General features: G+C 38.5%; 1 long non-coding RNA gene across 1 annotated transcript; it reads right to left on the bottom strand.

The window, feature by feature from the left end:
• Positions 1–6,546: 6,546 nt before the first annotated feature.
• LOC125099004 (uncharacterized) lies at positions 6,547–53,853 on the bottom strand. The gene is made up of 3 exons (XR_007127002.1): positions 53,725–53,853; positions 9,139–9,232; positions 6,547–6,646 (listed from the first exon to the last, which is right to left on the bottom strand). It is a non-coding gene; the product is annotated as an uncharacterized LOC125099004 (long non-coding RNA).
• Positions 53,854–144,179: the final 90,326 nt, after the last annotated feature.

The following is a 144,179-nucleotide window of genomic DNA, read 5'->3' on the forward strand; positions in this document are numbered from 1 at the left end:
TCTATGGTCAACTCATCTTCGACAAAGCAGGAAAGAATGTCCAATGGAAAAAAGACAGCCTCTTCAATAAATGGTGTTGGGAAAATTGGACAGCCACATGCAGAAAAATGAAATTGGATCATTTCCTTACACCACACACGAAAATAGACTCAAAATGGATGAAGGATCTCAATGTGAGAAAGCAATCCATCAAAATCCTCAAGGAGAACACAGGCAGCAACCTCTTCGACCTCAGCCGCAGCAACATCTTCCTAGGAACATCACCAAAGGCAAGGGAAGCAAGAGCAAAAATGAACTTTTGGGATTTTATCAAGATCAAAAGCTTTTGCACAGCAAAGGAAACAGTGAACAAAACCAAAAGACAACTGACAGAATGGGAGAAGATATTTGCAAATGACATATCAGATAAAGGGCTAGTGTCCAAAATCTATAAAGAACTTAGCAAACTCAACACCCAAAGAACAAATAATCCAATCAAGAAATGGGCAGAGGACATGAACAGACATTTCTGCAAAGAAGACATCCAGATGGCCAACAGACAGACACATGAAAAAGTGCTCCATATCACTCGGCATCAGGGAAATACAAATCAAAACCACCATGAGATATCACCTCACATCAGTCAGAATGGCTAAAATTAACAAGTCAGGAAATGACAGATGCTGGCGAGGATGCAGAGAAAGGGGAACCCTCCTACACTGTTGGTGGGAATGCAAGCTGGTGCAACCACTCTGGAAAACAGCATGGAGGTTCCTCAAAATGTTGAAAATAGACTACCCTATGACCCTGCAATTGCACTGCTGGGTATTTACCCTAAAGATACAAACGTAGTGATCCGAAGGGGCACATGCACCCGAATGTTTATAGCAGCAATGTCTACAATAGCCAAACTATGGAAAGAACCTAGATGTCCATCAACAGACGAATGGATAAAAGAAGATGTGGTATATATACACAATGGAATACTATGCAGCCATCAAAAGAAATGAAATCTTGCCATTTGCGACGACGTGGATGGAACTAGAGGGTATCATGCTTAGCGAAATAAGTCAATCGGAGAAAGACAACTATCATATGATCTCCCTGATATGAGGGAGAGGAGATGCAACATGGGGGGTTGAGGGGGTAGGAGAAGAGTAAATGAAACAAGATGGGATTGGGAGGGAGACAAACCATAAGTGACTCTTAATCTCACAAAACAAACTGAGGGTTGATGGGGGGAGGGGGTTGGGAGAGGGGGTGGGGTTATGGATATTGGGGAGGGTATGTGCTATGGTGAGTGTTGTGAAGTGTGTAAACCTGGCGATTCGCAGACCTGTACCCCTGGGGATAAAAATATATGTTTATAAAGCTGTAAAAAAAAAAAGAAAAAAGAAAGGATGAATACCCAAGTTTTGTAGCAACATGGACAGGACTGGAAGAGATTATGCTGAATGAAATAAGTCAAGCAGAGAGAGTAAATTATCATATGGTTTCACTTATTTGTGGAGCATAACAAATAGCATGGAGGACAAGGGGAGATGGAGAGGAGAAGGGAGTTGAGGGAAATTGGAAGGGGAGGTGAACCATGAGAGACTATGGACTCTGAAAAACGATCTGAGAATTTTGAAGGGATGGGGGGTGGGAGGTTGGGGGCACCAGGTGGTGGGTATTGTAGAGGGCACGGATTGCATGGAGCACTGGGTGTGGTTCAAAAATAATGAATACTGTTATGCTGAAAAAAAATTTAAAAAAATTTAAAAAAAAAAAGAAATAGGTTTTTTATGTCATTTACATTCAGGGATCAGCAGTAATAGCATTTTATGACCACCTAAAACAAACCTGCACATGCATGATTTTCTCATCTCACAATAAATAAGGTCTGGAGTTAAGGCACCTGGGGAGCAAAGGAAATGATAATAATGAGTCTTATGGGGGTCCTCAAGGGACTAATAACTCCAGGTGGTCTTAGAAATCATGGAGAATATCCCATCAGGAGCTCTTGGGAGGAAGCCAGGGATATGCAGCTGGTACAGCGTTCAAGTCCTCTTCACAAACTACTTCAATATGGGCCCTTGTCACTCCTCAGAGCTGCCCTTCAGTGAGCAATAATTACATCATATTCTGTAGATTATCACCCTACAAGTGATTTCTCAAATATTCTCACTGAGTGTTACCTTGAAAGCCACAGCTACCAGGTAGGAAGAGCCAGTGCAAGGGGTGACTTGTATCAGCAGAGGGCACTGTGGGTCCCTCACCCAGCTTTTCCCATCTGTCCTTCCCTCCCCTTTCCCTGGCCTCCAAGGGGGGAAAAAAAAGCCTGTGGCTGCCCTTAAAAAAACTCAGGTATAACATGGGAGACATTAGGAGAAGGAAGGGGAAAATGTAAGGGGGGAAATCAGAGACAGAGATGAAACATGAGAGACTATGAACTCCAGGAAACAAACTGAGGGTTTGTTTAGAATGGAAGAAAGGAAGGGAGTAGGAAGGATGGGTGATCCTGGTGATGGGTATTAAGGAGGGCACAGTTTACATGGACCACTGGGTGTTATACGGCAAAATGAATCATGGAACACTACATGAAAAACAAATGATGTACTGTATGGTGACTGACATAACATAAATATAAATCAATCAATCAATCAATCAATCCTCAGGTGCAGGAGTAATGCCAAGCAGGAGTTTTCCTTTCCACATCTTTGAATTCTGTTTCTGCTCCATAACAACTATATGGCCTTTAGATGTTATTCCTTAGGTCTCAGTTTTACCCTCTGTGAATCAGGAAGAGGAAGACCTACTTCCTAAGGTCGTTGACCTGACTAAAGTCACTAATGTATATAACATACCTGGGGCCAAATGTCTGCTCATGCACCCAAGGAATGGTGGAAATGTAAATATTTAAAATTGATTGAATAGCTTCTCCAGACTGGGCATTTTGTTAACTTTCTCAACCAATCCGCAGGGAATGTGGAGGACCTTGTAGCTAATGCATTATCCAACATTCAGACTTGAGAATTAAAAAAATAAAAAAAATAAAAAAAAAAAAAAAAAAAAAAAAAGCCTGCCAGACCAGGCTTTCACTTATTCTCAAACAGATAATTAGTGAGAACTTGCTGTCTGATGGGATGTATGTTAGGTGATGGGGATACAAAAATTAAAAAAGAAATCCTTACTCTCATAGTTCATAATCTGATGGGGGAGAGGAATCCACATACTCATTGCCAAGAGGGATCATATGAATAGGAGAAGAAATTATTAAATAGGAATCTCATCAAAATTACCTTACATGTGACTATGCTTTTCTTTCTAAATGGATTTCTTCTCCTGTTTATTACTCTGTTATTTAACACACCACTCTATAAGCGGCTGTGTTCTGCCAGCCCCATAAATGGCATGAGTCTTAGAACAAAGTAAAAAAAAAATGCCAGATCCATGTAGTTCTGACCAGTCCCAGATACTGTGATGCATCCATTTCCAGCATTTCAGAAGACTGATAAGGTTCCTCAGTTTTTATGGTGGACTAAGGATATGGGACCTGTAATGGGGAACAAGAAGAAAAAGCTTCCCACTACACAGACAAACTGGCTGTGGGAGATGCACTGCTGAGGGCCCACAGGACTGACCCAGATATCAGAGGGAACAGAACTAGGAAGGGAAGAATTGGGAGAGGCTTAGCTGTGTTAGTACAGGAGAGGATTGGGAAAGAGACCCCTGCAGCCACACCGCAGTTGGAAGTCACTCACCCCATGACTGGAGCACAGTCTAAGAAGCCCACCTGAGAGTTCACCTAGAGCTTCCCCAGCTCTGCACCAACCAGATTCAGGGCTTAGCTCAGAAGTTCTACTGCAACCTCAACCCTGTGCTTCTCTGAATGGGTTTGTAATGAGATACAGATCTAATTATTGGCCATCTTTTAAAATCAAAAAACCACTTCAGCTGCATTAAACGCTTACAATTGTGTGTTATAAATGTTTACTTGGCACATAACACTGGGTTGATCCTTGAGACAAGGCAATGACCTGCCAGGAATGACATGATTTAAACTGTTTCTTAAGCCCAAGTACTGTTTGCAAAATGTTTTAGAGACTTCCTTATAAATATAATCTGGAAAGCCAAGATAAGCCCTTGTTTATAGCATCCAAAATCTTAGCAAATATTCCAGGCTGTGAATTATGAATTAGCAAGATTTCCTTATTTTTCTGCAAGAAAATGAGAGGCATCATCAGGTCCTATAGAAAACCCAAACAAGTCCTCAGAACTGTGGCATTAAAAAGCCTCTGGGTATTTATAGGGCTATATATGGGGAATGGTCACCCCTTGAGGAAACACACCATTTGAAAAACAAAGTATAGAGAACATCAGCAATTTTCTCTGAAAAGTCAGACACTTGTTCTACACTTTGTCCCCCAGTAAGGAACAATTTTCGCCATCACATACAAAGTAGCAGTGTCCTACCTGCCCTTCTAAATAGAGGAGGGAAATGCTGAAATATGAGGTTTATCTTCAGCATTCTCTCCCTGCCCCATTTTGCACCCTTCTGCCATCTCGTAGAGCCCCATGAGTCTCTAGAACTATGTTGGTGCCCAATGATCCAACCTTTGTTTCTCACTTCCTCATGCCCACGTTTTCTTCTGTCACATTCTGCTGAAGCATCTTATGATATAGAGGAAGAGGAGAAGCTCTGGACTTAAAATCAGAGGTGCTGAGTTTGAGTGGTTTAACCAAAGATGGGGTCTAAACATCAATATTTTTTAACACTTTCCATGCATGTTGAGATACATGTTGACAAGTAGCCTATTGTTAACTGATCGTGATAATACTCAGCTAGGAGTTATGCTAGAAAACAAGTATATAAACTCCTACTTTCCATCAATGTGAGTCAACTGTGCTACCTAGTCCAAGGAATAAGTGTCCAAGGATAATGTTAGTGCTATCAGGTTGTTGGGAAAACTACCTACATGTTATTGAGTCTTGTGAACATTCTTGTGAACATTCCCAAATCTGCTACTCCATCTATGCAGCAACTGGTCCTAATTCAGAAAACACTTATACTACTCCTATCACCCATAGAAAGCTCAAAGAATCATCTGAGGGATAAGTAGTCACTATATAAATTTGCTGGTATTGTGTCTTATCAATAAGAACCAATCAGCAAATATATTACTGAGCCTCTTCTGGGGAATAGCTGCTTTCTCCAAATAAAGGGTAGGCTTCCAACAAATCATTTGAATCCCATTCATTAAGAAAAAAAAATTATCTCACCTTCACTTGCAGACTGAGCCTCCTTGTTATGATTTACAAATATGGCTTCATATCCAAATGGCCTGGGACTTTCTTTTGGTGCCTCACCAAAATACACTAAATAATATTAATACTAATATCTGAGTGTGGCTTCTGGGAGTTCTTTGTGTAAAAATGTATCATTCAATAAATAGAATTTGGATAATTGAGAAACTCTGAGGGGAAAAAAGTAAGTTGAATCGGTATCCCCCATACTGAAACAGGGTGAAGTCAAATGGATCACAAACTAAAAAGTAAATAAATATAACCACAAATGAACAAGAAATAAATTATGTGAAAATTCTTTTACTATCTTAGAATTGAAATAGTTATAATCTAGGAAGAGATTAATTCAGTGATATAAAATATTTAAACATTATTATAAAAGCTATTGAGATAGATGATAGGTAATGATAGATGATAGGTAGATAGATAGATAGACCAACCATAAGAAGAGTCAAAGGATAACAAATTGGGGGAAGAAGTTAATTTATATGACATTTAAAAATCTAATCCCTAATGTAAAGTATTCCAACAAATTTTTAAGAGAAAGGCCAACAACCCAATAGAAAAATAAGCAAAAGATTAGAATAGATAGTTTATAGGACAAGAATAGTAAATGGTTCATAAATAAAACATATGACCATATTTTTATTTTTCATAACAAAACCATAAATTAAAACTATACTGAACTGTCTTTTCACAGTTCAGACTGGAAAAATTCTGGTTTGATAGCACATTCTTATTGAACAAGGTGTCACGAACTACCTTGTTCACTTATGTAGAGTGTAAATTACATATCTGTGGAGGACAGACTGCCAATGCTATCAAAATTGCAAGCGGTCATGTCATTTGACCTAACCACTCTCTTCTTCTCTATAGACAGACATTCATGCGTACATTGTTTGTTACAGCAAAATATTTTAAAATAATCCAAATGTCTATCAAAAGGGATCTGTTTTATTAAATTAGGACTTACCTGCTCAGTGGAATGCCTGACGGCCATAAAATAAGACCTAGGAAGTTTCTTTCAGTACTGACATCTATTGATGTCTAAGGAAACAAATGAAAGTACAACACAGTCTGTATATTATTGTGCTATTTGACTTTTTTTTAAGCCTAGGGCAGGAGTGCTGATTTTTTTTTCTATCTGATCTCTCAGTTTCATAAGAGTCACTATAATGACTGCCAAAAATTTTTATCCAATACTCCCTGTAATGAATCCATATGAAAGCATGAATAAACATGGTGCCTGATTCCAGGCAAGACCAGAGCATCTATCATGTCTCAGGTGTTCTCTAGATAAAACTGAGCCTCTGCTGATGTTGTCCAACCAAGCTCTGCGTTGTTATCATCATCTTCTCCATACCATAAGTAAATATATCTCCTAAAATTAGAGAAGAAGAAAATAGGTGAGCCTGAGGTAGGGAAATGCCCATACATAAGAAGAAAGTTTGAAAGATAAAGCTAATTGAGAGAGGGTATCTTGGCAAAAGTCAGATTCTGATTGACTAGTTTTGGGTTTGGGTATGAGATTGGGCATTTTTAACACACTCTCAGATGATGCTGATGCTGCGAGTTCATGGATCATATTTTTTTTTAAAGATTTTATTTATTTATTTGACAGAGAGAGATCACAAGTAGAGAGGCAGGCAGAGAGAGAGAGAGAGAGAGAGAGGGAAGCAGGCTCCCTGCTGAGCAGAGAGCCTGATGCGGGACTCGATCCCAGGATCCTGAGACCATGACCTGAGCCGAAGGCAGTGGCTTAACCCACTGAGCCACCCAGGTGCCCCATGGATCACATTTTGAATAAATGTTATGACTGCATATTGCACAGAAATATGGTCATTAATGTGATCGTTACGCGTTATTTAGGTTCTTGGTATTTTATTGTGTAGATGCCTCTGGTGATTTACTATATAACAACTGAAGGAATAAATTGGGAGTTTCTGACTGCCTGGGAACATACTGGGTTTTTTTCCCCTTTTATAAGTTTAATGGATTATAAACTCCAACTATCCAAAAACTTGTAATCCAGCAGATTTTCAGAAATTTCCATGTGTATTTATGCATGTATATTAGCTCCTATGTGCATATAATAATTCTGGATGCCTCTGGAAAATAAGAATTTTAACATTGAGTAGATGCAGAGCATAAATAATGATCATCAGTTCAATAGTGCTCAGACTTCATTATATTTCCTTTTGTGCCCTTTGCATTTGAATCAGATAAATACATTATTTATTATTAAATAATTTTTTTAATTCCCCTCCTAAAACTGATGACCTCTTGAGGTTGAATGGAAATAAAAGAGAATTTATGCAGTTCTAAATACACAGAAAGCTTTTCCAGGAAAGACATGGTGCTGAACTCATTCTGACCAGCTTGGAATAGCTTAAATCTATACATAGAGGCAAATAAATGTGAAATGGTTGTATCATCAGCAAATGAGAGCTCTCCATTCTTCTGATAGCTTTTTTAAAAAAATACTTATAAAAATTATACATAAACATAATTTTAAAATCACTTCATGTAGTAAGACATTAAAAAAAAAAAAAACCCTGATTCACTATCTATCCATCTAAGAGGGATCCACAGAGAAATCATTTTTTATATTTTCCCATGATTATGCTCATGCTGACAAATGGTGTGTTTATACACCTATTTCACTCTCTGCTGTAATGGAAAAGATCTAGCTCACCGTCACCCCCTATCTTCATCTGCCATCCACTTAAAATCGTTTTACCACCTTTTTTAGGCTTTTCATAACTGTAAATAATGTTTCTTACTTATTTCTCATCCTATCAACTACTAGGTGTCTCTTGACTCATCACTCTGTATTATGAGAACATCCCCGTCCTTTCCCTTCCCTTTATCTCTCCACTTTTGTCCTTTCAAACATTGTCAGCTGCCAAGGTGATAACATTTACATTCTGTTTTCAATCACAAACATATAGGCCATATTTTGGCCTAAGAGGCTTATCCTGCATGCTAAAAATCTAAGGCAGTGTATGTAAGTATGACCACAAAACTATTACAAAACTATTATAAAACCCTACTCAAATAGTATAATATTATTCTTTTATTTCTTAAATAGCTTTTTAGTTTTCTTATAGGTCCTAACTGGTTTCTTTTTTTTTTTCCCATTATTTAGCTTTTTCAAACTTTAAAGAACTCAAGATTTTTCCCTAATGTATTTATTTTTCCTCATAATATCAAGTCATATTCTTCTAGTGCCTTTTCCTTCCCAGAGCATTCCATTTTCTGCTGCCATTTGTATGGCAGCCTGGGCTTCCTAACACAATTATCTTCCTAATCTTCCCTTCTCTGCTGGCCTGGGTTGTATCCCTGCCACCTTAGTGGTCCTTTGACTTGAAGGAAGCTCTTGGCCAACATATCCTTGCAGCAACCATAATAAGACACACTTCAGCTCAACAAGGGAACCTAGATGAAAAGAACTAATAACAAAAGTCAAAATACCATATTCTACACTCCTCTTTTGCTTGCCTCCAGAATAGCAATCCACCTTTTCAAGAAGTTCCCTAAGCTGATGAATCAAATACGGCAATTTGGAAGTTGATTTTAATTTAGTTTTTTAATTCATGCCAGTTATGATTCACTCTGCTTCATACTGAAATATTGTACTTTATTTTTCTTTCAAGAACAATTTGACAGACACTAAATAGAACTTCTTCTTTATAACAAAGAATGCTTAATTGTCAAAGGAGTTAAAATATCATACATGGACTAATGACTAAGATTTTACTATATTTTACTAAGATGCTCTGATTCTGTTTCCTTAATAATGACCTATTCTTTCAGAGTCTACTTCTAGTGAGCCTTAAGACAGGGTAGACAAGAAGGTCTGTGATTACTCACCAAACTGATTAACTTTTTTTCTCTTTTTGACAAAGTATTATGTCATGGTTATGTACAGCTCCGATTCCATTTAAATATCTGTGTGACAAATATTCTGCAGAGGAAAAAGAATGACTTGAGTAATGTGACTAATTCAGCATACATAATTTGTTAATACAGTTAGTGCTGATTCAGAACTATAAAATTCTTAGTGGAAGGCATAAAAGATGGACAGTCCATAACTTTTACTTCTCTTATGAAAGTTCAATTTACACCAAATTCTAACCTTTGATACAGAGATCGGTATCTTGGAGACTTTAAATGCACAAATGGCTTATTTTATTCACTTCCTTTTTTAAAATCTGATAATTTGTTTATCAAGCTTACTGTCCTATCTTGTACTTTTGCTCAACGAATATTTAATAAATGTTTAGTATTTGTAGTTTCCTCCTATTTACCTGGCCCAGTGCTAGGTTCTTGAAGGAGTCATAATAATTAAAATACCAATATCTCACTTTAAGTATCTGGTAACATAGAGACATAAGAAATGTAAATATGAAAAAACGTATTCAAAACAGTTAATCAAGAGCTACATTGTGTGGCACAAAGAAATAGGTGGCATTTAGAGACCTCTGAAAAAAAGAGAAATAGGATTAGAGCACCCATGGAAGGCCAAATGAACAGAGATAGGATTATACAGTTACCTATGGGTTATTTTGATGCAAACATTTCAAGCCAATTTGTTGACTGTGAAACAGAAAATTTTCTGCTGCATCTGGAACATTATTTAACTTCTTGGGTATGTTTTCTTTCTCTCTGTATGATGGGAATAAGATAAAAAGATTAATGCTTGCTTTTGAAAGTTGACTCTAAATGTCAACATTTGGCTGTGTTTGACTTTGAATAGAGTCTGCCGTTCTAACTAAAATTCATGCAAGTAAAATTCTTTATTCTTTGCAAGTAAGTTGAACTCAGAAGGCATTATCATTTTGGAGGATGTGTTAATACTATCTTATGACCAACCTTACGGCAATGCCAAAAACATCACTCAACTCAGTCTGGGCATGTTTATTTTAAACACTAATCCTGTGGCCAAAAATGTATGATACAGGAATATTTCACTTAAGGAAAGAGATTTCCTTAAAACCTGAAAACTGTAAAGCAGAAGTACTAGGTTAAGCCATATGTAACTGCCAGTTGTGTAGGTCAAAATAACAGTAATTATATATGGTTCATTGTAGAGCATGAGACTCTTTTCCATCTTGTTCTTCTGGTAGCCTCTACCTGTAGCCACTACCTGTAGACTTGCTCCCCTACCCTCAAATTAAGCTTCTAAAGGAAAGACTACTTTTATTTCTAAAAATCCTAATTTTTGAAGTTGGAGATATACAAATCATCTCCAGGACAGTCAAAACAAATAACTGATGTTTTCTAAATTCCAGGAAGTTTCTTTGAAGATTCCTTGGTGGATCTCTTACCTCAGCTAAGAATGACTAGCATAACGATATGTATATTTGGTGTTCAATAAATTGAATGATGATGCTTTATCTAGAATGTTTTTGGACTTTCATATAAGAAATAAGGAAAAGAAGACAGGGAGACATGCTTGTCAGCCTTGACCCAGAGCTCTTAAGACAAAGAGAAATAATATACTAAGGTCTATTCAAACTTTGGCCTCTCCACAGATCATTACAACCAAGATGCCAATTAACACCAAATGTGACAGTGGCTTTTGTGATGTGGACAGCTGGCCACTCAAAGATACACAAGGACCACCTGTTCATATAACACAGGCCACCAAACAGGCACCAGATGGTGACAACATTTGAATGTTATTACTATAGTCACTTTCACCTCCAATCTATTTGAACTGGACATTAGGAGGCAGGGCTGTAAATTTCACATTTGATTCTTAGAACAATATGGTTCTCTATAAATCTCACCTGTATGACTTATTTGAGGCCAAAGAATCATTCCTGGACATTGGTGACTCAGCAGAAGTTCATCATCCTGTGGCAACTAGAAGCAATTGGCTTAACCAACGTATAGTATACCCACTGAGATGCCCTTATGGAAAGCTTGGAGATGAAAAATCAGCTACAGGAAAAGACTCGAGTAACGTGATGGAGTTGGGGGTTGGTAAAAAAGTAAAAAAATGGCTGTCAGAAGAAGCAAGGGCCAAAGCAACAAGAGGAGCCAAGACATGCACATTTTTGGCTACATATCCCAAGCCCCCTGAAAATTGTTTCTGGCTGTACAGATTTTTAAGAAAAAACCTTCTAAAAACTTTCAGACAGGTTTATTGCCCACAAAAAAGGTAGAAATACAAATTTATCAATAAATGTGCACCAGGAGGTTGAGAGAACATTCAAGAGTTTAAAATCACTTCCTAAAATAGAGGGAAATGTTCTGTTAAATTGGCTGGAGCTCCAAGCATGGCAGAAGAGTTATAAAATAGCTTCATTAACAATTCTGAAGACATAGTTTGTAGTTTGGACAAAGAGCCATCCATGGTTGTGTTTCATGGGGGGGTTGGGGGGAGGGGCAGGAATGGACCTGTGATAACACCTCCAAATCCTTAGTAAAGAAAATACATTGTCTAAAGAACCAGGGATCATATGTAAATTGCCTAGCAAATTACACAATAATCAAAAGACCATACAGATTTCACTAATGTTATTTATTTTGCATTATAGACTGAGGTAGTCTACTTATCTATGAAAAAAAATCCAATTTCCATTTCCCTAACAACTTCGATGAACCTTGTTGAAACAGCAGCCAGATGTCCAATATGATTTCCTGAATTTCAAAATGCAACTAACTTAGCAGGTGGTCCTAAGTCTCTAAATCAAACTGTTAGGGCTTTTGGGGGGGCTCCTAGCTTAGGAAAATGGTGTCAGTATGAAAAGATTCTGGGGGGAGGGAAAAGCTAGAAAAAGCAAAAAGAAAGAGCAAAGAAAAAATATTAGTAAAATTTGACAAAAGTATTTCTCAGTATTATGTCAAACATGTTTACTGAGCTGCACAATTAATAAAAAATATTCCATACTATAGTCCCTAATTATTATTCCACACAGGACAGAACACCTCTTCATTATCCCTTTTTGAATTGATTGTGTACATCAAACAGTCGAGATATAAATAAAATATGCCTGCATGCATAATACCCTCACATTAAAGCTGGAGGCAATTAACCTATGATTTCTCATTAATTAAATTAAAATAACCTTCTAAAAAATGTCTAAAATCAAAACAGATTTCTTTTAGTGTAGATTTACCTCACAATGATGCAGAGAGCTTGTTTACTAAATTTATCACACCAATAAAAAAAAAAATGTGATTTCTGTTTTTATCCCAGGCTGGTCTTTGGTTTTCTCCTGAGGTTCCAGTCTCATTTAGCTAAATCCGATTACAATGTCAGGGTTTTTGTGTTTTTATTTTTGTTATTTTCTCTGTCTTAAAAAGTACCTGTCCTCATCAAGACTTCTTTTCCATTAAATTGTCCAAGGACTTTCTTTCTCCCTGAGTTGGGTCACTATCATATAGTGGAAAGCTGGAAATTATTTGGTGAATTTGCTGAATTTAGACAGTTGAAGCACATAAATGAGATAGCAGAGGGCATGATGGGTCTGAATATGGGGCTGCCCTCAGCATCGATGGAAAATCCTCATAACCTCCTATTCAGGCTCTTCCCAATTTTTGCTCTCCTTCCCTGACTCCCCATTTCACCAAGTTGTTAGTTATTTCAGATTTCTATAGACTCCCCTCTATAGAGTATTTTCATTCTAAACTGGCATAAAAGGATACATATCACCAAAGAGTATGTCCTTAATAATAGAAATTTTTGTTTTGTTTTTTTCTGAAGTCCTTTGCAGATCCCCTAAAATCTCACTATACTAAGAGACCACATAGCCACAGATTGCCCCCCAAAACCTGTCCACCTTAGTACACGATCACAAGCTAAAATTTTTCTTAAACATCATTCATTGATTGCTCAATCTCTTCTCGAATGAAAAAAATCATACACATTCACCCTTTTTTTTAAAAAAAATATTTTATTTATTTATTTGCTTGACAGACAGAGATCACAAGTAGGCAGAGAGGGAGGAAGAAGCAGGCTCCCTGCTGAGCAGAGAGCCCGATGCAGGGCTCAATCCCAGGACCCTAGGATCATGACCTGAGCCGAAAGCAGAGGCTTTAACCCACTGAGCCACCCAGGTGCCCCCTTTTTTTAATATCCTGAAAATTTGTCTGACACACTGCTTTCACATGGTAAGTCCTCAATAAATGAGGTTGTGTTGAATTGAGTGTTAAGCCTGGATCCATTCCTTTCCCCCAAATCAGCTCCCCATCTCAACTACCACAGGCTGTTAGTGACAGCACTTGTCTTCTAGACAATTGGATAAGAACTTTGGGACATCTTTTACTCCTTTGGCACCTTTTTTAATCCTCTTATTGATTTCCTCATGAGGTGTTATTTCTTCCTTCAAAAGATCAGATTACTTCCTTTTTCTTGATTTTGACCACCACAGCCTAATAGAGATACTTATTATTTTGCCCTTATAACCCCAAGCTTACCCTAATTCTACTCATTGCCTCTAAAAATTATCCCTCTACAGTGTTCACACCAATACTCTTTAACAACAAATCTTACCTAAGCTTAGTTTTGCCCTTGACAACTCCTCACATACCTATGCCGGTTGCACAGCGCATATTGTCTATTGCCTACCCAAAAAATGTCATCACCTTTCCCATCTCTTCCCTACTAATAGAGCCCTGGATTTGGCCCCTCCTCTGCTCTAGGATTAGTCTATACCAGCCAATGGTCTAAGGATAGGTGTTTGTTCCCGTTCTGACCAATGAGGTCTAAGAGAAAGTCAGGGCAAGGGGATGACAGGGTGGATTGTAGGAGACCTCCATTACTGAATAAAATGGCAAAGCTTCATAAGGACAAAACATTATACCTCTGTTGCTTCCTTACTGCTTGGAATATTTATACAAGGCTGTGATGCTTAGAGCTATGCCATCAGTTAATAACAGTAGATCAAAAGAAGAGAAAAACATCAGGTCTTTGATGGCGTCACTGAGCCACTGAACGAACACTTTAGGACTTTTTGTTAAAGAAAAAGAAATTTAGTATATTGAATTGAATTGAATTGAAAAAGAGCAAAAGACATTATTCTACTTAGACAGGATGAATCTTCAAATGCACTATGTAAAGCACTGTTACTCAATGCCCCAATTTGGGAACCCACTGTCACAGAAGACCAAGAATAGCCCGAATGCCATGTAACTTCATGATAAATCCTTGTAGGAGATTGATAACATATTACACAGGATTTAATGTCAGGGTACGCACAATCTCGATCCAACAAAAGCATCTGAGAAATTCACTAAGCACGTATTTAAACAATTGAATCTGTCATGTGCATTCAGAGAAGTCCCTGAAGAAGAATTTGCCTGACAGGATACAATGGCATTGGAGAAGCTATTATAGTCAATTCTATGAATCAGGTAGCCTGATTCCCCAAGGCGATTTTTACAAGAGCAGGTCAATGGCTTATGTTTAAAGCTTTGTTTTAAAACAATAAGAGGGGTTTGAGAAAGGGTTTTCTTTTAGTTACAATACCTTTTAATACTGCATTAAAATAAGATAGGTGCTACTTATACAAAGGTATCCTTTAACCAAAGAGGATTTTATGACAAATAAATCTTAAAATGATGTATTAATCTAATTTTTACTGCAGAACATCATAAGTAGAATGCAGCATACTATGTATAAAGAAATGATAAAGCATAAAAAGATATAAAGTATTAAAAGTATTTTGCAAACCATATATATGATTTTTAGCCACTTAAAAGGAGTCACCTTGTAAAGCTATGCCCTTATCGTAGTAATGCTCAAAATGTACTCTACTTATATGTCCTTGATGATGACAAATCCTTAACTCTGAAAATGGAATTGTGCTTTGGAAACATGACAAAGTTATTAAGTTGAATGAAATTAAACTCAACTTACCAAAAGCCTTGTGCTCCTCAAAGACCAAGATAGAACTCAAGTCCATCTCTTATCCTGGGTCATGTAAACCAGGCCTCACTAATGTCCTACAGGTAGACGGATGCAGAACCCCTCTCATGGCTCTTGCACATCAAAGGCCTCATTCCTCCAAAACAGACTCCCAGAAATCCAAGGACCCAGTTCCCCCAAAGGCTAAATTACAGATCATTCTTACTATGTCATTTATGTCATGGTCCTAAATTCCCCTCAAATTCACAAGAAAAACTCATTCATCTTCCCTTCATTCCTCAAAGGCTCATCTAATCCTAATTCTTTCTAGTACCTCAGACCACTCATGACCACTTCAGTGCTTTTACCTCCTGATCTGCAGGGTTCATGCCTACATTTCACCAGTGTCCTTAAGGATTCAGGTCTAGTATCCTTAATTCACGATTTTCACATAATCTTTTCTTTCACATACCATCTCACCAGAGGGCATCAACTCAGACCCTTTTAGCACCTACTTTAAAGGACCCATGGCAAAAAGTATGTCCCATATGGTGCCAGCTCTAGGAGTCATTTAACCCCCTTCATCTCAAAGCTCCATAGCTTTCTCTACCAATGACCCTCAGAATTTAGTCACACCATTAACAACTGTACATAAACTGAACTTCAACTGAAGCTTCTATCAATACTACTTAACAGTCTAAGAGCTTGAAAATAAGGGAATTATAGTCATTCTTTGATGTTAAACTGAAAGGTAAACATGCCAGCTCTCTCTTTTTAAACATGTACTATCTTGAATACACCAGATAAAATTTTGGAGTTAGGATTGGTATCTTTGCCTCTCGAAAGTCGAATTTCTACTACTCATTATCCAAAACTTGGGAATGCAATAGATTCAGACTAGCTAAGAGACCTCGCTATCTGAGTCCTTGCATAGCATGTGGAACAATCTCCTAGGGGAGAGGAAACTTCAGTCAAAGTTTTAAGTTCTTCACAGTAAAAATTGTGCTTAAATGGAAAGTTCACGTCTATATACAGCACATCCTTCTGCATTGTCAGATTCTAACCATTCACTTTCTTTGGGCTATTTTACAATTGTTTCGATATTGAAAAAGATTCTTATTCTGTCTTGTCCAGTAATGTTTCCAATGATTTCCTCACCCTCCCTCCACTTGCCCCACTATGGAGAAAGCCATTTCATCTCTATTTGAAACTCAATTCCTTTATTCCAAATATATTTGTACCTTTTTACTTTCCTTTTAAACCAATTTTAACACTGGCTGAGTTGTTTCATTGAATAAGTGTAAATTCTTTAATATATATTCATTTGATATCTATATGAGAGTCATCGTTTTAGCCCTAAAAAAAAATCTTTAACACTAGTTAACAAAGGCATCACTTGTTTATAGATAGATGGAAAACGTTGGATACCAATTGACTCAGTATTTCAAATTCTACAGGTGAGTCTATCTCCCATTATTAATGGCAGGATTTCTTTTTTTCTCATTACTGCATAATACTCCATTTTACATATATAACAAGTGTTCTTGATATAGTCATCTGTTGAAGAACACTTAGGTTGTTTCCATATCTTCATTATTATAAAAATTGCTGCAATGAACATAGAAGGTGCAGATATCTTTTGGAGAGCTTGTTTTCATTTCCTTTAAATACATACACAGAAGTAGGATTGCTGGATCACATGGCAGTTCTATTTTTAATTTTTTGAGGAATCTCCATTGTGTCTGCCCCAAGGTGCATTCCCTCCAACAATGCACGAAGGTTTCCTTTCCTCCACATCCTCACCAACAGTTGTCACCTCATCTTCTTGATTTTAGCCATTCTAACAAGTAGTAGGTAATAACTCATTGTGGTTTTGATTTGCATTTCCCTCATATGACTGAAGTCAAGCAACCTTTCATTACCTGTTGATGATTTATATGTCTTTTTTGGGAAAATGTCTAATTAGTTCCTCTGCCAATTCTTTAAATCAGAGTATTTTGTTGTTGTTTTTGTTGTTATTGACTTGTAGAAGTTCTTTATACACTTTGAATATTAATCCCTTATTAGATACATGATTTGCAAACATTTTCTCCCATTCTGTAGGTTGCTTTTTCACTTGCTGATTGTATCTTTTGCTGTGCAAAAGATGTAGTTCCACTAATTTAGTTTGATGCAGTCCTAATAATTAATTTTTGCTTTTATCATTTGTGCTTTTGTTGTCGTATCCAAAAAAGTTTTCTGTGAAGACCAGTATCAAGATTCTATGTCCCTACATCTTCTTCATAGTTCCAGATCCTATGATTAAGTCTTTAATCCATTTTGAGTTAATTTTTGGAGTGTTGGAGTCTAATTTTATTCTACATGTGCTTAATTCCGTTTTCCCAACACAATTTATTGAGACTAGCATTTTCCCATTGAGTATTTGAGCTCCCTTGTCAAATATGAGGTGACCATATATGTAAAGATTATTTCTGGGCTCCTGAATCTATTCCATTAGTCTATGTGTCCATTTTTTGCACAGTACTATATTTCTTTGATTACTAAAGCTGTTTGTTTCAGTCTCAGCCTCTTGACAGTGATGCCAACAGATAGAAATGCCTGGTGTACTCACCTGGGCCCATAATACTTTCTCATGGAGAACCCCCACAGATATTTCCCTGACTAGAACTAGTGTTGTGGCTGGTCCAGTCCTTGGGTTCTAATTATAATTGCAAAATATACTTCAGCAACAACCACCAGGGAACTTTGAAAACATGAGGCTTATTTCTCACAAGTCCTGGAGGATACAGAGCACACTTGGGGACACCCAATGAAGTTAGGAGAGAGAGAGAGAAAGAGACAGAGAACATAGTCCTGGGGTTCTCGCTCTATTGGAGTCAAAGGGTGTTTCAAGGGTTCACTCTTGATTGGCGAATTTAAGACATAAGAGCTGTAATTAAAATGCAGAAAACAAAAAACAAGCAGTCAGTTTTCTAGGCCACCCAGGACTTTCTAAAAAGGAAATTCATGGATGGGGCAGCCTGGCTCTTTATCTGGTTGTGTAGCTGACAGTGTGTTTATTCAAGATAGATGTCTTTGAAATGGATGTCTTAGCAGTCAAAAGCTTAATGTCAGTCATTTAAATTATAATAAAAAAAAAGCTCAGTGTCAGGCACTTAACACTAGGAGAGTTTAGTATGCAGTTTGAAATCAGGAAGTGTAATGCCTTCATCTTTGTTCTTTCTCAGAATTGCTTTGGTTATCTGAAGTCCTTTTTGGTTCCATACCAGTTTTAGGATAGTTTTTAATATTTCTGTGGAAAATGCCTTTGGAATTTTGATAAGCAATTCAGTACATCTCTAGACGCCTTTGTGTAGTAAGGACATTATAATAATATTAATTCTATTGATTCCTTGACATGGATTATCTTTCTATTTGTTGGTGTCATGTTCAATTTCTTTCATCAAAGTCTTATAGATTTCAGTATACAGAGATTTCTCCTCCTTAGATAAATTTATTTCTGAATATTTTTAGTTTTTGATGTTATTGTGAATGGAACTGTATTCTTTATTTCTTTTTCAGATTTTTCCTTGTTAGTGTATAGAAATGCAGCAGATTTTTGGATTTTGATTTTGTATCCTCCAACTTTACTGCATTCATTTATTTGTGCATTCATTCATTTATAAGTATTGTGGTATAGTCTTTAGGTTTTTCCATATATGATATCACGTCATCTGCAAGTAATGACAATTTTACCTCTTCTTTTTCCATTTAGATGCCTTTTATTTCTTTTTCTTGCCTAATTCTTCTGCCTAGGATTTCTAATACTACGCTGAATAAAAATGGGCATTCTTGTCTTCTTCCTGATCTTAGAGGGAAAATTTTTTGCTTTTCACAATTGAATATGATATTAACTGTCAGCTTGGCATGTATGGCCTTTATTATGTTGTAGTTTGTTCCTTCTTCACTCAATTTGTTGAGCATTTTTTATTGTGAAGCATTTTTGTCAAGTGTGGTTTTTTTGCATCTATTGAAATGATCATATGATTTTTATCATTAGTCCTATTAAGATGATATATCACATTTATTCATTTGCATATGTGAAACATCCTTACATCCTAGGAATGAATCCCACTAGATTATGGTTCATCAACCTTTCAATGTGCTTTTAAATTTAGTTTGCTTATATTTTATTGAGAATTTTTGCATTTATATTCATCAGGGATATTGGCCTGTAATTGTTTTTTTTTCTTGTAGTCTCCTTATCTGACTTCAGTATCAAGGAAATACTGGTCTTATAAAATTAGTTGGGAGTATTTGCTCCTCTTCAACTTTTTGAAAGAGATTGAGAAAGATTGGCATTAATTCTTCTTTAAATATTTGTAGAATTCACCAATGAGTTCATCAGAAACCAACTGATCCTGGGCTTTTCTTTGTGGGAGGTTTTTGATTGCGGATTACTCATTATTAGTCTGTTCATATTTTCTACTTTTCATAGTTCAGTCTTGGTAAGTTGTAAAATTCTAGAAATTTATTCATTTATTGGTGTATATGTTGGTGTATAATTGTTTATAATAGTGTTATGAACCTTTGTATTTCTGTACAATCAGTTATAATGTCTCCTCTTTAATTTCTGATTTTATTAATTGTGTCTTCTCTTTTTTCTTAATCTTGCTAAAGGTTTGTCAATTTTATCATTTTAAAAAGATCTCTTATTTTCATGGATTGTTTCTATTGTTTTTCTGGTCTCTATTTCATTTTTTTCTGCTCTGATCTTTATTTCCATCTTTCTGCTAATTTTGTGTTTAACTTATCTTTATTTTTCTAATTTCTTAAGATGTAGTTGGGTTATTTATCTGAAATCTTTCTTTTTCTTAATATAGACATTTATAACTACAATCTTCCCTCTTAAAACTGTTTTTGGATCATCCCATAGGTTTATTACATTGGATTTCCATTTTCATTTATTCCTATATATTTTTTATTTCCTTTTTGAGTCCTTCCTTGGCCCATTGGTTGCTCAAAGATGTGTTGCTTAATTTTTATATATTTATCAGTTTTTCAACTTTAATCCTGTAATTGATTTCTTGGTTCATATCTTTATGGTCAGAAAAGATACTTGGTATTAACCTAGTCTTTTTAAATTTGCTACAAATTGTGTTATGACCTGATATATGATCTATCCTGGAGAATGCTTGGTGGGTGTCCAAGAAAATGTGTCTTTTTCTGCTTTTGGATGGAATGTTCTATATATGTCCTTTAGGTCCATTTGGTGTAAAGTATGGTTCAAGTTCAATGTTTCCTTGTTGATTTCCTGTCTGGATGATCTGTCTATTATTGAAAATGGGTGATTAACGTCCCCTTCTAATATTGTATTGTTGTGTGTTTCTCTCTCTTCTGACCTATTAGTATTTGCTTACTATATTTAGGTGCTCTGAGGTTGAGTTCATATATATTTACAACTGCTACATCTTCTTGATGAATTAAATCCTTCATCATTATATAATGACCTCCTTGTCTTTTGTTACCACTTTGGTCTAAAGTCTATTTTGTCAGTATAAATATAGTTACCCCTATTCTCTTTTTGTCTCCACTTGCATGGAATGTCTTCTTCCATTTCTTCACTTTGAACCTATGTCTATTCTCAAAGCTAAAGTGAGACTCTTAGAGGCAACATTGGATCTTTTTTTATTCATCTAGTCTGTCTTTTGATTGAAGAACTCAATCCATTTACATTTAGAGTAAATATTAATAAATAAAGACTTAGCTAATGCCATTCTATTGTTTTCTGGCCATTTTGTGGTCCCTTGTTTCATTCTTTTTGTCATGCTGCCTTCCTTTGTGAACTGATGATTTTCCCTAGTGGTATTCTTTGATTCCCTGCTCGTGCTCATTTGTGACTCCACTGTAGGTTTTTACTCTGTGGTTACTATAAGGCTTACATAAAGCATCTTAGAGATATAACAGTCTATTTTACATTGATAACAACTTAACTGTGAGAACATACAAAAACTTTACCCTCTTACCTTCCTCCTTCATTTTATGGTTTTGATGTCAAAAGACTTCTTTTTATATCACATCTTTAAAAGTTATTGTAGCTACAGTTATTTTTTATACTCTTCTCCTTTCATTTTTATACTGTAAGTGGTTAACATCTACCACATCACAGAATTGGAGGATTTGCCTGAATTTGCCTATATACTTGCCTTTACCAGTATGTTTTATATGTTCATATGCTTTCGTGTTACTAATTAATATCCTTTCATTTCAACTTGGAAAAACTCCTGTCAGCCCTTCTTGTAAGAGAGTTGTAATGGTAATGAGTTTCTTCAGCTCTTCTTTGCCTGGGGAAGTCTTTATCTCTCCTTCATTTTTGAAGAACAGCTTTGCTGAGCAAAGTATTCTTGATTGACAATTTTTTTTTCTTTCATCACTTTAAATATATCATTACATTCTGTCCTGTCCTATAAGATTTCTGATGAGAAATCCACTGATAGCCTTATGGGGAGTTACTTTTAAGGTACAAGTTTTTGTGGGTTTTTTGTGGGTTGTGTTTATGTTTTCGTTTTTTGTTTTTCTGCTTTTAAGATTCTCCCTTTGTCTTTTTGTCAGTTTTATTATAATGTGCCTTAGAGAGAAGCTTTTCAAGCTGATTTTTTGGTGACCTCTGAGCTTCTTTAACATGGATACTCAAATCAATCCCCAGGTGGGAGAGTTTTCAGCCATTATTTCTTTACTTGTTCTTTTCTTTTTTTATAGTTGACATATAATATTAAATTAGTTTCAAGTGTACACATTATTCTTTAAATAGCTTTCTTTCTTCCTTCTCCTTCTCTTCTCTTCTCTTCTGAAACTTTAATTATTCACATGGTATCCCATAGATCACATGATATCCCATAGATCACATGGACTTTCTACACTCATTTTCATATTTTTTTTCTTTCTACTCTTCTGCCTGATCACAGGATGGAGAGGAGGTGAAGGGGTTGGTGAGGCATGCCAACATTAGGTGTGCTCCTGGGCCACTTGGTAGGATCTGCAGGGGAGGCATTCTCAGTGGCATGTGAATAGGCTTCTCTAATGGGGTCCATGCTGCAATTGGGATCTGTATCCCTTTAGTGTCCTCTGAGAGTTCTATTCCCCACTCTTCTTACCTCTCCTTGCCTATCAATTACATAGCTCATGATTCAGTATTCTGGATGGGGTGACAGAGAAATGGGCCCCTTTGGTAGCCACCATAGAGCTGAGAAGCTGGGTGCTCACTTACCCTTTCTCTTTCCCATAGGAGATATTCTAAGCCCAAGAAGAATTTCTTGGCCCTTAGCTGTCTTATCTTGGGAGAAGGAAGACATAAATAAAGTCAAACTGTTCCTCTTACCTATTCTAATGCCACCAAATTTCTAATATTTTTCTCCATTAGAGTGCTAGAACCTCTCTGGAAACTGGGATTTACACAAAGCCTCTCTCATCAGTGAGTCATTGTCTAAGAGTGTTCTCCAGGAGCTCCCAGACTATGGCCAATAAGGGCTGGAGCAGTTTATAGGCTATTGCACATTCCACAGCTGGGACTGAGGACTATTTGGCAATTACCCAATGTATGACTCACCTCAAATCCCTGGGTATATGGTCCTGGATCCCAGGGTTCCCTCAAAAGTATTTTTGTCCAAGACAGTTGATGAATTTTATTATTGTGGGAGAAAGACAAAAATATGGGACATCTTAGGCTGCCATGATGCTAAAGTCACTCCTGACCACTAGATTTTAATTGGCTTTCTGTATCATTTAGGAATAGAAGGTCCTGACCATACAAATATGAGTGTTTTAGTTCAGTGGCAGTTACATGCCTTATTAAATATCAAATAAGTCTTAAGTCAAATATACATAGTAAGCATGCAAAACAGTTGTGAACAGAAAAGAAATCAGAGCAAGTAGCACAGTATAAAAAGAAAATCAGAGCGTGGGCTTTAAAATCAAACCTGAGATTAAATTTTACCTGTTCCAATTTATAAACTGTGTGACCTTGGACAAGTCACTTGATCCCTCTGAGTCTTAACATCCTCCTCAGCATACTTGGATATTAATACAGGATTATTGGGAAAGCAAGCAATGACATATTTCTAATTCAGATGTCAGTTGATATTATGTTTCCTTTTCATGGTATGACCTCTGAAAATGCCAATCTCCAACTTACTTTGAGTCTACTCGGTGCTGAATTCCATGGTTAATCTCTTGTTTCTACTAAACATTTTATCTCTTTTATATCCTGCCTCCTGTACCATTTTCTTTTCTCTTAATGGTGCCACCTCATAAGAAGCACAACACTTTCCTCTGATTTCTCCAAAACACCACCACTCACACAAGATATTTGTGCCTAGGAGACATGAACAGAATACTAACAGACTTAAAAATAAATATTAAAAATGTTGTGAGCTATTTTCTGCTCCTAACCAGCTTTCCTATTAAAATTGCTTCCTCTTACTCCCAACATTATCCTCATATCTCCTTCTCTAACTCCCAACCACCAAAGTTTCTGCTATATTTCTTTTGGAAATCATGTAGTTACCTTTTCTTCTTACTCCCAAGGACATTCTTGTTATGCTCAGAGACACTGATTCTGAGAAGAACTTGGTGGTCAGCAGTTAAAGTAATGTTGTCTTCTCTTAGCTACATTCTAAAATTCCTGGAAGAGCAGACATTCAATTAGTGGTAGTTATTATCATTATGTGTATAGATCCCCAAGGTAATGACCTTGAAATACTATTCTCATTTGAATATATAAATTATTTTATGTTTCTTAAAAAGATAGTCCTGGTACTTTATGGTTTCCCTAACAAATTACCATTCCAAAGACCACAGAGAATAATTCAATGCTTTTGTTTTTTAGAGTACTGAAAAATAACTCACTAAAATTACATTTTTACTTATGTCCTAAAAAAAGACATTTTTTCCCTTGTTTGCTTCAACAATCACTTATTTTCCTGTGTTAGATGTATTCTGCTTTGGATTTCAGAGAACTATTCCTGGGCATTCTCAACCTGTATGCCTCCTCTTGAATTGCAGATACCATCCCAATGACCAGGGTATATTATGTGATCTAGGCCTAGGAATAATCTAGGAAATAGTACATTCCACTTCCTAGCCACAAATATTGGTCAGGAAATAGACAGATTAACAATATCAAGTGAACCAGACCAAATGAGACTTAATTCTAGATGCTTCCAGGAAAACCAAATGTGTCTAACACCTCTAGCTTTAAGAAAAGTTGTTGGATAACAGCTCCTGGACATCAGCCCTCACTGGGAAAATGTCTCAGTTGAAGAGACACTCCTGCCTTAGGGCTTCCCAGGATAGCCTGCATTTCATAACTCATTGATGTCAGTGGTATAAAGATCCTCCACTTTGCTTCAATGTGGGATACCCCAAAAGTCATCTCAGATCCTCCTTTTTGTTCTCTTTTTGGGTGATTGGTACTAACATAAAACTGAAAGTCATCTTCTAAGTCCCCAAACCTCAACATCTAATGAGTGCTTCCTATGTACCATACCTTATACCAAGTGCTTTGTATTGCCTTCTTTATACCTCACTACTGACTCTAAGACAATGACTGTTCTTGTCTCCATTTTACAATTAAGAAAAATCCAGTTTAGAGATATGAAGTACATTTTCAAGGTCACACAGTGAGTAAATGTAGAAAGCAAATTGAGATTGTCTTCAATCTGCTCTAGGACCCACATTCTGAGCCAATTCTTTATAGTGCTTCAGAAAAGCCAACACATTTTTTTTTTAACACATTCCTATTTTTAACTTTGCAACTTTACCCAGTCACTTTTGGAGAGGAATATTAATTATCTGGAGGCAATTTTTAAGTAAATGTTCTTGTTTACCACAGGAATGGAGATTTATTCAAGTTACCTCATGCATAGTTAACATGATACATATGCTAACTAATAATGGAGGCAGGGTCTCAGAATCTAGAAATAAACAGACAGTCAGGCCTCTTGGAAAGGCAAAATGGATATTTAGGATACAAGAAACTCCAATCCCCACTTTATCTTGTTACTTTTCAGCTAGAGTTTATTGTTCACTCTAGCTCTCATCAGTTAACATGGCTCAGCTTTGTCTCTATCCTTTCTTTTTCCTGGCATATTTTTCCATTTATACTTCTTCTACTAACTCTTGTATTGTTTCCTCATATCTCTAAGTCAAATTCCTGAAGGATAAAAATAATATATTGAGTAGAGTCTTTGAGTCAGACCTTCTCAAATGCTGTCAGCTGCCTGTGATTGTTGCCCTTGGGTAAGTTCAAGTCCAAGAGGGGAGAGAAGATTGGACACTGTAGGTACAAGAAATGGCCACCTATGCTTAAAGACACCCTGGCAAAGATGCCTTCAGCCAGTAACCAGAGTAAAGAAGTTTTCCACTGAAGAAGACTGAGAACAGGCAGGCCTCTCCAGGTTTGACCTGCCCAGTATGTTGTGGAACACTTAATGGGGATTAGTGCATTTAATTACTTATCACTAGGGTAAGACTTATCACCCATTAGAAGAAATGATCTAGTTCTCTTTTTTGTAATCCTTACTTGTTGCTATAATTTCAAAGTGTAATATAGGTCAGGATTTCAAATGTGTTTCTTTTCTTTTTCTTTTTTAAAGATTTTATTTATTTATTTGACAGAGAGAGAAAAAGAGAACACAAGCAGAGGAGTGGTAAAGGGAGAGGGAGAAGCAGGCTCCCCACTGAACAGGGAGCCCGATAGAGGGCTCGATCCTAGGATCCCAGGAAATATGACATTATGGGAAATATGACATTATTAAATAGCCTCTATTGTTTACAGCTTTACTGAATGTGATCAATGTCAGAGGAATAATATGATCAGATCATTGTTTTAGGAAGATAAACTGAACAATGAGGTTAATGAGATATTGAAGGAAAAGAGATTGAAATATGCTTTGCAATATTTTGGATGAAAATATCAGAGTCTTACTAAGAAAGAGGCAATGCGAATGGAGAGAAACACAAACCAAAGGTGTTTGTAGTAGGTAAAAATGAGGTGCTAACGACAATGAAATAAATGAAGTGGTGTGGAATGAGTGGCAAGAGTGACAGATGCTTTGACATAAAGAGAAGTGATGATTTTAGGGACTATGGTGCCTATACTTAAGGCAAGAAGTACAGGTGGAGCAGAGGATTTTTCTGTAGGGAAAGGATGGCATCTGACATGATTTTGAACATGCTGCATTTGAATTTTCTTCAAGTGATCCAAGTGGAACTTTCCAGAAGGAAGTATAAATCTGGGGTTGGAGCTTAGAATAGAGATTGGAACTGGTCATATACATTTGGCAGCATATGTTCTATTCTAACCTTTCACTTTGAATATTACTTCCAATAAAGAAAACATGCCAAAAATAATGTGTGCTTATTTCTTTCTCTGATCTCCCAATACAGGTTATCTCTTTTTTAATTCCTTAAACATAGTAAATTAAGAAAGAAAAAAAAAAATCCCAAAAGATTACATACTGAATGATTTCATTTGTATGATATTTTTGAAAAAACAAGAAAATACAAAATTTTAGAAATGGGGAAGAGATTATTGTTGCCAGGGATTGAGCAGGGTATACTGGAAGGCAGTGGGTTTGGCTATAAATTTCCATGGTGATGGAACTATTGTGTTTCTTGACTGTGGTGATAGTTCCATCAACATACACTTATGATAAAATTATATAAAACTAAACATATTCACACATTAGTACAAACAAAATTGGGGAAATTAGAATTAAGATTGATGGACTGTCCAAAGTTAATATCCTGGTAGTGATATTGTATTATAGTTTTCGAGATGTTACCATTGGGGGAAACTTGGTAATGGGTATATGGGATCTCTGTATCATTTCTTGTCACGGCATGTGAATTTACAATTATCATAAAATGAAAAGTTTAATTTTTAAAAATAGTAAATCTAGATAACTTTGAAAAAATATTTTCTCCTTATCTTTCCTCCATTTGCTTCCTTGATTCAGGAACGGTCTGTGTCAAGCTCCTGGAAATAATTGAGTTTAAGGAGAAAGGAATGCCTACTGAGTCAAAGACTTATTTGACCTCATTGAGAAGGAGTGGGATAAGGAAATTTGGAGAAAAAAGAAAAAAAGAAAACAAAGGAGAGATTGAAGAGTCCTTAGTACCAGATATTTGGTACAGGAATAAAAGAGAGATGATGCTTCAGGAGCCAAAAGTTACATGGCATCTAAGCTATGGTCCACATACTCAACCCTCTTCAAGGTATTCACAAACCTATTCCTAGCCTACATTAGCTGTCATAACCACCAGGGGCCTATGAGGGCACCCCTTGATAAGCAGTTAATACCTTGTTCAGTGAATATACAAAGTAACGCTTATCCATAACCTGTTGTTTTTTGGTCTTGCCCAAATTACCCCTCCAAAATGTTCCAACATATTTGTAAAACCAAAGAAAGGAAGGTAGAACCTGGACATCTAGTACACAGTGATAATTGAAGGAGGTGCTCTTCTAGCTATATTTAGGGGATGATGTTAAACAGGACCAGCTTGAGACTATCATCCTCCACCCCCAGAAATATTCAGCCCACCTACAGTATCTTTCTATTTCTTTAACAATCATTTTAAGCCTATGGAAAGTCTGGATTTTAGTTTTTTATCATCCTTTATGTCTTTTGTTATGTAAGTTTCCTTTCAACATTAGTGAATTTCTTATAAAACTGTAATTCAGTAAAGAGATCTTTAAGCAGCCACACTAGTTTCTTTATATACCTCTATCTTTTACAGTGCATTGGGAAAAGCATATTTTGTTTTCTGAATTTCCATTTGGGGGACTTCTACCTATCTTAAGCCACTTTCTTCTCTATAAACACCTGCCAATAAACTACACTTTCCTCTGATTTTTAATTTTATTTCCTCCATGCTAATCCATATGTAAGATTATCCTAGAAATTACCTTGTTTTTTTTCTTATTATGAAATCTGATATGTTTTCTATTACTTCTGCACCACCAGTTTGTTCTTCCTGGTAAGCATTGGCTCCAAAGTTCTACATGCTACAACTTCTGTCTTCTTGGAGAACAAAGTCTCATCAAGGCAATTGAAGAGTTTATCAAAACCCTGCTTTCAGCAGAATAAGGCTTTCAGCAGATGTCTGGGTAGTTCAAGTTTCTTATCACAACCAGATCATATTCCTGCACCTGTTTTATAATTTGTATGAGGAGTGCGTCATTCCCTTCCTCTAACTGCCCAGCCATCCACAGTAGTGATATCACATCTGTTTCCTTCCAGTTTACCCTTAACCAGATGTTCTGAGCTGTGTTTCCAAAATCAGGTTTATTAACTTTCTTCAGTAAAAAAACTTCTTGAGAGACAATAACATTCTCCAACCATTTCTATCAGGTATAGTTCTCTTATAAATATTTAATGTCACCTTCACTGCTGCTTATGGTATTGATGATTCTTATGAGCACATGTGTATCAATTTGTGGTAAAATCTTTCATTTTTTATTACTCATGCAACAGTATGTAGGTACTTATAACCATGTCAATCATGACTTTCTTATTTACTTTTTCCTCTGACAGTTAACAAATCCTCTTTCCTCTAAGGAGAAAGCTATACCACAACAGTAATTCTTGATGATATCAAAATTTACAGAGTTCTTTGGGGACATTTCTTTTCTTTCCCCTCAATTTTCACTTTTTTTTTTTAAAGATTTTATTTATTTATTTGACAGAGAGAGACCACAAGTAGACAGAGAGGCAGGCAGAGAGAGAGGGAAGCAGGCTTCTTGCCGAGCAGAGAGCCTGATGCGGGACTCGATCCCAGGACCCTGAGATCATGACCTGAGCCGAAGGCAGCGGCTTAACCCACTGAGCCACCCAGGCGCCCCTCAATTTTCACTTTTTAGCGGCCTTTTCTAACAGGTTGCTGACACTCCTGTTTAAATATGTTCTTTTCAGGCAATTGCCCAATGAGTCAGAAGGAATGGAGTTTATAAAATGCCAAGAAAAATCATTCTCATCTAAATCATTGTTCAACTTGCTTGACAGCAAGCATACGAATTTAAATGGGGGAGAAAAAAATCCAATTCTTCTCATGGCTCCAAGTAATTCTGAGAGGACAAACTGCATTATATAAATGAACCAGGAATTTTTAAATAAGGATATTTTCTTTTTTTTTTTTTTTAGCTACCACTCATTTTTTTCTTACCATTTTGATATATGCTTTATGAGTGACAACATCATTGCCCAAGCTTCTCATAGACATTAATGATCCAGAATGATAAGTTTTTATTATAATCTCCTCTCATAACTTCTTATTTTTCCAAAAGTTACCTCAAAATGTTCTAGTTTAATGATTGCTTATATAAGGCAGTGATTTGTAGAGTTTTGTTTAGGTTATTTGTATGCTTGTTTTAAACAATGTTCAAAAGAAAAAGTAAAAGACAACTTTTCTGTAACACCCACAATACCATGACAGGTGTTTCCTTCAATACTGTTATGGAATAGTAGGGGTGGATATTCTAAAATAAGAACATTGGTAATATTCATATAAATGGGATCATTTGTCTCCAAAGAGGAGAATCCCCTTGATGGCCAGTTTCTCCCCCAAGGAAGTCATAGAGACTAGTTGATGACAAAGAAGTCAGTAGTCTAAGTAATTGGGTTGCTAGTGTATAACACTTTAGTGGTCCAAGTCACCTGTACTCACATATGGCCAAAGCACAAGCAAAGAACAACAGAAAGTAGTAAAGTACAAAGAACAGAAATAACATGAACATAATCTAATTTGCAATGAATAACTTTCAGGAAAACCATCAAAAACAAGAGTGCAATGAAAGATAAGAAATGTATAGAAGACAGAAAGGTTGCAAAAGAAGAAAAAGAAAAAAGAAATAAAAGAGTGCAAAAATACTAAGGAGGAACAACAAGGCCATAGTAACTTAAGATTGAAAACATAACACTTTTTCAATCTTAATGGTCCCTTAATAGTCCAAGATAATAAGAAATAGACCAAATCAAGATAAGCGATTCCAGTGAGGGAGGGGCAAGTACCCAGTGTTCTAAACCACAGAGTCCAAAAAGATATAGTACACATTCAACTTGGTTCAGAAGAACTCCAGTGGCTGTAGAAATTCGTTCTCTGAGGCAAAGCAAAGCAATAGAAGTTTCCAAGCAGAAGTGATGTCATGGTTCCAAGAATTCAGTTCACTCGCTGCATGACCCAAAGCAGCAAGTGCAAGTTGAAGACACAGGGTCTATCCCTATCTAGAGAGAGCTAGTCAAGAGATTCCTGTTCTCAAAGGAGGAAAACAGTTTCAACAGAATAATAGAGTATAAGACAGGAATCAAGAGATGGGCAATTAGATGTCAGCATTAGACAAACACCTAGGTAAAGAACACATTCCTAGAACTCTTCTTCCAGGTTTACTAGCAACAAGATAACCTGAAAAATGACTGCTTGTGAACTCTACCTATAAGTGGTACAAAAGTTGTGTCAGCCTTGGTCAGTATAAACTGAGCATGTAAAATGAAGGTGAGAGAAAGTAGGATGAATCAACTGAGTGTGTGAAACCCTTGCATAAAGAGAATTTTTAAAAATATAAAGAGTATAAAGAAAGTACAAAGTATAAAGTAAAGAGAGTAAAAGTATAAAGAGAATTTTTTAAAAAATGACAGAAAAGGAATAAACTGGGTAAAAGGAAAACAATGAATTAGGACGTAAGACCAAGCCAGTGACCAAACTCTATATAACTAGTGAAGATTTATCACAAGGTTTTTCTTACATAAGTTTTTTCTGGTTACTTCAACTCATTTTTCACATGATTTAATTAGTATAAATATGAAAATTGATAAAATTTGGAATAATTACCCGTAGGTAATTAACCTGTTTATGAGCAAGTCACTATTAGTTTAAAGTTCCAACTAAGAAACCAAATAAGATATTGTTTATATCAGAAAATGAGTAAATAAAAGTACTTCTGCTTTTAGTAATAGTGGACTGAGTGACGTGGACCACTCTTCCCTGCAACAAAGTACCAAAAATCTTCCAAGAGCTAACACAATATTAAGCAATTATGTGTCGGAGATCTAGAATACTGAGGGGAAAAAAGTACACAAAGCTACCTTTGCTAATTAAAAAGAGAAGACTAAGAGATTAAGATGAACTTTTGGTGAACTTCCAGGGCTGGAGGGGAAAACTCAAGGTTTTATCTTACAGGATGGAAACCTTGGTACATAACTCAACCCATTTTGAAACAAGTCCCTTAAAGACTATATCCAACTAAAAGTTAACCAGATTAAAACCAGCACCGGAACAGTCTTCAGAATGTCTTTTTTCATCTGGATATCTCAGGATATCTTATTCCATAAGTTTAGGTTAAAGTTATCTTGAAAGATCACACACCCAGACACTTGGCAGGCAAATAAAATCACATCTGTTAACAAAGATAACATCATCTTAGCCCTCAAATTATTCTAGTAATTTTTCCATAAGTAATTTTTCAAACACAATGTCCAGTACAAAAAAAAAAAAAAAAGAAAAAGCAACTAGAAAAACAGTACAAATACAAAGATATGGGACAAACTATAAAATACCAACAGAAACAATAGAAAACAAGAAGGCCAATAAGAAATTGAGATATTGGAAGTAACAGGCACATTCTATAAAATAAGTAGGTTTTCTGTGTTAAAAAATATAAGAGGGGCACCTGGGTGGCTCAGTGGGTTAAAGCCTCTGCTTTTGGCTCAGGTCATGATCCCAGGGTCCTGGGATAGAGCCCCGAGTTGGGTTCTCTAATCAGCAGGGAGCCTGCTTCTCCCTCTCTCTCTGCCTTCCTCTCTGCCTACTTGTGATCTCTGTCAAATAAATAAATAAAATCTTTTAAAAAATATATAAGAGATGAGCTTGAAAATTTTGGCAGGAAAAGGAAAACCATAAAAAGTGACAGAATACTTTCATCAGTACATACATTTAAAAGCAGACTAGACATAGCAGAAAAGAGAATTAGTACATTTAAAGATATGTCAGGGAAAAATCTACAATTTAATATTGATACAAAAGGATAAAAACTGTGAAAGAGATAGTAAGAGACATTGAATATACTGAAAGTTGCCTAGTAAATGTTTAATTGTAGTCTCCAGTGATTAGTTTTATGTGTCATTCTCAACTTGGCTAGGCTATCATACCCAGTTACTCAATCAAGCACTAAGGTAAGTATTGCTATGAACATATTTTGTAAATATGGTAGACATCTCAATCAGTTGACTATAAGTAAAAAAAATTATTGTCAATAATGTGGGTGGACCTCAGCCAATCAGTTAAGAGGCCTTAAATCAAAACTAAGATTCCTTTGCAGAAGAAATTCTGTCTCTAGACAGCATTATCAATTCTTATCTGAGAGTTCCCAGCCTGCCAGCCTGCCCTATGGACTTCAGACTTGACAGTAACCATAACTGCATAAGTCAATTCCTTGAAATAAATCTTTTGTCTCTGTTTTTCTCTCTCTTTCTGTGTGTGTGTGTGTGTGTGTGTGTGTGTGTGTGTGTGTATGCATACCTACACATTTATGTGGATATTAACATTGGAAAACTGTGTAAATTTTGACTATGTAAAACAATAATAATGACATATAATGTTACTGGAATTTAAAGTATATTTTGAAGGGTTAAATATACAAAAAACATGACAAAGTTTATGTAAATTATAAATGGAGTATACATGCTCTAAAATTCTTGTATTATCTAGAAGAGTAAAAGTTTTTGCTAACATTAGACTTTGATAAGTCTTAACATTAGAGTCTTAAGTCTTAACATTAACTTAAAAGTCTAACATTAGACTTTTGATAAGACTTGTAAGTTCTAGAAGTAATTACTAAAATAGAAAACAAGTATATCGACTTCCAAATTTATAAGGTAAAGGCGAAAAATTGAATTATGTTTTTAAAAATATTCAAGTGAAAGAAAAAGAATAAAAGAAAAGAAAAGGCAGGACCAAAAAAAAAAAAAATTGCATAGACAGATGGTAGACTTTAACTTGACTATATAAGTAAGTGCATTAAATGTAACTGGATTAAAAAGCTTTTTTTTTTAATTAATTTTTTATTTTTTCAGCATAACAGTATTCATTATTTTTGCACCACACCCAGTGCTCCATGCAATCCGTGCCCTCTACAATACCCACCACCTGGTGCCCCCAACCTTCCACCCCCCACCCCTTCAAAATTCTCAGATCGTTTTTCAGAGTCCATAGTCTCTCATGGTTCACCTCCCCTTCCAATTTCCCTCAACTCCCTTCTCCTCTCCATCTCCCCTTGTCCTCCATGCTATTTGTTATGCTCCACAAATAAGTGAAACCATATGATAATTGACTCTCTCTGCTTGACTTATTTCACTCAGCAGGATTAAAAAGCTTTTTAACAAACAACTCCTGTTACCTTAGATTAAAGAAAAAATAAAATGTATACTGTTTAAAAAGACTTCTAAAGTATAAGAATACAGAAATGCTTAAAGGATATAACAAGATACACCATGAAAACATGAACCAAAAGAAAGCTTATGTAGCATGTAAGTACTGCACAAAATAAAACTTAAGGAAAAAGGCACTGGTAAAGTTTAAAAAAGTCCCTTTGTAATGATAAAATGTTCAATTCACCAGAAAGATATAACAATTCTAAATGATACACATCAGACAACATAACCACAAAATAAAAAAAAAAAGCAGCAGAAATGCAAGTAAATTGGTTACATCACCACCATGTTAGTGAGTCTTAATATACCTCACACAGTATTTCAAAAAAGAGGCAGACAAAAATCAAGAAAATAGCAAATTTGAAAAACATGATGATCAAACCTGAATTAGTGGATATTATGGAACCAAACTCAATAACTTCAGGATGCACTTCCTTTTCAAAAATACAGCTTTAGAGAAGAAAACACTAGACCAGAAAGACCATCTCAACACATTTAAAAGAATTGAAATCTCAGAGTATATTCTCTAAGCACAATGTAATTATGTTAGAAATTAATAAGCAGAAGATACTCTAAAAATCTTCCCATATGGTTTAATATAAGAAATATACTTCTAATTAACCAGTGGGTCACAAAAGAAATCACAAAGATAATTAGAAAATCTTTGAATTCATGGATATCACAACTAGTATATATCCAAACTCATGGAACTCAGAAAAGAGAGAACACAAAAGGAAAACACATATGCTTAAATGCAAATATTAGAAAAGTCTGAAATTTAGTGAGCTAAGCTTTCAGATCTACAGATAGAAAAAGAAGAGTAAATTAAACCTAAAGAAAATAAAAAGAAAGAAGTAACAAAGTCATGACTGTAAATTATCGTAACAGAAAACAAATAGTGGGACCCAAGAAAAGCCCAATTTATCAACACCTTGAGAGACTGATCATGCAGGGAAAAGGGAAAGCACAAAAATACCAGGAAAGAAGAGGATGATGTTACAGACACTAAAAATGATAATAGGAGGAAAACACAATCTTACACCAAAATTTCTCAAAATTTAGGTGAAATTGACCAATTATTAGAAAAAAAAAACAACTTAAGAAACTGACATGAAAATAAATAGAATTTAAAACATTCCTATGAAGAAAACTTCAGGCCTAGGTAGCTTCACCAGCAAGTTATTCTAAATATTTAGGAAATAACACTAATCTTACAAGAAATCTTATAGAGATCAAAAAAGAAGAATACACTCTTCAAATAACTTTAGGAGGTCAAGATAACCTTGGTTCCAAAACTGGACAAGAAAGAAAAATTGCAGACCAATCTCACTTGTGAACAGAGTTTCAAATATTCTAAATAAAATATTAGTAAATTGAATCTAGCTGTACAAAGAAATAATACAATACGACCAGCTTTGATTTGCCCCAGGAATTCGAAGTTGTTTTAACATTAGAAAATCAATGTAATTCAGTCCATTTACTAAATATTATGATGATCTGCAGAGAGGCAGAAAAAGTATCTGGTGAAATTCAACATCTTATCAAGACAAATACTAGCAAGTGACAAAAAAATATCAAGCATTATATTTAATGGTGAAATCTTAGACATTTCTTTCTGAGACTGGGGAGGAATGAAGGTGCTACTGTTATCTCTATTCCACATTATGCTAGAGACTTCAGCCAGTGCCAGAAGGCAAAGACAGAATAAAAGGTAAATGGATTAGAAAGAAACCAAAGTTCCATTTTTCATGGATGACATCAATATATGTAGAAAAACCCAAAGGATTCCACTGATTATTAGGACTAATAAAGATGCAGCAAGTTTCCCGAATTCAAAATCAATATACAATAATCAAGCATGCCGGCAGCATTCTTCTTTACCTGGGGAGTTGCTACCTGTTCATTTGCTTTGTAATACTGTCAAGCTGCACGTTCACATATTGTGCACTTTTTTTTAACCCTTACCCATTACCAGGACCTTAAAGATGTGATACTTAATCTAATAGGATCTATCAACTTAATAGAGAGGCAACATGTATGTAGCTCTTGTATCCTGAAAAGCAGTAATACACATATATGAAAATAGTTAAAACCTTCTTTAATGGACACCTTCATGGATTGATTCCATTCTTATTTTAATGTTTGACTTTCTTGTTAAAGCAACAATTTCCTGTACATCAATTACAATATACCCCGTTAAAGTATGACAGAAGCTATCTACCCACCAAAGCATGCTACTTCCCTTTAGATATTTTTGTTTAAAATAGACTTTTACTTAACAATTCTATGTACCTAGCTTTCGACAAAAATGATCTGTATATTCTACTTGGCACCTGATGCACTAGTCCATACATAAGCCTTTACCAGAAGGAAAGGGTCACTCAGAAAGAAAGAACCATTTCATAAACCTGTACAGCAAGATGTTGTCAGTAGAACTGAGATGTTCTCTTGAAGACAAAGTATGACAATTTCTTTTCATTCACTGATCAATAGATTAAAAATAAGTTGGATATATATGGCACAAACAAGCACTCTTTGATTCACTTATTGCTGGTTGCATTGAACATTGTTAAAATCTATTGGAAGCCCAAAGAGCCATTAGCAGAGGGTGGCCGTCACAGCAGCCCCGTCATTGGGCCTAAAAGCAGAATAGAATAGCAGTATCAGACCTCATGTAGGGATACAGTTTAGAACTCTGGCAAAACTCCCATGCTCCTAGGGTACCTGCTTTCTTTTACAAAAAAACGTCATGTGGTTTAAATGCCTGAACCACTTTTCATCTAAAAAATACCATACACTACTGCACAGTTATTGTAATAAACCTATATTATATGTTCATTAGACATTAAAAATACAAACACTGACATTCTTTGCCTTACCTGTTATGGCACAAGAAAGCATAAACGAGTCTGTCAAGTAACAAAAAGATTTTGTTAAACACCCCAAAACTAGTCTGTTATTATTCTGCCTGTCAGGGGGAAAAAAAAACAGAAAACACAAATTCGTATCATTTTCTATTAACCAACTAAAAATAGAGGATAAAATGTAATACCACTAGAAAAATGAATAAGTTCTTGAAAACCATCACATTCTATAAAGGTCTAGCTTTTGGAAACTGTAACCCTGTCATTAAATTATTTCCCCAAATCCATTCACACAGTCATGTGCTGAGTCTAAGAGGAGGAGGAAAGATCATTTTTTTCCCCAAATTTGGTATCCAGCTTTCTAAAAAAAGACAAAGGCACATTTTATCATCCTGGAAGAAGTGACTTCAGTGAAGCAGATAAAGTGTCTAATAAGGCCTAATTATCTCATGTTGTGATTCTTCTTAAATCACTTTTAACCTCAGGAAGAATTTTAATTATCTTGTATAATAAAGTCTTTCCTTATTTCACCCCCTCTAGGAGAAAAGGCATATTAAACCTTATTTTTGTCAAAAGATAAGAGCAGTATTAAGTTTAAATTGATGTCATTATGAAATATTCGGTATCAGGGTTACAAATTTCAACTTTAGTAATTACTCTATTGGTCACAAAAAGAGTATCATTTCACCACCAACTCCTAGAAAGAGGCCATCACTGCTCTCAGCATGCATGAGATACACCAGGGACAGTGCAGAGAGAGAAAAATGTATTCTTTCTATTCCAGTAGAGTCTTGTGATTCCAAGGTTAAATTATTGAAGCAGTTTGGGAGGTACTTTTTAATACAATTTTCAAAAAGTTTTCTCCTCATTATCAACTCTTTAATAAACACTTCAAAGTTTCTGTGAGCTTCCCTATTGGGAAAAATATTAATTCATGAGTCTTCTTCCAAAACATACGCTCAGTTCTCTCGTTGGGATTCAAGAACTCAAGAAGGAAATATTATGCAAGTGTCTGCATATGGAAAGACAAAGTTTCCCTTCGTCTTTTTTCTATTTCTCCTACAAATGCACTCCCTTCATGCTTGGCACATAACCTCTATCCTGCAATATGATTCTGGCGCGAGGCAGGGGCTCTTCAACTGGGGGGAGGGGAAGGGAGGCATATGGGGGAGTCGCTTTTGAAACAGGATGTTAATCTCTTTCTCTCCTCTTCATTCCCAATCTATATAAAGTAACAGCAATAGTTAGCGTTGACTACCTGCTGAGAATTGTGATAAGCACTTTTCAACACATTTATCTCTTTTTCCTTCACAACAACTCTATCCCCATCTACCAATGGAGTCATTGATCCTTAGACATGTCCAGTGGCTTTCCTGAGGTTACCTAACTAGTAACTGGTGGAATCTGAATGCATCTCTGTTCCAATACAGAATCCATTTAACCACTACACCAATTCTTTTTTTTTTTTAAGATTTTATTTATTTATTTGACGGGCAGAGATCACATGTAGGCAGAGAGGCGGGCAGAGAGAGAGGAAGGGAAGCAGGCTCTCTGCTGAGCAGAGAGTCCGACTCAGGGCTCAATCCAAGGACCCTGGGATCATGACCTGAACCGAAGGCAGATGCTTTAACCCAGTGAGCCACCCAGGCGCCCCAAAATTTTGGGTTTTTTTAAAGTTTGTTTTTTTTTTGACAGAGAGAGAGATCACAAGTAGGCAGAGAAAGAGGGGAAGTAGGCTCTCTGCTGAGCAGAGAGCCCAATGCAGGGCTTGATCCCAGGACCCTGAGATCAGGACCTGAGCCAAAGGCAGAGGCTTAACCCAATGAGCCACCTAGGTGCCCCCACCACACCAATTCTAACACAACCTTTTATTTCAACAGAGAAGTAGCTACAATGTCAATATTCATGATGCCTGGAAAAGCACGGCATTTTTCCTATACTTCTATGTTTATGTAGTTGTCTTCGACCCTTGCCACAGAAAAACATTTGGTTGAAACTTTAAAGCATCTCATCCTAGTGCTAAAATTCATGTTGGAGAATTACATAGATGCAGAATTCAATTATGTGGTATTTTACTCACAGGAACTCAAGTTCTCTTTGGCTTACTACAACAGAAGACTATGTTTCATTCTGGTAAAATCCCATAGGTGGTATACAGGGAGTGGAAAGAAAGAGGTCATTTGTGCATTTAGGGGTCCAAATTTTCAGGGGTTCCAACATCTCACAAATTCACCGTAGACGTCAACTTCTAACCTGGGTCCTTGGAAAGAAAGAGTAGAGGGTTTTCTGAACCAGACATTATACTGTGTCAGGCACTATTCTCAGTATTTTAGACATATTAACCCATTTCATAAAACCACTTATGATTAGTCATTTATTATGATATGTAAATAATGTTGCTTTAAACTGTATTATTCAGTTTTGTACTGGGAAGTTTAAACCACTGCTTCCTAATCTTTCTTGAACTATTAATTTGATTAGTTCACTTAACACAAAAGTCAACTTCAGACAAATTGTCCTATCTAATCTGTTAAAACACAGACTGCAGGGCCCCAATCCTAGAGTGTATGATTCAATAGATCTGGGATGATGTCCAAAATTTTTCCGTTTCCCTAGGTGACACTGAGTTATTGATATAGATAAATCAAAGGGTCTTAACTTGCAAAGGTGTGGTAAACCCCACCTAGAGAATATGGATCCTCAGAATCTCTGGGGAATGCAAGAGAATGGTATATAAGAATGGGTACAATTCTGGAGCACCTGGGTGGCTCAGTCAATTAAGCTTTTGTCTTTGGCTCAGGTCGTGATCTCAGGGTCCTGAAATGGAGCTCCAGGTCAGGGTCCTGAAATGGAGCTCCAGGTCAGGCTCCCTGCTCGTGTCTGGTGGGGAGTCTTCTCTCCCTCCCTTTGCCCCTCCCCCATGCTCTCTCTCTCTCTCTCTCTCTCTCTCTCTCTCTCACTCTTTATTATTCTCTGTCTCTCCAATAAATAAATAAAATCTTTTTTAAAAAGGAGTGGGTACAACTCTGATTTTGATTAGGATCATAGAAAACAATGTCCCTGGGGACACCTGAGTGACTTAAACATCCAACTCTTGATTCCGTCTCAGATCATACGATGCCTGCTTCAGAATCTCTCTCTCTCCCACTACCCCCTCCACTCGCTCTCTCTCTCTCTCAAAAAAAAAAAAAAAAAAAAAAAAAAAAAAAAAAAAAAAACAACTAAAAAGCAAACAACAAAAACAAACAGAAAAAAACCACTGTCCCTGGATATTATAATGAGATTTCTAAAAGTCATGTAAGCAGACAAGGCTTCAGCTAAAATTATATCGTTTTGAGTTTGCACATCTCCAGGGAGGAAGAAGATGTCACATTCTGCTGTGTCCTTTATGCTTGGTGGGGCTTCCCTAACCCTTTCTGAAAAGAAAACTTTAGATATTTTAGGGCAACCTGATTTAGAGCCACTTGGATAGAGAGAAATGAGAAGGCATCCAGGAAGAGATCTCACAGGCAATCCATCTCTCTAGCTGAGAGCGATACTGAGATCATGATGAGAGATGGGCCCTCTGAAAACAAGCCCTAGGAAGGCACTGACTAGCCAACCTCATAACCTGTGTGAGGTGGATACACACAAAATAAGGACACCATCCCTCAACTCTGGTCTGCTTCCGACTTTGTAATTTGAGAAGAAGGCAGAACATGACATTGTGATCGATAACCCATTCCTCTTCCTCCATGGGTAATATTGCTTAGAATCCCTTCAGTGCCAGAGTCAATTTCAAGGGCCTCTACAGAACAGGATTGTATCTGGGGTCTTTCAAGTTCCGACCTTGAGATTGCTTTGTACGACATTCTTCTAAAATAAATTGTTACATGTTTTGGATTCTGCTGCTGATTCTCACTGCCTTTGCTAAATTTGTTATTTTAAAAGTCCTGTTTTAACCACAAATGAGCAACTCAATTCTGCCTTCCATTCAGAGAGATTGTTATCATTATACCAAAAGCTGATCTCTTCCTATTCTCTTAAGACTATGTTAGATTGGGAAGGGCAATCAGTTACTCCCTCCTCTCCATTCCTTCCATCTGAAAAGGACCTGGCACGGACAAAGCCAGTCACCACCAAGCACAGGACCTCCTCACTAAGCTCCAATATGTAATAAATCTCTTTAAGAAAAAGAAGCTGCTCCCTGAGAGTCTCTGAGTGAGTGTCCTTTCATCTCCAAGCATTTCTATAAGAAAAGGAGACAGCAGGATAGAAGCCATGAGGTGGCAAGGGAAAACAGGCCATGCTAGCAATTCTCCCATTATCATTTCATTTATTCTTTCAGTAAATGGTTATCAGAGACCACTCTATATATCAGTGTACATACCAGTATACCAAGACAGTGCTGGACCCTGGAAGTATACAAGGGAAAAGAGACACACAGACCCTGCATCTGCTTTATATTCCAACAGGAAAACATATTATTAAAATATAAAATAAATATAAAATATTGAAACATTAAAAATATAAAAATATTAAAAATATTAAACAACTATATGCAGTATTAACTAACTGTGGTGCAATTAGTTTTGTGGGACACTGTTACAGTCTGAATAGCTGAGCTGGTCCTGAGCACCGGAAATGCTTCCCTGAGGAACTGACTCCTATACCAAGTCCTAATAGAGGAGTGGAGTTCTCTCATAGGAGGGATACAAGCAGGGCAAAGACCCAAAGGCCCAAATGTGGGTGCAGATTGGGGTATTTGGGAAACTAGCAGAGGACTGTGTAAATGAGAGAAAGACAGCAAGATATCCAAGAGGAGATGGGGTTCCTGGGAATTCAGGTGGGGAGATCAGGAGCCCACAATCGAATGTGAAACCTCTCCAAGCATCAAGGATGTTGTCCAGAATAATCAAAGTGCTGTCCTTTGATCCACTTTTCTAATCCAAAGCGTCTCGTGGAGCGCTTGGCAGAAGAAGATGTTCAATGAATGTCAGTTGAATAATGAATAAATTAATCAGAAATGTAAGCATGTGTGTAAAATCTATCTTTCACATATTGGAATCTGTGCTCTGGTCCATTTGCTGCAATATTGCAAAATCATATAAGTGTGTGGGTTTCTTGAATTTGAAAAGGCAGCCTAAAATAATTATTGAATTCTGAGCCACTATTCTCTCTAGTTAATTCCCAATGTAGCATATGCACTCTTATCCAGAATTTCTAGTTCTCTGTCCAAATGAAAGAAGAGTATTTTCAAAAGACATATTGGAGCATTTATATCATATCCGACACCAGAAAATCCTAGAATTTTTATTTATAAGAGCCAGAAGTGATAATGGTATCAGAAGCAGCCGAAAACAATATGGACAATAGAACGAAAGACCTCCTCCCTGAAAAATTTTTCCACCCTTTACATTTTTTTTCATATCTGTCCCCATCGCTGAATGTGTTCAGCCAAAAACTTCAAAATTTAAAAGCAAGATGGACTTTTTAATCAGTTGATGTTTTCTCATTCTCCCTATTCACATTTATATTCATCCATTTATATTTACTGAGCTGTTACCATCTATATCAGGCACCATGCTAAACGCAAGAAAAACAAAAGTGGGTATAACATATTCTTTACTGTCAACAGTGTTAGAAGGAGTTGATAGACAAAAGGTATTGAAATATCTCAGGTAGAAAATTTGTGTCTGGGGCAGAGGAGACACCCAAGAAGAAATGGTCAGTTCTATCTGTGAGGGGAGAGGGGGGTGGCGGTGAGACAGGGAACCTGTTACAGGAAGGTAAAGACAGGAAAGGCTCATAGGTGAGCTGACATTTTCCTAAGTGTTGCAAATGTTCACTCTACAACCAAGGGACACAGAGAGGTAGCATTCCAGGCAGAAGGAGCAACGAGAGCAAATGCAAAAGGAGCTGGAGTACTCCAAGAGCTCCCTGAGGCTTGGTAGAGAAGACCACAGGGTTTAAGGTAGGAATACTTGTTCCTGTCTCAACAGAAGCACATTGTATTGAGGAAAGGACAGCTACTGAAGATTCTTCAGTATCTTCAGTGGGTTGGGTGGAATTTAAGGCTGAAGACGATTATCCAGGCAAGAAATATTACCAAGCTAGAAACAATAGAATTAATATGGTTTCATGAAAATATTGGTCTAAAATAATAGGATAGTTAATCCAACTTTCATCCCATTAACACATTAATACTTTTGTATAGGATTATTCAAGGGTATGGTTGGCTAGACTTAGAGGTCATCTAACTTGGTGCCCTAATTTGCTGAAGAATCTGAGACCCAGAGAAGTTAAGGTCCCAGAGGTAAGCAAGGTGAGTAGGCTGAGGGATCCTCAGTTTGGGCCAGCTTTCCTGAAGGCAACTGTCTCTTCATCTCTCCCTACTTTATTAATCAATTAGTACCAGCTGTCAAATACTACTACTAGGATTGTATTCTTAAGGAACTATGCAAGAATCTGTTTATAATACAAACCAGCGTTTCATTTTATATCTTGTACACTCACTTGTTTATAGTACATTGTGCTTGCCTAAAATTATTTTTTAAACTTTGGGAGTGCTCTTTTCTGTAAGACCCAATGAACAAGGACCATACAGAAGGCAGTGATCATTAACATTTATAATGCTCATTCAGATTTGTCTTTCATTTTTTGCCTTGTGGTGATCTAAGGAAGTCTTTTGTTTTACAAAAATTATAAGCTTAATTTAAATAAGCTTAATTTAGCCTCAGCTCATAATCTTGGGGTCATGATATTGAGCCCCACCATGGACTCCTCGCTCAGCATGGAGTCTGCTTGAGTTTTTCTCTCACTCTTCTGTTGCTCCTCCCTCACTCTCTAAAATAAATAAACAAATAATTTTTTAAAAAAATAATAGGCCTCTGTTTGAAATCCAGTTCTGCAATTTGCTAACCTTATTATCTTTGGTAAGTCACTCAATCTCTCTGTGCTTCAATAAAATGGGCATAATACTAGAACCCCTCTGGTAGGGTTGTGGAAGTCTTAAATGAGTTAATGTACTAGAACAGTGTGACATATGGCAAATACTATAAGTGATAGCATTTGTCAGCATGGATAAAAAAGGTTTCACTAGCCATGGGGTGGTCCAAAATGGGACCCTAACAAAGACAAGGCTTAGCTTTGTATTTCACCGGAGGTTTTTCTCTGGCTGTTTTGAACCTTCTGTGAGTCTATTAGGATGTTTCATATGACCAAATTAAATTTGGATGAGGTGATTCTCCCACTCTCTTTGTTTGCGATTATTTTCTTCTGACTTCCTGACTCTTCAAGTGTTATCTCTTCTCATTAAGGAAATAGTGTTGTACCATTTTGCAAGGACTAAACTTACCTGAAAATATCACAAACTCTGCTGAGTACTTACTAATGATGCAGTTGAATCTCTTCAAATAATGAGAAATTCATTCTCATATCTCCTGAATCTGTAGCCAGCTGCCAATTTTTATTGTTCTAATTAGAGGTACCCGTTTGTTCAACAATAAACAGACGCTGAGACATATTAGGTGGTGGAGATGAAGTTAGGAATACGGAGACATTTCCTGTACTCAAGGGAATCACCATTTTTAGGGGATTTGTTCATTGTACTCCCATCCACAGAGTACCTACTGAAACCCAGGCCCTCTTCTTGAGAATGGTGGATAGTGCTGAATGGGATCCACATAGTTCTTGCCTTCATGGAGCCCCAACTTTAATGGGGGATACAAAGAACAGATAAGGAGACAAAAAGGCACACAATTACAAACTGAGAAAATGTTCTGTGGGCAAAGAACAATCTCCCCGCTCCTCCAGGGGAGCAGGTCTGTGTAAATAAGCTGAGAAGAGAAAGCCACCATGAAAAAGCAATGACCCAGGAGCCTGCCATAAAGGAGCATAGGAAAAGACGATCAAAGTAGATGGAACAGTGTAAGTGAAGGCCCCATAATAGGAACAATTTAACTCTGCTCAAGCAACAGAAGTAGCCCAGTGAGGCTGGGCAGAGGCAGCATGGCACCAGATTAGACTACAGAGACAAGCAGGGACCTGACCTGCAGAACATTGTAAGCCATTCCAAGAGTGTGTATGTTAGTCTTAAGGCAGCAGGAAGTCATGAAAAGGTTTTAAAAAGGTGATGTACAATTTAGCCTTTTTTAAGGTTCCACTGGATGATGCTTTAAGACTGGATTGGAGGGTTTAACAGTGATATAGATGGAACCAAGGAAAGAGCTGAGATCATCAGGCAGCCCATCCCACTGCCCACTCTAGAGCTAACACTGGTAAGGAAGAGAACAGTTGAAAGGAAGCAGAGAAATTCCGATTCATCTGCAAATAGAATGTGTGATCTCACTGATGAATTAGAACTACAGGATGGGGAACATGGCAGAATCAAGGATGATGCCCATGTCTGCGACTCAGGCAAATAAGTAGACAAGGGTGAGAAGGACTGAGGAAGAGCCGGTTTCATGAGGGAAAAAAAAAAAAAAAAAAAATCTGTTCATTTTTTTTTTTAATTTGGCCTTACACAGAGAGATCTTTTTGTAAATAAGTACCTTGTAGTAGTTAAGTCCTAATAGAGTTTCATATCAATAATCCAGAAGATCGCTTTATGCACTCTGACTCACACTGAATTAAATGCAAGGGAGGGTGGCTCTCATCCCTGGATCACTTTCTTCTCTGGGTAGTGGGCATCCATTACTATATGTGTCTGGTAAAGTAACACTAAGAGTGGATAATCTCCCAAAGGCATTTCGCCTGCCCTCCTCCCAGCCCAAACTTGGCTTGGTACTAGTTTAAGCTGCCTAATAATGCAGTTGAATCCTTAACTAGTCTGACATTAGAGCACGAAATGAACAGCCATCTTATAATACCACGTTACACTGAAATTTCAGTGTGTTTTCATAGCTATGTGGCCACCTCCAAACAATTAGCCTGACTGAGGGTCAGTGAACTGGGGAGTCTGGAAGAAGAGTCAAGGCCCCCAGAATGATTAGCCTAACCCAGTCATGACATTCAGATTCCCTTTGCTGATGATCAGATCAGGGATGGGCATGTGATTCTACTCTAGTCAATTCCAGGGAAGGAAATACTGAGGGCTTTTGCAAAAGAGTTTTTCTTAGTCCTAAGAAGGAGACACAAGGAGAGACAAAGCCAATAGAAAGCCCACGAGCTAAACAGGAGCCCCTCCTCCTTCCTTGGATGTTGTGCTCTTCCTCAGCTTTCCGTGATACAGGACAAACAAGTACCTCTTTGTTAAGCCAGTTTGACCAAAGGCTTTCTCTTGCTGATGCTAAGTGTATCTCCACCAATATATATAAGTCCCATGACTTGGGGAAATGGTCAAATCATTGCATGTTCTACTTGGGGTGGGGGGTGCTACTACATTATTTTAATGCTACGGATACCTATTTTTAAGAAACCTGTATATTCTCTCTAGAGTTTCTAAACCAAGGTGACTAGATTAAGTTTAATGACAGAAGAAAGCTGCCAAAGAATTAATATACTTTTCAATAATGTTTTCTACAGAATTATAGGATCACTTTCAAAAGAGAAACAAGTGAAAGAAGTTCACCAAATGGGAAAATAGAAAAGTAAGAACATATTGAAGACCACATTTGAGTAAATAACCCCTGAAAAAAAAATAAAAGAATTGACAATAAAGGAGGTTTTCTTTCACTCTCTTCTGTCTCTTGATTTATTATCTACCAAGTCAGATGAAAAGTAGAAATGGTACTATTGAAGTTAAGAGGGGAAAATTATTTGGAGGGCACCTCTGATGTTGTAACAGCAGGGAATTATCTGAGCATCAAAAATGTCTTTGGATGGCAGGTTATAAAGAGAAAGGACTTACTGGTCTTTGTGGTCCCCAAATCTTGAAACAGGTAAGTCACTAGAGCAGGGAGAGATTAGTATGGATCACAAGATAAACAGACGGTATCAAAAAAAAAAACTATGTTTTTTGTGCAGCTGAGCACTGAGGACCCTGAGGACAGGGAGACCTAGACCAGAAACAATGGGAGAAGGGAGAAGGCTGCCCAGCCCCCTTCCACAGTGCCATGTCAGAGAGCAGGCCAGGCTCCATTCCTCCAAGGCTACCTGGCTGGAAGGAAATATCAGCTCGCACTGTGTAAGTCTGCACATTTCAGATTTGGGCCACTACAGAGCTAGTCTCTTTCCCCGGCTATTTTCAAAAATGTCACCTTAGGTATAAAGCTTATAGTGGTTAGAATGTTCTTGGAATATTTAACCCTCTCAAAAACATAAAGTCTCAAACTTTTCATCTTCTAGAAGAAAGTGAATGAAATAGGTTCCTTTTTTTTTCCTCTTGAGATTAAAGGAAAATTCAACTCATTCCCCTATTTCATACTATTTGTAGCAACTACAATTTATTCTAAGTTTCCCACTAAATTTAGTCAAATGCACCCACATAAGTGCTCATGTGTGTATAAATAAACATGAAGATGTGATTTACTGTGAGCAAAAATATGAAAAGAACAGATTCACCTAGCAAATAAATTAAGGGATGTCTAATCACTTTACAAAATTAACCATTATGGGAGCTCTTTAAATACTGAGTTTCTATGATGAGTTTTCATAAAATTATTAATTCATAAATATTGATTTACATAACATGTCACTACTCTCTCAACTGCACCCACTTCACAGCACCGGGCCTTTTATGATGTAGAATTTACAATAAGACCTCAATTACCTATGTAACTGATCATCGTCCTTTAAAAAAAGCTGAAGACAATTGGATTTTTTCCCTCACAGGTAAAATAGTAACTGTGAATATGACCAAATAACCTAGACTTTGAGAAATGATCTAATGTCAGACTCTCTTGATTTTTTTTCTTTGGTGTCGTAACAAAACCACAGCCTGTTCTCTCCTGGAAATAGTGATGCCAATCAATATGCCAAGTGGTTGTGCTCAGAGTGGAAATGAGATGAAACTTGGCTGGGGGCTTCTCCTCTCTCTAGTAAGACATTTTGTTTCCTGTGACGGGCACCACCTGCCCCTAACTTCCATCTGGGAGAGGATGAGTGGGGATGGGAGTTTCTACTGTTTTCCAGAGCTAGAGGTACAATGTCAGCAGTGCAGAGAAGTGGGCATCACTGATGGCAGTTATCAGGTCCTATAGAGACACAGGAACAGGCCAAGAGCAAGGACCCTGTCCCTCTGGACCTAAGATGGGAAGCCAGCAGGATATCTGGTACCACTACAGGAAAGCTAGCTGTGCCCCACAGAGCACAGACCTCCTGGGTCCTCACCAGCAGAGGCTGTGAAGGCCAGAGCAGAAGCAAGTGCAGGATCATTACAGAGCTCTTGTGAAGACAGCTGTGAAGACATCTGTAAGGACACCTGGGAGGATAGCTCTACGGATACCTGTGAGACCTTCCCTGAGAGGAAACCACAGAAATCCTGGGAAACACTTGGAAGAAGACCTGTTTACATCAAGGGAGTTAATGGGACATCTTATAGCCATTACATGGTTTTGGGGCCTTTGCACTGAACTATTCCCCCTTTCTGAAATGTTCTTCCAGATAGATACATCGCTTATCTCAACTCCTTTGGGTCTCTGTTCAAATATCACCTTATCAAGAAGAATATCCCTGACCACTTTTCTTAAAATAGTAATACACACACAAATAGTACCCATCCTGTGCCATTACTTTCATTTTTTAATGCACTATTAAATCTGACCTATCTAACATATATATATTTATTATTTGACTATTTCCACGAGAAACTCTGCAAGGCAGAAATCTGTGCTATTTTAGCTACTGTTTTATTCCCAAAATGTAGATTAGTGCCTGGCACAGAGTAGGCACTCAATTATTATTTGCTAAATAAGCAAACAAATCCATCTCATGCTGTGGTGTAATGGTCTCTCAGTTCTTTGTCCTGGTCTAGCTACAAAAATTGTCATATCTTAAACCTTGTCATCACCGATAATCAATTGTCCCACCTCCACATCTCTTTCTTCTACTGACTTATTCAACATTTCCCACCACAAACATTCCACAGACTTGGTAAGATGCCTTTACTTTCTCCAAACCATCAACTCTTCCTTCAAACCCAGCTCTTTCCTTCTGCCAGTTCAGCTTCCATAGAATAACAGTCAATAACATTTCTTGATGCTCTATATTTCAGTTGTCTTGCCCTGCTGGCTCCCCAGCCCCGAGGGGTCCAGTCTCACTTCTTTGTGACTACACCCTACAGTTCAGCATTGCCAAAGAGAGTCACACAACAGAGCCAATTAGCTAATTAGCTTAAATTCTATCACCAACTTCACATGGGTTCTCCAAACTCCCATTTTATTCATTCACTTTCGCCACATTATATGTCCTCCTAGTTTACAGAGAAAATAGAAGCCATCATATGGGAAACCCATCATCTTTTTAAGAGCAAATACACAGATCTACTCATATCTCATATATTTTATCAATTTCCTTATCAAATTGGATCCCATTTCACTTACTTTCTGAGTAACTTATGTTACCAATTATCCTTTGTAATCTCATCTTCTTCCTATGATCTCATATTAATTTTCTAGTGTTGCTGTACCACAGACTAGGTGTCTTCAATGACAGAAAATTGTTGTTTCACAGTTTGGAGGCTGAAAGTCAGAAATCAAGATGTCAGCAGAGTTGGGTTCTTCTAAGACTATAGATTATGTTCATGTCTTCTCCTAGCTTCTAGCGCTTTACTGATAATCTTTGTGCACTCGTGAACCATCACCCCAATTCTTGTCTTCATCTTCATATGGCATTCTCCTGTCTGTGTCTCTGTAACCAAATTTCCACTTTTAATAAGGACGCCGGTCACTTAGATTAGGACCCGCCCTACAGCAGTATGACCTCTTCTTAACTAATAATATTTACAATGAACCTATATCCAAATAAGGTCACATTCTGAGATACTAGGGGTTGGAACTTCAATATATTAATTTTGCAAGGCTCAATTAGATCCGTAACAGATCTGCATCCTTCCCATTGGCCTTCATATATGCTTAAATCTCTCCCCTTAAAAAAATTTAACAGAGCTCACATTGCAGTCTATATTCTGCCCCTATCTCTGTTCTCTTAATAGTCACTTAAAAAAAAAAAAAGTGTTGTTTTTTTTTTTTCACCTGATATCTTTATTTCTTTATTTCCCAGTCTCCCTTTAATCCACCCCAAATAATCTTCCAACAGCCCACAAAAGGTCAGCAGTGGCCTCCTGGAGATAACACAATGGTTATTTTTTAGTCCTCAGATTACTTGCCAACCTTCTTGAAATAGTCTCCTCCACTGGGGATTTAGCACTAGCACTGTTTTGTTTTGTTTTGTTTTGTTTTATCTTTCTACTCATTTTCCCACTTTCTTTGCAAACTAATCATCTTCCATGCAGCCTACAAGCAAGCCTATAATCCTTGATCATGGATCCTCTTCATTTCATACTCTGTATTCTCTTCCTAGGTGATTCCATACATACAGCTGGCTTCAGTGACCCTCCCCATCCCCAGACACAAGTAACTGTGAATCCTACTGCCTACTCGCTTCTTCTTGAATGTCCTAAACTTTTGTTGACTTCACATTTCTAAAACTGAACAATAAATCCTCACTTCATCACGCCATTAATAGAACAATCCTCTTCTTGTATTTGCAACAGCAATGAATTAAAGCATCATACAGGCTTGACTAAAGGACTGTATACCAAAGCAGTTATCTCTTCCTTTAACTTCATGTCACCCTCCAGTTAAATCAGGTTTAAAATACTTAAGCATCCAGGGTTATGACTTTTTAAAATGAAACATTTTACATTGCAAAAAGTTCATTAACTCTCATGACAATTTTATAAGGTCGTTTTCTCTAGTCACAGTCTGTAGAGGAGAAAACCAGGCTTGGAGAAGTTAATAATTCCCTCAGAATCACCTAGAGATCAAATAATGAAGCCTTGTTTTGACCTAAATCTGGCTCGAGAATCTGAATGCTTGGCTACACTACTAAACTACGACAACAATCATGGTATATATTGAAGTCATTGGGAGAAAGTAAAAAGCTGCATTTAGCCCTGGTTTTAAGGAATTAGAGAAAATATGGATAGAGAAAGTAGTCGAAGTCATGCTGTCTGAGCAAAAGGAAAGATTAAAGTGACCTGACATATGAGAGTGACAGTAGAATCCATTCCATGGACCAGAGGCCCTGTTGAGGACTATTCAGTAAAGCTGAACGTGTAAGTGAGGGCCATAAAATGGAATTTTTTTTTTTAATGCCAGGCTGAAAAGTTAAAACCTGAACCTCTAAACAATAGGAAATCAAGAGCAAAAGCACAGTGATTTTGGAAAGTGTGGGATAGTCTCTTTTTGTTTCCACTGTCTTTTCCGACAGCACCCCAATCTCTCATAGCCACTTTGGGCTCAGAAGGCTCAGTGAGGACATAAACTCCTCCTTTCTGAGTTATAACTAATAATGCATAGATAGGTACAGTCCTGTAATCCCAACAACAAACATGCATTAAAGGTGGTTGGGCTTTCCATACTAAATTTCTAGATCCTTCATAGAAATATACAAATTATTTAGAAAATGTACTTTCCTTGACCTAGTTATCTCTCCTTTTGTATAATAATGCATCACTTTCTCTATCAAAGATCTATGCCAGAAATTAATCTGAAAAATGGAAGATAGGGCTGGGCACCATTGTTCTGGGAGATTGTGATGCATTTCTTATGGTAACTATTCACTCTCAGCTTCCAAAATGCCTTATGCTTACAGTAGGGTTGATGTATCAGGAGATGAACTTGTTGATCCATCAAAAGAGTGAGATCATTCATAGATAGGTATACCTAAATGGACCAGACAACTTGCTCAGGACAGGAGACAGATGGAGCAAAATTGTTCCTATCTTCAAAGAGCTTACTGTCTTTGGAGAAAACAGACACTAGTCATATAAACACAAATATACCAATTGATATTGATGAAAACTCATACTACATAATTCACTTCAATGTGACAGATTAAAATTTGTTTTGCGTTTTATGTGCTATGGTCCCTGATATGCAATCTTGGAATTCCTATAGTACACAATCCATTGGCATAAGTCCTCCAGCAAGTTATTTAATTCCACTAAGGTTCAGTTTCCTCGTATATAAAATGGGAATTTCATCAGGATAAGTGAGATAATTTATGTGAAAGTACTTAGCATTGTGCCAATATGGACTAAATATTGGAATATATTAGCTATTGTTAACTCAGAGCAGTGCTTCTTAAGAATCTGCCATCTTTGATTCTACATGATACAGAATCTGATTAGTCAAATAGTTCTTAACTGCAACACATTGTTTTGTGCTATCAATAAATGTTGACTTAAGATATCTTATAGGCAAATCATTATGTAACATTTTGGAATTAGGAAAATAAAATGGAATCTTATTATCTAGTAAGGGAAACAGAAATGGATATCAATCGATATAGACACAAATGTATACACCATGTGGGAGCTGGACATGCTAAGTGAAAGCTGGAGATGGAAAAAGCCAGACTGGAGATGATTCAAATTGGAACACTGGAGTGATCCTCAGATCAACAGTAGCAAGCTTTGCCTGGATCTGGAGGCAGGACTGAAGCCCAGATGGAGGCAAAAAAAAAAAAGAGTGATCAAAAGGGAAACATTTCAATTTCATCCCAGCCAATGTCACTGGGCATGGTGTGTGTGTGGGGGGGGGGGGTGCACACACTTCAGGGAATGTTTCTATTCGAAGCACTATGACCATGATCATCCTAAGTGTTTGATGCCAACATCCACCCAGGATACAGGTCAGATACACAAAACAGTTCTAGTCTCAAGTGGTTAACATTTCTTTTACATCTCAGAGGGGTTGTTTAAAACTTTTCAGCCTGAAAACTTCTATCTTTCACACCTGCATTTAAATGTTTTTAACAACTTTATACACAATTGCCAAAACCTGGAAGCAACCAAGATGTCCTTCCATAGGTGAATACAAACAGATGAAGATGAACAACCAGATGAGTGGATGAAGACATGGAAGAACTTGAAATGTATATTACTAACAGGAAGACACCATAATCTGAGGAGACTACGTACTGTGGGACTGCAAGTAGATGACTTTCCAAGAAAGCCAAAACTATGAAGACAGTAAGAAGATCAGCATTTGCCAGGGGTTTGGTTGGGAGGCAGAGAAGGAGAGACTAGAGCACAGGCAATTTTTAAGACAGTGAAACTATTCCATAGGATATGGTCATAGTGGATACATGTCTTTACATATTTGTTGAAACTCACAGAACTTATAATGTCAGGAGTGAACCTTGGCATCAGCTGTGGACTTTGGATGATAATGATGTGTCCCTCCTGGTTCATGGACTGCAACAAATGGTAATTCTGGTGGGGGGTATTGTTAGTGGGGGAGGCAGTACATGTATGGAGGATAGGGCATATGGGGGCATACCAGATTTGCTGTGAAACCAAAACTCAAAAAAAAAAAAAAACACTCTATGAATTTAAAAAAATATATCAGTGGGAATGCCTGGGTGGCTCAGTTGGTAAGGGATCCAACTCTTTGTTTCAGCTCAGCTCTTGATCTCAGGGTCATGGGATTGAGCCCCTTCATTGGGTTCCATGTTCAGCGTGGAGTCTGCTCCCCCACTGCTCCTTCCCCTATTCTCACACACGTACTTTCACTCTCTCTCAAATAGATACATAAATAAAATCTTTAAAAAGAATAAGAAATCTTAGTGGAAGGACACTGTGTAGATGGTTGACAGGTATGGAAGGCAAGCTTCTCTTCCTTGTTGATCCTTTTCAGCTTTTCCAATTTTGCATCCTGACAATATATAACCTATTCAGTGAATAATTTCTTTACATAAAGAGACAAAAATAAATATCCACACCAATGAAATTTATTTGAAGTCTACAACTAATTAGATAGCAGTTAGTCATATATCATGTATGGAAATGTGCAGAAAGCATGATTGGTGATGCTGAGCCAGCTTTGAATCATTATACCCATTTCATCACTTAGGGAAGTGACACAGGCATATGAAGCCCTTTGCTTCAAGTCACACAGCAGCGTGCCAGGAATAGTTTTATCTGACCAGGAAGATGCTTCCACTTTCTCTCCCTGCTATTTTGCTGCTGCTTCATATTGCAAGGCACAGAGAATGGCAGTTCCATAGAACATTCTAACGAATCACAAAGACAAAGTAGCACAACAGATTGTCCAAAATTAATAAACCTTAAACCAGTTATATGGTTTGTTTACCTTTACCCCTTAGAAATTATAATCGACCTTCATACCTGAGCTCTGGCCTCTGCATTCTGGCGAAGCCATGTCATTGAGCCGGGGAGAGGTTTAAAGGTAACATCATGAATCTTCCAGCTTCCCAATAAGTAACACAGCAAGAGGGCACAGTCCCAGAAACTGGGGGGCTTCTTAGTTCAAGTTTCCATATAAGGAAATGGATACTAAAAGTGAAGATGAGAGACAGTGACGTAGCTGATATTTATTAAGAATAATGTATGAGTCATCGTTCAAAGTGCTCTTAGATATTAACTCATTTAACTCATATAACCACCCAGGGAAGTAGGTGCAGCTCTGGTTCTCACTTCACAGATGAGAAAATGAATATATTCGGAGGGTAATCATCTTGTTGAGGTCACTTAGAGATGGAATCAATCTATAAATTCTGGTAAACTCGGTCTACTTGGTATAGAATCCACTTGCTCCTACTTTCCCCATGCATTAGGATTTTAAAAACAGAGCCCACAGCTATCAGAAGGACTGTGGAATTTGTTCTCGTATAGAGGCCTGAGGTATTCTGAGGGAAGAAGGGAAGCAACCAAAAGGTTTCATTCAATTCAGAAGGGTCACCTTCTGGGGCAAGGAGTCAGCAGGGAGGTCTTTGTGTGGTGTAGTTTCAGGATCTCAATAACCAGGCTGGAATCTCAGGCATTAACTGGGACTCGTGCTATAGATGCCCAGATCCAACCCCAGGAGTAATTCTGATGACTTAGGAATCTCAAGGTGTGGTCCCCAACCAACATCAGCATCACCTGAGAATTTGTTAGAAATGCACATTCTCAGGTCCCATCTTGGACCTCTTGAATCAGAATCTCATAGTGAGGCCCAAAACTCTGTGTTTGAACAAGTATTCAGGGGTGATTATGATGTATGCCAAAATTTGCGAACCTCCACCCTGTGAGATCCCCATAACTGATCCCTGTCCTCTGTCCCCAGAGCACCTTATCTGACAGTCATTTTCTGCGTATCCTTGGAAGCAACCTGAACTCTCCTAATTCTGTGGGATGCCCACCTGTGACAGTAGCACATAAACGGGTGAGGGGGGCACCTGGGACTCTGACTTCTATTTCTTTTTTCTTAGTGTTTTAAAGAAGAGAGAAGTTAATTTCTCTTCTTCTGAAAATGCCAAAGGCAAACTAAATCATCAGGTTGGTTGTTTTTTGTTTGTTTTGGCAGAAATGAATCTCAGCAGGAAAATCTTTCAACCTTGGAGTGATTTATTCCCCTCAAATCCCAAGTCATCTCAGTAGCCTTGGCCATTTCTGGCATGGCCCAAGTTCCTCCTAAATCAAAAGGAGTACAATGCTTGCACGAGCTGATTTTTCTGACCCTCTTCCAGATTATGGGGAAACCCAGGACAGAATATCCCAAACCACATTCAGAAACTTCCCTTTTCCCCCTTTCTGTGTAGACAGCATGTTAAAAAGATGTGGAAGTGACTGTTCTAAGGGTCTGTTCCACCTGCTCGGAATACGGAAAACTACAGACGCTGCTGCTGTCTCATCAAGGAAATGGCTTCTGGAAGCCCAGTTGCAAAGAGGATTGTGTTCTTCACACGCCCTCTTGTGGCGACTCTGAGATAATGCAATCAGGGAAGGCCTTGGCTTGTGCTCTCCTAAAAGGCTCACTTCAGAGAATTCAAAAGCTAGGAATTCAGGATTTGGGAAGCTTGTCTTATCCTAAATTATGTTTGTTTGGGGCCTTGTTGAAATCTGTAGAGCTATTCGTCCTGAGAGGATTATGATGACATGTCCCAATTAAAGCTGTTTTGCAAAGCATAGCAAGTAAATACTAGCTTTTTCATTTAAAGAGCATCTAACAGTTCAGGAGTCTGCAAGCCCAGAGAGGGTAACTGCAGAGTTCGTAGTTGTGTTTATATGGGCAAAGCAAAATACAAGAGACAGTTTCTATCATTTGCAGGATTATTCAGCGGTGAAACCAAAAACAAGCCGTAAAAGAAATAGGTATGTTCATAGATCTGTAGGTATTGACATAAATATTCAATGTGCATCCTGCACAACCCCCCAGAACAAATCCCTCCCTCTTTTAGTAGAGTGCTGAAAGCTAGCACCCTCCACAGGGCTATGCTGCCTTGAGCAGGAAGGAGGTGACGACTCCTCAACTCCCCCAAGGAAACATGGTCCTTAGCCCTCTTTCACCTGAAGAACATCTTTCTGCCCCATCAACCTCTGAGAATGTAAAGCCTTCCCTGTTACGTGTTAAGTTTAGCAGTAGTGCATTCCTACTGTTTCTCTTCTGGGTTTAAGAAAGAAGGCTGCTTAAGGTTATAAACTCTCCATAGAAAAATAAGATCCAGTGCGTTGGGCGGTGTCTAGCGAATCACCTCCTCAAATAGATATTAATGTAAGGTCGATCATGGGAAGATTACATTAATTATTCAGTTTTTCTAATTGTCTAGAAATAAAAATAGGTTGTCAGAAGCTAGACAAAGATTTCCAGAACAGAGAAACATGGGGATGAGTGTAGGGATTAAGAAGCATGGCGGATTTAAGACAGGGCTTCTGCACCTTGGTTTTTGACTCATCAGTTGGATAATCCTTTATTGTGGGGGCCGTCCATCCCATGGACTGTGGAATGCACCGCAGCATTCCCAGACCCCCTAGCTGCCCAGGAGAACCTCCCCCAGCTGTGACAATATAAAATGTTTCCGGGCATTGCCAAATGTCCCCTGATAGCAAAAGCACCCCCGGCTGAGAATCATTGATTTATGAGAATGATGTCTGTAGCAAAATCATCAACACATTGTGATGGGTGAACTGAGATGGGACAGAGTATCTGACTGTTGGGGGAGCTCCCCAGAGACGCCAATAGACAGAATGGGCTTTGGAGTTAGTCAGACCAAGTCTCAGATGAAATGATGTGAATTTAGGTCTCTTTTTTTTCTCCAAAGCTTCAGTTTTTACATCTGTAAAATTTACATAGAAGATTAATAACAATGATAATGTAACAACAGTAGTAATCATAAAAAGGTTATTGAGAGGTTAAACGAAATAAAGGATCTGGTATGTTGTCTAGTGTTTAACAATGACAGCAGACAGTGTTCAGGCCTCGTAGAAGTTTCTAGAAATAAAAGGTAGCTTTTGAGGGCTGACCCAAAAAAGTCCCGGGAGACTGGTGTGGATGGGCTGGAAAAACCTTATACTTGGATCCCTTGTGAATAATGTCACCCTGGCTTCCTTCTGAAGAATTATTCCTACAACACAGCCTGTGTGGGTTCAGAACAAAGTGCAGTGCGGATGTGTTAGCTTTCCAGATAAATAATCACTCTGGGGCAGCAAAGCATATAAAATCATTCCAGAAACAGAAATATTTATAGTCCTTAAGTGTCCACTTTGGTCTCTATTTTTCAATCAGAAAAGTACGAAATCATCCTTTTATCTTGTGGAGTAAAATCCTTACACTTTTGTATCAAGGAAGCATTCTTGGAGAATTTGAAGCAGAAGGGACATTTGCAGTGGTGTTGGCGTCTGATAAATATCCCTTCTTAAAACAATGAAAGCTAAGTTTCCAGATGACTCCAGTAATGTTCCATGGGAACCTTAAGTGACTTGGGAAAGCATCTTCATTGCCATTACTGGTCTCTACAGCTTGAATGACATAATTTGTTTTTATCTTATAGAAATCACCGAAAAACCAAAAGATGTTCAAAACAATTTAAAATCCCCACATATTAACAACTTGTGGCATCAGTAATTTTTCATGAACTTCATCCCACTGAAGATGAATTCTCCTTTTCCCAGAATCTTTACGCCCTAATCTGGACACATTTTTTATTTTCTCCTTTCTCTCCAACATCCAGGATTCCTCATTGGAAAACCAGGAGAGGATTCAAATTCGCCGTATCTTAAACTTTGCTCAGGCCATTACCACTGTCACAAATTGTTCTAGGTTGAACTCTAGGAAAATAACAATATTTGCCTTATTTTATCTACAAAAATGATGAGTTCCTATGGGTCCACACTAGAACTCTATGCCTACTTCTCTCTTTTAAAGTTCTGCACATCCAATGTCATTTTCCCTGTGGGATTTTCTACAATGACCCCCTACCCTGAAATGATCTCCCCTTTAGAGGGGTGACCCTGAAGTCTCAAACATAACTGAACTTTGAGAGTCATCGCAACAAACATCACATACGTCCACCCCTGTGTGCCCAGCCCACACTTTGTGAGGTGTCGTGGGAGCTCACCAAAAATACAACATGACCCTTGACTGCAAGGAACTCACAGCCCTTGAACATAGTAACATTCACTGGTGCAATCAGATGATAATGCAAATCAACACATTCATCCCGTCAACAAAAATGGATGAAGAACCAATTCCCTGCCAAGCCTGTGCTGGGAGCTGGGACAGGGATGGACAGGTTGGGTCTGGCCTTGACCCCATGAGCCATACCAACTGGGAGAACATATGAACGATTTGGGGGGAAAGGTAAAAAATAATATCACAGCTTAGAGAGTTCACTGAGGATGAGGGTAATTGGAAAAGGCCTCTGAATGGCGAGCAGGATTTGAGCTTGGTGTTCAACAAAGTCTGGTAAAATGCCACTTGGCGACTTAGTTCTCAAACACAGCAATCAATACAAATGCATCCCGTCGTCTCATCAGCCTCACACGGGTGGTAGAAGACAGCCGATGAAACATGATTACACTTCCAAAATCTGCATTCCTCCTCATATCACACTTAATAGCATTTTAAGCTTAGTGTTCTTATTTCACTTACTGAAAGAACCAAGGCAAAAATAACCTCAAATTCAAAAACGTTCCCTGCAAAGATTCCTACAGCACTATGTTAAAAAGCCAGAGTCCTGCACCATGGTTAAAATGGAGGTGTTTTCCTTTCAATTCAAAAACCTCAATTTTCAGACCTTAATATCTTAGGCTTTTCAATCACAGGAAGTTGGTTACAGAGAGTAGTTACGGGGAAGCAGGAGACGGCTGATAGCATACTTCTGCCATATAACCACCGCCTGTCATCTTTAAAATGGTTAAGTAAGCAATCCCAAGAAAAAGATGTTGAGGGTTAAATTGCTAACTCAATCGGGATGAAAGACCTGGGCAGGTCAAACTGTATTTTTTTTCCATTTCCTTTAATACTAGCGGGTAGTGTAGGAAACCCCGCTATTTCCTTCCCCATATGATGGTTTAGGGGAGCTTTCTCCAGCGTAATTCACACGGTATCAGGGATTATCTTTTTATCTGCAAACTAAACAAGATGGAATTATGTCAGCACAAGTCTCTGCAGACAAGATATGTTAAAAAGATAAATTACATAATTTATATTTGCATGCCTTTGCATTTTTAATATTGTTATATTCTTTGCATTTCTAATTATATTTGCATTTTAAGTATTGAATTCATTTTTAATTTCAGGGGTAAAATGATACGAGATAATTAGGAATGGATGGACATGGGACACTTTCAGATCCTTTTCTTTGCCACAGCGACAATCAAAGGCTTCTTGCCTTCCTGTCATATCCCCAGGGACCCTATAGACCAGTATAATAAAACTTAAGACCTAGCTGATTATTAATACTGTACCTCTTGCTATTGTCCAAATTATCCTTTCTCTGCCGTGTTAGCAGATTATACACCTCTGTCCCTGTGATGCCTCCTGGTAGGGGGTAGGGCACGTGTCTCTGCCCCACCATTAAGCCTGCGCATGTCAGTTGACAATGAAGTTTTCAATATGCCACCACCGCCTCTGTGCCCTTGCTCTTTGCAGCAAGAACACCATGTCCTGGACAGGGGCTGCTCCTTCAGCCCGGATCCAGGAATGAGGAGACACAGGTAGTGGAATTACAGATGGCTTACAACACTGAGCAGAGCGAGAGCCAACTCACAGCCTTTATGTAATGAGAGAGAAATGGATGCTTCCTTTGGAGACCACTAAAATTCCGAAATCATTACATGGAAAACCTGATTGATACAATCAGCAGTGGTGATTATTCTATCCTACTGTCCGTCTTATTTGTATACAGCGAAAGAAACGGTAAGCAACATGACAATGCAGCCTACATACAGAATGCAGGGGAAATGTACAAAATGCAGCCTACAGGAAATGCAACCTATGGAGAAAGTGTTTCAAACCATCTGTTAAGGGGTTAATATCCAAAACATACGAGAAACTCATACAGTTCAAGAGCAGAACAAACGATCTAATTATAAAATGGGCAGAAGACTCAAATAGACCTTCTTTTAAAAAGAAGACAGCCAAATGGTACATGAAAAGATGCTCAACCTCACTAATCATCAGGGAAATGCACATCAAAACCACAAGGAGCTATCGCCTCACACCTGTTAAAATGGCTGTCTTCAAGAAGACAAGAGATTGCAAACGTTGGTGAGGGTGTGGAAGAAAGGGAACCCTTGTGCCCTGTTGGTGGGAATATAAATTGGTGCAGCCACTGTGGAAAACAGTATGGAGATTGCTCAAAAAAGCAAAAATAGAACTACTATATGATCCAGCAATCCTATTTCTGGGTATATATCCAAAGGAAACAAAAGCAGGATATCAGATGTTTCTGTACTCCCATGTTTATTGCAGCATTATTCACAACAGCCAAGACATGGAAATAAACTGAATATCAATTAATGGATGAAGGAATAAAGAAAATGTATATCAATCTACCTCACATTTTATGTATATATATATACACAAAATATAATATTAATATTATTATAAAGTAATAATATTAATATTCTTATATTAATATTATTATAAAGTAATGATATTAATATTACTATATTAATATTATTATATATTATATATAATATTATTCAGCCATAAAAAAGGAAACCCTGCTTCTTGTGCCAAAATAGACGGACCTTGAGAACATTATGCTAAGTGAAGTAAGTCTAAGAAAGACAAGTACTGTAGGATCCTACGTAGGCTTGGAATCTAAAAATGCCAAACTCATAGAAATAGAGAATATAATGGTGATTGCCAGGGGCGAGGGGAATGAGGAGATGTTGGCTGGTCAAAGGGTATAAACTTCTAGGGATGGAGGTGTTAACCCGATTGTGGTAATCATTTTGTAATATATGTGCATCAAATCATCACATTGTTCATATGAAATGTACATGCTGTAAGCCAACAATACCATCATGAATCTGGGGGCAGGGAGAATCTGCTACAGAGTTATCCTCTTCCTCTAAGAGCACCCACAGAAATCCGTAATGACGCCTCTGTCTGTCCGAACCCACTCCACACATACTCACTGGGAAGCATCAGCCCCATCTTCCATGTCTGTCTCTCAGCCTTTCATGTGGGCTCACATTCCAAGTTGAAGAACCAGGACTAAGCTGAGTAGTGCACAAGCTGTACAGAGCAGCACTGGAGAAAGTGACTAAAAAACGCCCATGGCTTGAGTGGCCCCATGATCACCTCTCAAAGTAGTCTCAAATATCATGACTATCAAATTGTAAAATAATACATATTTCACACATACTGCCTAATTGTTAGGACAGACTGCATTTTAAAATCTTCAACTCCTGGGGCGCCTGGATGGTTCAGTCGGTTAAGCATCCGCCTGTGGCTCAGGTCATGATCCCAGGGTCCTGGGATCCAGCCCCACCTCGGGGGTCCCTGTGCAGCAGGAGGTCTGTTTCTCCCTCTCCCTCTGCCCCTCCCCATATTCATGCTGCTCTCTCACTCACTCGCTCTCAAATAAATAAGTAATCTTTAACAAATAAATAAATAAATTCTCAAGCTCCTTCCCTTTAGCTTTAATCTACTTTATTTAGCCGCATGATAGTGTTCCTTTCTATCAATTTTCCTGTCCACGAGGCCATTTTTAGCCCTGCCTCACTCCATACGGATGCTCTCAACTCTTCTCAGGCAGTTCCTTCCCTCTATGATGTCTATTTCAAGATTCCTGAGAGATTGACAACTCCTAGAAATACCACTCATCCATCTGCTTTCTTTCCCGTCTTTCATAGTGGGGCCTAAATTTTGCTCTCTTAAACACAGCTTCCTAAAGGCGGCATGACTATGACAAACCTGACACGCTTAGAGCCAGCTGACTGACTCTCGTCGAAGTTTTGTGCGCCTGCCAATTTTAGGAAAAGTGCTGAAGTTGCTATGTGTGTGCATTTGTGTGTCTGTGCCTACACCAAAATGTGAGCTACACTTCTCTCTGATGAGGTAAGGGTAATTCTTCCCCCACCCCGCCCCTCTTCCCTTTCTACTTCTTTTTTACTCCTCCTTCATCTTACTCTTCTTAGTCTTCTCCTCCTCCTTTCCCTTCCTCTCCCTCATTCAAACCTCACCTCTAGTTACAATTCTACCCACACTTCTAATGCGGCTTTTATCGTCTCTAACTTATGGGAGGGTTCCCTCTTGGTTACCATCCCACATTCTAGGAAGCCCATCTCTGTGAATACTTGAAAGTTTTTTATTTTCATTTTGAATTTATTTTTTTTTCCCCAGCTGTATTGAGGCATACCTGGGAAATAAAACTGTATATGTTGAAGATATACAACATGATGCTTCGATATGTGTAAACCTGGTGAAGTGATTGCCATAGCCAATTAATTAACACATCGGCCACCTCACACTGTTATGCCTTTTGGTGTAAGTGATGAGAACACTTAAGATCAACTCTCTTAAATAATGTCAAGTTTATAATACAGTATTATTAATGAGAGTCACCATTTAATGATCCACTAAATCTCCAGAATTTATTCATCCCACATGGCTGAACCTTTGTACTGTTTGGTCAATATCTCCTCATTTCCCCCCTTTTCCCCTGGTAACCACCATTCTTAAAATTTTGAGATTCAACATGTAAATAAGACCATAAAATGTTTGTCTTTCTGTGTCTGGCTTATTTCACTTAGCATAATGTCCTTTAGGTTCATCCATGTTTTTCCAAATGATGGCAAGATTTCCTTCTTTCATGAGGTTGAAAAATGTTACATTATATATATATATATATATACATATAGATATGTATATATATATATATAAAATATGTTACATATATATATATAATATCACATTTTTAATCCATTCATTCATCAGCAAACACTTGGGCTGTTTCCATATCTTGGCTATTGTAAATAATGCTGCAATGAACATCACTTTGAGATACCCTTTGAGATAGTGATCTCATTTCTTTTGTATATATGGCCAGAAGTGGGATTGCTGGATCATATGGTAGTTCTCGTTTAAATTTTTTGAAGAGCCTCCATAACGTTTTCCATAGTGGTTGCACCAATTTACATTCTCACCAATAGCACACCAAGTTTCCCTTTTCTCCACATCCTCACCAATACTTGTTACCTCTTGTCTTTTTTAATGATAGTCAATAAATACTCTGCAGAATAAAACTTTGGGTAACTGATAAAAGGTATTTGAAAAGGAAAGTTGGGGTGTATCCATATGTCAGGGCAACACCACATGTGACCAAACAAGAGTATTCTGGTTGCAAACAACAATTAACCTGGTCCACTAGGAAAGGGCAGACCAAATAGGTACTCTTTATTGTGATTATATCTAGAAAGAATTTATTTTTTTTATCCAAGTGGAAGTTACCTGTGTTAAAGTGTTTCTTTTTTCTGATTATACAAGATCTTCCAAAAAAATCCAACATGAGGAAAGGGGAAGTCTTCTTATTTATAATCCCAACCTCCACCTAAAACCACTGTTAACAATTTGGTATATACCTTGCAGACTGACTTTTTAAACTTATCTAAATAGATAGGTCTTTTTAACAGATAGTATTCAGTAACTTAGCAAATAACTCGATGATTTCTACGTTTATTTGTGAAGCAAACTTACCTCTTATGAAGAAACAATATTTTGAACCACTGACAGCTCTTTTTCTTGATGTAAACAAATACTTTTTCATTGTGGTCTAAAAGATAAAGGATATTCAGGCTTTAGAGTCTGATCACCTCAGAGGGAAGTGATAAATCAAAGCCTGGTAGGCCAATAGAGTAACAAATGAAATGGGCTGATGACCTACATTTGATAAAATAATAAAATCAAACTTTCAAAATCCACAGCATTAAGAACAAAAGAAATTAATCTTCAGAGGGAAAAGGAAGATTCTGAGCTGTTGGAACTGTACTTGGAGAGACCTGATGTTAAAAACTGAAGTTTCTGGGGTGCCTGGCCGGCTCAGTTGGTAGAACATATGACTTTTGATTCCAGGGTTATAAGTTCGAGGCCCACTTTGGGTGTAGAGGTTACTTAAAAAATATATAATCTTTAAAAAAAGTCTGGACTTCCTTCCCATCAAAACTATACTTAATAACATTGTTATTAAGAAATAACAATGATTTTGAAGCTTTTGCACAAGCAGAAATCCTTCTCATAAGTAGTTTTGCACAGAAGTTAAATCTTAAACAATGCAAATGAATATAGCAATAAAAAAGTGAAGTGAGATGACCATTTTCAGAATGGAAATATAAGGCATTGCTCTCTTCTCCTAGTTATAAGAATCTCATGTTTTCACAAACCTTACAGTTCTATGGAGGTTTGGTTTACTGATTGTTTTGTACCTTAAATAGTACCTGAAATGCTTTTTTACTAAATTGAACCTATTTTTCACCCTAAAGAAAAAGTAGCTATCTTTTTAGGCCTGCTTTAACCAATTTTAAAACAGTAAATGTCAAATGATTGCTATGGTTTTTCTATAATTTTTCCAAACTTACGGCCTCCTAGAATTCTTTGAATATGTAATAGAATAGTTAAGGTTTTGGAATCAGAATGACTCTATTAAATCCCAGTCCTGCCAATTAATATAAACAATTAACTCATACTTCTTGTACCCAGAGTGTTTTTAACCTATTAAATTGATACAGAATAGTACCTATTCCATAAAAGAGAATTAAATGAGATACTGTCTTTGCAATTCTTAGAATAATGCCTGATACAATAAGCTAAAAATTCTTGAATTTTATGGACATGTTTATCGGGTAAAAGTTAACATATTTCAGCTACAGGCAAGTGTGCAAGCACAGCATTGGATATGCAATAAATTCTGTTGATTAAATTTTAAGTAAAAATTCCTGCATTGTCAAACAAAATCTTGTATGGTGGTGTGGTCTTTTCCAACTTCCCCAGGCAAGGTTAGTGCGCCCTCCTCAGGATTCCCTCAGCATTACAAATGCTTTTATTATAGAACTTTTAACTATGGAGTCCTCTCAGGCAAGGAAGGCTGTCTTGTTTAGCTCTGTAACCTCAGAGCCTGGTGCAGTAACCTCTGAGGTTTAATAATCTCTTAATAAATATTCTCTGAATGACTGAATTTCAATTACTTAAAGGTTAAGACTCACATATAACAGAACATTTGTCAGAACAATCCTTGGCCAAACTTTCACTCATCCTGGGGGGAGGAGGGATGGCTCTGAGGAATGTTAAAGTGGGTGTATTTAAAATAAGGAAGGTTATGAGCTATAGCCTCAGATTCGTACTTGACGGTAATTTACTAAGTACCTACTGTGTCGGAAGGCATGTATGAGACACGAAAATAAAAAACCTTTCCCTGTCCTAGGACAGCTTATATTTGAGTAGAGAGAATAATATTTTTACATTGGAGTGCCTGGGTGGTTCAGTCAGTTAAGTGGTAAACTCTTGGTTTGGCTCAGGTCACGATCTCAGGGTCATAAGACCAAGCCCCACGACCAGCTCTGCACTGAATGTGGATCCCGCTTAAGATGCTCTTTCTCCCTCTGCCCTTCCCCCTGACTCATGCTCTCTCTCTCTAAAAAAAAAAAAAAAAAAAAAAATTTAAATAATAAATAAATTTACATAAATCACTAAAAGTAACATATGATAAATTCTGTATAATAAAATTTCTTTTGAAAAGGATGGATTTCCAACTAGTGTGATAAGGTTGTACATCTGAAGGGAAGAGGTATTTAAGCTGGTGGTTGAAGGTAGGTAGGCACTCAGTGCTGAGGGTCAATGGGTAAGAAAGAAGATGGAAAAATAGCATGGCAGAAGAAGCAGGAGGGGGAAAACTGTTAATAGATAAGAATGTGCATCTTACATTCGGAAAAGTTCTAACTTCTCAGCTGTGCCTGTAATGTTTGTTGAATGAATGAGGGAGGAAAGCCAGGTTAGGGTATACTGTTCAGGAAATTGAATGCCAGCTTGGACTGTGTCCAGTGATTTCAGAAGATACATGCAGCGTAGTGTGAAATGGTTTGGAAGGTAGGAAGGCATCTAAAGTGAAAGCTTAAGGTGAGATAATTAGTGCCAAAGCAAGGAATTAAAAGGAAGAAAGAGAGATAAGAATCATCCATGAGGTCAAATTACTAAAGCTTGGCAATTGACTGGATATGAGAAATCCGTAGAGAGGAGGCAAAGATGACTTTTTATCATTAGACAGTCAGCCTTTGGCCAGAAGATGAAGTATTCCTCCTTGTGACTCACACATTACCAGAAGCTTTTGATTTCCTGGAAATTTTTTATAAGATTTCTAAGTCTCTCAAGAATAAATTTTTAGGGGCGCCTGGGTGGTTCAGTGGGTTAAGCCTCTGCCTTCGACTCAGGTCATGATCTCAGGGTCCTGGGATCAAGCCCCACATCTGGCTCTCTGCTCAGCGGAGGGGGCTGCTTCCTCCTCCCCCTCTGCCTGCTTCTCTACCTACTTGTGATCTCTTTCTTTCTCCCTCTCTGTCAAATAATTAAATAAAATCTTTTTTAAAAAAGGATAAATTTTTAAACCATAATTTTTACCATTTTGTTCGTGTTGTAGTATTTCTATGATAGTTTCTGAAGCAGAGACATTCTTTTCCAACTCGTGATGTGAACTGAACCCAATGTGACCACTTCTGACTAATTGGTCTGCAAGTCTGTTACCTCAGAACAATCCTGTTGCCTAGATGGCAATGAATGAATGGTTGGTTGAATGGTTTTCTGATTAAATAAGAAAACTCTGGATGTATTCATGCTAGCAAAAAGACTAGATGTGCCAGCTTATCCTACCGATTACAGGTTTTCCAGCGTTCGGTCCATGTGCATACTACTCACTGCACCCCCTGGAAGTGGATTCTGACACACAGCCTCTGAGAGATTTCGTGACTAATTCACATAGCATAAAGCCATGTCTCTGGGTTAGACTTCTCTCCTTAGCTATTCTCTTCAAGATCCAAATACCTATTTTAAAATCTCCCCCTAGATGTCCCACAGCCATCTCAAATTCAGCATGCCCAGAAGCTAATTGATTATTCTTTACCTCAAACCTACTTATTTCCTTGTATCCTTTGGCACTTAAGACTCAGAGCCATGCTTCAGTTCTCTCCCTCTCCTTTTGTACATTCAGTCCATCAACAAGCCAATAAACCCTGTACCTGGACCTTCCTCTTTAGTCTTCTCTTACAATCTGTGCTCCTCAGCTGGGACTGAAGTCCAGAATAGAAGTTCTAGCCTAGGACTTCTGCAATAGCTACAAACAAGTGTCTCACCCACCAGTCTGTCTCCTTGTATCCATTCCCTATATTGCAATCAGAGTTAGTTCTCCAAAATGGACATTTGGAAGTGTAAGATTTTTCTTGAAACTTCTCCATGGCTTCTAATTTCCAAACAAATAAAAAAGTAAAGTCCAAACTCTTAAATCCCATCTTCTGTGCAGCACTTACCACATTACTTTGTGACTGGTGGCTCCTTTGCCTGAATCTTCTAACATATTGAAAGTTACTACATGTTTGTGCGATGAGAAAATGAAACAGTACTTGGTACAGTTTTATGATATTATTTAATTCTCCCAAGAACCCTGTCAGATAAATATTGTTCTTCTTGTTCCCTGGATGAAGAAAGTAAGACTCAAAGAAGATATTCACCCTGTTGAAGTAACATAGAAAGTAATTGACAGAGACAGGCTTGAAGAGTAAGTCTATACAACCCCAAAACACTATGGCTCACCACATCTCCATATTGCCCTTTATTTGTATTTGTTGTCTTCTGATTTTTGTAGCTGCCCTAAATAAACCGGAAATACACCTTTCATTACCATTTGTATGTGTGCTTACATATGAGTATCATCAGATTATGAACTCCTGAAATTCAAAAGCCATTTATATCCACAACCCCAGGACCTGGCATAATACCTTTTATTCATATCTTTAGTTGGTTCTTAATGAATGATTTATTAAATTTAATCAAATAATGCAATGGTGAAGATGATTTTGTTATTTTAGGAAATAATAAACCTTAGACCAGTTATAAAACATGAAGTAATTTTTAAAGTACCACGTAAGTACCATTAGAGATGAGATAAACAGTATATAAAGAAAAAATATTTGCTATATGAATTTACTATTTGTAGCTCATGAATTTTAACTACTGAAGGAGACAATATGTCTCTAAAAGCTTGGTATAAGTAATAGGCCAATGTTCTCAGGGCAAAATTTTCCAGTTATATTATTAATAGGATTTCACTTTGCTTTGGATTCAGATCGTCCTTGGCCAATGTCATTATTCAGCCTTTCATTCTGAATTCTCTGTACAGAAAAATTTCTTTGGGATCATAACTGCTACCAATAATGGAAACTTCCAGGTCAAGCAAAATAGTAAGTTCTAAGGGAAAATATCTCTTAAGAGGTCTCCAGCTTTCTATCAGATGACTTTAATTCTATATTGATCAAATATATCTGTTGTAATGAGTTCTAGAAGCCATATTTTCATGATAAAAATTTTCAAGAATAAAGAAAACGTGATGGTGAAGGTATCTTTATGAAAACTGACTTATCTGAGAAAAAATTACAGAAATTAGACATATATAGATAGTCTGGTGATAAGATTTAGGAGAAATATTTGCAAATATGTGGTGTTTGCAGAATGTGCAAAATTACTTACCTTATTTTGGTCCTTATAAAAGGTCTTATTCCTCTCCTTCTTCCACATAGGTGAAACAGCCATGTTCCTATGTGACACAACCCTCAAAACACAGTAGATACGGGGTGCCTCAGTGGCTCAGTCAGTTAAATGCCCAAGTCCTTTTTTTTTTTTTTTTTAAGAAGTGGGTAAAGGAGCAGAGGGACAGAGAGGGAGAATCTTTTTTTTTTTAATTTTTTTTTTAATTTTTTTATTTTTTCAGCATAACAATATTCATTATTTTTGCACCACACCCAGTGCTCCATGCAATCCGTGCCCTCTACAATACCCACCACCTGGTGCCCCCAACCTCCCACCCTCCACCCCTTCAAAATTCTCAGATCGTTTTTCAGAGTCCATAGTCTCTCATGGTTCACCTCCCCTTCCAATTTCCCTCAACTCCCTTCTCCTCTCCATCTCCCCTTGTCCTCCATGCTATTTGTTATGCAACACAAATAAGTGAAAGCATATGATAATTGACTCAGAGAGGGAGAATCTTAAGAAGGCTCCATGCCCAGTACAGAGCCTGATGCAGGGCTCGATCTCACAGTCCTGAGATCATGACCCCAGCCAAAATCAAGAGTCAGGTGCTTAGCTGACTGAGACACTCAGACATTCAAGCATCTGACTCCTGGTCTCTGCGAGGGTCTCTCAGGATCATGAGTTCAATCCCCGTGTTGGGCTCCATGCCACATGTGGCGCCTACTTTAAAAAAAAAAAAAAAAAGGTAAATTTGTTCAGGGGTAGAACTTGATCCAACCACAGAAATCACTGTCCTCTCCAGGAATTATAGGAGAGAGAATAAGAGAGCAAGCATGAGAGGTGCACAGGTTAAAGCATAGATGAGAGACATGGAGAGAATCTTGATCCTTTTGAGTCTCTGATTTCCAGATCATTTCTGAAGCCTACTGCATTTGTGCATTTCTGTTCTTAGTTTCCATAAGAAAACTCTGCATCCTTCTTATATTCCCCCTTTTTGTTTAGGCTAGTTAAAGTTGGGTTTGGCTATCTACAAATTTAAAAGTCCACATTAGTACAGTTATTTGGGACTTCATCAAGATCAAAAGCTTCTGCACAACAAAGGAAACAGTCAACAAAACAAACAGGCAACCCATGGAATGGGAGAAGATATTCGCAAATGACACTACAGACAAAGGGCTGATATCCAAGATCTATAAAGAACTCCTCAAACTCAACACACACAAAACAGACAATTATGTCAAAAAAATGGGCAGAAGACATGAACAGACACTTCTCCAATGAAGACATACAAGTGGCTAACAGACACATGAAAAAATGTTCCTCATCACTAGCCATGAGGGAGATTCAAATCAAAGCCACATTGAGATACCACCTTACACCAGTTAGAATGGCCAAAATTAAGAAGACAGTAAACAACATCTGTTGGAAAGGATGTGGAGAAAGGGGAATCCTCTTACACTGTTAGTGGGAATGCAAGTTGGTACAGCCATACCTTGCAAAACAGTGTGGAGATTCCTTAAGAAATTAAATATAGAGCAACCCTATGACCCTGCATTTGCACTCCTGGGTATGTACCACAAAGATACAAATGTAGTGAAAAGAAGGGTGATCTGTACCCCAATGTTCATAGCAGCAATGGCCACAGTCGTCAAACTGTGGAAAGAACCAAGATGCCCTTCAACAGACAAATGGATAAAAAAGATATGGTCCAGGGGCGCCTGGGTGGCTCAATGGGTTAAGCCTCTGCCTTCAGCTCGGGTCATGATCTCGGGGTCCTGGGGTCGAGCCCCACATCGGGCTCTCTGCTGAACGGGGAGTCTGCTTCCCTCTCTCTCTCTGCCTGCCTCTCTGCCTACTTGTGATCTCTCTTTCTCTCTGTCAAATAAATAAATAAAATCTTAAAAAAAAAAAAGATATGGTCCATACATATTATGGAGGATTATGCCTCCATCAGAAAGGATGAATACCCAACTTTTGTACCAACATGGATGGGACTGGAAGAATGGTTATGATGAGTGAAATAAATCAAGCAGAAAGAGTCAATTGTCATATGGTTTCGCTTATTTGTGGAACATAAGGAATAACACGGAAGACATGGGGAGAGGGAGAGGAGAAGTGATTTGGGGGAAATTGGAGGGGAGATGAACCATGAGAGACTGTGGACTCTGAGAAACAAACTGAGGGTTTTGGAGGGGATAGGGATAGTGGAATAGGGATAAGGATAGGAGGGATAGGGGGACCGGTGAGCCTGGTGGTGAGTATTAAGGTGGGCACATATTGCATGGAGCACTGGTGGTGCATAAACAATGAATTCTGGAACACAGAAAATAAATTTTAAAAAATAAATAAATAACTTTTTAAAAAATACAGTTGTGACACAAAAAAGAAATCGGACATTCTTCCTGTTTGCATAGAGAGAGAAAAATAGGGACCAATGTGCTGAGGTTATGAAAAGGCAGGTATCATTGAAAATACACGGAAGAGGGAGTCTGGGTGGCTCAGTGGGTTAAGCCGCTGCCTTCGGCTCAGGTCATGATCTCAGGGTCCTGGGATCGAGTCCCGCATCGGGCTCTCTGCTCAGCAGGGAGCCTGCTTCTCTCTCTCTCTCTCTCTCTCTCTCTGCCTGCCTCTCTGTCTACTTGTGATCTCTCTCTGTAAAATAAAAAATAATAATAATAATAAAAAATTTAAAAAAAAGAAAATACACGGAAGAACTTTATAACAGAAGAATCTGTAAATGTATTGATGAATGAGCTTTCTGTCCCTGGAAGCATTAAAGAAGAAGCTGGATCTTGATCTCATACAGATATAGTAGAAAAGATTTCTGATTCCCAGGAAATTGGATGAGATAACCTATTAAACTCTTTCCAACTGTGATATTCCAAGAACTCTTATGAAAATAAATCATCAGTCATCTTCAAGTCCCCTGATACCTACCTCAAATACATAACTATGTTCTATCACATGCTACTATCCCAATGTCCCTGGCCCCATCTCCACTAGTTGAGCTCTACTCTGTCACCATTGTAAAAGCTTGGTTCTTGGCTGAAGGGAATGCAGCAATGATAAATGTCAAGGTGGTTATGGGCTCTAGAAAGGAATTGCTAACATGATACTGGGAGACTAGTCTTACAGAGGATGGCACAGGAATTAGCCAAGAAAGGGGCTGAACATGAATGAAAAGGATGGAAAAATCACAACCTGGAGATTTCTGCAAGGATCTGTCATTATAATTAATATTCCCAGCACCTAGGCAGTGTCTGGATCATAACAGAAGCTCAGTAAATTCACTGAGCAAATGGATGGATGGATGGATGAATGGATGGATGGATGGATAGATGGATGAGTTAAGTGAATGAACAGATAAAACAGTCAAGAAACTTAGGCAAGAAAATATGGGAAGAACATGAGTATAGAAATTAGAGTTAACTTACAGAGCTCAGCATAATTAGTTGAAAAACCACCTCATTCTTTTTTTTCAGATTTATTTATTTATTTGAAAGAAAGTCAGGGGGAGGGCAGATAGAGAGGGAAAGAGAAACTCAAACCGCCTCTGCATGAGCACAGACCCCAACTTGGGGCTCAATCCCACAACCCTGAGACCAAGGGTCAGAGGCTTAACTGACTGTGCCACCCAGGTGCCCTGAGAAACCACCTCTTAAAGCTGAACTGTGTGCATTGGCTTTAATTTGCAATTTCAAGGTTCCATTCACTTGGTTTCAGAAGTAATTGTTAAGTTTAAACACTAGCATAGAGCCCTTGCTTGCTTTCCAGATTGCTGATATATAAACCAGAGTATTCCCATCAGAGCCATAATCACAGACTCTGGCTCATCACAGCTCAGACTCACTCCCTCAAAGCATCAGATGCAAGTTAAACAGTGTTACTTCTCTGTCCTTCAATCTAAAACAAATTTTAAGTGAGGGAGTAATCTCTGAACAAAACAAGAGGTTTGAAAACAATTTTGATGGTTGGAAATAAATTAAGGTGCTTAAAATGTCCATTAAAGTCAGTGAGGAGCTTGAGTCATGCTGGCAACAATATAGAAATCAGGCACTTTGGAATCTGAAAACTCTTGAGTTACATAAGTGACCTGAGAGTACTGGGAAGAGCAGCCTCCGAGTGCCTTGTTCAAATCCCTAACCGGAGCGCAGGTGCTCTGAAGATTGGACGATAATAAGCTGCTCCTTTCCCCAACACCCCTTTTACCCTTCACATGTTCAAGCTCTGTTGAAGGGATTAGGTTTTTTTCTCTCTTTCTACGTTCAAACGCTTGTCTTTCACCTGCCCCATTAGTTACCCGGAAGAGTAGGGGCTCTGAATTCCATTTTAACCATGTGCACCAAGCACTGAAGGCCAAGGACAATAGGGCAGAGTAATTCCTTCAACCATGGACAGCAGCATGCTAATCCTAGAGGCCAAGACTTCCATACGCTAATTATGCTTCCTACTTATTTCTTCCATAACTTTTTTCCTGATAATCCATTCATGTGATTTTTAAATATTATACCAAGTCTTAGGCTGATCAGGAAAAACATTATCTCCAGTGTTGTGAAGGATGGTTGTTGAGGTGGAAGGGTGGTATTTTGTTTTGTTGGATCTAGTTCACAAAAGTAATTATATTCAAACGTCATAAAAAAGGGAACCCATACCTCTCACTTTTGCTCTTGGTGCTAGTAAAAGATAAACTCACGTACTCCCTTCAAGCATTTACAGCTTGACACCTGTTTGTACGACCATGAACCAGCATGACTCAGAGAAGGACTGATTTTTTTTTTTAATCTCCTTATGTGGCTATGTAAGTGTCTCTGTCTTAGTCCTAGATTAGCCCAATTCTGATTATTTCCATCTAATATTTTCCATCCACTTTACCAGGTGATTTATTTATCACTACATGACCAATCCTGTGTCAAAAATAAAGTAAGAACATTTTCAAATATGGATTTCCAGATTATTACCACATGCTCTGACATGTGCATGAGATCCTGTGTCATAAGGTAAAACTCACTAATACTGAACACAGTAACTCAAAAATCCCAGTAGTCAAATTTATTTCTGACTCAAGGCCAGTTGGTGACGGAGGTAGAGAGGAAGAAGGATTTTCGTCTCCACACAGTCATCCAGGAACTAGGCTCCTTCCTACTTCTTGCTCCACTATCCCTTGATACTTTGAGCTCTCCTGCTGTGTGTCTTGGCTTTGTCCACCAGATGGAGGAAGAGAGAGAACCGGAGGGTTGCACATGAGGCTTTCATGGACCAGAACTGAAAGGGGTATACCCACTTCTGCCCACAAGCCATTTCATGTAGCCCAGTAAATGGCCTCACCTCATTCAAGGAAGACTGGGACATGTCGTAGCTGTGCACCCAGGAGGAAAGGAAAATGGGATTGGAAAAAAATAGCCAGTCTTTGGCACATCTGGTCACTAAAGAATAATGGCAATCCAATTATTATTCAACGTATATTGATCACATACTCTGTACCAGTCACTGTACCAAGTACGTTACATTCATTACTTCATTAATCCTCTCAAAATACCTAAAAACCGAATTTCATTATTATTACTGTCTTATAAATGAAGATTCTGAGGCTGAGGAGTTAAGTATTTAATCAAAGTCCCGCCATTATCCAAGATGGGATTGGAGTCCAGACGGTGCTTCTGGAGTAATATTCTACATTCGCATTCAAGACAGCTAGTTCTTCAGCCACCTGCCCTCCAGCGCTCCTCTACAGAGTCCCACACTTCAGCCCCATGATGACAGCATCAGTCACTTCCTGGCCCACCTTTCCCCATCTGCTCTTGCTGGCCGATGTAGCTGAACTGACTAGAACTTCTCTCTCAACAAAAGACAATAACAGGTGTTTAGTATGAACAGCCACTCTCTAAATGAGCAGGCATGAGATAGATGATAGATAGATAGGTAGACAGGCTGTGATTTAAACTGAGGGGAAAAGTGGGTCGGAGCAATTAGGAAACCACAGACATCATCCCCCCACAGGTGTATCCTATTTCCTCCCTCCTGGATGCCCTTCTGCAGAGAATACCTACATCTTCTACACATCCAGTGGTCAGAGATCAAAGTCCTCTCTATTCTCTATATTCTATCTCCCTCTCTCCTCTTCCCTCTCCCCAGCCCCCAATACATGCACACAAATACACACACACCTCCCCAAAGACCACAAACAGAAACAAGTAAACACTCCATCCGGGGCTGCTGGAGAAAAGATCTGCAGTGTTTTTTTTTTTTTCATCCTCCAAAATTCCAAGGCCCAAGCCACATATATATGGATTACATAGGTGCAAACATGAAAAGTAATAGAGAAGGTGATAGAATGATATTAATTCTAACTGCAATGACCTACGTCCTCGGGAATGGTTCTTAAAATATTGCAAATAGTGTGGAACCAAGGCACCAACAACAGAAATTAGAGAGGAAAGGGAAGAAGAGGTTGCCGCTTTTGAACTAATTCCCTGGCTTCCATCCTCCTCCAAATAAAGACAGTGGAGCCTGAGGCCATATGATTTCAAACCAGTTAAGTGAGCCTGGAGCGTCCTCCCAGGAGCACTGAAATTCACGGCAGGCTCAAGAGAGATCTTTAATGAATTCAGTTTTTGGACTCAAATGCAAAAGGTGAACTCACATAGGCTTCTCTAAACCTTAAGCTGTTAAACAGGCAAGAACAAAAGCTCACCAAAAGCCTCTTTCAAACTGCTCTCAGCTGCAAGACATTTTTCCCCCCAGACAAACCTGCTTTTGGAGCAATAGCCAAGGCTTCTCTGTTTAAACTCGAGACATGGTTTTTAGAAGCTGCGTGTTGTTGTGGAAAAACACTAGTCTCATACAGTAGGTTTTCTTGTGTGATTCTCTGTATACCATTAAAGGGAAAAGGCACAGGGCTGCTGAAGCAGAATTTTAGATGGATGTGTTGCAGGAGAAACCCATCATAACAGATTTAAGGAGAAAACACCGTAATAAGGCATTAGATAACACTACGCACTGATGGGAGGAGAGAGAACGAGCAGACAAACCTTTGGCAGACTAGTTTTTTAGTACAGATATACACCCCAGGAGCCTAAATGACTGCCATGGAAAAACTGAAGGTTTTTTTTTTTTCTCATAAGGATGGTCAAAATATGAAATAAGCCACCTCTAATGGGCTTCTGCTGTGCTTGCTCTGTTCTCCCGGTGCTAAGACACCCCACCCCCACACCCCTGCAAGGGACAGAGATGCACTGGTTAAGGACTCTGGCCGGAATGCAGACCTGGGTCGAAATCTCAGCTCTGCCACTCACCAGCCGAGTGACCTCTGGCAAGTCACTTGACATCGGAGTCCCCATCTGCAAAATGGGGGTGCAGTAGTACCTCAATCACAAGTCAGCTGTAGCAAAAGAGATGTTCGTGTGTCTTGTGTGCTTCATTTCCTAGCAAATGAAAATTAAAGACAGGGGCGCCTGGGTGGCTCAGTGGGTTAAGCCTCTGCTTTCGGCTCAGGTCATGATCTCAGGGTCCTGGGATCGAGCCCCACATCGGGCTCTCTGCTCAGCAGGGAACTGCTTCCCCCTCTCTCTCTGCCTGCCTCTCTGCCTACTTGTGATCTCTCTCTCTGTCAAATAAATAAATAAAATCTTAAAAAAAAAATTAAAGATAAATGAGGTGACCAGCATGGGCCAGACTACTGGAGCCTGCCAGGGCTGCCAGGGAGCAGGGACTTCTAGACACCGAAGAGAACTGTGGTTTGGTGAGGATTAAGAGTCAACTGCGGCAGCAGACGGTTTGGATTTTGTTTATACACATCTCAAGTGTCGAGACTATGGTAGAAATAGTCATTCAGTGCATGGAGAATGCATGCATGAATGTAGGCATGCATGAACATCATTATCTTATAAACGTCCCACTAAATCTTGCTCAGCTTGCCATAAGCCTTTCTCTGACCAGTCTGCTAACAGCCGAGACCTGGAATGTCCATCTGCTGTGGTTATGCAGGGCCTATGGGAATGGCCAAAATCTATCTGGCATCTTGGAGCTGTGCCATACATTCTCCAGAATAGCAAAAAGCATCTGACTATTTGAAGAATATGTATTGCCTGACAAACACCCAATCGTTTTTTTTTTACATGAATAAGTGAAGATAACAAACCTGATTTAATTAGTACCTGTGTATCTAACCTTCTCTCCCCAGCCTTCTCTGCACCCAAGCTAGCTGAGGACGCTTTTCTCATTATATTCTGGAGCTAAGGGATCTGCTGAGTTGAGCTGAAAACAGGTTGCCTTCGCCGGGGCCCCTCCTTCACCAGCTACAGGCCAACAGAGATTCTCAGCAAAAACAGGAGAGCTGCAATGCAGTATTTTCCTCTGGAACTTTGAAGCTGTATTGAAGATTTCAGACATACAGTGAAAGCGTATTTGTTTTCAGTGTTCAAACGCAATTTAAATGGGAGTTGTTAAAGGAGGCAGATGAATTATTGCCAGTTCAGCAGTGCTTGCTGGAGCTGGCCGATCATAATGGTATTTTGCTGAACTAAATTATTTTAGGTCCCCTTGAAAATTATGTAGCTCTTCCCCAGAAAGAGTCTGCTGTTAGTAACTGTTAACCCTGTAGTACCGTTGCAGGGACGAGAGCTGAAGAACGCTGTCCACTAAAAACAACCAGCCCAAACCTTCCAGACCCAGAAAAAGAAAAGAAAAAAAAAAAAAAAAACCTAATAAAGGACCAGCAGGGAAGTCGTAGCAAAACAATGGCAAATGGCAAGCTACCTCTGCTTGCTAAAGTTCATTTTTCTTACTGCTACTGATGCTAATCATGGGGATTTGGATTTCTCACTGGAGACTTGTATTATTCTGTGCAACATCACTCCTGAGTCCTATCTCACCTCTGCACATTGTGTAACCCAGAGAAGCATTCCTGCCTCACACTCCAGCACATTCTTCTTCCTCTCTCTTGCCTCTGCTCTCAGAGGCCAGCCACTTGATTCTCTGGTCTCAATATAACGAAAATCTGTCAACACCCACTAACAGAATACACGCCTGTCCCAATTCCAAAGTCTAATTTAACCTTAGAAATCAGAAGAGAGTTTGGTTCGGGAGAAGAGTTGCAGGATCAGAGCTCAGTGTCCCCGTTGGAGCGTGACAGTGCAGGAGAGGGAAAAACCAGCCATTCTTATCCATCGTTTAGGAGACGGTTAGGGTTTGTTAGAGAAAATGGAGTTTGGCTCTGCACTTTGGAAGGTTTGATATTCAGAACCAGTGCAAGATTCCTTTAACCCACCTAGCCCTCAGTGAGCTAGAAAGCCAGCAGTAGAAACTTGCTTTATAAATATGGTTATGAAACACTACCAGGTTAAGAAACATGGCCAGATTAATACCCGAAACGACACTGAGCATACGTGTGTGCTTGTGCACATGTGCGCATGAGGGTGTGTGTGAGAGAGAGAGACAAAGAGAGACAGAGAGAGATTTAGATCTACTGCTCTGTTACTTTTCCTTTTACTCTAGATGATTCCTTTCCTCTTTCCTTTTCCTTGCCCTTTTATTTGAACATGTCTTTTTGGCTCCATCCCTTTGAATCTTACAAATTTACATACACATATATAAAAGCTTTGGCTAAGACCTTTACTTGGACCAACATCTGCCCATTTCCAGAAATTCATGCAATCTTTTCGGAGTGAGAAAGAGTTAAAATGTCTTCCAGAGAGAGTCAGCCTTTGTTGTCGTCCCTTCCAGCTAACTTTGTTTCCCATCTTCTGTCATCTCATAACTGGTAAAACCCTGAGATGTCTCGTCGTCAAATCATTAAGCCTAGTCTATGAAATTGCTACTGAGGTAGCTAACATTATCCTGCATTCAGGGGTGAAAATGTTGAATCTTTAATTAACCTGCACCTTTCCTGCAAGCAACTAGACTCTCTCATTCCTGCATGTTACATTCTAACTCCTCTTGCCATAACTAATATCCAAAGAGAGGATTTTCACAAACACCAAAGAGCTTCCTAACTAAGCTCTCTGCTCTCTTTTCATGAAATTGCTTCTGCCCTGGAAGCCTTTGCATGTCCTTTCCATTTACCGCACCTGAATTAATTCACTGATGCCCTGAGAGAGCCGCCATATAAGGGTAGGAGACAGAGGGAATATGGCCCTTCACCCAGGGCACCTCTGAAATGTAATGATCGCACAAACTAACTAGCCTGTAATAATATTGGCAAGTTTATAGGGTTCTTTTATGAGCAAGGTAATGACGATCTGAAATGGTCACCTTGACTTCTTCACTGTACCTCAATTCCTTAAACCTATTATTATGAGGCAAAAGACCTGAAATATCTTATTCTAAGAGGCATATAAATTATTTGTAAGGAGATGTTAACAGACTTCTGAGTGGAGTAGCACTGGCTGTCCCCGCCCATGAGGGAATCGTGAAGGCACATTCTTGCCACCGGCCACACGGATGATGGCACCTGTACCCTCTGCTCTGCCCCGCATTAAGCTTCCTTCACCTGCTGACTCCCACTCTTCCTTGCCTTGGCTAAACTCTGACACTGCTCCATAACCCATGTACTCCTGACTGCATGTGAAAATTACTCAACAGAGCCAGATCTCTGGTCCTATTCTGATTCCCCTTCAGGATCTGGATTGAAGTTTCTTATCCTGTTGTTGTCAGCAGTGCTCTCCCTATTGAAGGTGGTATTTTGGTATTTGGGTAGCAAGTTTAATGCTGTGACTACCTCTTGTCTGTGCCCTTAACCTTAAACAGGCTTCTGTCTCCCCATCCCTTCTAAACATTTTGGTCAAAGAGGAGAGGGCAGAGCAAGGACACATCAAGAAGATGGGCTGTATGGGAAGTCTTTTCCAAAGAAGAAAGGGTTGGGAATCCCAGCCTTTCTTGCCCACATGAATATCTTCAACAAGAAAAGAGGATAAAGCTGAGAAATCAAATACAAACATTCACACTTGCCCCCTCTTGAGATGGAACCCCAAGTGGAAACAAAATAGAAGCATCTGGAGAGTTAGCAAAAGCCACAGAACATCGAGCAGGGTGATAGTACACTGACTTGGATAGTTGTGTGTCCTGGGGAGGGAGTGGAGCCCAGGACATCCTGCGGCCACAGCCAGCCAAACACAGAAGCAATGTCACAGCCCAGACGCATGATGGCTCCTTGAGCTACAGGCAGTGCTCCTGGCCCCTGGCCCCTCGCATCCTGTCCAGTTCCTGCAAAAGCCCAAGTCACCATTTGTCTAGACTAAGGGTGGGTACTGCCAAGTTCTTGAAACTGCTGGGGAAACAGCAGAGGACTGAGAATCAGATAAAACAGCTTCAATATGTGGCAATTTCAAACCAGTAAATACAGTCAGGATCACAATCCCTAGTAGTGAATGCCAAACCAGAGAGAAGGCTGACCACGCAGTCAGCAATGTTCCTTAGAAAAGCAAAAGGATCAGGCCCCCTTCTCCTCTCCCTGCAGCTGCAAGATCATGGAGCCCACCCATCCTATAAACTCAGAGGACACCTTAGCAAGGAGCAGGGAGAGGAAGTGAAATATGAAAATTTAGCATCTACTCAAAGATAGAAGACATCCAAAATAGACCACTTAGAACAGGGAGAGGGTTATACTACTCCTCCACTATCTAGAGAGATTAATGTGTTTCTAGGGAAGGGTAGGGATTGGGAAGCTAAATTGTGAATACATTTATTCAATTATTTAATAAATAAACAGAATCTAAAAAATTCTATTGCCGTATATAAGAAAACCTTGCTGTTTGGGAGCCTAGGTGGCTCAGTGTCTGACTTCACTAGGGTCATGATCTCAGCATCCAGGAATAGAGCCCTTCAGTGAGTCCTGCACAGGGCTCAGTGCCCAGTGGGGAGTCTGCTTGTCTCTCTGCCCCTCCCCCAGCTTTTGCTTGTGCACTCTCTCTGTCTCTCTCTCTCAAATAAATAAAGTCTTAAGAAAAAGAAAGAAAGAAAGAAAGAAAGAAAGAAAGAAAGAAAGAAAGAAAGAAAGAAAAGAAAGAAGAAAGAAGAAAGAAAGAAAAAGAAAATCTTATTCCTGAGTGTAGGGAGACACATACAAAAATATTCATAATAATTTGTTACAAAAAGTTGAGAAGGACCTAAATACCTTTCAACAGAAGAATCGGTAAATAAATTGGAATAACATCACACAATGAGATACCATAAAAGAAAGTTACGTGTATCGATATGAATAAATATTAGGTCACAAACATAGTATCAAGCTGGTAATGAATGATGCAAAAGGATACATATACATAATACATCCTTTCTATAAAGCTTAGAAACGTGAAAAATTATTGGTTTAACATAATAATAATTGCAAACAGTTACTATTGAGCTTCCTTTCACCAGGTACTGTTCAAAGTATTTTACACATACCAAATGAGTTACCCTTATCCCCACTTTCCAGATAGGAAAACTAAGATAGATAGATAGATAGATAGATAGATAGATAGATAGATAGATAGATGATAGATAGATTATAGATATATGGAAGTTAAATAACTTTTACACTGCTTAGTTAGTAAACAGGCGCCCCAGGATCATATCTAGGCATTTCTATTCCAGAGTGTATGCTGTTAACCCCTATGCTTGACTATCTCTCATATTCTATAAATATGAAGTAAAAATAAAAAGAAATACATGAAATGATAAAGTCAAAATTCAGAATAAGTGTTTACCTATGAGGGCAGAGAGAACAAAGCAAGAGAGCCAAGTACACTGGCCAGGGAAGAGGGAAGCTTTAATTTTTTTTAGGCTTAGTGATATTCATTATCTTACCATTTATACCTTTATTTCAGTATATCTGGCCTACTTTGCTATAAATTGGTAGATAACTATATTTTCTTTGAGTACCTAAGTATAATGTGAGTCAACTTGGCATGTTATTATAATGATGTGAACTACAGACTCTGGGTGATAATAATGTATCAATATAGTTCATCAGTTATAACACCTGTACCACTCTGGTGGGGTTATTGATAATGGAGGAGGCCATGCATATGGGAGGCAGGGCATATAAGGGAAATCTCTACCTTCCACTCTATTTTTCTGTAAACCTGCAAACATTCTAAAATAACTAAGTCTATTTTTAAAAATGCTGTTATGGGGTGCCTGGGTGGCTCAGTGGGTTAAGGCTCTGCCTTCGGCTCAGGTCATGATCCCAGGGTCCTGGGATTGAGCCCCGCGTCGGGCTCTCTGCTCAGCAGGGAGCCTGCTTCCCACACTTTCTCTGCCTGCCTCTCTGCCTACTTGTGATTGCTTTCTTTCTGTCAAATAAATAAATAAAATATTTTTTAAAAATAAAAATAAATTAAAAATGCTGTTACATGCAGCAACATTATCTGGGATGCTGCTGGATGATGACTTAGGGTACAAACGACGTGAGAGTGTAGGCGGTTAGTGAGCATTGGTAAAGATGAGTCCAGACAACGATGAAAATGGTACTCTGGGATTTAAATTAAACTGTCCTTCATTCACCTTCAGTGACTAGAGAGAGGAGATGATAGAGTCAGAGGCAGGCCTGAGTGACCTCATCAATACTCTCCAGAGGCTTGGGGGGGGGAGGGGACACTGGGGGACTAGTTCAGAAAGGGTGTCCTGTATGAGAAGCAGCTCTGGGAACTCTCTGAGAGTGTGAGCACTATATTATCCAGGGGCTAAATAAGCCCCCTGACCTTTTGTGACCAAGGAAAAGGAAAATTAGTGATTTTCCAGCCATGGAAACCTCGCCAGGAGTTTTTCCTTCCCAAGTTATAGATGAATCTCTATCCCACTCCAGCCTTCACTTTGATTCAATGTTTTTTGTTTGTTTGTTTGTAGAAATTATCCTAGCCACCCCTCCCATGACAAAGTATTTCCACTAAATACTTCCATTGCTCCCCAGGGTCTATACTCTCACCTATAGAAATAAGTCAAAGCTCTTGACTTCAGGGTTTGAGCAGTGTTTGCTTACAAGCTGAAGAATGCAGACAAAATGAATTTGGAAAAAGGAATGAAAGAAAGAAGCAGATCATTGTACTGGCATTGCAAATTTTTTTTTTTAATGTTATATTTCACACTTTACAATAAATGGTTGGGGGGTCCCATCCAAACACATGCAACTTTTTTTTCTCTTTGGAAAATGGGCATAACTCCCAGGTTCTGCCTTCTCTGAAACCACAGAGATGTAAGAGAGCTAAGGTTCCCATTCTTTCTCATATAACTGGATTTGCTGGGCTCATAACTGCCTTCTTTGGATCAGGACAGAAGAGGAAGACACAAGAAAGAAGAAAAAGAGAGAGAATGCAGGAAAGGAGAAGTACTATAGAATAGTAACATCAGTAAACGAGGATGGATGGATTACATTGTCCCATACTGGGCACTTATGAGGAAACCACCACTTTGTGTCCTGCAAGTGTGGTTCCACTTTTCCCAGATAATTAAAAATTGCTCTCAAAAGTAATTTCATAACAGTATCAAAAAATTTTTTATTAAGTTTTTTATTTTAACTCCAGTATATTTAACATACAGTTATATTCATTTTAGGTGTACAATATAGCAATTCAACATTTCCATATATCACCCAGTTCTCATTATGACAAGTGCCCTCCTTCATCCCCATCACCTCTTTCCCCATCCCCATCCCCCCACCCACCTCCCCTCTGGAAACCACCAGTGTGTTCTCTAGGGTGAAGAGTCTGTTTCTTGGTGTGTGTCTCTCTCTCTTCTTTCCTTCACTCATTTATTTTGTTTCTTAAATTCGACATATGAGGGGAATCATATGGCATTTGTCTTACTCTAACTGACTTGAATAAGATTTTTTAAGATGAGAGGAAGTGTAGAAATGAAGAAATAAAAAGATCTGAACTCAGAAACAACTAGATCTATAAACAGTGGAAGACAGGGTTTCCCAAGAAGGGCTCTACCCTGTGTATGAAGCACTTTTGGGCTTTGTAATAACTAAGAAGAATCATTGTATATCGACCTAAAAAGCCCACACAATAAGCTTGGGAGCTTTGACAAAGATCTTCATGACTCAGCAAGAGGGAAGTGGACGCATAAGCCCATGACAGGCAGGCATTGTCAGAGACAAAGGTAAGTAACAGCAAGGAAAAGTAGAACTGAAATTTGGCTTCTTCCCAATTGCTCTAGACCAGTGGTTCTCAATCAAGGGGGATGTGCCCTCAGTGGAATATTTGCTGATACCTGGAGGCATTTCAGTTGTCTCAGTTGAAGTAGGGAGTGGGAAGGCAGGGAACAGTTCTACTTTTCTCAGAGAAGCACCCAGATCTGTCATCTAGTGGGAAGAGGCTGAGGATATTACTAAACTCCCAACAGTCCCTCCCACCAAGAAAGTATCTGCTCCATAATGTCAATAGTGTCAAGATTGAGGAACTGTGCTCTAGACTAAGTGTGTTCTGTGGCTCCTATATGATTCTGAAGGACTAGGAAAAAGTGGTCCCCAAATGACCAAGATTGAATTTCATGACAGCTCTGAGGAGCAAACATCAAGCCAGATTTGTGCTTTTTTTTGTATAAAGGGGTGACATATTTGAAGCAAATGTGTTATATTGCATAATGGGAATCTCTCCCTCCATTGCTAAGAGTCTTTCTAGGCATAATGCTCCCCAACATGTATTATAGCTTCTATCGTTGGAGCAAAATGATTTTGAGAAAATGATCATGGTTATTTTGTAGATTTGGAGAATACTCAGAACTGCCTGTGGAGTGGAGAGACTGGACCCTCTCTGTATCCAGCCACTTGGGTGTGTTCTTTGGTAGATCAACCACATGCAGACACCATGACCTGGCAGCAAGGATTTAAGTCTCTAGAAAAGTCAAAAAGATCTTTGCTTTGCCCAGTTACAGCAGGGGTGTATTTCAGACATCAACCAGCTTCTAAAGAAGCAGAAGTGTTCTTTTGTTCACTGCTATAAAAAAGATGGAAATGTGTTGGCAAACATTTCGTTGTACCTAAAAGGTTTCTATACCAAATTCCAATACTGGGTGGTTTCCCCAAATACCACCAAGCAATTCTTCAGGATACCAGCTGGATGTCCTACCATTCAATTTGATTCTGACACTATCTGCCTGGAGATAGCATCAGATTCCACAGGTAAAGGGCTCAGTCCCACAAGACCACCCTCCACTTTGGATACCAATCACAAGACCTGTTCTTCTTGATGTGGAAAACAAAGGTAGAAGAAAAAGTATCACGTTTCCTTACTACCTGCAGCCCATTGACAAGTCCTTGAAAGAGGCAAAGTGACAATCCTTTAGGAACTCAACTGCCTCATTGTTGATACTTTGCTAAAGGCAAAAGGAAATCTTAGCCCAACTCCCAGGACCCTGAAAGTCTACTTTAACTTATAAAAATTCCTTTGGAAATTTCATTTACCTCTACCCCTCAAGATATATGTTGGCAATCATCCCCCAAGCATACGGCCCATAGATCTACATCTGAAGGATCTCATGACTAAGGTTTTATTAGAAGGTAATAAATGACTTCTTCCAGCAATAGCTAGCCCCCTCAAGGTCCTGGAAACCTTGCTTCCAAATTCCTTAGAGACTTACCCTATCCCTAACCCCCTCCCAACTGGGCCACTCCTCTTGACCCCAGTGCTGCTCTTTCTGCCCACAGGTCCTGTCCCCATGCTTAAAAAAATCATCTTTTTGCACCAAAGATGTCTCAAGAATCCTTTCTTGGCCATTGGTTTTGGACCTGAACATCTTTCCTACATCACTTTTGACCAATTGATTATAAGCTGGAGGTTCCAAGACTCCCTCCAACTCAGGACTTGCCAATTGCAAGTCCAGGTTGTTACTAGCAGTTCTAACTGACTGGCTATAAATCAGAGGCTCTCATAATCCCCTCCTTGGGTTCAACTAATTTTCTAGAATGGCACACAGAACTCAGGAAACCTGTTTACTTACTAGATTACCAGTTTGTTATAAAAGGATATAATCCAGGAATAGCCAGATAGAAGAAATGCATAGAACAAGGTATGGGGAAAGTACATAGAGTTCCCATTTCCACTCTGAATATGCCATTCTCTCCAAATCTCCACATGTTCACCAGCCAGGAAGCTCTCCAAACCTTGTCCTTTTGAGGTTTTATGGTGACTTCATTACATAGGTATGATTGATTAAATCATTGGTCATTGATGATTAACTCAATATCCAGCCACCAAATCCCTCCATGGATTTGGTGGCAAGACTGAAGTTCAAACCCTCTAATCACAAGGTTGGCTCTCATGACAACCAGCCACCATCCTTAGGTACAATCCAAAAGTGACCTCATTATCATAGTCAAAGACAATTTTCTGCTCTTATCACCTAGGAAATGCCAAGGATTTTAAGAGCTCTGCGCCAGAAATGAAAACAATGACCAAATATATATTTCTTATAAATCACAATATCATAGTATCTATGAAAATAAAACACCATGAGTTAGGTGGAATATAAAGCATAGTTTGAGGGTCTTGAAAAAATCAGAGGGCTCTAGAGGAGACACTCTCCTGATCCAATAAGAAATAGTTTCCTAACACCCATCTCCATTGTTACCACAGATAATTACAGCTCCTGGGTGGAGAGAAAGGAGAAAAAAAGCCTAAATAACACCTATTTGCTAATGGACAACAGATCAAGGTGGAATTGATCATGGCCACAAGAGCCACTGCTTTGTGGTAACAATCCACTGCAGAGAGCCAGAAAGACATCACAGTGGGACCTTCAAACTGAAGTTAAGATCCAATGTGAGAAACTCAAGCTGAGGAGGAGAATATCATTCTAAAGATTGAAACTATTACCATTAAATGGGGCTTGAGCCAAATTTTATTTGAAAATTAAAAAATATAGAGTGTGGCTTTTTTTATGCTTTCTATGCCATGTAGCAAATTTATTCCGCACATATGGAAACACAGACATACAAAACGTGCAAAATACATAGAGAAACCAACATAACACAAATTCTCTGACCTGGAGGAATAAAGAACTTCTCAGGTATGAGGAATAAATTAATTATTCAACTGAATTAAAGACTATCTAGTTTTACAAGACAATCCTTTCATTTCTCTGTGATTTAATTTCTTCACTTCCCTTCAGGAAAAATAATAGTTTCTTTTAAAAGAAAAAAGTATTATGAGAAAACTTTCCATTTCTATGGTGCTTTTACACAGAAAGCATTACATAAAAAAATCTCTTTTCACATAAGTTCTCTAAAATGCCTACAACACCATTTCTCCAGGAAACTTATTGGACAGAGAAAGTAAACTATAATTTAAACACCAAATAATATCTCCTAAATCCATCCACTTTTTTAAAAACAAGCATCCATTTATACCATTTATTTTATCTGAATGGTTTAAACTTTAAATTATTTGGGACCAATAGTCAAGTTTTAATTCCTGCTCTCTAGTCTAATACATCAAGTATCTGACATAAAAAAAGAACAATAAAAAAAACAATAGCTCAGGTAAGAAATAGGAAAAGTGTGTCTAATTATTAAAGGTAATAGTATAATAATTTTTTTAAAAAGGATGCAAGTTAATTGATTCTTACATTTTCTTCCTCTTCAGATATTAGTTCATCTTTATTCTTTTATGTTTTTATAACTATAGATTGGGAATTAATCTATTCAAATGGGATAGTATTTCACAGAAAATGGACATCCTCAGAATCCCAGAAGTCCTTACCAAGATGAAAGACCATGTTAAAAAAACAGTATTAAATTACTCCGCAACAGTAATTGCTCTGCTTCCTTCCACCATAGTGAATGGTAATAAAGGAAGATTTCCCCATACAAGTGCCCACTGCCATTTCAAAAAAATGAGACTGTTGGCTTGATTTAAAATTTGGCTGTAGGGTCTACCAGTTCTAATTAAGATGACTAAATCTTGATTTAGAAAAGAAAGAGAAAGAGGTTAAAAAAATACAGCATGTCCTAATCAAGTAAGAAGATAATTCAAAGGTCATTATTTTGCCCATGGAAATGACTGCCAGTTGAGATATATAAAAGAAAATTTAATCAAGTTGATATAATTTAATACATAGGAACTGACTTGAGCTGCATAATATGAAAAAGAAGTTTTCTGTGATTCAGAAATTCAATACATAATGAATACTAGGTCAACAGAATCAATATCAGTAACTGCATCCTTAAATGGATATTTTTAAATTGTCTTTAATTGTCTTAGCTATTTATATTAATCAAGTAAACAAATAAATCGTAAATTACCATCATGACAATGACTACTTTTTTAGAAGCCAGAGACTAAAAGCATAGCCACAGAGGAGAGAGACATATAGAAAGCCAAGAATACTTGGCAGTACATAGATATACATCTTAGATATATTTAAGCATAAATTTAGCCAAGTATGTTCCATACTTGTCCACTGAACATTATAAGACATTGCTGAGATTAAGAAAGCCCTAAATAAATGCAGAGAAAGACCATGTTTATGAATAACAAGATCATATCATTAAAATGTCAAATCTATCCAAATTGATCAACACAATACCAATAAAAATCCCAGGAGACTTTTTGTAGAAATTGACCAGCTGATTCTAAAAATGTATATGGAAATGTAAAGGATCAAAAATTGCCAATTGATTTTGTTCATTTGTTTTTGTTTTTGTTTTTGTTTTATTTTGTTTTAAGAACAGCCAAATGATTTTGAGGAGGAAGAACAACATCAAGGGCTTACACATTACTTCAAGATTTGCTAGAAAACTACAATAATCACAACAGTTGTAATATTGGCATAAGGACACTCATAAAAAAAATCAATGAGATAGAATAGAGAGTCCATGATAGTCCCAGATATCAGTCAGGAATTGATTTTAACAAAGTTAGCAAAATAATTGTGTGAAGAAATGATCATTTGTTTCAACAAATCGTGCTAGAACGATTTCAAATTTTTGAAAAATCTTGGATCTTCACCTAATATCACATATATAACTTAACTTGAAATGGAAAACTGTAAAACTTCTTAAAGGAGAAAAATCTTGCTGATCTTGGCTCAGCCAAAATTTCTTTGTTATCAGGAATTATCAACCACAAACAAATTTACAATTCATCATATTAAAAACTTCTGCTCTTCGGGGCACCTGGGTGGCTCAGTGGGTTAAAGCCTCTGCCTTCCACTCAGGTCATGATCCTAGGGCCCTGGGATTGAGCCCCACATCCGGCTCTCTGCTCAGCAGGGAGCCTGCTTCCCTTCATTTCTCTCTACCTGCCTCTCTGCCTACTTGTGATCTCTGTCTGCCAAATAAATAAATAAAATCTTTAAAAAAAAAAAAAAAAGGAAAAAACTTCTGCTCTTCAAAATTCAGTTAGGAAAAAGCATAGTCCAGAGCCAGGGAAAAAAATATTTTCAAATTCGTATCCTATAAAGAACATGTCTCTGGAATTACATAAAGGACCCTTAAAACTCAATAATAAGAGGACACACAACTTATTTTTTTTTAATGAGCAAAGATTAAGACAAATACTTCACAAAAGATGGTATGCAAATTACAAATAAGCATATAAAAGATGTTGATTATAATTAGTCATTAAAGCACATATTAAGGTACCACTAACACACTCACCAGAATATCTACAGTTTAAAAGACTGATTTAATGAAGTACTGGTGAGGATGTGGAACAACTGGAACTCTCATTAAAGGCTGGTGGGAATGCAAAATGGCACACAATTTTCAATAAACTTAAATATGCACTCACCACTCAGTCCCAAATCCCACTTCTAGGTAGTCAGCAAAGAAAAATGGGGAGAAAAGTATCTACCCAAATGTTCATTATAGCTTTATGCAGAAAAACCAAAAAACTGGAAATAACCAAAGAGCCCATCAGTTACAGAATGGAAAACATCAATATATCATACAATGGAACACTAATCAAGAATAAAAAGTAAAGAATACTGATATGGTTCAACAACATGGATGACTCTCAAAAGCATTATACTGAGTGAAAAACCAAACACAAAATAGTACCTACCTTATGATTCCATTTATATGAAATTTTAGAAAATACAAAACTATTCAGAAAGAAAAAAAATCTCAGTGCTTTACCAGGGCTTTAGTAGAGGAAAAGAACTGACTACAAATAACCATTAGAAATTTTTATCTATATCATGATTCTGGTAGTTGCCATATGACTGTATCCATTTGTCAGATCTCCTAGAATTATTCACCTAACCATGAAGAATTTTATTGTGTGTCATTTATATCTCAATAAAAAAATTAAAAACCTAGGAGTAATAAAATTGTATAAATCTAAAACATGGAATAAATACAGCAAAATATGAACAAATGTTAATAAATTGTTAAACGTGGGTGATAGATATATGACAGTTTAATTATGGCCTCTCTATTTCTCTGTGTTTTACAAATTTCCTTCATGAAAATATTTTTAAGGAAGATGTTAACATGATGGGAAAACTACCTAGGTGAACACCAAAAGTAAAAAAAAAAAAATCTTCCAAGATTGTCTTACCATCAGTTATAACCACCACCACATACAGTGGTTCTGGAATAAGTTTATGACCCCAGCTAAGACCTAACTTTATATTTCTTGAGGCTACTTCCACTGCCTTTAAAAACAAAGTCTCAAGATCAAAGAGAAAACAAGGGAGTAAGACTAGTGGTGCTATTTTAACAGAGTGAATGATTTCTTACTGGCTTAGACTCCTTTATTCTCTCTCTCTCTCTCTCCCTTTTTTTTTTTTGTTAAGGAAAAATTTTTTGGTGTTTTATTTGGCTTTGGTATATTTCTTTTTAGCATGACTACTCATAGATTTCCTTTTTTCATTTCCTTTGTAATTGATCTGTTGGTCATCCTATTTTTAGAAATACAGTTCTAAGAAACCAACTAAAGCAGAGAAAATACTGTCATTTAGCAATTATTAGGAGTCCTTGTTTAAAAGGAAAAAATATTCCCCGAAACTATGATATATTAAATACTCATTAAAATTAATGAGAATGCTTTTATTCTTACCTGTGAGAATCTGGGCTTTTTTTTAAAGCATGGTTTAGATAGAAAAAATTTTAGTCTTGCAAGTGTTCTATAAGTGTTAAGAAGTCTGGAGGGACCATATGAGAGAAAGTGAGAATGTGTAGTGCTGTGTGAAAAAAAAAATTGTTAAGAGTATGATGGGTAGGAAGAAGAAAAGATATCACAGTTTTTCTGCTTCTGCCTTTCTACCACAGGATTTCACTAATGTTCTCAAGTGAAACACTCTTCTGAAAGTTTAAACAAGATCAATATTTTCCTTCATGTCAAATACATAAAAACATATTTTCAAAGGCAGAATGTTTTAGTTATCTATCTGTCATGGTAGAAATGATCAATAGTTGATGTTGGGGGAAAAATCATTTCATACATGTTTTCAAGTAAACAACTTTCCTTTATAATAAAAAAAGAAGCTGTGTTATATATAAAAATTATCATTGTTTTTGTCCTCTTTCCCTGATCTAATTAATAAAAGGAAAGAAGGGAAGTTCTTCTAACTTATTAACTATGGACATAGTTAACTCTTGCACTTTCAACAAAAGAGAAAAAATAAATGCTATTACCTGAAAAGCAAGGAGGACTAAGAAAGTCTCTCACTTTAGTCTGTGAATTCCCATTCAATGTCATTGGATCCGTTAGCAAATGGTTTTACTAGAGTGTCTCAAACACAGTGGAAGCCCTCAGGAATTCTCTTTAGAAGTCCTTCACTTGTAGCCCTGAGACTGTCAATATCTAACAAAAGAAATTCAAGGGCCAATCAGATAACTTTTTCACTTAATAGTAACAAACACTGCTATCTTTTACTTATCTCCTTTTACCGAACACTGTATCACCAAGACAGATATGGAAATTCCAACATCAGGGATTTCATATTTGTGTATGCATGCTGCCTTTTTATTTTTATTTTTTTAAGGTTTTACTTATTTATTTGACAGAGAGTGAGAGCACAAGCAGGAGGGACAGGAGGCAGAGGGAGAGGAAGAAGCAGGCTTCCCACTCTGGAAAGCCTAATGTGGGGCTCAATCCCAGGACATAGGCACTCCCATGCTGTCTTTTTACTAGGTAAATATTTACCACATGCTAGTACTATCCAGGAAATTATGGAAAAATTACATGCAAGATACAAATTTCAGAAGTGTGCTATGGGCTGACTGAATGAATAGTTCAGTTGTTTAAGCATCTGACTCTTGATTTCAGCTCCAGTCATGATCTCGGGGTCATGAAATGAAGCCTCCCCTCCATTGGGCTCCATGCTATGTCAGGGGGCTGCTTAAGATTCTCTCTCTCTCTCCCTCTCCCTCTACCCCTCCCCCCAACTGGTGATCTCTTTCAGGGGGCTGGGGGAAACAATGTGTGCTATCTACATATACCTTACAAGATAACAAGATAACTTACAAGGTAAGACAATCCCATATCATGTCATGATAGAAAAAAATAATTACTCAGTAAGAACACTATGCAGACGGCATTCAACTATGCAGTGTGTAATTTACAGCAATGTTTAAGCATAATCTCTACACTTTACTAAGGTACTGTTTTGTTAAAGGGAAAAATCTTCAGATGTAAATCTTTAGGCAGGAGTGTAAGAGGAGCCATGGGGCAAATCTATGACTAGATGCCAAAAGGATGGTACTGTAGAATGCAATGCTCCCTTCGAGGCAGTGATCACTGTAATCCAGGAAAATTCTATGAGATATTCAGCATAAGTCCTCACTGATTGAATGTCTATGCTTTTTGAGGAGTTTTCATACTGGGAAGGACACAGAATTCAAATTAGTCCCACTTTGGTGTGAAATCAGACTGCGATCCAGAATCTCAGCACTTGTAAAATGAAACTAATAATACTTTTTCATTCATTTGTTGAGGAAATTTATCAAATAGGATACTCCATGGACTTAGGGTCATCTCCTGGGGTCCAGACCAACAACCAGTTCTGAAGACCTTGGGGATGTACCAGGTTTGAGCAACTCAGGCCTGTCGAGTTAACCCTTTCTTGTAAGGTTGAATATTGGCCCCCAAATTTATCCAAGCCCTTATTCCTGGAAACTATAGGTATTATATAACAAAAGGGAATTTGAAAACATGATTAAGTTATCTTGAGATGAAGGGAATATACTGGATTATCTGGGTGGGTCTTAAATGTAACCACGAGGGTTTTGTAAGATGGAGGCAGAGGCATACTGAACTACAGAGAGACAGCAGACAATATGAAGACTAAAGCAAGAAGCTAAGGTGTTGACTCTGGAGTTAGAGGAAAGGGCCACAAGACACATAATACGAGGAACTGAACTAGCAAAGTGAGGAAAAGGAGTCTCCAGAGGGAGACATGCCCAACACCATGATTTCAGTCCAGTGAAACGGATTTCAAACTTCTGATTTCCAGAATGGTAAGCGAATAAGCTTGTGGCACTTTGTTATAGCAGCCATAAGAAACTGATACACTTGAGAATAGAACTTCGTAATGAGATCACGTTGGCATTTTAATTACTGAATCTTCTTGGAAGTCATTTTTTCATTTCATTCAGCTCTAAAAGAGTGAAATATAGCAAGATGTCAGTATATACATGAACATGCAGGCACACATTTAAAATGCAAATGATCCTAAGTACAAAACATTTCAAGAATTTGAAACCCTTAAGAAATAGCAGCAAGCTACCCTAAGCCAGATGGCTAACTAATGGATTCAGCAGTTGTCCTATAAGGATATTAAATTCAAATATCAAAAGCTGTAATATCCTGAGTACTGTGACTTGAATATAAAAAATAATTGTTAACACCGAAATAAAAAAATTTAAAAAAAAAACTGGCATCCCATGAAGGGTAAGATAATCAAATGACATTGGAAATATCTATGAACTTTACTGGGTTCATGGTCTGAATTTCCATATTCTATAATAAACCTTAAATCTACTCAAAATATCTTGTTCCCTGTTTTTAAAGATGATAATGTGATCATATTCGGTCAAAGGTGATTTCCCCAGCTTTAATTAGCATACATGTTTACTCCTCTGTGAATGTGGACTAGGTACTTTCCAGTTCTAATTCACACACACACACACACACACACACACATTTTAACCATTAGATCACTTTTTGTGTTTTTTTTTTTTTCTCCTTTAAGTACACTGGTAAATCTTGAAAGTCTTTTTCTCACCAATCAGATTTACCTATATTTAAGCACCTTAATTTTTACTATTCATTAATTTCTTTTTTTAGTCATAGACTAAGCCATTGGAATAGTCAAGTAACCAGAATGATTTTCCTGAGCTCTATTTTCATGGTCAAGATAAAAGTACCAAATAATAATTTTTAATTTAAGTTAAAATAATAATTTTAAGGAGTTAGGAGGATGGCTATCTAATCTCTCCCACATTTAATGTTTATAATATTATACTCTATAAATTGATTTTCATAATATACTATACACATTACACAATTAGTGACTTCTGAATCACCAATATTAAGTCATGTTAGAATAACTTTAGAATCTATCATATTGTATCAAACTGTTTGAAAATTGGTAAGCCATATGTGGACTATATGTCAATAATGAATAAAGCAGAATATTCATTTTTCTAGAACAGTCCAATATGTGGCCAGCCATTTCTTGTAGCTGTTCAATAAATGTTACTTAAATTTACATACTAATATACTTTAGTAATGTACACTCTGTCGGGATTCTTTTTTTTTTTTTTATAAGATTTTTTTTTTTTTTTTTTTTTTTTTTGTCAGAGAGAGAGGGAGAGAGAGCGAGCACAGACGGACAGAATGGCAGGCAGAGGCAGAGGGAGAAGCAGGCTCCCCGCCAAGCAAGGAGCCCGATGTGGGACTCGATCCCAGGACGCTGGGATCATGACCTGAGCCGAAGGCAGCTGCTTAACCAACTGAGCCACCCAGGCGTCCCCTCTGTCGGGATTCTTAAAGTCATTTCTGTCAGAGTAAATCTCAGTCTTCATTACCCCCACTTCATTGAAACTTTATGTAATAAATTAGTAAACAAAGGCAACAGGAGATTAGGTAGATTGGCCAATTCTCCCAGCAAGTTATTAGCAGTGTCTACACATGGTTACAAAGTTTAATAAAAAGATTTACAGGTATTTCCAGTTTATCATGAAATACATAAGAACATATTTCCCATTGAGTACTCTTAAGATATACAGTATTCAGGTTTTCTTCTTCCCTGAATTAAAGATTGCAGAATTTTTAATGATCTGGATAAATTCATATTTATAAAAGTCATGCATCAACTACTACTAAAGATATGAATCCAAATTAAATTGAAGTGTTCATATTTGATCCAGTTAACTGGAGACCAAAGAAGATATCCAATCTAAGTAATTTAGTTTCTGTAAAAGTTCTTTAATTAATTACCAAAACTGTTAGCCAAAATATCAAATTTCCTCAATTATCTGAGTCACTGTAGCTTTGGGGACCCAGCCAGAGGTTGTGGCATCCTGCAAAGCTTTCCATCCTGAGGACTGGCTCTATGTATCGAGGGAAATATCAAGGGTTTTTTAGAGCTCAGGGGCAGCTCTAACTCAGACACACAGAGCCATTTCTACTATGATTTCCATGGAAACCACTAGAAACATAACTTAGTAAACCAAGAACCAGTTATAAATCTTCTCAGCTAAAGGCACTGCAAGTTCAATGTTTGATGGTCAAAATGAGGGTTATGCAGTTACTTGAAAACACATAACTTATATAGTGACAAAGAGGCAGGTAAAGATTTTATAAAATGAAATTAGTGTAAAGGTGGCCCAAAGCCTCCTTTTCTCTATTCACTGCCTATGAGCTTGTTACTGTCCCTCCCAGATCAGGGCTTTACAACAGCTAAACAAGTAATGGCTATAGTTTCTGTGTGACCACATTTAGCCTTTGCATAACACTTTACTTCAAGAAAATCAAGTAACAGCGCAGATTCTTACTTTAGCTCCAAGTGCTATTATTTGCAAAATTATTTAACATTAAAAAAAATAAGTTTCGATTTACATTAATGTTTTTCACTTTAAGTCAACAAAGATAGAATTCCCAGTTTGTCATAATAAAACCTTTGAATCAATTCTTAGTCCCTACATATATTTGATCTGATGGATGCAAAGTAAACCAGGAAAACTCACACCTACATCTTGGTGACTGGAGGTGACTGCTTTATTCTGAAAGTATTGAGTACGTACTATGTGCCATGCACTGTGCTGAGTGCTAAGGATGTAGTAGGAGTGAGACAGGCATTGTCTGTATATTCAGGGAGCTTCTAGCCTACGGTATTCCATACTTTGGGTGACCCAAATATGCTGATTATTGGATAAAAATTCAAGGCAGTAACGATGTAGATAGAAAAACTTGTCTCTGCTAGCTGAAGCTGAAAATTATCCAAGGTACTTATCCTTCCAGTTAGCCCATAAAACATGTATTACTTGGGGTAAATAATGCTAGCTATTATAATAAATAAATAAACCCGGAAATCTCAGTTCTTGTTTTATCTCGCAGTGGTGAGGGGGGAGGGTGCTCTGTTTCATTATGTTTCATGGGATCTAGGTTACTTCCATCTTGCAGCTCCACACTCCTCTCTCTCCTTGGAGTTATTATCTACTCAAGGAAAAAAGAAAGTGGGAGGATTTGACAGGCCAGACCTGGAATTTGGGCATATGACTTCTGGTACATTTTATCGGCTAGAACTCAGTCTCATAATCATAACTAACAGCACTGAATTCTAGGAAATACGGTCCAACTGTATGCCCAAGAAGAAGAAAAGAACCTTCTCTACCTGTCCCCACCCACACTAATCCAAATTTCTCTCCATTCTGCCAGCACACAGGGGAAAAGAGCAAAAAACTTATGAGAATTTTTATCAGCTAAACCTGGCAATGAAGCACATGACCTACTTACATTCCCTTGGCCAGAACTCAATTTGGGGACAACATTTACCATAAGGGAGCCTGAAAGTTCTAATGTAGGTGTGTGCCCAGGAATAGAATACAGGTATTAGGGATTACTAGACTGCTCTAACAGGAAATTTCTTTTAGTCATTACCAAGACAAAGAAGAAAAGTGTGTCCTTAATTGTTCACATTCCTTTGACTGCCCCTATATGATTCTTCTTTCCAGAAAGTCCTTGGCATTCATATTTTAATTCCTCTATTTTAAATTAGAGGACTCAAAAGAAAAAATATTGACTAGAGCAAGGTCAGATAGCTAAGCAAAAACAAACTTGTAAGTGAATTTCAGGTTTCCTAATTCGTAGTCTATTTAGTTTGCTTTTATTCAATGTGTTCTGTGCATGTAGCACTATGTTAAATATTTGGGGAATAAAAAATAAAAGCTTAGGGGCGCCTGGGTAGCTCAGTGGGTTAAAGCCTCTGCCTTCAGCTCAGGTCATAATCCCAGGGTTCTGGAATTGAGCCCCACATCGGGCTCTCTGCTCAGTGGGGAGCCTGCTTCCCTCTCTCTGCCTGCCTCTCTGCCTACTTGTGCTCTCTGTGAAATAAATAAATAAAATCTTTTTAAAAATAAAAAAATAAAAGCTTAAAAACAGCTTTTATTTATTCTTAAGCATCAAAATATTTTGCACAAAAGAAAACCATATATGTAATTATTATTTAGAGAAATAAACATGCAATTGCACATAATGTGATGTTAGGATCAGAACCTACAGTCCAAGCTTTGTAGACAAGAAAGAATTGAGCAGAGTGTAACACCTTGGAAGAATTGCACGGAGTTTAAACCCGAAAACTGTAGGATGTAGAAGAACAGAGAAAGAGAGAAGAGTTTTTAGAGATGGTATTTGAGGTGGAAGGAAAGTATGAAGGAAAATTCTGTTGTGAATACAGCAAGGAGACAGATGTGACTTAGGTGGAAATAGTGGAAGTGATGCCATTTAAGATGATTCTGAAATCATCCCCGAGAACCACGGTGGGGACTTGACCTGGCCACAACATGCCTGTCCAAGTAAGTGTCTAAGGAATATCATTCTGGCAACCATGTGTAGAGTAGAAGGTGTAGTGAGTGACGGCCGCAAACTCAGTGGACATTTACAGAAACTGAGAAACAGGAGGATAAAAGATGGGACTAGTGTTTTGTTCAGTTTAAGATTTTATTTATTTACTTGGGAGAGAGGGAGAGAAAACAAGGGGTGGTGGGTAGGGTCCGAGGGAGAACCTACTGGGCAGGGAGCCTGACATGGGGTTCCCAGGACCCTAGAATCATGACCTGAGCCAAACGAAGGCATATGCTTACACAACCGAGCCATCCAGGAGACCTTGGACTAGAGTAGTGTTAGAGAAACTTATAAGGAAAAAATAATTGTGGAGAAAACATCCCTTGACCACAGAATCTCACATTTATGAAACAACATAAAGTCTTATGAAAAAAGACTTTAGGGATACCTGGGTGGACCAGTTGGTTAAGCATCTGACTCTTGAGCTCAGCTCAGGTCATGAACTCACGGGTCATGAGACTAAGCCCCATGTGGGGCTCTGGATGTGGACCCTACTTGGGATTCCCTCTCTCCCTCTCCCTCTCCCTCTGTCTCTCCCCTATCACTCACATTCTCTCTCTCTCTCTAAAAAAAAAAAAAAAAAAAAAAAAAAAAACCAATAATAATAAATAAAACAAAATAAAATAAATTTAAAAATTAAATAAAAAAGACTTTAAGATCTTACAGAAAAAATGCCCAAACCAATAATTTAGGTTGACACCCCATACATGGTGCCCCACTTCTAGTAAATCCATGCACTCATGCCCTGTTCACGTTTGCATTGTGAGGGGGACATTATATAACCACCTAAATAAGACCCTGTGTTCTCCCCTCAAAACAATAATTTTTTTTTAAAGATTTATTTATTTATTTATTTATTTATTTGACAGAGATCACAAGTAGACAGAGAGGCAGGCAGAGAGAGATGAGGAAGCAGGCTCCCCACTGAGCAGAGAGCCCGATGGAGGCTCTGGGATCATAACCTGAGCTGAAGGCAGAGACTTTAACCCACTGAGCCACCCAGGTGCCCCTAATTTTTTTTTTTTTTGCAAAAATCGTAATCAAAGCTACAATCCTACTAAGAAATGAAAGACTGTGCACATTATCTCTTACAGGAAGGCAGTGACATTTGTTATACACTAAGGAGATATCGTCTCAAAAAAAGCAGATGTCCTTAGTCGACAATAGAAATGTAAACAGAACCCTACAGAATTTTTGTCCTCATTTGACCTGTTTATTTATTTATATACTGCCTTTGCTAGAAAATAAATTAGGCTTACAGAGATAAAATAAAACAAGAAAAAGTAAAAATAGGTGATGGAATCAGGGCAAAAGAATAATAAAAGTAGGAAAAATAAAAATAAGAGCCATGAGTAGTGTTGGTACATTAAAAAAAAAAAAAAAAGTGTGATAAAACTCTACCCACTGGCTAGAAGTGAATCCAAAATTTGGTTTGGAACTTTCTGCCCAAAGAAGAATTACCTATATGACATAGTGTTCGTATAACAAAGCAGTTACTCAGAAGGGAAAAATCATCCCTAGGTCTGAGGTCCCCCCCACCCAAATTTCTCTTGAGGACTCTCAAAAAAGAAAAAGAGATAACAATTACTAGCATTTTGTGTTGGTCAGAATTCTCTTCACTGCAAATGATAGAAAGACCAACTCAAACTTGATTGAAGCAGAAAAAAGAATTTACTGACTAGTACAACTAAAAATCCAAGGGGTAAATCTATGATTTCAGTCAGTGCCAGCTGAGGGGAACTCAAATAATGCTGTGAAGATGCATCCTGTATCTCAGTCCCACCAACAGTGTCCAAAGGCTCCTTCTCTACTTCCCTATTCTCTGCTTGGTGCCAGCATTTGTTACCTCTTCTCTTCTTAAGGACAGCAATTCTCACAGGTGTGCAGTGATAGCTCATTGAGGTTTTAATTTGCATTTCCCTGATGGCTAGTGATGTTGAGCATCTCTTCATGTCCCAGTTGGCCCTTCATAGATCTTCTTTGGAAAATATCTATTCAGGTCTTTTGCCCATTTTTAAATTGGTTTATTTGAATATTTTTTGTTATGAAGTTATGAGAGTTCTTTATATATTTTGGAAATCAACCAATACCTGGTAAGGACCAGATGTATGGTTTGCAAATATTTTTTTTTTCCCATTCCATAGAATGTCTCATCACTTTATTCTTTTTCTGTCTAGAAGGTTTTTAGTTTGGTATAATCCTACTTGATTATTTTTAACTTTGCTGTTTGTGCCTCAAGTGTCATATTCAAAATATCATTACCAAAACCCATGTCAAGGATTTCTATTCCTATGTTTTCTTTTAGGAGTTTCATGGTTTCTGTTTTGAGTTAATTTTCATGAGTGGTATAAGATATGGTTCCAGTTTCCTTCATGTGAATATCCAATTATCCAAGCACCACTTATTAAAAACACTATTTCTTCATTGAATATCCTCAGCTCCTTTGTTAATTATTACATCACATCCTTGGGTTTATTTCTGTGCTCTCAATTCTGTTCCATCTGTCTATTTGTCTGTTTTTATACCAGTATCATACTGGTTTGATGACCATAACTTTCCTTGGTTGGTCTAAGGGTTTTTCATTTGTGTATCTTTTCTTAAAAGAATCAACTCTCAGTTTAATTCATCTTGTCTGTTTTTAATTTCTCTGTTTCATTTATTTCTGCTCTAATCCTTACAATTTTCTTTCTTTTGCTAACTTTGGGTTCAGTTTGTTCTTCTTCTAGTTCCTACAGCAGAGACTTAGGTTGTTTATTTGGGGTCTTTCTTGCTTCTTAATGTAGGTGTTTATTGCTATGAGCTTCCCTTCCTTTTTGGAACTGCTTTTGTTGCATTCCACAAGTTCCAGTATTTGTGTTTCCATTTTTGTTTGTCTCAAAGTACTTTATTTCTGTTTTAATTGTTCTTTGATCATTCATGAGAGTGTTTAATTACCATGTGTTTATGAATTTTCTAGTTTTCCTCTTGTTATTAATTTCTAGTTTCATATCATTGTGCTCAGAAAAGATACATGGTATGACTTCAATCTCCTTGAAACGGTTAGACTTGTTTCATGGCCTAACATATGGTCTATCCTAGAAAATGTTCCATATGCATTTGAGAAGAATATGTATTCTGCTATTGTTGGATAGAATGTTCTATATATGTCTGTTAGGTCCATTTGGTCTGTAGTGTTCAAATCTGCAGTTTCCTCATTGATTCACTGTTTGGATGATCTATCCATATTTGGGATGGGTTATTAAAGTCCGCAGCTATTATTGTATTACTGTTTATTTCTCTTTTTAGTTGGGAATTACTTCTCTTTTTTCTTTATATATTTAGGTACTCCACTGTTGAGTGCACAAATATTTATAATTATTAGATCTTCTTAATGTATTGACCACTTTATCATTCTGTAATAAATTCTTTTGTCTCTTTTTATCATTTTTAGTTTAAATTCTATTTTGTCTGATATAAGTATAGCTACCCCTACTTTTTGTTTTGTTTATCATTTGCTTGAAATGTCTTTTTTTAATCTCTTCCTTCTCAGTCTATATGTGTCTATAAGGCTAAAGTGAGTATCTTGTAGGCAGTGTATCATTGGCTCTTGTGTTTTTTTCTGTCTATTCAGCCATTTTATGTCTCTTAATTAGAGAATTTATTCCATTTACATTTAAAGTAACTACTGATAAATAAGGACTTACTATTATCATTTTTTAATTGCTTTCTTAGTATTTTATAGATCTGTTGTTCCTCATTTCTTATCCTGCTGCCTTTTATTGTGTTTTGATGTCTTTTGGTATCAGTATGCTTCCACTTCTTTATCATGTCCTTTTGTATAATTACTACAGGATTTTCCCTTGTGGTTACCATGAGCCTTACATAAAATATCTTAAACTTATAATACCCTATTTAAACTGACAACAACTTGACTTCAACAGGATTTTAAAAGTTCATACTTTCACTTCTCCTCTCTTACAGATTTTAGGTTATTGCTGTTACAATTTACATGTTTGTTTGTTTGTTTGTTTGTTTTATATTGTGGGTTAAGTAATAGTGGGACAACTGGAATAAGGAACAGGCCCTGGCTTCATGGAGATTATAATCTAACATTTATTAAAGCCAGGTTATGAGGATGTGTGAAAGATATTTTTTTTAAAGATTTTATGTATTTATTTGACAGAGAGAGATCACAAGTAGGCAGAGAGAGGGGGAAACAGGCTCCCTGCTGAGCAGAGAGTCCCATACGGGGCTCAATCCCAGAACCCTGAGACCATGAACTGAGCCAAAGGCAGAGGCTTAATTCACTGAGCCACCCAGGTGCCCAATGAAGGTATATTTTATTGGGAGGATTGGCCATTGATGGCCTTCTAGAACACAGGAAGAGACAAACAGTTAAATGTGAGTTAGAGAAGTCTTCCAGGGATAACCTGAGATCGATTTTGATCCCCATATTGAAATCCAGGAGCATGCCAATTCAAGAAAATTGACAGGCAGAGCTTCAGAACAACACCCTCCCAGCATTACATCTATTTACCAGTTGGCATCTTTGCTCTCTCTTCCCACAACCCTCAGAAACAATAATGGTTAACCAACTAAATGAGGCCCTGTGGGAACATCTGAAGAAGAATCACTAATGCTGATAGTGCTGAATTTCTAGAGTTGAACATGGTTTTATTCAACCATTTAAAAAAGAAAAAGAAAGGGGGGAAAAGAAGCCTTAAGGATCTTGTACCATCCTCTTAATTTACACTATCTTCTGCATTATCTGTGACCTACAGCATCACACTTCAAATCTTGTCAGTGCCTTGAAGCCAGACATAGAACAACAATTCTCCTATGACTCACACCACAGGAAAACACCTGGCACAACTCCTCAAGGCAGGCTATGTATGGTGAAATCTTAAATGGAGACCAGATGGTTTTTGAGCATTGACTCAGCTCCCAGATGTCAGCAGTAGACAGCATTCTCCAATGGATACTGAGTATCTCAATATGTGAACTCCACCTCCATCAGATGATCCCCTCCCCCACTATCTTTTCTTTCTAATGCCTTCTTCATCCTTTCCCATTTCCCCAGACAGGGAAATCCTTTCAAGTCCCAGAGGCTGAAAGCTTTACTTTATTCATTATGTATAGCTCAGAGATATCTAATTCAAACCATGGTAGAAATGATCTGTAATTCTGAGCAATACATACAGGAGTCTTCATAGCCATATCTGACTACTGAGCACTTGAAATATGTAAATGAAGAACTTTTTCATTTTACTTAGTTTTAATTAATTTGAATTTGAATATCTACATGGCCATGGGCTAGGTAAGGGCAGCACAAGTATAGCTCTTGCCACTCAAAAACTAAGAACCGATTTCCCTCTATTTTTCCCCTGATTCTTTCTAATTTCCTTTTGAAATAGTCTGCTGAATAATTGGAGAAATGAAAACATTAAGTAATGTTTCAAAAATATGAGTTTATCACATCTATCCATGTATCCCTGCAAATGAAATTTACTCTAGTCCTGGGCATAAGTGTTATTTGCCCCTGGTTGTCTAAGGTTGACTTGATAAGCCTCAGTACAGGGGTAACATTCTAGCCTCTCACACGTGGCACATCTTAGTTCTTGCAGGAAGGCTTCTCATTATAGAAATGAAAGACTTATCAGAGTCAAAGAAGGCAGAGAGAAGTTAACATCATACCCATGACTTGCACCCCTCTTTTCCTGTGTGTATGCAAGGAGTTTGAACCCCATATGATTTGATGAGGTCTGGGTGGCCTGGTCTCACTATTATTGCCTGAGCTCTTGTTTGGCTTGGAAGTTACAATTGTGTGCCCTCAAGAGTGGTGTTGAAGGAAGTAACAGAAGCTGAACATGAAGAAGCCCATAGGAACAAAAGATGACTCAACAGTGACCTTCATGGACCACCCACCAGGACCAGGTAGTTTAACAGATGCATCAGTGGATACAAATGAGGACAGATGACAGCTGAGGACCAGATGTCTCCCCTCCTTCCAGTTCCTTGGCATCATTTAAGTTTCCAAGAAATATGATGGAACCAAAGAGAAAAGAAGTTTGAATAGGTAGAAATTAGGTTTTAACAAATCCTGAAAGATTAGCACACAACATTAATACCTAGTTTTTGTTATAGGAAAATAAGTTTATACTTAATCCTCACCTGTTTGTAAACTGATATTTTATCATGTGATGATATTATTATTATGATATGTAAATGTCTTCATGAATATAAATAGATTCCCCCAAAAGTACCCAGTGAGAGTGGACTAAAAAGTCTACGGTAGAGGGTCTTGAAGGGGCAGGGGGTGGGAGGTTGGGGGAACCAGGTGGTGGGTATTGGAGAGGGCATGGATTGCATGGAGCACTGGGTGTGGTGCAAAAACAATGAATACTGTTACACTGAAAATAAATTTAAAAAATTTTAAAAAAATAAATAAATATATGTACAATTAAAAAAAAAGTAAAAAAAAAAAAAAGTCTACAGTATTCACAGTAACCCAACTCCTCTTCAGAAGCACCTAATAGGTTACATTAGTATGTTTAGTCCCAGCTGTAGCCATGAGTTTCTAAGGTTCTCCAATGAAAAGAGGTAAATTAAACTCATCCTGAAAGCCATCAATGCACAAATACTTAAAATTTTATTTGACTTGATAAAGGGGGAGCAAATTTTTTTTCAATTAAGTTTGAATTAGCTTTGATCTATTTAAATAGAAACACAGTCTATGCCTAACTATCAGTATTGAATTACATTCATGTTGCTGCCTTAGTTTAAGCATCCAGCAAGTGGGCTCTACCATACATTATTTTCTCTCTGTCTACCTGCTTTTACTATTATGACAAAGCACATCAGAGGAAATATCAAAACGTTAATGAGGTTTTGTCTTCAAGTCCTCAGAATAGTTTATGTACCAGTGCCCTGGTCCAGCTTGCCCAGGCCTAGACCCACTTTCACCCACCCCCAGCATAACAGGAGGAGTCTAACATAAGCTTACGTGTTAGCATGTTGCTCTGCAGGATCCCTTGTAACTAAGGCCTTAGTCATGGGGAATGGCTCAGAGGGTGGAAATATCCAATACATCCAAAGGATACAAGAAGTCGTAGAACCTCGGTATAGACAAAAGACCTGGACAAGAAGTCAAAACACGACCTGACACAATCCCCCACAAGCTGGGAAACTTTAAGCTAGCCACTTAATCTTCCAGGTCTTCCGATTCCTCATTTGTGAGGTGCTAGATTAACTCTAACACCCTTTCCAGTGAAAATGCTGGATGACTCTGATTTCATCTGTTTAAATGTGTGCATGTATTAAATAAATTAAAATAATTTTCTTCCATAATATTCTGGGCCATTTTTAAGATTTGTCCTATCAAATATCTTATAAAGTCACAGGAATGAAGAGTTTGGTGCTAGTGTAAAAACAGGCAAACAAAATAGAACAGAAAGCACAGAGGTAAACTGAAGGATATAAGCTAAAAGCTAAATATTGTTTAAACACTCAACATGTGCCAGATACTGTGCTTTGTGTATTATCATTATTCTATTTATCACTTAATCCCTGCAACATGATAACTGATATGTGAGGGTGACTTATTGAGAAAGTAATGGGTGTCTTGTTATTTGTTTTCTCTACTTGCATGATACTCCTTGGAATAAAATCAAAAGGATGTTTTCCCTTTTCTACACCAGGAGAATAAGCAGGACCTGTATTGCTAAATTCTAGCTCGAGGTTATAAACCAGTGACCTATAGTGAAATTTGGCTTTCAAATGTAAAACCCATTTTGCGTTTTTTTTTTTTAAATAAAAGTTAATTGTCAGTACTTTAAAATATGGAGATCACACATTTGAAAAAAAAAAATTCCAAATTTTTGTCTTCTCTTGAAAAATCACAAGATTGGGCAACACTGGGCATTTTTGTCCAAACAAGACTAACGACACATCAGGAGCACCTGCCCCTTTAGGCTGAGTGTTCATCAGGCACTCCCCTGATGTTCATCAGGCCACTCCCCCTTCCGGTCCACCTCTGTGTTACCACCCAACTGAGCCTCGTGGGCATTTTCATTTGCACTTTCTGATCCCCCTACTTGCAGGTGTAAGTTACCAGCTTTTGTGGTTTAGGCTTTGAAAGAAATCAACATGGATCTCCTCAAATGGGGAGGGTATGGAAACTTTGGGGCACCAAGGGTAGGATAGACAGGTATGGGAATGCACCCTGGGAAATCATTAGATGTAGAACACCAGAGAATGGAAGATTACAGCTTCCAGAGCACATCCAGATTCAGACAGCTCTGAAGGAGCATATCCAAATACCAAATCCCCCTGAGGGGACCAGGGATAATAAGCCTTAGGGACTTACAAGCCTAGGCAAAGTCTCAGGGTGCTGCCTTCCTCAGAAGCTTCTTGCTACTAAAGGAAATCAGACTGGCCTGAGCAAGTAGGATGACAAGCCATAATGATCTGTATGAAGACACAACAAATGATCAACACCCAAGAGCAGCCTCATTGACTGTGAGGGGAAATGGCACAGTATCCTCCAAAAGACTCCTTTACAAAGCATGTATGAGCAACTAGGACTTCTTTACCCACTCAAGAACTGGAGAGTGTCCACAAAGAGCAGCTAATATGGAAATTCCCACTACACTGAATGAGGAGAACTGGTATAGGGGTGGGGTGGGGAAGGAGTTTATCTTTTCAACAAGCTTCCCTGAAGACTGATCAAGACAAACTGGTTCGGGATCCTCTGGACTAGCTGTTTACTCACTAAGGTCACTTACAGCTCAAAAATTCCATGATCCAGAGTTCTTTTTCATAAAAAGTTGCCCATACATAGTGCACAGCACTTTGGTTGACAGGGGAATTGATAAACAAGAAACTCATTGCCAAGGTATAGGTCCAAAGTAGGAATTCTAACTTGATAGTATATTAATGCCATCATTAAAAATTAAATATTTAATTCACAAAATGATATATACCTAATTAGCTACACAATGGCATTAGATGTAGGGGGAATTGGCCATTTTGGGCCCCCCCCCCCCCAGCCTGGGTTTCCCCATCCTGGTGATATCCTGCCTTTTTTTTTTTTTAAGATTTTATTTATTTATTTGACAGAGCAAGAGAAAGAACAAGCACGGGAAGCAGCAGAGGGAGAGGAAGAAGCAGGTTTGCCACTGAACAGGGAGCCCAGTACGGGGCTCGATCTCAAAACCCTAAGATTATGACCTGAGCTGAAGGCAGATACTTAACCAACTGAGCCACCCCGGCAACCCCAGTATCCTGCTTATTTTTTAGGGCCTCATCTTTCCTCCTCTCCTTTCCTCCAAATAAATTCCATAGCCACAGAACACAGATTAATCTGCTTCAATGAGAGTTTGTTACAAGATAAAAGTTTATTTCTATTTTATACCATTTAAGTCATTTCCTATATAACAGAAGTTATACAACATAGAAGAAGTTATTTCTTGTGTAAAATATATAACATATAAGCTATTTCTCACTTATACATTCAAAATGATGGCCCAGGCCTGAGTGGTAACCCAATAGTGTTGAGAGCACAGGCTCCTTTCAGTTTTTGTTTTTGTTTTTGCTTTGCCATCTCTAGGGTATGGTCGTTTTCCACAGAGGATCTGCTTCTGGTTCATTTATGTGGTTGTTAGCAAGCCTCACCTCCTCTTCATGTGGGGCTTTTCACACTGCTGTTCACAACATGGCCGCTGGTTTCCCCTGGTGAGAGATCTAAGAGAGAGCAAGAGAAAGCACCCAAGGTGGAAGTCACAATCTTGTACAACCTAATCTTAGAAGCGGCATCCCATTATTTCTGCCATATTCTACTTGTTAGAAGTGAGTCACTGAGTCTAGCCTGCACTCTGAAGGAGAGACTGACACAGGGCATGAACACCAGCATGCAGAGAACTCTGGGGCCATGTCAGAGTCTGCCTGCCATCATTCCCTACATATAAATGAATCACTATCAGGAAAGGACAAGGGGAAAAACTTACTTTAAAAAAGTATGATTTTGTTTTCTTTTTTATTTTTTTCATGAAATGGCCTAAAAATATTTAAGTGACTATTTTGCTTTCAAAATATCAGGCAGCAATTGTCAGGCAGAACCCACCATTGCCAATTTTTTTTTTCTGTACTATAATTTTCATTGCACTGCTACAATGGCTATTTCCTATGACATTCCCAAGGATATTTTAAACGATGATAAAAAAGACAGTTATATCAATTTTTTGAATTTTATTATTATTATTATCAATAATAACAACCAGATGAGCAAAAAGAGGTAATGTGTCCCTTTCCCCACTTATCTTCTGTTAGTCCTCTATTATGATTTCCTTAGCTGCCATTGTAGCTTTCAAAAAGCTAATTCAATTACTGAAGTACTACCCGTTAAATTAGAAATGATGGGTTTGCCAAAGAAAGCAGCTATTATTTCGAAATAAAAAGCATAGGCAAAGATGCTGCTAACCCTCAATGAATTTTCAGAAGTCTCAAACCTTTTCAAAGCCATTGTGAACAACAGAACTAAGTTGATGCTTTTGAAATCAAACAAATTGTTAAAGGCACGAAAGTGACAACACCTGTAAATAGCTAGGTTTTCTCAATTATCTAATAAAAGAGTTCATGTGCAAACAAAGTAATGTTTAATCATCTAAATGCCAATTGTTCAAGTGTTGGAGTTCCTGTTGGTTTCCATAGCTTTCATCTGAACAAGAAAGATGATATCCCCTGCCTAAAAAGGTATACACACTCTCCCTGGAAGTCCACCTCTTGGGGTGGCCAAGAGGTCATTCAGGGTCAAGAAAAAATTTTTTTAATTTTATTTCAATATATCAAAGGAAAGAAAGGGGGGCATGTATTGGCAAGGTATCCAGATTTCCTCCTAACAAACACATCATCCCATTTAGTCCAAAATTAATTGTCACCTTTTCAAAAAAAACTCCCCTGATCACCCTCTGAAGGATCTCTAACATCCCTTGCACATTGTTCTCTGCCACATACTCTAGTCATTTCCTTGATAGCATTTATATGAATCTTAATATGAATTTCTTTGTTTCTTTGGATGTGTAAAACACTAAATTATAAACTCCATGGTGATAGAATCTCCACTCACACCATGAGGCGTGTAGCATAGGAGCTAAGCCCCAGCTCCTGGAAACAGGCAGCCTGAATTCAACTCCTGGATATATCAATCACCAGCTATGGGACCTGTGCCTGTTTGTAAACCTCTTTGGGCCTTACTCTTGCCATCTGTAAGATGGGAATAAAGGTAGAACCCTCCACCCTTTGTTGTGAGGATTAAGTAAGCCAATATGTATTAGCACTTTGAAGACTGTATGCCAAACAGTGAAAGCTATTCCAATACTAGTTGTCATTGAATGCCTAGCTTGGGGCTCAAAAATACAGGTTTAAGGGCTAAATTCAACTCTCACAATAGTTCTACATGGTTTCTACGTCTACAGATGAGTAGCTCAAACCTCAGAAGCCAGCCAAGATCACACTCTAGTTAGTAGTCCGGGAACATGTCTGTGTAACTCCAGGCAATCTAGATTTCCCAACCCAAATTGTCTAGTTTTCTGTTACTCTTAATGTGTGCTTTATTTTCATTGTGCCCAGCTTTGAGTGAAGATTTCCAGCCTGTACTCTGGGATATTAAAGGGAAAATCACTTGTGCTTTAGCCTTAGTGAAAACCAGGAGAGTGGTGCCCCCTGCTGGAGGCCTGCAATGGTCGCCCAAGGTGAGGAGGATCCTGGAGGCAAAAGTTGGGGTTACAGAATCCAGGCACTCTTTTCCTCCGTTTAAGGCTCTTCTCCCTTCAATGGCTAGCTTGGAGGAGCTGGACTATATTTATTAAGGATTCAGCAGTTGCCTTTCAATATTTTTGCCAATTTTCAGGAAAGTGCTGCTGGAAGGCACTATTACCCTCATTTTACAGAAGAGAAATTGTGGAGATGCTGAATAACTGCCCCCTTTCCCCACCTCCCCCACACCTCATCACTCCTGTGGAACAGGACTGCCATGGAAATTGATGACCCATTTGATTCCGAGTTATGTAGTATCTCTGAGATTAGGAAAAGAGAAGTAATAACAACTACCTCATTGGTTGTCATGTCATTTAAACAAGGTCTGTGCATAGGAAATGCCTAACACACCTCTGGAAGCATAACATGATATTTGGGGTGGGAGGGTGGTTCTTGGCATCTCAATAGCGTATGCATTGATTCTTAAAGGGTAAAGTGATTTGCTCAGCCCAGCAAGAAGAAGGCACGCAAGGCATCAATGAAGAGTCCTGTGAAGGCACAGAACAGAGGTTTGTTTGAGCAACAATGCTGAGAGAGAGAAGGTAACAAAGACTGGAATTACCCTGAGAAAAAGTTTTAAGTGGAAGAGAGACATAGGCACATTTACTTTGAAAAATATTGTCCTGAGGCACTGAGTTCCAAGGGTTGCATCAGAGAAGACAATTACAAAGGCCAGGCCACAGGGGTAGCTCAGTCAGTTAAGTGTCCTACTCTTGATCTCAGCTCAGTTCTTAATCTCGAGGTCATGAGTTCAAGCCCTGTGTTGGGTTCCATGCTGGGTGTGGAGCCTGCATTAAAAAAAAAAAAAGACCAGAACACCTGAATTGCCGCTGGACTTACAAACAGAGAGAAGGGACACAATATAAAATTTGAGCGAGCAGACTTTACAGGATTTGACTGTGCTTTGAAGGAACTAAAGGGAGAGAAGTCTAGGATCCTCTGTGTCTAGCATGGGTGACCAAGCAGATGGACAAGCTGTTAACAGAAATATGACAGGGGAGCATTTGGGTGGCTCAGTCAGTTAAGCATCTGCCGTCAGCTCAGGTCATGATCCCAGGGTCCTGGCATCCAGCCCAGTGTGGGACTTTCTGCTCAGCGGAGAGCCTGCTTCTCCCTCTCCTTCTGCCTGCTGCTCTGCCTACTTGTGCTCTTTCTCTGTGTCAAATAAACAAACAAAATCTTAAAAAAAAAAAAAAAAAGCTATGACAGGCAGAAAGAGAACAAGGTTCCTGAAGTGAGCAGGAAATGAAGAATTTTATCAGTGATGTAAAGCCCTTCAAGGGCAGACTTATCAGACAGCTAAATCCTATAGGACAAAACCTGGCATCAACACCTGGACCAACGTCTCTTCTTTTGTACTGAAATAACCTGCCTGGTCCCCAGAGCTAGGTTCTCAAATACGTGCTGTTTCTCCATTTGAGCAACGGATGAGCAAGGTGGCTTGTGGGTAGGGCCGTGATGTAAGAATGGCGTGTGTGTTCCAACACTGGGATAAAATTCAGTGTGAAGAAGGACCCACACCATGAGCAAGAAGTACCCACACCATGAGCGATAGCAGGACATGAGGGGCCATCTCACTCCCACTCAGGACATACCTGCATTGGATCAAAACCAGGCAGACCTGTCCAATCAATTCAAGTTGTTAGTTCTCTCCTCTATTTCTTATTTATTTATTTATTTATTATTTCTCACCTTTTTAATTTGTCCGGTGAATATAGTTGGACTCATATAAGGTAAATAAATGATGTGAGTCCTCTACAGAGGTTCAATTGGTCTTTAATGAAAAAATTAGTCAATGGGTAATTAAATCCTCTGAGCTTCAGGTGCTTTCCTTAATTTGCCCCAATCAGAAGGTAATGCTGTGAGTAAGCTGAGAGAATGGAGTCCTACATGCCAACAGGCTTCATAGTTTCTTGTTTGCTTGCTCCTTGGAGGAATTTTGGAAAACTATGTGCCCTCTTGCTTATTTTTAAGTAGCTATCAAAAGTTTTTCACCATAACTTAAATAGTTGAAAAATACTATTTCCAGCATGGCACAAATAATGATTGTTTTAATTTAAGTTACAGGATCACTCTTTTAAATATATCCAATGGAATATAATATTATATGACTCTGATATTCATCCTCATCCATTTCTAAAATATATGCCAGCAAGCTCTCCTTTAATGGTGAAAATGTTTATATTATTTTATATTATTTTCTCCTTATACACATATTTCCGTTCCACAGCCTTTGTCGAATTTGATCCTGATGTAATATATTTTATTCTTAACAATATATTTATTCTTTGATTATAAAAATAATGAAAAAAGTATGTAAATTAAAATTAAACTTACTTATTTTCTGCGACTATTTAGTTCTAAATGTTAAAGATATTTTTCCTTAAGAATGTTATCAAATTAAATATTACTATTGATCACAATTGATCAAAACATAAGATGCAGTGAATATATTGATTTAAATATTATTAAGCAAAACAAGTTCCTATCCATTTCCCATTGCTGCCTTAACAAATCACTACAACTTTAGCAGCTTAAAACATACACTTGTTATCTCACTGCTCTGTGGGTCAGAAATTCTAGTATAGTGTGGCTCAGCTCGTTCAGCTATTCAAAGTCTCACAAGGTGGAAATTAAGGAGTCAGAGGGGCTTCGTTCCCTCTGGAAGTTTTGGGCCATTAGCCGAGGGGGGGAATCCCTTTCCAGGCTCATTCATAATGTTGGTAAAATTCAGATCTACGCAACTATAGAGTTGAGGTCTTATTTCCTTGCTGGCTGTCAGCTAGAAACTACCCCAGCTCCTAGAAGCGTCCCTCTGATAGCTGCCTGCCTCAGAACCGGCACCTGTGTAATATATCCTTCTCACTCCTCACCAACTATCAGTTTCCCCTTCTTCTCCCCTTTCTGATACGTGTATCCTCCCTTCTGCTTATAAGGGTTCAAGTGATTATATTGAGACCACCAAATAATCCAAGATAATCTCTTCTATTTTAAGGTCAATGATTAATAAATTTAATTCTACAAAGTCCTTTCACAGAGTACCTAGGTCAGTGCTTGCTTAACTAACCAAGAGTCAGGACTCTTAGGTGCACATTTTAAGAATACTACCTACCACAGTAACTTCCCATTAGAAAAAATCTATAGTGGGATGCATGAGGCTCTTTTACTTTTTCAATTAGTCTGCGTGTTTGTAGATGACTATCACTCGCCAGTAGGATGAGATATAGTCAACAAAAATTGTATTCTATTTTTCATTTTCAAATACGCAAGCGCTAAGAAACTTTGTGCATATAAATAAGTAAATGATAATGGAAGGAATTTTGTCATAGCAATGTAATTGAGTTCTCTAAACTCCTAAATTATTCTCCAAAAGTATCGCAAGTGATATATCATTTGAAGTCTTTTTTTTAATGATCCGTCAACCAACCTCGTCACACAAGGTTCTCCTTCAATTCTATAGAAAACAGAGAATTGAAAACCATCTGTCTTGCAATAGGATTCTTTACTCAATCATCCTTATTCTCAATTTCTGAGACTTACACCAAAAAGTATTTACAAGACTTATTGAATGGTTTTGCCATGCCTATGGCTCTTTCACTTCTAAATATAATGGAAATAATTTTGGCACAAATAAGTGTGGGGAGAAAGAAATGATTTTTCCTCAGCTGTGTTTCACTGTGTAAACAATATTTTTAAATGCAAGTACCCAAGTTCCAGAGTTGGAATGGTCTCTGCTAATAACCAGAAATCCACCTAGATAGAGCAAAGAGCAAGGTTTCTTTATTATACGTTAAGTACAAGAAAAGATTCAGAGTGATTTAATCATTAAAAAAAACTAAGTTAACCTATAATATAAGGAGTATTTTCTCTCAGATTGGCAGCAATACCAATAACAAATAGATTTCTTCAACACCGCTCAGAACTCAAAAAGGATATCTAGCCCAATGGGCTAACAAGCTATTTCAAAAGCAATGTAAGCCCAACAGAGAACAACTAGCAGAACTGAGGCTGACTGTTAGGAATTGTGTGGGATCTATGTGATATAACCCAATCTCTTCACTGCATCCTAGAATCAAAGCCAGAATTCTTCCCTTAGCCCACTTTCCAGCTTACCTGTCACTTTCTCAAAAATATCCCTGGACCAATTACCAATTTATTACCTGCCTCATCTGCAAAATCACCCTTCGTTACCTGCTTAACAAGAATTTATAGGGAATCCTTTAGCTTTTCTCTGCCAAGTGGCATGTAAGCTTTGCCAGTAGATGGCACTGGAGGGACATTACAGGAAGAAGGGATTTTTCTTTCGTGGTTTGGAGAGTGGCATGGCAACAGACATCTCAGAACTTAACTCCTACAGCACTCATAGCATTTCCTCCGGCCAGTTCCTGCAGTACCCAGCAGCCAACAGCCTCCTTGGCACTCCTTCTTCAGAAGGCTTTGTAGCAGAACGTCTACAATGTGGTACCTCCCTATCAAAAAATGTCCTTGATATCATGGAGAACAGCTTTCAACAGAGTTCCAGAGGGTAGGTTTCTATCAACTTCTACCAGAGCAAGACCACAGTGACTTCTCTGCCAATCACTGAACCACAACCATGCCTTCTCTAATAAGGACTAACTGTCCACCTGGGGGCCAGTGAGAAGTCTCCTCTTTAGAGAAGTGGGATGATAAGTTCCTTATTTCCCCTTTCACCTCAGCCCTAGGAGCAGTGGATGCTCCTTACACCTGCGACTCCTGTAGTCTCTGAGGTTCTCTTTACTTCTTACTAGTCAATCCTTTGTAACTCCAATTCCCTGTTATAATTAATACGTATAATTAATTTTTTACATTAAACTTTCCCTGTTTGAATTCCTGTGTAGTTTCCCTCTCCTGACTGGACCCTGTTAGAACCCTAAAATCAGACACCTCCAGAAATTCCCTCAGCTCAGCTCAGGTACGTATGTCTCTTTAAGACTCACAGAGAAAAAAAAGTTTTTAAAATATGTTATACTTTCTCTTTTTAACAGATCACATTGTCTGAGACAAATTAATATTATTTTTAGCAAATTCTCTTATTATACAGAATGAATAATCCCAATCCATTTAACCTTTCCTCACAAGCTCTCATTCAATTCATTCAGCACATTTCATTGGTCTTTTGGGATCTCCTAGATGTGAAGAGAGATTCTGTAATCTCAGACAGACTTCCAGACATGCTGTTGTGCTCTTCTGTTATAATAGTTACATATTCACAAATTAGAAAAAGCGAGAAACCTGCTGATGCAAAGGTAAAATTATTTTAATGAGTAGAAAAGGCACACTTTCTTTCATCTTTCTTTATTAAAAATGGAGGTGTGGAAAGCAGAGGAGAAAAGAAGAGAGATCACAAAATGTTAAGCAATGTAATCAAAAATGGAAAATAAGCTGGTAATGTTTAAGTAATAAAATGACAACGTGGAAGGAAAAATAAGGGACTTATCAAGCTTTTACATCTAAATTCAGACTTTAAGAAAGACTTCTAACTGTCCTTGGAATTATCTGAATGACCTTTAAAAGACCCATCATTTACCTTAATCCTGCTTTTGCTATTGTCTTCTGAAACAAGCCCAGAGAATTTTTCAACACTTCAAGGTCATATTCTACGGCAAGGGCAATAGAATTCTGCAGCCAATATAAGTCGATTCAGCAGCTGTAATAACAGGAAGCCATCTGCAGCCCTACATTTAGTATGCAAATGAGAGAAAGCAAAGGTCTAGCATGAGATACAAGATCTTAAATTGCATACTTCTCTCTAGCTTTCTGTTTTCCTCTGGTAAGACTGGATCCATTCACCCCTTTACCAAATAGTTATTGAGTGTCTGGGGGTACCAGACAAGAACTTGAATGATAGGGACAACCCTCTTTAGCCACCGGACTCTTTCTTATTCTTCTAGTCTACTAACTCCCTTTAGGATTTACTGGCCTCCTTGAAAGACCAGGACCAGACATTTACTTCCTCAGTTCCCACTTTCAGGTCGCTAACCACTGCGACCATCTTAATGTTTTTGATGGCCCTCCAGCCCCAAGTCCATTGCCATGCCTGTTGCTCACAGCAAATGACCTCATCTGGTCTTGTGGAAACTTGAGGCCATACAGCATCAAGCCCTTTAATTTCCTTTCTTTTCTCTTCAACATTTATTCTGACTTGCTCCCTTTATTCTCTGAACCTCCTCCTTCAGATCTAATCAATGACATCTATAAGAGAGAATTTTCCTAACACCTTTTTTTTTTTTTTTTTTTTGACAGAGAGAGATCACAAGTAGACGGAGAGGCAGGCAGAGAGAGAGGAGGAAACAGGCTCCCTGCTGAGCAGAGAGCCTGATGTGGGACTCGATCCCAGGACCCTGAGATCCTGACCTGAGCCGAAGGCAGCAGCTTAACCCACTGAGCCACCCAGGCGCCCTCCTAACACCTTTTGAATCAGTGCTGTGAATCCATCTCTGAGCTTTCCCCTGATGCAAGCCCTAATTGGCTCTCATTGGAATGAAGACAATATATAGATTGGTGTCATTTTGTATTGATCAGTATTCTTAGTTGCAAGTAACAGAATCTCCACCTACGGAGCAGCTCACAGAATCTCCAGAAGGGTCAGAGATACAGACCGAGCCATGCCCCCAGGAATAATACCTGACATACAACCGGGGCGGTTCTAGTAAAAACACTGATGTCACCATCAGCTGGTACCTGGGAGGACGGAGGCTGAGGGCCAGGGACTCTGCAATTGCTGCTTCCAAAGCCAAATAAGTCTGTTTCCTTACTTGTCGCAGGACTAGCTTCCCCACACTTAGCCAACAATTCGACATTGCTCAGATCCAGATCCGTGTCTCCCAGCTGCATGTGAAGAGTTCACAGGCCTGTACTCTAGCTTCAGGGGAGCCTGGGAAGGTGGATAAGAATTGAAGTTTTGAAAGGTAAAATTTACAGTGTGGGAAATTACTTAAACATAAGTGGGCATTCAACAATTTGGACTGCTGTAGAGGCAAATGACCACCAAACATTGCTTTTTAGTCCATATTTTAATATGAAATATAATTATTTTATTCCTTTAAAAACATGACTTCATGGGTTCCCTATCACCGAAAGATTAAATATAAGCTGCAAATATAGCTTATTACCATATCGTATGCCTTCCTCTTCCTCCCCTCTATTCATTCCTGCTATCATTTATATTCTTAGGAACCTAAAACCCTACAAAGCTTTTTGGAAAAACACACAATCCTTGTGGTTCCTTTCTGTCCTTCCATTGCTTTTCTCTCTCTCTGGAGTGTTCCTTCCCTTTTCTGCCTTCAAATTCCTGTTCAGAGCACATGCCAAACTGTGGGCTACAAAAATAAAACTTATTAATGGAATTCCCATCTCAAGGGACTTAGCATGTGCTACATACTGAATGTCTGTGTGTCCCTCAAAATTCATGTTAGACCCTAATCCCCCATGTGATGGTATTTGTAGGCAGGGCCTTTCAGAGGTGATGAAGTCATAAACATGGAACCCTCATCAATGGGATAGTGCCCCTATAAAAAAGCCTCCAGAGAGCTCCCTCACCAGTCTGCCATGTGAGGACACAGGAGGAAGCTGGTCATCTATGAACCAGGAAATGAATCCTTACCAGACACAAAATCTTCAGGTGCCTTGAACCTCCAGCCATGAGAAATACATTTCCATTGTTTATAAGCCCACAGTCCATGGTATTTTTGTTATAAGAGCATGAGTAGACTAAGACATGATGAGAGGATGAACAACATATAAACAAACATATAAACAAACAAGATGAAAACATAAAGTTACTACTTGAGTAGTAACTGAATGTTCTGGTAGTTCTCTGTTGAGAGAAGCATGTGAAGCCAGAGGGTGTGGATAAGCACTGCTGTCCGGGGGGCCGGGATGAAGATCATCAGGAAAGGCGTGGCAAGATAACTTTCTCAAATATTAACCTGCAGGGATTTTTGCTCCCTGATACTTCCCTCCTACCCTTCTCCTATGTAAGAACTACATTATAATCTTTATGGATTTTGTTGTTCAAAAGCCTAAGCTCCAAGAACTGAGGTCACTCACAGACCAGCAATCCATGGGTTGTGTGCGGCCTACAGATACAATTTGTTTGGTTCAAGCAATCTTCTTCTAAATTTAGAATTAGCCACCAACATAAACAAATTTCCCAATTTCACACAAGACTTTAAATTTCCAGCTTCTCTCAAAAGTCTGGAACTTCAGGCCGGTATATTTTGTGGCATCAGTGAGCTGGAGCTGAGGAGTGGCTACCCCTTTAAATGGACCCCACCCCCACCACTCCTTATTATCTCTTATGCACACCCGTTCTGCTCGTGTATTACCAACCTTATTTCTGTAAGATTTGGGTTTTCAACACAGGCCTTAGAATAACTGAGAGGATAGCTGGAGGAGGTAAATGGGAAAAGAAGATTCTGGAGTATAAATAAATAGTAGCAAGACTAGAACTTCACACCCAGTCCACACCCCATCCTAGAAAGAAGTATCACCGGACTGAGAGCAGAACAGAGTGATCAGCACATCTGAGAGCAACAAAAACACAGCCTACCTTCATTCATACTGTTAAAGAGATGCCAAGAAGCACCCCCCCTCCCCCAGAGAGGAATGATTGGTTGTGAGTCTGTACTCAGGAAGCACTGAGAACCTGACCATAACCTGTTTGTCCCAGGTAGGACTTAGAAGTACTAGAGAGCTGCTAGAGATACTAGAGCTATCTGGACAGGAACAGACACAGGTGACTGTCAACAACCTATAGTAATTAGGTTATATCCCAAAATGGTGATTCCGCTTTAGACAAGAAAAGGAACTCTAAGAAGAACTGAGATTAGCTTTCCCAGCAGTGTAATTTAAAAAAAAGGGGGGCGGCACCTATGTGGCTAGTGGATTAAAGCCCCTGCCTTCAGCTCGGGTCATGATCTCAGGGTCCTGGGATAGAGCCTCACATCGGGCTCTCTGCTTAGTGGGGAGCCTGCTTCCTCCTCTCTCTGCCTGCCTTTCTGCCTACTTGTGATCTCTGTCAAATAAATAAATAAAATCTTTTTTTTTTTAAAAAAAGGAGCAAATAGACAGAAATTAGCCTGAGGTATGGAAAAAATTGAAGTGTCAACACATGCACAGTTGAGTTTGTGAATAGTTATAAAAACCTCACAGAGCATCTAAAGATAGCTAAGTATTCACCAGGAGGCCAGGAAGGTAAGTATCTATGGGAACAGAGTGTGGAAGCATGAGATTTATGTATTCAGAGCAGAGCAATCAATTCATTTGGGCTGAAGTTCAGAGGCCAAGATGGGGCCTGACAAGAGAAAATATTGGCTGCCGAGAGCCTGATCATGGAAGATATGGAAGAGAAAGAAGTTCATCCTGTGGGTAAGAAGAGAATTGAACAGAACTCTAGATGCTGAGCAAGTTGGAGTAGATGGAGAGCCTATAAATTCAATTTTAGACATGCTGACTTGGAGGTATCTCTAGAACATCCAAGTGGTAATGTGGACAAAATAATCTGGGTCTCAGGAGAGAAATCTGGGTTATTAATACCTATGTGGGCATCATCGGTCAATAAATGGTCATCAAAGCCACGGGAGTATATGGAATCATTTAAGAAAAGTGTCAAGTGTAAGGAAGTGAGAGAGAACCTTGAGGAAAACCTACATTTAAATGATAGCCAGAGAAAGAGGGTCCCGTAAAGGAGATGAAAGGAAGAAATATGACAAGGCATCATCATGGAAAATAAGGGAAAAGAGATTTTCAACAACTGATCAAAAATCACAAGTGCAGAGGAAAGATCAAATAAGAGTAAAGTATATGTACATGTGTATATATTGGGTCTAGTGACATGAAGGCATGTATTTTCATGGCAAGGTCAATTTCAGTGGATGGTGGGATTGACAGCATATTGTGAGCTGAGGAGCAGAGGCGTCAGTGAGGAAATAGAGCCTGTGTACACAGAAAACACCAAAGAAATTTAGCTATGGAGGGAGAAAAGAAATGGAGTTATATCTGGAAGGAACTTGGGGGTCAAAAAGCATCATTTTTAAGATGGGGAGAACTGCATAGGCTAAAAGGAGTCAAGGAGGGTATAGTTTGGAGATGAAGAAGAGAACTAAAGGGACTAAGGACTAAGGACTAAAAAGACTAAGAGGACTAAAAATTTAATTTCATTAAATAAACATTTCTATAACACTCATTATGTGCCAACCTTTGAATCACTTTACCAATATTAACTTATTTAGTCTTCATAACAACAAAGAGAAATAAATGCTATTATTAAGAGGTTCATCCAAGGTCACACATGTACTAACAAGTATTAACTGTAAATGCTGGGATCCAGTCCCAGGCCATGTTTCCAGAGCTCATATTCTCCCACTGCTTCATGCTACCTCTTTTTTTTTTTTTTAAGATTTTATTTATTTATTTGAGAGAGAATGAGTGAGAGAGAGCATGAGAGAGGAGAAGGTCAGAGGGAGAAGCAGACTCCCCAAGGAGCTGGGAGCCGATGCGGGACTCGATCCTGGAAGTCCGGGATCATGACCTGAGCCAAAGGCAGTCAGTCGCTCAACCAACTGAGCCACCCAGGCGCCCTTCATGCTACCTCTTAAGAGAGACAGGGACAATCAGGCTCACTCCTGGGGAGTCAGGAAAGGGTAGAACACAGGGTACAGGTGAGGGATAAACACTGGGTAAGAAGAAGCATCTTTGTCCCATGTAACAAGAGGTAAAGAAGGAGTGGGAGAAACACAGGCTAGGATCATGAGATTTTCAACTGGCGACTTCCATTCCTTTTTCTCTAAAGTAAGAGATCATGCTGTTTACTGAGAGAAAGGTGGAGGCAGAAGGGGAAGAGTAGAAAATGGCCAGCCATTATGAACAATAGAAAGACAGCTGGCTGGAAGAAATCATAGATAGGGCTGGCTGGTTGACTGTATTGAGAAAGCAGATGGGGTTGGTACCCATGATGGTACCCATGCAACCCAAGGTGGTTGCAATCAAAGTGAGCTATATTGTTTGCAGAGCCCAGGGCAAAATGAAAACAAGGGTCCCCTTGTTCAAAAGGCTTAGATAATGACTACTGAAGACAACTTACTTCTTTTCTTCCACAGTCTCTCTCTTGGCCAGTTAAGGTGTTTTTATTTATTTATAAATAAGGTGTATTTATTTATTTAAGGGATACTCTGGAGGAGTGCAGAACTTCATAGGGCCCAGGGACCCCACCCCATGACTTGATGTGTGTGCATGTGTGACCCACTGAGTACCTCTCAGCAGCATCCAGACCAACACCCCTTCCCACAGGCCCATCCTGACCTATGGCAGCCTGATGACCTCCAATAAATTAAACCTCTACTCAGGGTGCTCCTGGTTCCTGGATGGAGGGTGGGAGAGAGGCTCACACCCACCTACCTAGTCACTTGCCATATACGATATGGCAATCCCAGCCTGGGGCAGGGACAGCCATGACATAGTCACACAAGACACAGCCAGGATGGAATATTTACCAAACCTCTGGGGACAGAGGGCTGGAGGGGAGGCCAGGCAGGGCCAGGGATGCGTGAGGTGGGGAATGTGCAGCCCAGAGCCCCTCCAGGAGGCAGGAAGGCTGAGAAGGGAACACACCTAAACCCAGGTTCCAAATCCCAGACACAACAAGGTACAGAAGGGTGGGTTTAGTGTGTTTCCATTATTTTATTTCTTAAGACAGACAATGGGGGTGGAGGAAAAGGGGACATACATGCTTGCCAACACACAAAATATTTCTGGAAGACCGAGATCTTCCTAATATAGCTGCCTTTTGTGGGTGGGACCAGGAGACCAAATATACAGAGTGAGAGGAAAGATTAGTTTTTCTTTATCCCCCCCTTGTATTGTTAAAACTTCTTGAAAAATAAAACCAGGGGCACCTGGGTGGCTCAGTCTGTTAAGCGTCCAACTGTTGATTTGGGCTTAGGACCCTGATCCCAGGGTCCTAAGATTGAACAACCCCTGCCTTATCACAGGCTCTGTGATAAGCATGGAGGCTGTTTTAAGAGTCTCTCTCTCCCTCTCCCTCTGCCCCTCCCCATCCCAAACCGCTCCACACCAGCCCCTGCTCACTCTCATGTGTACACACTCTCTCTGTGTCATAAATAAATATAAAAATAAATAAATAAATAAATAAATAAATAAATAAATAAAACTAGTCACTAAAAAGTGTGAGTGAATGGGAGGTGAGAAAATAGTAAAGCCAATGACTCTGTAGGTTTGCTATGATGGGAAGAGGGTGCTTATGCAAGCACCAAAGGCAAAGCACAATGGAGACTCCATCAGGATGGATGCCCACATTTCTAACCAATGATGAAGGGCCAAAATGGGAAGGATGTTAAACAGCCAGATGAAGGCAAGATGGAATGGCAGGGCAGTAAATGGGGACCACCATGCAGGGGTCATCAGGAGTACATTGAAGCATTAAGCTTTGAAAAAAGACCTAAATCTTCTGAAACTCCAAGAAGGGATATTCACGTAAGTGTAGGTTGATGCAGGAGAAATCAAGGCCTAATTGTGTCAAGTGTTCTGTGAAGGAGGCAACCAGGGGCATCTTCTGAGGGAGGGGTGGGAGAAGGAGAGTTATCTATGTACAAACATTTTGAAAAGATTTGAAAGAAACACCTCGAATACTTAACATGGGTGGACATGCAGGTTATTTTAATTGCTTCTTTGTACTACTTTTTCTAAATTCTCTAAAAATGTTTTTTCTACGTTTTTCAGTAATTTTGTCCTGACTGCGGGTGAAGAATTCTATCAGAAAAGTGAAAGTGATGATATAGGTCTCACTTAGACCCTCAGTTCACACCCAGCTTGCCAACTCATCCTAAGAGAAAAAGGGTCTGGTGCTGGAAGCCACCAGGCGGGTAATGACACGAGCTTGGTCTTCACCCTCCCCTGCCAAGAAGCCATGCTCCTCTTCCAGCACCTACCTCTGTCCGGGCACCGCTGGATTCTGGGCAGAGGATCTTCAGAAGAAAATTCATGAACCCACTGCATTGGGGCCTCAGCCCAGGTTGAACAAAGCCTCTGACTACGTATCAAAGCAGCCTCTCAGGAAAGGGGCTGTTGGCATCTAGACTCAGACCAAAAACTTCTGTCTCCACAGCCCCAGGAATGTGTGGCACCCAGGCCCTGCACTCCTTCCATCAGGCTGGCCTCCTCAGAAGGAATCCTGGACTCCAAGACCAAATAACACTTAACAGTACAAATTTTCAACAATAACATATACACAGATAGGCCAAAACCCAAACACAACATCTCTTCCTGAGCAACTTGGAAAAGTGGAGATTATGAAACCAGAGAAAAGACAACTTGTTGAGGCTTAGGGCCTAAGCAGCTGCAGCCCTTCAGAGATATGGGTAGGGAACATTCTAGAGCTCAACTTGCACTCCTTCATTCCCACACCTGAATAGCTTCCCATATCAATAAATAGGTTCCTTATTTGGGTTCATCCTGTCATGTGCAGGACAAACATCTTGCTTCCAAAAACTAAAATGGAAAATAAGTCTATAAAGTCTCTTCTAGAAATTCAGGTGGTAACTAATCTGATCTTGTTAATCTGTGTCTCAAGTACCTACTTGTGAAATTCCTATCCTACTCAACAATGATCACTTCAAATTTGCTCCACAGCATTTTAGCCATAAAATCACCTCAGACAATTTTGATAAACGTAATCCAGCACTAGCTCCAACAGTGAAGAAAATCCCTTTAATGAAGCAACCTTCTGGAACGTTCCCAAAGAAGGACTGCTGCTGACAATATGCTAATAATAAAAGAGTTGTTGCTGAGGAGGAAATTTCTGTGCTGAAATTCTCGAAGATTCTGCCCAATTTTCAAATCTCTTAGAAACGTTAGAAAAGAATTGAAAAGTGAAAGATTTCTCCAGGGTTGTGTCATCTCCTGCTGTCTCTGTGGAGTCTTTAAACAGTTACGGAAGGATTTGGATTGTAGCATCTCTCTTTGAAATTGGCAGTGAAAAATTAATAGTTATGCCATTTAAACAAAAAATAGCTTTAAAACTTATAGGCCCTTCTGAAATTGATTGGATTTAAAGAAAAATGTGAAACTTTTTATTACCTCTGAACTCAAGGAAACTGAACTGAGTGAATGCCTATGTTGAACCAAGAATAGCAGTCTATTTAAACTATATGAAATAGTGCTGATTTTCATGGCTCTTAACTAAAAATTCATTTCCTTCACTCTTAAGCCTAAGTCACATTCAATTCTATTACTCTATGAGATGATTGTGACTTGAAGACTTTTATAATCTAACTTTTACTGATGACCTATATGCTCTAAAAAGCCGAGCTGCCTTTCCCTAAGAAAAATGGCAGTGGGGTTAATCCAGCTTATTTGAACGAAGGGCTGCCAACTGCCAACCCCCATTCAACCCGCCTTAATACAAACCACTAGTATAAGTATTATTCCTAGAATCTTTGAACTGGGTGAGGCTTTAGAGATCATCTAGTACAATGTTCATCTGCTTCTTGAACTTTACACACCTAAAAATGAATAATTATTTTTCCAAATGTACAAGGTACAAAAAATAACCTCACAGAACCAGAAGTATGTGATTGGCTATGTATAAATAGCAGGCATTTTCTGTATCTAGCATGTAGATGGAAAGAAACCACTTGTATTTTTGTCGAATTTTAAAGGGTATGTTCACAGTTGATTATTAAATTTTAAATATGCAATGTGACCCAGGCCAAATAAATCACTATGTATTACACAAGTATAGTTTGCTCTAAATTGTACTGAGCAGTAGCATATAGTCCAACATATAAGTACACAAACTCATATGAGTTCACTCTGATATTTCTCCCAAAAAGAAATTTAAAAAAGAATATCGCTCTGCCTTCTCGGAGGAAAAGTGCTTGATTTCAAATAATGGTTGTGCTATAGTAATTTTCCTCTTTTTAATCTTTTAGATGACATATATTGGAGAATCTGTAAAAGCTCAAGATAGAATGTCAGTAGATCATATTCCAAAGTAGTCAACAGTTTGGGCACAGTTGATCATTCTCCTCCCTAAAACACTATCTTCAGGGGCACCTGGGTGGCTTAGTCCCTTAAGCGACAGGCTCTTGGTTTTGGCTCAGGTCATGATCTCATGAGTTATGAGATCGAGCTCTGTCTGGGGCTCTGTACTGAGCGGGGAGTCTCTTTGAAAATTCTTTCCTTCTGTCCTTCCCAATACTCACACATGCACTCTCTCTCTTTCTTTCTCTCAAATAAATAAATAAATCTTAAACACACACACACACACACACACAAACAAAAACAAAAAAACAGTCTTCATTTGCCCTCCAGACACCACACTCACTCAGTTGTTCCTACTACCCACTGTGTGTCCCTTCACACAGCTTTTTACTAGTTCTTCTTCATCTTCTCAACTTTTTTAAAAGATTTTATTTATTTACTTGAGAGATAGAGTACGAGAGAGAAGAGATAGAGAAAGAATGCACAAGAGCCATGGGAGGGAAAGAGAAGCATATTGTGTACTGAGCAAGGAGCCTGACGTGGGACTCTATCCCAGGACTCTGGGATCATCACCTGAGCGGAAGGCAGATGCTTAGCCAACTAAGACACCCAGGCACCCATCATCTCAACTTCTTCACACTGAAGTTCCTCAGGTTTCTCCTGTGTTGCTTCTCATCTCCATTTGTTCCCCCAGTGATCCCAATCCAAACTCATGGCTTTGAATGGTATCTATCCAGATTCATATCTGTAGCCCAGACCTCTGCCCTGAACTTCAGACACAGATATCTAGCTACCAACTTGACATCTCCATTTAAGTATTTGATAGACATCTCAAATTTAACATACACAGAACTGAGGCTCAAAACCTCCTCTTCTGGAATCCTCCCTATCTTCCATTCTTGCAGATACAAGGAAAAGACCTTGGAATTATCTCCAACTCCTCTCTCTCTCTAATACTCCACATCCATTCTATCCATAAATTCAGTTTTCCTTCTCAAAAAATACAGAATTCAACCATACCTCCCCACGTCCATCACTCCAGTCCTGGTCTAAGCCACCATCCCCTCTGCCTAAGACTATCATGGCATCTTCCAAACTTGTCTCTCTGCTTCTACATATTCTTAACACTGCAAGCCAAAAGTTCCTTTTAATCTTCTCTAGTCTTGCTAATCTGTGTCTCGAGTATTTACCTGTGAAGTTCCTATCTTATACCAGTACTGAATGCATCAAACTTACTTAAGTCAGATAATATTTCACCTCTGCTTAAAACCTGCCAATGATTTCTCAAATCACTCAGAGTAAGCTACACCTTACACTGGTCCATATAGCCTCACACAATCTGCCTGTCCATGTATATGCACATGTCTGCACACACACTTACACACACACACACTCACACACACCCCCATTCCCATCCCCATTCCTTCTCTGATCTTATCCTCTACTGCTCACCTTTTTCTTTTTTTTTTTTTTTTGAAGATTTTATTTATTTATTTGACAGAGAGAGAGATCACAAGTAGGCAGAGAGACAGGCAGAGAGAGAGAGGGAGAAGCATGTGCTCTGCTGAGCAGAGAGCCCGATGCAGGGCTCGATCTCAGGACCCTGAGATCACGACCTGAGCCGAAGGCAGAGGCTTAGCCCACTGAGCCACCCAGGTGCCCCTACTGCTCTCCTTTTTCTTTCTGCTCTTACCTATACTGGTTTCTTGATTGAGTCTCAAGCATTCAAGACATTCCGGTTACAGGAGTCTTTCCACTAACTGTCCCTTCTGCTCTTCCCCCAAATAGACAAGATGCACTCTCTCACTTTCTTTGCTCAAAATTTCTTCCTTTTATTCTCCTTACCACTTATCAGTTTTAAATATATTTTATAAGTTGAATATTGACTTTATTTTCTTTCTTGCCCACTAGAATACAAGTTTCATGAGGGCAGAGATTATCTGTGTTGTTTACTAGCATATCTGTAGTTCTAAAGACAGTACCTAACAGTGATCAATAAATGATTGTTGAAGTGAATTCAAACATATGCTTTAAACAGCTGGCGTGCTCTTACACAACTTTTCGTGCAGTTTTGTTTCCTTAAAATTAGATACTTTTAAAATTAAAATCCTTGATTTTTGTCATACATATTCTAAAGACTCTTCTTTCAGCTACACACTAAGGAAAAAAAAGATAAATAAAGATAAGGACTAGAGATATAAATGGTGAATATATTCTTAACTTGTTTTGATTCAATTTTTTATGTCTACAGAGGTCAATGAATTGTTTTTATTCTAACCTTGGACAGAATTTCACATATCCATCACAAGTCTTTTTCAGCTTTAAAAAGTTTATTTCCCACTGAATAAAAGATATGAAAATATAGGGTTACTCACTAAAACTATAATTTCATAAAAGACAGTCATAAAGATTGATGCAGTTAATACAGATTTCGTTTACTTACAAATTGTGTTCCAGAAATCTGTCTGCCAATCAGTCTAAAGGGATTATTGTCATTTTATTGAATGTACATTAAATATTTGATCTTATAAACTCATAAATTATATTGTGCTATTATCTAAAAATCAATTATAAAGTATTTGCTTATTACATTTACTGCCTGATATAATGGAACCAAGGGCAACAGATTTTACTGTCTGTCTCTTACATACACACAGTATATTCAGCACATACACAGATAAACTGAGAACTTTTGACACAAAAGGAAAACATTTAACTCTATTTTTGAAGAGAGGAAAGATCAGAAAATAAATTACCCATTCAAATTCAGAAGGGTAATTTGAAGTAGGATGAGACCTCTATCTGACTTTTAGTCTACTGCTCAACCCATGGCTAGGAAAAGCATTTTTCTTTCAAGAAGAATACAAAGAATGGATAATGTTGGTTATTCCAAAGAGAAATCAACATTGTTATGACTATTTATCATTTATCCAGAGCTCACAAACACAATAGTTGTAAAATTGTAAAACAATAAAAATCCAGGTGGCTGCAGGAAGAGGAGAATTTTTTGTAGAATTCAGAAGTGGGAATGCAAAGAATTAATGTTTTCTTCAGGGTTGAAGAGAATTTTTCAGGTAATGTTCAGTCTAGAAGTTCATCTGTTGTACCTCTATGAAAAGAAGAAATTACATAAACTAGCCTTCTCAGCACAGGATGTAGAGACTAACTATCATCAGGGAAAACATTGTTATCACTACTACACTGGGCATCACTGAGAAAGAACAATGAAGAAAACCAAATCTTGTTTCCTGTATCATAGATCAGCTAACCCAAAGGATCAAGTGGCCAAGTCACTCACAGGAATCAAGGATCTTACTTACTCAGTATCAAGCTTTACTGATAATTTCAAGAATACAGTAGCCAAGGTACACAGACACAGCAGGATGAGTTCTGATATCCCAAGAACTCTCTAGGTTCTTACATTTTGCACTAGATGTAACGTCTGGGTCCAAGCAATGAGTGTGCCCTCCAGGTAAAGTATTATTTTCCCTCCTGGCAGATTGCACTCTAGGTTCTATCTCTGAATAATACTCAAAAGTCATATATCGGGGCGCCTGGGTGGCTCAGTGGGTTAAAGCCGCTGCCTTCGGCTCAGGTCATGATCCCAGGGTCCTGGGATCGAGCCCCACATCGGGCTCTCTGCTCAGCGGGGAGCCTGCTTCCCTTCCTTTCTCTCTGCCTGCCTCTCTGCCTACCTGTGATCTGTCTGTCAAATAAATAAATAAAATCTTAAAAAAAAAAAAAGTCATATATCCGTGACATTTTCTAAGAAGGCATATCCTATAAATCCATAGATATGTTTGTTTGCCATAAGCATTCTAAATCAGAGACATCTTGTTAAAATATTCCATGGATAAGGACTCCCCTCTTATAAAACACCATTAGTGAGGCTGGTTATTAACATTCTTACCAGGATATTATACCCTCTCACCTGTCTCCTCTCTTTCTTGGGCTTTGACAGAGATTCTTTCCTTGACTGACTCTAGTCAGCTTCTGGGCACATTTTACAATCAGGTCTTGACTTTTGGACATCTGTATTTGTCTTTGAATTGTTCAATTTTAGCAAGAATCCTCGCTAAGTCAGGATTCTCCTCTCCATCTTCTCCTCTCCATCCTCCATATGTGATTACTCTGGTCAGCTTTCAGCAAGAATCCTCTAAGGTCAGTTTACCAGAATCCCCCTCCTCACTCTTCATGTTTCCTCTTAGCAATTTTCTATCCACTGCCCCCCACCTCCTCCTTGGCTATGAATTCCTGATCTCTCTCCTCTTCTGCAAAACCCATTTGTAGGAGTCCCCTCAAATAAAGTCTTCCTTATTGTCTTTAACAATTATCATGAATTTATTTTTTTTTATTTTATTATTATTATTATTTTTTTTTTTTTGCCTTAAGAGCACGCGCTCCCATTTTCCCGTAAAGGAAGGCCATCTTCTTTCTTCATGCTGATCTACACAATAGCAGATACTACTATGGAAATACAGTTAACAATTACCCAGTACTTAGAGTTTTAACCTTAAACAAATCTAGACAAAGTGTCTGGCAATTCTTTGCAATTAGTACAAAAGTTCTGATATAAGGGAGGAACTTTCTAAAGCCAATTACTGCAAATTTGAAATGCTATCACAGATCAGTAAACAACTTCCCAAAAAACCACCAAACACATGATTTTGGTAGGACCAACTCAGAGCTAATGCCCTTAGCCTATCCACTATATATTATCTGCAATTTGTCTAGAAAACTATGCTTAAATATTTATTAAATTGTATCTATTATGTGGGTTCTGTTTTTCTCCAGAAGTCTTCTCATTGTTGTTAATATGGTTCAAATTTAATGACTCCCTTCTGGAATTGTTAAGCTAAACCAGATGATTCACCAAAACATTTGCAGTGTCAAGATTATGGTACCCAAAGTTGGTTTTAAAAAATTATGCTGTGTTGCTACTGGAGTGCAATGCACATTATATGCTCTCATTATTTTTATAAAGTTCTCCCAGGTACCATAAGGAGCAAATTAAACACATAAGGACTTTGCCCTCAAGGAAATTGCAGTTTAAAAGGGTCAACAAACTGAGAAATCAGCAGAATGACTGTTCTTACTCTGACCCTGTTGAACTGACAGATGTCATTGAAACTAATGATAACAGTACAGAAGGACATGCTGTCCATGAATAATGGAGACCTAAATCCTGGCTCTGCCTTCAATTATTTGTTGGACCCTAGAACAATACTTCCTTCTTCTGGATCTCAGCTTTATCATTCATGAAATAAGTGAAATTGGATTAGATACTGCAGAGGTTCCTTCACAGTCTAAATTCATGAAGGAGAGACATACGATAAATAGATGAAGAGAATTAGCATTCATGATGTCAGTCCTATGGAACATGTTATTAAGTCCCGAGAACTGAGTGCAACACAGTGTGTATTTCATTTGGAAAATTCACGTGAAACACTGCATGCAGAAATGATCTGAAGTCTTGGCCCTGGTGCCTTTATAAAAATAATATGATTGTGGCCCATATTTTGGTCCCCAGTTATTTGAATCCCATGAGTATGGGCCTTAGCTTTGTATGCAAAAGTCTATTTAGGTAAATGTCCTAGTAAGCTTTATGCCTTTAGTTAAGTCACACACAAGAATGGCCTATTTGTAGGAAAAGGGAACATCATTTCAAATCCTTAAAAGGGAAATTCAAACACCTCAGAGAATACATGCACATTTTCTGGTCCAAGTACTCCTAGAAGAAGCTGAACTACCTCTGTGAACAGTTGGAGGTTCACTGTTAGCGGATCCCACATGGAACAACAACCCAAAGACCAGGGATCTACATGCTCTAATCATAAAGGCTCCTTCCCAACTCTGACCAAAGTGAGAGAGGTTATTATGCTAAGGACTAAGCCTGGCACAGAAAGAAAATGTCGTGTGGTCTCACTTATATGTGGAATCGAAAAAAGTCGAACTTGTAGAACCAGAGAGTAGCCTGGTAGCTGCCAAAGACTGGGAATTGGGGAGAGGAAGAGATGTTGGTCAAAGGATACAAACTTTCAGTTCCAAGATGAAGAAGTTCTGGAGAGTTAACATACAGCATGGCCACTCTGGTTCATAACACTGAATTTTATACCTGAAATTTGCTAAGAGACATTTTTTACTGTTCTCACTACAGACACACACACACACACACACAGGTCACTGTGAGGAGATGGATGTGTTAATATGATGGTGTAATTATTTCATAATGTACATGTACGTTAAACTAGCACCTTATACACCTTAAAAATATACAATATTTATTTGTTAATTCTACGTCCATAAAGCTAGGTGGGGAAAAGAAATCATTCCTGAGGAGCTTAGATGCTAAATCTTGAAACTGGGAAAGCATAAGCTGACTGCAGAAGTTATGTAATTTTTTTCTGAGTCTTCCATAACTCTAAAAATAAAGAGAAGGGAGGGGGGAACCCAGCTTGAGTATTTTTTTTTAAACACCTCATAATGGCAGAAACATTTGAATTTCTTAACTGGCGCACAAGAGAGAAGAAGAAACGAGATGGGTAGAGATTTAAATTCAATTCTTTTCTTCTATTGTATGAGACAACAGCATCAACAACTGGCAATTGAGAGAAGAGATACATCATTATACTTATTTATAGCATTAACTACTTTACATTCAGCCACACAAGTGAAACTGTAAAAAAAAATTATAAAGGGAGTATGTGGTTCTTTCATTAGCTTGTCTGTAATACTGGATTGGTCCATAAATTAATGTGTATAAGAGAACGGAAAAAAAAAAAAGAATTCAGAGCTCTGCCATTGTAATTACAGCTCTTTAAATATCAAAAGGCACAAAGAAAGATTCCTTTTGAAAAGCCTACCGACTCTCTTGGCAAGACACTATTAATTACTTGCATAAATCTGCAGTTTGTACACCCAGAGCTATGGGTGACATTATTACATTATCCAAGCTTTTAACAGTCCCCATTGGTCTCCGTGTGTGTTTCTGTAAATTCTTGTTTACCAAGCGATCTCTCTGTAAACTTCAGCCTCCTGCTCAGAGGGAATGAGAAGAGCTCTGGGACAAACAGGGTAGCTTGGAGTCCCCCATCACAGTCTATAACTCACACAATTCAATTAGAGAAACTGTACCATGTGAATTATTAAATTAGGCTGGAGATTGCCATGAGCAGTAATAATATCACAATCTTATTTAAAAACAGACATTTAGCTTCCATAAACAAACTGCTTATAACAAACCACATGGGCAAATGGAAAATGCAGAGTGGGCCTGGGACCTAAATTAATAGTTAAAGCCCTAGAGAAAGGACATCTAGAGAAGCACTTATATCTTAGAAAATATTTGCCTCCAAATTCTAGCTTTTATGTAGAAATTTAATCAACATTTTTCTTTTGAGCATCCATTGCATGGAAGTTTAACAGAATTAAAATCTGGCCCATGGCTCTATATTTTTGCAATAAATACACATTCTGGGGAACAAACTGCTTTGGGGGGAAATAGGGGGAGTGGGTTACTTGACAAATGAAAACCTAAATTCAAAGCAGCAAATCCATCCTCTGTTGTGCCCAAGTGCTAATTCTCAGCTTTAATCATATGAAAGAAACTTTTGCTTTTTTTTTAAAGGAAGATGGATTTACGACTATTTATGAATTGGTCCACATCATCTATTTGGGAGAGAAAAGCAGGAAAAGCAGACAGCATGTCCAAACATAAACTGCCCTGAAGGACCTCACGTGGAGGAGAAAGTAGTAGGTGCTCTTCTCACGGACTAGTCAAGGCAAAGCCAAAGTGGCAAGAGATTAGGCTTCCCCCAGGTCAGACCCTTATAATGATTGCAAGTATCAAAGATGCAAGGATTGAACTTAGAGGTGACCCCACTCTCACAGCCATTATACCCTAACGTGACACCACTTAATAATACAAGTTGTTGTATTCCTCCTAATTACCAACAACCAATTAGTTGTAAGACTTGGCCAACAGCCAATTCTCTTGATATCATGAAGCTTGATATGGAACAGAGTGGAAGAGCTCCCTTACATCTTCTCCATTCTTCATGCTTTTAATCACATAGATGAGTAGAGGACTATTTTATAGTTTGGCGGTAGAGAGATAGGGAAGGTATGTGATTTTTTTTCAAATTTTCACAAATAATCAGTGGTAGAGTTAGGATCAAACTTGGATTTCTCTCCTACACAAGGATTCTTTTGCTATTATGCAGAGAGTAGAAAGTGTGAATTGGTGAATATTTATTTTCCTTAAATCTAGCAACTGTTTTTTGCGGTGGTAGCCATAATTTAGCTAAAGGAATGTAAAAAGAAAAGAAGAAATAAAAAACCAAACATAAGAACAAACATCATATGGGAGTTAGGGAATGCTTGTCTGGAAGGAGGATTGAGTCACACATGAGATCATGTCACTTTCTTACTCAGAACATTTCAATACCCTCCTTTCATTGATTTTTTCTACTGAGATCAGACTTCACTATGACCTTGGAGGATCTGGCCCCCTAAGCCACCGCTTTTCTAGGTCATCAGACTCACTTGTATCAGTAGTGGTCTCTCACCGTCTTCCTCCCTAGATCATAAGCCTCATGCTTGTCCTTATTGTACACCGTTTTATGGCAGCCAGCACAGAGCCTAGCATACAGTTCATGTTCAATAAATATATGTTGAATAAATGAAGTTACACATGTAAGAATCCTTGGAGATTTTCCAGGATGTAAAGTACTATTAAAATATTAGGGTTTTTTGGGGCGCCTGAGTGGCTCAGTGGGTTAAAACCTCTGCCTTCGGCTCAGGTCATGATCCCAGGGTCCTGGGATTAAGCCCCGCATCGGTCTCTCTGCTCAGCGGGGAGCCTGCTTCCTCCCTCTCTCTCTGCCTGCCTCTCTGCCTACTTGTGATCTCTGTCTGTCAAATAAATAAAATCTTTTAAAAAGAATTAGGGTTTTTTAATTTAATTCTTAATGCATTTGGAAACTGATTCTTATACACAATTTCCAAAGAACAGATTTGTGGCCCATAGCTGCAATGTTACATTTTACAATGACATCTAGATGAGCCAGATTAACTCAATCATCTGGCACCCAACTTTTTGTACTAACCAACCTAAGCATCTTATGTCCACCTCTTATTAAAGAAAAAGAGGGCTCTTTTGTGTCCAAGAAACATAAAGAAAAAGGTATGACCATTCACTTCCTCCATTCTCCCATCCCTGGTTCAGGGCAGGATACTCTCAGATCACACACAGTTATCCTCTAGGGACAGATGTGCGTGATGGCAAATATGATGCTATCAGTCCCTCCCTGCCCATAACTTGCTTTATTGAGCTGCATTTCTGTCAAGGATCCTCCACAGGAACATAGAATGGGCCTCAGGACATTATCCAAACAGAAACCTTGGGCCAACCAAGTCCTTGATCTCAATGGAGCTTCAGTCCTTTGGACAGAAGTCCCACTTGCTCTTCACCTTCAGGGAAGCAGAATCTCCTTATTGGATCATCTCCCCAAAGCCCACGGAGCTGGACTTGTCTCTCTTACATACGTGTGTTTATCGAGTGTGGTATATGAAGAAAAACATTAACTACTTTTTCTTGCTGGAGATACCATATGAATTAAAACATTTAACAGTCACATCCATCATGCTGCCTGGTGTAACATCATTTCTGGCCATTTTTGTAAAAGAAAACACAGTCAGTATCTTAAAACTAAGCCTTTCATTTATTCAGGTCCAAAGGATGGATATATTTTATATTTGGATTGTGTGTATAGATACAGATGCAGGTATGAACGTAGATATATAGAGAGATATAGATACGCACAGCAAACCTCTCTCTATGTAAGTAGATAGATAGGTTTGATGGGTTTTGGGAACATCGGTGAGGTTCAGTGGTGTGAGGTCCAGAGCCAGTGACCAAGAAAGAATTTTTGAGATGTCTTTGGTGCAAATAGTGGTTTATTAAAGCCACGAGGATAAGACCCATGGCAGGAAGAACTGCTGCACCAGGGTTGTGCGGGATGACTGATTATATTCTATATTATTTATTATTTATTATATATATTGTAGGAGGTAAGGAAAAAGGGAGGTTTCAAAAGGATTTCATATGTTAAAGAAGATTCACAGGATATTGGAGGCCTTATGTTGTCAAGTTAAGGTTGTTTTTCCCTTTAGCAAGGCATCAGCCTTAAGATAGTTGGGAGCTTCCTGGAGGAACATTAACACTCACCCCTTCAGGTATCTGTCAATGGGCTGCAGGTACAAGTACATTATTGCATCTACTTTTTCTTCTGGAAACTAGGTTATTGATAGAAATGCTTTGTTCTTGTAGATTCTAAGACATTTGTAAACTGAGGAGACTCATGTCTTGTAGGATTGTGATCTTTATAAGTTAACCATTTGTTTTTCCTTCCTTAGTTTTAGGGCAATGAGGAGTACATGAGGAATGTCACACATAACCCATCTAGGGGGTGGTGTGGGGTGTCAGCTTCTGCTGTGTCCCTCTGCTTGCCTTTGTTCCCTCACCAGGTAGGTTATTATATTACATATATATGATATATATAAGATCTGATATATATATATATATATAGTATATATATATATATATATATCAGATTTTATATTATCAGATAACATATATGTCAGATAAAAGTCCTCTATATTCTATTTGGGGGAGAGAGACAATAAATAAGTAAGGAGGTATATGTCCAAAGTGAAAGTGCTAAAGAGAACAGAAAGGCAAAAAACAGGATAGGAGAAAGGAAATGATGGCCTAAGGCTAGAGAGAGCCATATTATGTGGGGTGGTCTCAGGAAGGCCTCTACAAAAGGAAAATATTGAGTAAAGTCTCTACGGAGAACAAATCTATGCAATTATTTTTGGAAATGACTCTCTCTCTCTCTCTCTCTTTCTCTCTCTCTCTCTCTATATACACACACACATACACATATGGAACAAAAATGTAATTGTACTTAGATGGGGAGCATGCTCTATTAACTGTATTTCTTATTTTCTGTATTCTTGTTGCTGTGGCATCTGGGCCCTTGCTGTTTCTGGAGAGATTGACCCTCCCTCCCTGGATTAGCTTAATTCCTAGAGATAGCAAACAATTCACTCTAGAAGCATATCTATTTCATATGCAAGTGAACAAATCCAAACTCCTTATTCCCATCCACTTTCTTTATGGGCTTTTCTACTCCGGCCAGTATTTCCCTGTACTAATTATCCCAGGAGCAGGTATCAGACAACTAGAGACAGCCCTATCCCCCAGATACCACTGAAGTTATTCAACTCGCCAATACTAAACCTACTAAACTCTGCTTTGTTTCGCCTTTGCCTGAAGAAGCCACAATAAAGTCACTTGTCCATACTTCCTCCTCATTCCTTCCACCTCCTGGCTGGCCCCGTGCTTCCTTGTGTGGCCCTCACATGGCATGCCAAGCCTTCTGCTTCTAAACTGTGAGTTTAAAATTTCTTCCTCCCATGACAGTCATTTCGATGGGTGCATGGACTTATTATCTCCGTGATGAAAAGAAATCCAGGATACATTTTAAAACACACACCTCGTGTGTTCAAGGAGCAGTAAGCTGGCCAGTATGGCTATAGCCAAGTGGGTGGTGGGGATGGGGGGGGGCAGGGAAGATAAAATGAGAGAGGAAAACAAAGAGCCACCTCCAGTACAGTCTTAGGGGCAATACAGGAATGTTAGCTCTTCTGCTAAGTGAAATAAAGAGCCATTGAGAGACTCAAGACAAAAAGACATGATTTGATTTATATTGCAACAGGACCAATCTGGCTGCAGTGTTCCTAACAGACTCAAGGGTAAGAAATGGCAGAAGCAGGGAAAAAATTTATTTACAACATTTATTGCAACAATCTAAGAGATGTTGGTGGCTGGACCAGGATGGTAGCAGGAGACATAGAAAAACCTGTTGAGTTTTGGATGTCTTAAAAAAAAAAAAAAAAAAAGATTTTATTTACTTATTTGAAAGAAAGAGAGAGAGAAGCAGGAATGGGGGAGGGGCAGGAGCAGGCTCCCCACCAAGCAGGAAGTCCTGCACAGGGCTCAGTCCTAGGACCCCAAGATCATGACCTGGAGCCAAAGGCATCCCAAGATAATGCCTGAGCCAAAGGCAGATTCGTAACTGTCTGAGCCACCCAGGCACCCCCTGGATATCTTTTATAAGTAGAGTCAGTAGGATTTGCTGGTGGTTTGGTGAGAGAAAGAAGTCTAGATGACTGTAAGGTTTTTGTCATGAGAAACTATAAAAATGTAGTTGTCATTGCCTGAGACAGCAAGAACTGCAGGAGGCCTAGATTTAGGGCTTGGATGGGGGGTGCTGTAAATCAGGAACTTAGTTTTGGATGCATTAGATTTGAGATAGCTATTACACATCATTAATTTTATGATTAACTACAGCAAGCAGGAATAGGTAGAAATACATCCCATTTAAAGGATGATGAAGTAATCTTCCATGTTGGAGAGGCTTGTGTGACAATATTTGTGGGTGGCCCCCAGCCAAAAGCCAGCTAGTTAGGAACTGAGGCCTTCATCACTATGGTCTGAAGGAACCGAAACTTGCCACCAAACCCTGTGAGCTTGGATACCCATCCCTGTTGCTCAGTCAAGCCTTCACATGAGATCCTGGGGTCCACTGACACCTTTATTGCAACCCTGTGAGAAATCCTAAGTTAGAGGACCCAGCCATGCTATGGCCAGCTTCCTGACCCACAGAAACTATTAGATAATAAATGTGTATTGTTTTTAAGCTGTTAATGTGGGGGTAATTTGTTATGCAGCCATAGATAGCTAATACAAGATCATTAGAAGAATGTAGATACAAGAGGGAACTGGGGTTGGCCCTGGGCACACACCACTGTGTAAAATTCAGCAAGATGAAGGGAAGGTATAAGGAGACCTGAAGTCTGTGAAGGGGAACAAGGAGACTGTATAACAAAGGGTTCAACAAGTAGGGGCAAATGATAATGGTCAAGGGCTACTGGTAAGTCAGAGAAGATGAGGTCTGAACTTTGTCATTACAGCTAGCAATGTTGAGATTTTTACTACAGTAAACACTACATAAACAGTAGGGCAAAAAAGTAATTGTAAGCCTTAACTTCTTGAATAAAGATAGCCAAAATTTCATAAATGAGGTTTCCTTGAAGTAAGATACAGTTATTTTATTCCTGCCTACCACAGTTGATAAGAAAATTTTAATACTGGAAAAGAGTTCAGGTATTTTTCAACTTCAGATATCTCCTTCATGGACGAGCACAATGAGCCAAGTGAATCACTCAAAGTCACAGAGTCAGCTGGTCAGGAATCAAAATAAGCTAAAGAGGTCCTCACCTACTGCTATTTCTGCTACAACACAAGACCTCTTTGATTTCCTACTTCAGGTGATGATTAAAAATCCTAACGGCTTTACAGCAGTATTAAGTATCACTAACCTCTCTTACTTGAAGTCTAATTTATTTGTGCTTCTCATATCTAAATTTTTGTAGAGGTGTTATTAGGAAAAAGTCTGTGGACATTTTTTTTTAATTTGTCTTATTGATGTATAGTTGACATACACTATTATCTTAGTTTCAGGCGTACCTGGGATATTTGTTAAACCATTGAGAGAATCAACATGTAAAAGATACAAAAATACTGATATCGGAGGTCCCAGAATTTAATTTAAAAGCTCAGTAGAGCCAAGAAGATGATTACAATGAAAACAATGTTGATGTTTACACCATTTTAAAGAACACTCTTCAGGGGTAGTCTTTAATATATGAAATTGCTCGCTTCACAACCTTTTTTCAGACACAGTGAATTATCTTGCTCATTTGATCTTTACTGTTGTTTTTCATGATGCTAAAATGTAGGCTCCCTGAGAGTAGGGATTTATAGTTCTGCTCACCTCTGTATCTCAGTGCATATAATAGTTCCTGGAAACTAGCAGAAAGAAGATAAACCTGTAGGAATGAAGAATGAATGTCACCCTATGGGTTGAACAACCTGAGTAGAGGTATGTTCAGCAGAGGGAAAAGCATGGACATAGTCTGAGAAGTTAAGAATTCCTGACATTGGGGCACCTGGGTAGCTCAGTGGGTTAAAGCCTCTGCCTTTGCTCAGGTCATGATCTCAGGGTCCTGGGATCTAGCCTTGCATTGGGTTCTCTGCTCAGCAGGGGAGCCTCCTTCCCCCTCTCTCTGCCTGCCTCTCTACCTACTTGTGATCTCCGTCTGTCAAATAAATTCAAAAAATCTAAAAAAAAAAAAAAAAAAAAAAAAGAATGCTCCCTGACATTCTTTTAAGATGGTGAGGGTTGTGGGTCTCTGGACAGAGGTGATTAAGAGAGAGTGGAGGAAACACAGCTTGTGGGGTAGAGGGAAGCAAGTGCATGTGGTCCTCGAATGGCAGGTGAAGGAGCTCTGGTCTCCATTCTAAATCCTCAGAAGCCACTGGACAGTCATGAGAGGAAGAGTAATAAACATAGTAAGACATGGATGTTAGAAAGAACTTGGAAGGAAAACAAGACAAAATGTTGAGACAGGAAGCAGGGAAATTTATTAGCATGCTTTGAATTGATTTTGAAAAATAGGTCTTGAGCTACAGCAATGATCAAGACATTTGCTCCCAAGGAAGTGACAGTCCAGTGGGGAGGCAGACATGGAAACAGGCAGCCTCAGCACAGCATATAAATGCAGGTAAATGAAGGAAAACCTGGATGTGGTGGATGCAAAAAAAAAATTTCTGAACTCAGTTTTAGGTGCAAGTGACATCAGTCCTGAGACATGACAGAGACAGGGAAGTCTCAGCACTGCAGGTGGTGGTTCAGGAAGGGGGGAGAAGCAGAGTTCTGAACAAGAGTGCTGCTGTCCAGAGGGAAGAAAGTATATACATGGGAACAGAAGGCAAGAAGGTTGGAATGCTTGGGTGGCACAGTCGTTAGGCATCTTGACTCTTGGTTTTGGCTCAGCTCCTGTTCTCAGGGTGCTGATCTTAGGGTTGTGAGATCCAGCCCCTCACACATCAGCAACCCCTCCACCCCCACCCCAGGGAGTCTGCTTGTCTCTCTCTCCCTCTGTTCTACCCCCACTCACGCTCTCTTTCTCTCTCTAATATAATAAATACATCTAAAAAAAAAAAAAAGAAAACAAGGAAAGCGAGAAGGCATCAAGGGCCATTCAAACTACAGTATCATGGTGGAGGGCACTAAGGGGCTCAGTCAGTGAAACATGGGACTCTGGGTCTCGGGATCATGATGTTGAGCCCCACATTGGGTTTAGACATTACTTAAATAACTAAATAAATCTTAAGAAATAAAACCACAGCATCATAAAGATTTCAGAGTGTGAACACAGGTGGGAGACAGAATATTTCCAGAATCCCATTACTTTCTGGCAGGTACCTTCCAGGCTGTGCTTGTCTCCCCACAGCCCCTCCTGCACCATCCCCAGAGGTAACTATTTTTCTACTTATACCATGGATTAGTTTTGCCTATTTTTTTAAATTTCATATAAGCGAACCATATAGTAAGGTCTTTTTGTCTGGGTGGTAGTTAACACAGGTGAGCGTATCCATAAAATCATGTGTATATTTTAATATTCTTTTTTTTTTTTTAAATTTATTTGACAGAGAGAGATCACAAGTAGACAGAGAGGCAGGCAGAGAGAGAGAGGAGAGGGAAGCAGGCTCCCTGCAGAGCAGAGAGCCCGATGCAGGACTCGATCCCAGGACCCTGAGATCATGACCTGAGCCGAAGGCAGCGGCTTAACCCACTGAGCCACCCAGGCGCCCCTACCTCAACTTTTAAAGCAGTAGAGGGGGAGAAAAGGAAAACTAAAAAATGACTCATAGGGGACGCCTGGGTGGCTCAGTTGGTTAAGCAGCTGCCTTCGGCTCAGGTCATGATCCCAGCGTCCTGGGATCGAGTCCCGCATCGGGCTCCTTGCTTGGCGGGGAGCCTGCTTCTCCCTCTGCCTCTGCCTGCCATTCTGTCCGCCTGTGCTCGCTCTCTCTCCCTCTCTCTCTGACAAATAAATTAAAAAAAAAAAAATTAAAAAAAAAAATGACTCATAGGCTGGGTTCCTCAGGTTTCCACCAGACACTAGTTTCATTGGATGTCAACAGGTGTTACATTCAAATAAGCTTGGATAATGTTGGGCTAAATCGAGTTAAAGGCATTTTGTTGCACAAGTCTTCTCTGAGTTTTACATTAGTAAGCACTGCGAATCTTCAAAGAGAGGATAACATATCCAGAATTTCTCACACATTTCTTGTGGAGTATCTCTCAGGACTCGGATTTTAAGCAACTCACTTTGGGAAAGTTCTCTAATCTGTACACTGTGAGAAATGGGTTATGTGAAATTGGAACTGGTCTGGGAGGGAAATAACTCTCTCGGGCATATTGCATTTGAGGTCCCTGTGGATGAATCCCTCAGGCACCAAGAGTCCAGGAGGTAGCTAAAATACAGGAATGGCATTCCAAAAGTCATCAAGCTGGGGATGTATTTGAACTCTAACATATGTATTATGTTTGAAAAATCTGTGGATAACTTGGATTACATCCCCTACAAGAGATGTCGGTTGAGATATTCCCAGGATCAGGTGGGTGCTGCGCAGAGGAAAAAGGGACATAGAGGACTATGGAAGAATAGGGCTTTGCTTTGCATAAGGTTGACGCAAGAGGAGCTACCCCTCCTCCCAGAAACAATACATGTTCATAACTTCAGGCTCATTCCTCTCCCATCTTAAGCCTTTTGTGCAAAGCTCATCCCAAGAGCCAGAGCTCAGAGCTCCTTCAATGTCGTTAGAGTTCCTGTCACAGGAGTCAGATTTTACAAAATTCTTTACCTCGTGAGAAGAGAAGCTTAGTATCCACAATACAGTGTATGCGTTCTTGAGGTGTTATTGAAACAAACACACAGTTCTTGACTAAAACACGTCGGCCAGTCTAACAATTGGTTAAGTTTAAAAAAAAAAAAAGGAGGGATGATATGAGTGTGGTTTATTCACATTCTGTTCTCAAAAAGAACAAAGAAATTTCCTTCGCCTCATCTACCTAATTAACTAGTATATACCAATAATTTTGTATGTTGCTTTCATTATTAGCAGATATATCAAGATTTGCACATAGAATCCAGCAAAGATGGATTTAGATAGGAAGGTAACAGTTAAGAAAAAAGAAAACTGGTCAGGAAGAGGCAGCGGTGAGATGAGAAAACTTTGCTAATATTTAATGAAAATTTTAGAAAGGAAGATTTTGTAATACCAAAGAGACAACCAATAAAGATCTTGTTTCTTCCATCTGACTAATCTGGGAGCTGCAGAAAATGTCGTTCATTTTAACCATCTTGGAAAAAAAATGATCTTATAATATTGCCATCTGTTGGCATATGACAGATACAGCATTCCAACGATGCAGATAATGAAGCAAAAATACAGAAAATTAAAGGGACCAGATGTGAAAAACTCACACACTCATTGGCTTACCATTTCACATCTGTTCTCTCATACCTTCCCAGTCACACAAATCTAACTCCTAGATTCAATATCTTGAAATGGTTATTCTGTACTGCAGCAACATGCCAATTACTGACTGAAGATCAATGCATTCCACACATCATGTGTTTTCTCATCAATATTGGGAGTCTTCTATCCAAAACTCAGTTGCTGCTACCAAGGGAGAATCCAGGTAGGTATACATAGGTGTATTTTGTACTACATTTATTTATCTGTGCTTTTAACAATTTGCTTCATTGACAGCCATATGTTCTATATACCGTTCTAAGATTATTTATGTTTTTGCTTGGCAGAAAGATGAAAAATAACAAGAATATAACCAGTTCCTGCATAATGTATAAATATATTCATTTCAACACTGGATCTCTTTTATAGGGTTTTAAAATTTTGGACCATATATTGTCTACCTCAAAAAATTTAGTTAAAAATGTAAAAAAAACACAAAAAAACTGTAGTCTCACCTTCTGCAAGAGCTCAGTGAAAAGGGAAGAAAAAATGTAACGAAATAAATATTAATTGTTTTACAACACTTGCCACACATTTGCTGGAGAAAACACTTTCTATGTACCTTTACTGCCTGGGCAACATTGTGAAAAGACGTGTTACCAGGATAGAGCCCACAGATCACTGGGAGCCCTCATCTGTATTCTCCCCCCACACTCCAGCTTATGGAGATATATTGAGATATAACATTGTGTAAATTTAAGATCAAGGCATATAACATGATGGGTGGGATATATGTATATATTATGAGATGACTGCCACAATAAGATTAGTTAACACCTCTGTGACCTCACATTTGCCATTTTGTGTGTGTGGTGAGAACACTGAAGTCCTACTCTCTTAGCAACTTTCAAGTAGACAACACGGTATTGCTAACTATAGTCACTAGGCTGTACCTTAGATGTCCAGAATCTTAGAACTGGAGGTCTGTTCCTTTGATCAACATCTCCCATTTCTCTCTCTCCCCAGCCCCTGGCAACCTCCAGTCTGCTCTCTGTTTCTATGAGTTTGTGTGTTTGTTTGTAGCTGTTGTTTTTCATTCCAACTATAAGTGAAATCACACACTATTTGTCCTTCTCTATCTCTCTGTCTCACTTATTTTACTTAGCATAATGCCCTCAAAATCCATTCATGTTGTCACAAATGGCAGGATTTCCTTCTTCTTTTATATACCACATTTTCTTTATTCATTCATCTCTCTGACCTTGGCTATTATGAATAATGTTGCAGTGAACATGGGGGTGCAGACACCTCTTCCAGACAATGTTTCCATTCGCTTAGGATACACACCCCGAAGTGGGATCACTGGAACATATAGTTCTATTTTTAATTGTTTGAGGATCCTCCATACTGTTTTCCACAGAAGCTGAACCCATTTCATTTCCACCAACAGAGCACAAAGATTCCCTTTCCTCCACATCCTTGCTTAGCTCTATTCTTGATAGCATGAGGATTCCTAGCAAAATACTTAAATTATGTATCTCCATTAAACTAAGAGTCTTTCCAAAAGTAATAAAAGCATATTTTGAATCATATAGCTAACAGCCTAATAACCTAATCAAGCCAAGAAACACTGTTTATTTTTCTTTTAAAAAGTTCTGTCCATTATCAAAATTTGAGAATTTTGGTAAAGTGCCTATCTTAATGTGTTTTTAGGAACGTCAGCACCAAGTTGCTCTAGGCTAATGCAAAATCAACAGAAGTGAATCTAATATGGAAATCCTGCTTTTTAGCCAAATGAAGACCAAAGACATCAAAAACTATAAGACAAGAGGCTTCACAGCAGTTCAGTTGGTAGGGAGAAAGGGGCAGAGTTGAACTTTCACAGGGCAGGTAGTAGAAGAGTTACACTGATTTCAAAAGCTCTTATACCTTTAGTAATCAGCACCATATTCAACGCATAATGAGCAAAGCAATGATGTCATATACTATCAAACATATACTTAATTTTCAGCCTATGGAAATCAGTAACATTTAATAAAAATAACTTAAATCCATAATAGGGATCCCAGAATCCCCTCTCTCCACTCCGCCCATTAAAGGGGTTAGACGGTCCTTAAGTGTCAATGTTACAGCCACAACTTTGGGACATACCAGCCTGGGATCCCCTAGGCTCTGGTTCTTACTAACTGTCTGATGTTGCAACCCCTCTAAACCTATCTTCTCCCTTGTGCTATGGCAATGACCATAAGCCTCATAGTTTGTAAAGAGGATGGCATGCTAGTGCATTTGTCTGTGTCACATGTGTTTAGAGCAGACAAGCCCAGAGATATCCTAGAGCAGGATCTCAATATGCCTTATTTTG

Source organism: Lutra lutra, chromosome 4 (assembly GCF_902655055.1).
Source record: "Lutra lutra chromosome 4, mLutLut1.2, whole genome shotgun sequence".
Taxonomy (NCBI): Eukaryota; Metazoa; Chordata; class Mammalia; order Carnivora; family Mustelidae; genus Lutra; species Lutra lutra.